Here is a 144,179-nt window from a genome sequence, read left to right as displayed (position 1 = left end):
GAGGCCGTAGTTCATTTAACCAAACTTACGGCTAAGAACTCAGGATTCGCCATACAGGCACGTAGGGCACTGTGGCTAAAATCCTGGTCAGCTGATGTTACTTCTAAGTCCAAATTACTTAATATACCTTTCAAGGGGCAGTCTTTATTTGGGCCCGGTTTGAAAGAAATTATCGCTGACATTACAGGAGGTAAGGGCCACGCCCTACCTCAAGACAAAGCCAAAGCTAAGGCTAGACAGTCTAATTTTCGTCCCTTTCGGAATTTCAAAACAGGAGCAGCATCAACCTCCACTGCACCAAAACAGGAAGGAGCTGTTGCTCGTTACAGGCAAGGCTGGAAGCCTAACCAGTCCTGGAACAAGGGCAAACAGGCCAGGAAACCTGCTGCTGCCCCAAAGACAGCATGAACCGAGAGCCCCCGATCCGGGACCGGATCTAGTGGGGGGCAGACTTTCTCTCTTCGCCCAGGCCTGGGCAAGAGATGTTCAGGATCCCTGGGCGCTAGAGATCATATCTCAGGGATACCTTCTAGACTTCAAATTATCTCCCCCAAGAGGGAGATTTCATCTGTCAAGGTTGTCAACAAACCAGATAAAGAAAGAAGCGTTTCTACGCTGTATACAAGATCTGTTATTAATGGGAGTGATCCGTCCGGTTCCGCGGTCGGAACAAGGACAAGGGTTCTACTCAAACCTGTTTGTGGTTCCCAAAAAAGAGGGAACTTTCAGACCAATCTTAGATTTAAAGATTCTAAACAAATTCCTAAGAGTTCCATCGTTCAAAATGGAAACTATTCGGACAATCTTGCCCATGATCCAAAAGGGTCAGTACATGACCACAGTGGATTTAAAAGATGCTTACCTTCACATACCGATCCACAAAGATCATCACCGGTATCTACGGTTTGCCTTCCTAGACAGGCACTACCAGTTTGTAGCTCTTCCATTCGGATTGGCTACGGCCCCAAGAATCTTCACAAAGATTCTAGGTGCCCTTCTGGCGGTACTAAGACCGCGAGGGATTTCGGTAGCTCCGTACCTAGACGACATTCTAATACAAGCTTCAAGCTTTCAAACTGCCAAGTCCCATACAGAGTTAGTTCTGGCATTTCTAAGGTCGCATGGATGGAAAGTGAACGAAAAGAAGAGTTCTCTTTTTCCTCTCACAAGAGTTCCATTCTTGGGGACTCTTATAGATTCTGTAGAAATGAAGATTTACCTGACAGAAGACAGGTTAACAAAGCTTCAAGATGCATGCCGTGTCCTTCATTCCATTCAACACCCGTCAGTAGCTCAATGCATGGAGGTGATCGGCTTAATGGTAGCGGCAATGGACATAGTACCTTTTGCACGCCTACACCTCAGACCGCTGCAATTATGCATGCTAAGTCAGTGGAATGGGGATTACTCAGATTTGTCCCCTACTTTGAATCTGAATCAAGAGACCAGAAATTCTCTTCTATGGTGGCTTCATCGGCCACACCTGTCCAGGGGGATGCCATTCAGCAGGCCAGACTGGACAATTGTAACAACAGACGCCAGCCTACTAGGTTGGGGCGCTGTCTGGAATTCTCTGAAGGCTCAGGGATTATGGAATCAGGAGGAGAGTCTCCTTCCAATAAACATTCTGGAATTGAGAGCAGTTCTCAATGCCCTTCTGGCTTGGCCCCAATTAACAACTCGGGGGTTCATCAGGTTTCAGTCGGACAATATCACGACTGTAGCTTACATCAACCATCAGGGAGGGACAAGAAGCTCCCTAGCAATGATGGAAGTATCAAAGATAATTCGCTGGGCAGAGTCTCACTCTTGCCACCTGTCAGCAATCCACATCCCGGGAGTGGAGAACTGGGAGGCGGATTTCTTGAGTCGCCAGACTTTTCATCCGGGGGAGTGGGAACTTCATCCGGAGGTCTTTGCCCAAATACTTCGACGTTGGGGCAAACCACAGATAGATCTCATGGCGTCTCGCCAGAACGCCAAACTTCCTCACTACGGGTCCAGATCCAGGGATCCGGGAGCGGTTCTGATAGATGCTTTGACAGCACCTTGGAACTTCGGGATGGCTTATGTGTTTCCACCCTTCCCGCTGCTTCCTCGATTGATTGCCAAAATCAAACAGGAGAGAGCATCAGTGATTCTAATAGCACCTGCATGGCCACGCAGGACTTGGTATGCAGATCTAGTGGACATGTCATCCTGTCCGCCTTGGTCTCTACCTCTAAGACAGGACCTTCTGATACAGGGTCCGTTCAAACATCAAAATCTAACTTCTCTGAAGCTGACTGCTTGGAAATTGAACGCTTGATTTTATCAAAGCATGGTTTTTCTGAGTCGGTTATTGATACCCTGATACAGGCTAGGAAGCCTGTTACCAGAAAGATTTACCATAAAATATGGCGTAAATACCTATACTGGTGCGAATCCAAACGTTACTCCTGGAGTAAGGTTAGGATCCCTAGGATATTGTCCTTTCTACAAGAAGGCTTAGAAAAGGGTTTATCGGCTAGTTCATTAAAGGGACAGATTTCAGCTCTGTCCATCTTGTTACACAGGCGTCTGTCAGAAAATCCAGACGTCCAGGCCTTTTGTCAGGCTTTAGCTAGGATCAAGCCTGTGTTTAAAGCTGTTGCTCCACCATGGAGTTTAAACTTAGTTCTTAACGTTTTACAGGGTGTTCCGTTTGAACCCCTTCATTCCATTGATATAAAATTGTTATCTTGGAAAGTTCTGTTTTTAATGGCTATTTCCTCGGCTCGAAGAGTCTCTGAGTTATCAGCATTACATTGTGATTCTCCTTATCTGATTTTTCACTCAGACAAGGTAGTTCTGCGTACTAAACCTGGGTTCTTACCTAAGGTAGTCACTAACAGGAATATCAATCAAGAGATTGTTGTTCCATCCTTGTGTCCAAATCCTTCTTCAAAGAAGGAACGTCTTCTACACAATCTGGATGTAGTTCGTGCCCTCAAGTTCTACTTGCAGGCAACTAAAGATTTTCGTCAAACTTCTTCCCTGTTTGTCGTTTATTCTGGACAGAGGAGAGGTCAAAAAGCTTCTGCTACCTCTCTCTCTTTTTGGCTTCGTAGCATAATACGTTTAGCCTATGAGACTGCTGGACAGCAGCCTCCTGAAAGAATTACAGCTCACTCCACTAGAGCTGTGGCTTCCACTTGGGCCTTTAAGAATGAGGCCTCTGTTGAGCAGATTTGCAAGGCTGCAACTTGGTCTTCGCTTCATACTTTTTCCAAATTTTACAAATTTGACACTTTTGCTTCTTCGGAGGCTATTTTTGGGAGAAAGGTTCTTCAGGCAGTGGTTCCTTCTGTATAATGAGCCTGCCTATCCCTCCCGTCATCCGTGTACTTTTGCTTTGGTATTGGTATCCCAGAAGTAATGATGACCCGTGGACTGATCACACATAACAGAAGAAAACATAATTTATGCTTACCTGATAAATTCCTTTCTTCTGTTGTGTGATCAGTCCACGGCCCGCCCTGTTTTTAAGGCAGGTAAATATTTCTTAAATTATACTCCAGTCACCACTTCACCCTTGGTTACTCCTTTCTCGTTGATTCTTGGTCGAATGACTGGGACTGACGTAGAGGGGAGGAGCTATATGCAGCTCTGCTGGGTGAATCCTCTTGCATTTCCTGTTGGGGAGGAGTTATATCCCAGAAGTAATGATGACCCGTGGACTGATCACACAACAGAAGAAAGGAATTTATCAGGTAAGCATAAATTATGTTTTTATGGACTATAATTATGCTATTCCCTACATAAATATTTCTCTGTATAATATAAACTTCTAGCTGAGACGTGTCCTCCTTATGTTCATATAGGGTGAAGGGTCTAAAATATTATGATATATTGCAGCATTTTCCTTAAACATATTTTTATACTCAGTGGGCCATTCAATAGGGTACAATACTGCGAAGTTCACAGTTACATTTAGCTAAAGGGTTACTTTGTTAAGCACATAAACTACAATGTGCACTAATACCAATAAAGCATATGACCTCTTATAACTAATATGTTCAATAAAAATAAAACAAATACAAGAGAATACAAAACACGCAATATAAGTAATCGAGTTAAAACAATACTCCCCTAATTTAATTGGTTGACCCTGTAACAGCATAACAGGTCCTCCATATCGAGCGGCAAGGCACAGTCCAGAGAAGGATAGTCTTTATGTCCTGAAGACACACATCAGAGGAAACAGCAATGGATTACCCAGAGTCCAGTTCTGGGGCTGGTACCAGCATGCAAAGCAAAGAATGGATCCAAAGATAGTTCAGCAACTTTTACTGCAGTATGGTGGTTAAAACAAGCTTGACAAAAGGTCTTTTATCTTCATCTTTTCTTTCTTTAAAGGTTTACTTGCATTCAATCTTTAATCTTTTGAAGAGTGCACTTATGGAATTTTGTCGTCTGTACAGATTTTACCTAAATATGGAAACTCAAAAATAATTCAGTTAGTGTCTTTAATTTCTGGATACAGCTGCATACTCTCATCCTGCAAATACAAATATAGTGTTAAGAACCAAATAGAAAAATAAAACATTTTAGACATCTGAAATATGAGAGCAAAATAAAACACAGAAAGACAATGAAGAGATAGAATCCACCAGGGAGGGAAAAAGGAGTGGGGTCTGGGTATACAGGCTACGACCGGGGTGGCCATCAAGGTAGATGATGTCCGTGGCCAGATTCCCAATGAAGGAAAGTTCTAGACAATCCTAGGGACGTAGTGCATCCTGCATAGGGATAAGACAGGGAAATTTAGGGCACAGCTGGTCGTTTAGGCAATAACATTGTAAGAGGAGATTCAAAAAGTTTTAAGTTCACCTCCTAAAAACAATCACCCCCATTACATAAAGATACTCATCAATACTCATCAATACTTCCCCCTTGTTTGCGTGAAACATCCCATGTGACACGCAAACACAACATAACAAGAAACAAAATGACAAATCATGCACTCCACTCATGCAGAGACAATTCTCAATAGCAAGCAAAATCAAATACACTTCACAATTCAATATGCTGTCCATACAGCACGCTTCCACACGCAGTCATAATAGAGAAAAACATAAAAAACAAACAGTGAAAACCAATAGTTCTTTTCTTTCACAAAACAAAAACATAATTTATGCTTACCTGATAAATTCCTTTCTCCTGTAGTGTAGTCAGTCCACGGGTCATCCATTACTTATGGAATATTTCTCTTCCTAACAGGAAACTGCAAGAGAATTACCCAGAAGAGCTTGCTATATAGCTCCTCCCCTCACCTGTCATACTCAGTCATTCGACCAAGCATACGAGAAAGGAGGAACCATAGGGTACAGTGGTGACTGGAGTTTAATTAAAATTTAGACCTGCCGTAAAAACAGGGCGGGCCGTGGACTGACTACACTACAGGAGAAAGGAATTTATCAGGTAAGCATAAATTATGTTTTCTCCTGTTAAGTGTAGTCAGTCCACGGGTCATCCATTACTTATGGAATACCAATACCAAAGCTAAAGTACACGGATGAAGGGAGGGACAAGGCAGGAACATTAAACAGAAGGAACCACTGCCTGAAGTACCTTTCTCCCAAACACAGCCTCCGAGGAAGCAAAAGTGTCAAATTTGTAAAATTTTGAAAAAGTGTGAAGCGAAGACCAAGTCGCAGCCTTGCAAATCTGTTCAACAGAGGCCTCATTTTTAAAGGCCCAGGTGGAAGCCACAGCTCTAGTAGAATGAGCTGTAATCCTTTCAGGGGGCTGCTGTCCAGCAGTCTCATAGGTTAATCGTATTATGCTACGAAGCCAAAAAGACAGAGAGGTAGCCGAAGCCTTTTGACCTCTCCTCTGTCCAGAGTAAACGACAAACAGGGAAGAAGTTTGACGAAAATCCTTAGTTGCCTGCAAATAGAATTTCAGGGCACGGACTACGTCCAGATTATGCAAAAGTCGTTCCTTCTTTGAAGAAGGGTTAGGACACAGAGATGGAACAACAATCTCTTGATTGATATTCTTGTTAGTAACTACCTTAGGTAAGAACCCAGGTTTAGTACGCAGAACTACCTTGTCTGAATGGAAAATCAGATAAGGAGAATCACAATGTAAGGCAGATAACTCAGAGACTCTCCGAGCCGAGGAAATAGCCATCAAAAACAGAACTTTCCAAGATAACAACTTGATATCAATGGAATGAAGGGGTTCAAATGGAACGCCTTGAAGAACATTAAGAACTAAGTTTAAGCTCCACAGCGGAGCAACAGACTTAAACACAGGCTTAATCCTAGTTAAAGCCTGACAGAAAGCCTGAACGTCTGGAACTTCAGCCAGACGTTTGTGTAGAAGAATAGACAGAGCAGAAATCTGTCCCTTTAACGAACTAGTAGATAAGCCCTTTTCTAAACCCTCTTGTAGAAAGGACAATATCCTAGGAATCCTAACCTTACTCCATGAGTAACACTTGGATTCGCACCAATGTAAATATTTACGCCATATTTTATGGTAAATTTTTCTGGTAACAGGCTTCCTAGCCTGTATTAAGGTATCAATAACCGACTCCGAGAAACCACGCTTTGATAGAATCAAGCGTTCAATCTCCATGCAGTCAGCCTCAGAGAAATTAGATTTGGATGTTTGAAAGGACCCTGAATTAGAAGGTCCTGTCTCAGAGGCAGAGACCACGGTGGACAGGACGACATGTCCACTAGATCTGCATACCAGGTCCTGCGTGGCCACGCAGGCGCTATCAGAATCACCGAAGCTCTCTCCTGTTTGATCTTGGCAATCAAACGAGGAAGCATTGGGAATGGTGGAAACACATAAGCCATGTTGAAGACCCAAGGGGCTGTCAGAGCATCTATCAGCACCGCTCCCGGGTCCCTGGACCTGGATCCGTAACAAGGAAGCTTGGCGTTCTGACGAGACGCCATGAGATCCAGATCTGGTTTGCCCCAACGACGAACCAGTTGAGCAAAGACCTCCGGATGAAGTTCCCACTCTCCCGGATGAAAAGTCTGGTGACTTAGAAAATCCGCCTCCCAGTTCTCCACACCTGGGATGTAGATCGCTGACAGGTGGCAAGAGTGAGACTCTGCCCAGCGAATTATCTTTGAGACTTCCAACATCGCTAGGGAACTTCTGGTTCCCCCTTGATGGTTGATATAAGCCACAGTCGTGATGTTGTCCGACTGAAATCTGATGAACCTCAGAGTTGCTAACTGAGGCCAAGCTAGGAGAGCATTGAATATTGCTCTTAACTCCAGAATATTTATTGGGAGGAGTTTCTCCTCCTGAGTCCATAATCCCTGAGCTTTCAGGGAATTCCAGACTGCTCCCCAGCCTAGAAGGCTGGCGTCTGTTGTTACAATCGTCCAATCTGGCCTGCGAAAGGTCATCCCCTTGGACAGATGTGGCCGAGAAAGCCACCATAGAAGAGAATCTCTGGTCTCTTGATCCAGATTTAGTAGGGGGGACAAATCTGAGTAATCCCCGTTCCACTGACTTAGCATGCACAATTGCAGCGGTTTGAGAAGCAGGCGCGCAAATGGTACTATGTCCATTGCCGCTACCATTAAGCCGATTACTTCCATGCACTGAGCTACTGACGGGTGTGGAATGGAGTGAAGGACACGGCAAGCATTTAGAAGTTTTAATAACCTGGCCTCTGTCAGGTAAATTTTCATCTCTACAGAATCTATAAAAAAGGGAACTAGAAAGAATCTAGAAAGGGAACTCTTGTAAGTGGTAATAGAGAACTCTTTTCCACGTTCACCTTCCACCCATGCGACCTCAGAAATGCCAGAACTATCTCTGTATGAGACTTGGCAGTTTGAAAACTTGATGCTTGTATCAGAATGTCGTCTAGGTACGGAGTCACCGCTATGCCTCGCGGTCTTAGTACCGCCAGAAGTGATCCTAGAATTTTTGTAAAGATTCTTGGAGCCGTAGCTAATCCGAAGGGAAGAGCTACAAACTGGTAATGCCTGTCTAGGAAGGCAAATCTCAAATACCGGTAATGGTCCTTGTGAATCGGTATGTGAAGGTAGGCATCCTTTAAGTCCACCGTGGTCATGTACTGACCCTCTTGGATCATGGGAAGGATGGTTCGAATAGTCTCCATTTTGAATGATGGAACTCTTAGAAATTTGTTTAGGATTTTTAAGTCCAAGATTGGTCTGAAGGTTCCCTCTTTTTTGGGAACCACAAATAGATTTGAATAGAATCCCTGCCCGTGTTCCGTCCGCGGAACTGGGTGGATTACCCCCATTAGTAAGAGGTCTTGTACACAGCGTAGAAACGCCTCTTTCTTTGTTTGGTTTGCTGATAACCTTGAAAGATGAAATCTCCCCCGTGGAGGAGAAGTCTTGAAGTCCAGGAGGTATCCCTGGGATATGATCTCCAACGCCCAGGGATCCTGGACATCTCTTGCCCAAGCCTGGGCGAAGAGAGAAAGTCTGCCCCCCACTAGATCCGTTTCCGGATAGGGGGCCCTCTCTTCATGCTGTCTTGGGGGCAGCAGCAGGTTTCTTGGCCTGCTTGCCCCTGTTCCAGGACTGGTTAACTTTCCAGCCCTGCCTGTAACGAGCCACAGCTCCTTCCTGTTTTGGAGCGGAGGAAGTTGATGCTGCTCCTGCCTTGAAGTTACGAAAGGCACGAAAATTAGACTGTTTGGCCTTTGATTTGGCCCTGTCCTGAGGTAGAGCATGGCCCTTACCTCCCGTAATGTCAGCAATAATTTCTTTCAAGCCGGGCCCGAATAAGGTCTGCCCTTTGAAAGGAATATTAAGCAATTTAGATTTAGAAGTCACGTCAGCTGACCAGGATTTAAGCCATAGCGCTCTGCGCGCTTGGATGGCGAATCCGGAGTTCTTAGCCTTAAGTTTGGTCAAATGCTCAACGGCATCAGAAACAAATGCGTTAGCTAGCTTAAGTGTTTTAAGCTTGTTCATTATTTCATCCAATGGAGCTGAGCGAATGGCCTCTTCCAGAGACTCAAACCAGAATGCTGCCGCAGCAGTGACAGGCGCAATGCATGCAAGGGGCTGTAAAATAAAACCTTGTTGAACAAACATTTTCTTAAGGTAACCCTCTAATTTTTTATCCATTGGATCTGAAAAGGCACAACTATCCTCCACCGGGATAGTGGTACGCTTAGCTAAAGTAGAAACTGCTCCCTCCACCTTAGGGACCGTCTGCCATAAGTCTCGTGTGGTGGCGTCAATAGGAAACATTTTCCTAAATATGGGAGGAGGGGTAAAAGGCACACCCGGTCTATCCCACTCCTTGCTAATAATCTCTGTAAGCCTTTTTGGTATAGGAAATACGTCAGTATACACCGGTACCGCATAGTATTTATCCAACCTACATAATTTCTCTGGAATTGCAACCGTGTTACAATCATTCAGAGCCGCTAATACCTCCCCTAGCAATGTGCAGAGGTTCTCTAGCTTAAATTTAAAATTGGAAATCTCTGAATCCAGTCTCCCTGGATCAGATCCGTCACCCACAGAATGAAGCTCTCCGTCCTCACGTTCTGCAAACTGTGACGCAGTATCTGACATGGCTCTCATCTCATCCGCGCGCTCTATCCTTAACCCAGAGCTATCGCGCTTGCCTCTTAAATCTGGCAACTTAGATAATACTTCTGTCATAACAGTAGCCATGTCTTGCAAAGTGATTTGTAAGGGCCTCCCTGATGTACTTGGCGCCACAAAATCACGCACCTCCTGAGTGGGAGGCGCAGGTACTGACACGTGAGGAGAGTTAGTCGGCATAACTTCCCCCTCGTCGTCTGGTGATAATTTCTTTACATGTAAAGATTGACTTTTATTTAAAGTAGCATCAATGCAATTAGTACATAAATTTCTATTGGGCTCCACATTGGCCTTTAAACATAGTGAACAAAGAGATTCATCTGAGTCAGACATGTTTAAACAAACTAGCAATGAGACTAGCAAACTTGGAAATACTTTTCAAAATTAATTTACAAGCAATATAAAAAACGTTACTGTGCCTTTAAGAAGCACAGAAAAACTGACACAGTTGAAATAACAATGAACAAAAATAGTTATAGCAACCAAATTTTCACAGTAAATGTATTAAGTTAGCAAAGGATTGCACCCACCAGCAAATGGATGATTAACCCCTTAGTACCCAAAAACGGATAACAATTATATAATTAACGTTTTTCTCACAGTCAAATACACTGTCACAGGACTACTGTGACTGATTACCTCCCTCAAAATGGATTTTGAAGACCCCTGAGCTCTCTAGAGACGATCTGGATCATGGAGGATGAAGTAGACAGATTGTGACTGAATTTTTACTGCGCAAAAAAGCGCTAAAATAGGCCCCTCCCACTCATATTACAACAGTGGGGAAGCTCAGAAACTGTTTCTATGCAGAAAACAAAAATGGCCATGTGGTAAAAATCAAGCCCCAATAAGTTTTATCACCAAGTACCTCACAAAAAACGATTAGCAAGCCAGTAAACGTTTTAAACATACATTTAAAAGTTATGTATTATTATTTACAAGCCTGCTACCAGTGGCTTTTACTGCAGTTAAGGCTCATACATTATTTCAGTATTTACAGTATTTTCAGAGTCAATTCCATTCCTTAGAAAATACATTCAGTGCACACACACACACACACACATCAGCCTGATACCAGTCGCTATCGCTGCATTTAAGGCTGAACTTACTTTACAATGGTATCAGCAGTATTTTCTCAGTCAATTCCATTCCTCAGAAAATAATTTACTGCACATACCTCATTTGTTGCAGGGGAGCCCTGCATGCTATTCCCCTTCTCTGAAGTTACCTCACTTTTCCTCAGATGAGAACAGCCAGTGGGTCTTAGTTACGTCTGCTAAGACCATAGAAAAAAACCCAGGCAGATTCTTCTTCTAAAGCTGCCTGAGAATAAACAGCACACTCCGGTGCCATTTAAAAATAACAAACTTTTGATTGTAGAAATAAACTAAGTTAAAAAAAACACCACAGATCTCTCACAGCTTCCTATCTAGTTAGGCTGCAAGAGAATGACTGAGTATGACAGGTGAGGGGAGGAGCTATATAGCAAGCTCTGCTGGGTAATTCTCTTGCAGTTTCCTGTTAGGAAGAGAAATATTCCATAAGTAATGGATGACCCGTGGACTGACTACACTTAACAGGAGAAACATTAGCTGCAGACACAAACTGCAAACAACCACAATTTGACATTCCCTGAAACGCAAAACACCATGCAAATCCACAGTTAAAGGGACATACTAGTATAAATGAAACTTTCATTATTCAGATAGGACTTTTAATTGTAACCAACTTTCCAATGTACTTTGATCATCGTTTTTTCCTCCTGGTATTGTTAGTGTAAACAAAACATAGGTAGGCTCAAATACGAGGGCCGCCTTCTATCACAGGCTGTTTAAATCTCTTTGCAACACCAAGAGACAAAATATACTTCAGCCATATAAATAAAACTGTGTGCTGGAAGAAGGCCCCTAGACACAAGGCATGTCAAAACTATAATCAGATAAATTAGCAAGTTATGTAAATGCAGTAGAATCAGATAAATTGTGCATCATTTGTTTGCCGTCCCCTATTGCCTTAATATAGGGGTGTTTATTGTAGACACTTATTATAGACCACGGCTTAGCTGTTAAAGGGCCACTGTAAGTAAATATTTTCTATGCCTGTTATTAACTAACTACCCCAAATACGCTTTTTATCAATAGCATTTCATTAACATATCTCTACCGTATATCAGAAATCTTGTCTGCAAATTTAATTGTTTTCCAAACCCACTCCGTGGGTATCCTTTGCTCTGTACCAATCCGTTTACAGTACCTAGGTTTCAAAATGGCGCTTTAAACACAAAGTTATTGGTTTAAGCATTTTGAACATGCAGTGCTGAAAATAGTGGGCAGGATAACGTGACATCATCGGCGAATAAAATATATAACTTTTAGAACGTTATGAAACTTTGTTTTGGAGAAAATATAGGTCAGTAGGTTTTAATTAATGTTTATTAACTTTAATATGTTAGTTGTTTAGCTTAAAAATTATAACAGAAAGTAATCCTTTAAGCAGCAATAAAACTTATTGCAGTTATAGCTGTAGACTGGGTAGTAACCATATAGCTATATATTTGTTAAAGTGTCACTTAAATTAATTCGTTAAATAATATCCCATTTATTTATTGAACGCAGTGGGGGTTATTTTAATAACAAAGAGTTCTGTAATATCTGTGAGATACAGTTTGACAGCAGACGGCCACAGAAATAAAATGATCAGTTTTAAGTTAGATACTGCCGCTTTAAATGTAAAGTACAAATGTTTCTCTCTGTGACAAAGCCAAACACAAGAGAGATCTTTTTTTATTTTTTATTTAAAGAAAACCAAAACATGCACAGTGTTATCATTCTTCTCAAGGATAGTAAAGGCAAGCTCAAAGTTTCATTTTTACTTAAAGGAGAAACACTGTTTACTGCTTAAAAATATAAAATTTACACTAAAACTTGATAAATGCTACTTATTTCAACAACAACAAAATTATTGGATTTAACATTGTGTATAATTTGATATTCACCATTCTGCAGCTCTCCAGCCAAATATAACAACCGCATATAACACGAAAATAAGCTTTCTACTCAAGAATAACAATAAAATGTCCCCTTTAAATTATTCCCAATGATCAATTGGCCTTACTTATAATAAAAAATGTATACTGATGTTCATTAAATAGCCTAAGCAAGCATAAGCAGCATAAAAACGCACTCACAGTGGGATGCAGGCTAGTTAAAGAGACATTTTACCCAATCTAAAAAATAAACTTTAATTGAATCTGCTAACACAGTTAAATATACTAGTGTTAGGCTTACAGTAAAACTCATTGTCTTTTCTGTAAATATTCCAGATGTTATATCAGTTTGCCTGTATCCCTTTAAATATTTTAACTCCTCTGTTTTTCTTATTTTTTTTTGTTTTGTTTTTTTCCGCGAGTCTCACAGTTCGCTACACTAAAATAGTAGGCAACTTATCAATTCAGTTTGCATTACAGAGAGAATTAAGTTATACTGCAAAAAGAAATAACTGCTATCTAAACGGCAGATTTAAAAAGAATAATACAAAGAAATGTAGCAAAAAAATATATATTTTGCAAACTACTAATACAGTGTTATTGCTGCTCCTGAACTCCTTTCACATTAGTGAACTGGTCCTTTAAATAATAAAAACAGAATTTATGCTTACCTGATAAATTACTTTCTCCAACGGTGTGTCCGGTCCACGGCGTCATCCTTACTTGTGGGATATTCTCTTCCCCAACAGGAAATGGCAAAGAGCCCAGCAAAGCTGGTCACATGATCCCTCCTAGGCTCCGCCTACCCCAGTCATTCGACCGACGTACAGGAGGAAATATGCATAGGAGAAACCATATGATACCGTGGTGACTGTAGTTAGAGAAAATAATTCATCAGACCTGATTAAAAAAACCAGGGCGGGCCGTGGACCGGACACACCGTTGGAGAAAGTAATTTATCAGGTAAGCATAAATTCTGTTTTCTCCAACATAGGTGTGTCCGGTCCACGGCGTCATCCTTACTTGTGGGAACCAATACCAAAGCTTTAGGACACGGATGAAGGGAGGGAGCAAATCAGGTCACCTAAATGGAAGGCACCACGGCTTGCAAAACCTTTCTCCCAAAAATAGCCTCTGAAGAAGCAAAAGTATCAAATTTGTAAAATTTGGCAAAAGTGTGCAGTGAAGACCAAGTCGCTGCCTTACATATCTGGTCAACAGAAGCCTCGTTCTTGAAGGCCCATGTGGAAGCCACAGCCCTAGTGGAATGAGCTGTGATTCTTTCAGGAGGCTGCCGTCCGGCAGTCTCATAAGCCAATCGGATAATGCTTTTAAGCCAAAAAGAAAGAGAGGTAGAAGTTGCTTTTTGACCTCTCCTTTTACCAGAATAAACAACAAACAAAGACGATGTTTGTCTGAAATCTTTAGTGGCCTCTAAATAGAATTTTAGAGCACGGACTACGTCCAAATTGTGTAACAAACGTTCCTTCTTTGAAACTGGATTCGGACACAAAGAAGGTACAACTATCTCCTGGTTAATATTCTTGTTGGAAACAACTTTCGGAAGAAAACCAGGCTTAGTACGCAAAACCACCTTATCTGCATGGAACACCAGATAGGGCGGAGAACACTGCAGAGCAGATAACTCAGAAACTCTTCTAGCAGAAGAAATTGCAACCAAAAACAAAACTTTCCAAGATAATAACTTAATATCTACGGAATGTAAGGGTTCAAACGGAACCCCTTGAAGAACTGAAAGAACTAGATTAAGACTCCAGGGAGGAGTCAAAGGTCTGTAAACAGGCTTGATTCTAACCAGAGCCTGAACAAACGCTTGAACGTCTGGCACAGCTGCCAGCCTTTTGTGAAGTAAAACAGATAACGCAGAGATCTGTCCCTTCAGAGAACTTGCAGATAATCCTTTCTCCAAACCTTCTTGTAGAAAGGATAGAATCTTAGGAATTTTTATCTTGTTCCATGGGAATCCTTTAGATTCACACCAACAGATATATTTTTTCCCTATCTTATGGTAAATTTTTCTAGTTACAGGCTTTCTAGCCTGAATCAGAGTATCTATTACAGAATCTGAAAACCCACGCTTTGATAAAATCAAGCGTTCAATCTCCAAGCTGTCAGTTGGAGGGAGACCAGATTCGGATGTTCGAATGGACCTTGAACAAGAAGGTCCTGTCTCAAAGGTAGCTTCCATGGTGGAGCCGATGACATATTCACCAGGTCTGCATACCAAGTCCTGCGTGGCCACGCAGGAGCTATCAAGATCACCGAAGCCCTCTCCTGATTGATCCTGGCTACCAGCCTGGGAATGAGAGGAAACGGTGGGAATACATAAGCTAGGTTGAAGGTCCAAGGTGCTACTAGTGCATCTACTAGAGTCGCCTTGGGATCCCTGGATCTGGACCCGTAACAAGGAACCTTGAAGTTCTGACGAGAGGCCATCAGATCCATGTCTGGAATGCCCCATAATTGAGTTATTTGGGCAAAGATATCCGGGTGGAGTTCCCACTCCCCCGGAAGGAATGTCTGACGACTCAGAAAATCCGCTTCCCAATTTTCCACTCCTGGGATGTGGATTGCAGACAAGTGGCAGGAGTGATCCTCCGCCCATTGAATTATCTTGGTCACTTCCTCCATCGCCAGGGAACTCCTTGTTCCCCCCCTGATGGTTGATATATGCAACTGTCGTCATGTTGTCTGATTGAAACCTTATGAATTTGGCCTTTGCTAGATGAGGCCAAGCTTTGAGAGCATTGAATATCGCTCTCAGTTCCAGAATGTTTATCGGGAGAAGAGATTCTTCCAGAGACCATAGACCCTGAGCTTTCAGGGGTTCCCAGACCGCGCCACAGCCCACCAGACTGGCGTCGGTCGTGACAATGACCCACTCTGGTCTGCAGAAGCTCATTCCCTGTGACAGGTTGTCCAGGATCAGCCACCAACGGAGTGAATCTCTGGTCCTTTGATCTACTTGAATCGTCGGAGACAAGTCTGTATAATCCCCATTCCACTGTCTGAGCATGCACAGTTGTAATGGTCTTAGATGAATTCGTGCAAAAGGAACTATGTCCATTGCTGCAACCATCAATCCTATTACTTCCATGCACTGCGCTATGGAAGGACGAAGAACAAAATGAAGTACTTGACAAGAGCTTAGAAGTTTTGATTTTCTGACCTCTGTCAGAAAAATCCTCATTTCTAAGGAGTCTATTATTGTTCCCAAGAAGGGAACTCTTGTTGACGGGGAAAGAGAACTTTTTTCTATGTTCACTTTCCATCCGTGAGATCTGAGAAAGGCTAGGACGATGTCCGTATGAGCCTTTGCTTTTGACAGAGACGACGCTTGAATCAGGATGTCGTCCAAGTACGGTACTACTGCAATGCCCCTTGGTCTTAGAACCGCTAGAAGGGACCCTAGTACCTTTGTGAAAATTCTCGGAGCAGTGGCTAATCCGAATGGAAGTGCCACAAACTGGTAATGCTTGTCCAGAAAAGCGAACCTTAGGAACTGATGATGTTCCTTGTGGATAGGAATATGTAGGTACGCATCCTTTAAATCCACCGTGGTCATAAATTGACCTTCCTGGATGGTAGGAAGGATCGTTCGAATGGTTTCCATTTTGAACGATGGAACCCTGAGAAATTTGTTTAGGATCTTGAGATCTAAAATTGGTCTGAATGTTCCCTCTTTTTTGGGAACTATGAACAGGTTGGAGTAAAACCCCATCCCTTGTTCTCCTATTGGAACTGGATGAATTACTCCCATCTTTAACAGGTCTTCTACACAATGTAAGAATGCCTGTCTTTTTATTTGGTTTGAAGATAATTGAGACCTGTGGAACCTTCCCCTTGGGGGTAGTTCCTTGAATTCCAGGAGATAACCTTGAGAAACTATTTCTAGTGCCCAAGGATCCTTTACATCTCTTGCCCAGGCCTGAGCAAAGAGAGAAAGTCTGCCCCCCACCAGATCCGGTCCCGGATCGGGGGCCATCCCTTCATGCTGTTTTGGTAGCAGTGGCAGGCTTCTTGGCCTGCTTACCCTTGTTCCAGCCTTGCATCGGTCTCCAGGCTGGTTTGGGTTGAGAAGTATTACCCTCTTGCTTAGAGGATGTAGAAGTAGAGGCTGGTCCATTTCTGCGAAAGGGACGAAAATTAGGCTTATTTCTAGCCTTAAAAGACCTATCCTGAGGAAGGGCGTGGCCCTTTCCCCCGGTGATGTCTGAAATAATCTCTTTCAAATCAGGACCAAACAGTGTTTTGCCCTTGAAAGGGATGTTAAGCAATTTTGTCTTGGAAGACACATCCGCTGACCAAGACTTTAGCCAAAGCGCTCTGCGCGCCACGATAGCAAACCCTGAATTTTTCGCCGCTAATCTAGCTAATTGCAAAGCGGCATCTAGAATAAAAGAGTTAGCCAATTTAAGTGCTTGAACTCTGTCCATAACCTCCTCATACGAAGATTCTTTATTGAGCGACTTTTCTAGTTCTTCGAACCAGAAACACGCTGCCGTAGTGACAGGAACAATGCATGAAATTGGTTGTAGAAGGTAACCTTGCTGAACAAACATCTTTTTAAGCAAACCCTCTAATTTTTTATCCATAGGATCTTTGAAAGCACAACTATCTTCTATGGGAATAGTAGTGCGTTTGTTTAGAGTAGAGACCGCCCCCTCGACCTTAGGGACTGTCTGCCATAAGTCCTTTCTGGGGTCGACTATAGGAAATAATTTCTTAAACACCAAAAAACTCTTAGCCATCTCCGTGGAGATGTTGCCTGTGCAACGGCAAAGAGAATGACTGGGGTAGGCGGAGCCTAGGAGGGATCATGTGACCAGCTTTGCTGGGCTCTTTGCCATTTCCTGTTGGGGAAGAGAATATCCCACAAGTAAGGATGACGCCGTGGACCGGACACACCTATGTTGGAGAAATGACAACTTTCTATTGCTCCGTCTACGCACTGAGCTCTGATTTTACAGACAAATATAAGATAAGGATTATCCGAGATTCAACCCATTACAATTTACATCAGCTATACACAGACTTACAAATGCAACTTCTCCTACATTTTATACTATGCAGCTTGTATAACACGTCATGGACAATACATTAATATCAACACTATGTTACAGTGGACTGTCCCTTTAAGGACTAACCATATATCACGTAAATTACATATGTATATCCCAACCATAATTTAGGCTGCTTGTATGATTTACCACACAAATTCCACCTCTGTACTGTAGCATGACCTGCAGATTAATTTACTTGCAACAAAAACGGACGCAAATACTTTTAGATAAAATTTCAATTACAGCCTATAACTATATTTCATTTTTTTTTGCACTAACTCCGTGCACAGACCTTACAAATACAACATACTTAACCCATTAATCATAGAACTTCATATTTACTAGAGCGTGACCAAAATCACACACACCATCGTACTTTCAAAGCCACTTTCAAAGCCGTTACTTCACTTGCAAAAACAATATCATATATTTATATGCCGAAAAACAATTATCACTTAAAACTAAAACTGCTTATTAATACCACATACTTAAAACATGCTGTTGACTTTAAAATACAGGTATAAAAAAATAACACTACAAAATACCTCCTTACAATGTCTGATTTCCCAGCAGAGAAACAGAAAGAAACATTTTTACAGCGATACAGACACACAAACCCAATCCATCTCGCATACCAGAGATTCACTCCCTTTTTTCCTTTCTCAGAAAAACATCTATTTCATAGCGTACCAAAGACATATAAAAATACCACAAGATTAACTTTTCCCCAAGTTCAAAATGTATTGAAGTCAGAAGAATCCACGCAGAATGGCCATTTTCTGCATAGATTGGGACCAACATTTTCAAATAATACATTCTGTTTTTGGTTTAGAGTAAATCTGTTACACGCATACCACAGTGAGAACCGACAGACCATCACACATTATGCATCTCAATATACAAAATTTCCTTTTCATTACTGCAAGCATACAAAAAGTTTTACACATGGAGCTGCTGTAACAGTTTTTTTTATCTTTTTTTTTTCTCTGATCTGTGTGCACGCTCAGTGGTGGCCCCCCTTCTTTGCCTGCTACATTTTTTAACACAGAGATTTCTCTATTTACCACACAGCAGTGCTCCACTGACAGTGTTTTGAAATGTTTCTGTCTTTAGCAGAAACTATTAACCCTTTTGTAGACCTTATACATGTAATTTCCTCTGTGCATTATTATCTATAAGTAGATCCCATTCCTCCACACAATAATAGCAACAATAATAACATGCATAGCCACTTAATATTTTCTAAGCACAGCATCATTTTATAGCAGCAAAACACAAATAAACAAAGCAAGCATCAGATATCAACATGAGTTTCAGGTGGGTAACAAAACTCCATTATGGGAATGAATATGGGAAACTTTAACACACGTGAGGCTTACTCACTGCCAACTTGCACGGGGAAGCTTAACTAAAAAATCTCTGTCAAATGGCATTTATTTCTTGCGCGCTTATCACAGATAGGACTACAATACCTGTCGTAAACCAGCCCAGAACTATCAACCTGGCTGGAGGGGTTATCACAACTGCCGGCAGGACTTTAACCTCCGCAAACCTGCGCCTCAACCGCAGGAACCCCTTAACCCTTTATCATATATTATCAACACCTATTACCAGACTAAATTTAGGTTCAGATTCACAGAAGGAAAGCATGGTAAAAGCACTCATACTTACTCACTGCGAATCCCACATAACTGACACCAAAATTGTTAGGTGTTATGCCCGGGGGGGGAGTGTCAGGTCAGGCCGAAGCCGCGCCTAGATAGAGCCCAGCAGCACAAGAGGCAAAGACACAAGCCACAAAAGAAGCACATAGGTTAAACAATAACATTAGCATATGAGCCTTCTGACAAATTTAATCCCTCAAAATGGAGCAATAAACAGAATTTGTGCCTTAGATATTTTTAACACCCACGTGGCAGCTACCCAGATAAAACACTAGCAAGGGATTAAAATCCTTAAAAGCAAATGAGCAGCACAAGGCACGCTTGTTTGTTCTGCATGAAGAGGGGAATCAATTCTCACTAAAAAGAGTTCACAGTAATATCAGGCTGGAAGATAAGAAGAAATAGCACGTATATCTATTAGTAAGGAACATCTCCCACATAAAGAGTAGCAAACTTAAGTTGGCAAACACTTGCATAGCATAAACTTGGCTGCATTTGGCATACATAGCGGCTCCAGAAATTTTAACTTTATTGGTGATTAGGAAACACGCTGACTGGAGTAGAACAGACTGCATTCATGTGTATACATCACATCCCCACAAAAAGAAATAAAAGAGGCTACCATACTTAAAGAGATAAACCAACTAGCTTCTTATTATTACTCGCTGAACCATACCCAGGGAAATGACTTCCAAGAAAGGAAACAAGACAGAGAATCAAAATAGACCCCTGCCCTGACTCCCTCGGTCTCTGCCTTTTTCCACACACAAGAAGGCAACATGACAGAAATAATACAGACCCAAGAGGTTAATTCAGTGGACACAGCTACAGATTGCGCAGTCATCCAGAGAGACTCTTTGCGCTCTATACAGTCCCAGATAGCGAGTTTGCCCTGCAAAACGGACATTGAGTCACTTAAGACCTTTATCAAAGGGGAAATAAGAGATCTCAAAAAAGATAGGAATGAAATGGGCGCTAGAATTGACTATCTGGAAGACGGCCAAGACAATCTAAATAATCTCGTCAGCTCTAACATCCAACAACTAACAATACAAGATTCCATCATTCAAACTTTACAAGATAAATTAGAAGACTTGGACAACAGAGGAAGAATGAATAAGTTAAGAATAAGAGGCATACCAGAAGAAGTCCCCCAAGAGAATCTAAAATCATATGTCAAAGAATTGTTCCAGTTTTTATTACCCAGATCCAACCCGCTGGCCTCAGAAGAAATTGAAAGAATACACAGGGCCCTAAGACCCCCCCAAAAACCTCCAGCATCGCCCAGGGATGTTATTCTGCGCCTGCTGAAGTTCACTTTAAGAGAAGAAATATGGCAAGCAGCCAGAAATAGGCAATCTATTTCCTTCCATGGTCACTCTATTCAGATTTTCCAGGACTTATGCCCTCAAACCATTCAAAAACGGAGAGAAGTACGATTTATCACCACAAAACTCCAGGAGAACAATATTAGATACAAGTGGGGTTATCCATTTAGCCTCATTATCCATCACAACGGGTCTCAAATAATGTACAAAAATTACAATGACCTAGAAACACTGTCCAAGAAACTTAACATAGCATTTGAATTGCCCTCAGAAAAAGTATTGGATATTCCGGTATCAAAAGAGGATTGACGTGGAGAAAGGCCCAAAGAACAGCGTCCCAACTGGTCTAAAGTGCCAGCAAAAAGATTTAAAGCCGTTTCAGCTTCCCCTACAGAAGCCATGTGAACCACAAAAATGAAGAGACTTTTATGGACTGTATCATACCCACAGAATGTGGAGTGAACACTCTTAACCACCTCAGTTAAAGCTGTCTAATTTTCTATTTAATATCCTTTGAGGCACCCCAATGGGGTTCAACACGCTAACATTGCTCCATAGGAGCACACATAGCGAGGAATGGGTTAATGCGGTAACCAACAATAAAAATGTTTGTCACTCCAGGTAGATCATTACTCTCAGGTATTACAGTGCTTATAGTTCACTGTCACATTTCACCTTCATTTTGTTTTAGATATTTATACATATGTTCTGTTGTATAACTCCCCAATTGAGCCTAAAAAATAGAAACTAAAGTAGCCTGGCTCTGATGATTAACTGACACCTTTCGTCCCCCTATTAAATGGTGTATCAGATGTTACACAAATTTAAGTTACGAGTTTGTTATTTTCCAGTTAGGAAAGTACGTGTTTACAAAGTTATAGTTACAAATATTTTAGGATTGGTTAAAGGTAACTCACAAGGTTTGTTTGTGTTTGCAGAATATTGTTGTTATCTCTCTACTGGCATTGAAACTCTAAGGTATGGAATACTCTTCTCCCAGATTATCTGGCTAAAACCAATGGTGACTAACATGGAAATGTGGACACAAGGTATGTCACGCTCTGGGCCCTACATAATCTCATCTATACACAGCCCGCTTACATACACGCACAATGACAGATGACTCACTACAGATCAAAATAGTTTCTCATAATGTAAAGGGTTTGAATTCCCCTCAAAAATGCTCCATGGCAATACGGGAATACAGGCGACTCCATTGCGACGTAGTCCTGATGCAGGAGACGCATTTTAAAAGGGGAAGAGAACCCATAGTTTCTCTCAGTAAATTCGGGCAGGTATTCCTAGCTTCGAATTCCACTAAACACAATGGGGTAGGCATCATTATTAAAGAAGGTATTCCTTTTCATCCCATACAAATACATAAAGACAAAAGTGGGAGGTTCATCATACTAACAGGTAGGCTCTTTAACAAGATGATAACGTTGGCTAACATATATGCCCCTAATAGCACAACACCGCAATTTTTTCACAGTATCAAAAACGCCATATTAGACCACGTCAAGGGAAGTTTGGTTCTGGGAGGGGATTTCAACTTAGCAATGGAACCTGACATAGATTGTTCCAGAGGGGTATCTTCGATACCACAGAAAACACTACGGTCAATAAGGGCTAACTTAAATGATTTGGCAGTACACGACACATGGAGACTATTCCACCCATACACAAAAGACTACACATTTTACTCCCATCCGCACAGAGCCTATTCAAGAATTGATTACATTTTTATAGACATGACCAGCCTAGAGTTAGTGAGGCACAATGACATCTCACCGATAACATGGTCATATCACGCAATGGTCAGCTGCTCTCTTAGATGGCCTACCTCACAGAGACATGATAAGACTTGGAAACTGAATGAAACCCTTTTGAAAGACCCAATCATATATACACAGATTTACAACTCCCTAGAAATATATTTCAATACAAACTGCACTCCAGATGTAGACATACAATATATATGGGAGGCACATAAGTGCGTAATTAGAGGGGAGATTATAGCATTGAAAGCCGCAAGAAATAAACAGAGATCCCAATTTTTGCATTCACTGTTAGAAGAGCTGGGAAAACTACAAGAAATACATAAAAAAAATCCGGGTAACTTGTCCCTCCTTGCTAGCATACAACACAAAAGAGAACAGCTCAACTTGCTCCTTGGGCAAGAAACCAAACGAGCAGCTCTATTCCTAAAAAAAACATTTTATGAGGGTTATAATAAACAAGGCAAGCTGCTAGCCAGAATGCTACGACAATGCACTAACAAACGTCACATACTGACAATAAAAGATCATACAGGAAAGACTTGGTCAACATCAAGAGACATTGCGGACCAATTTATAAATTATTACGAGGGTTTATACAACCTAGAGGGTGACCGACCAATCGCTACGGAACAGGAAATTTCAACCTACCTGTCCAGATTACACCTCCCTACCCTCACTATAGAACAACAGACAGAACTAGACTTGCCAATCACCCTTAAAGAGGTCAAAGATGCCATATCATCCTTCCGGATAGTTAAGACCCCAGGCCCGGATGGCTTTGGAAACGCGTACTATACTAAATTCAAAAACATACTAGCCCCCCATCTCTTAACGTATTTTCAGGATATAGATGGCAATAAGCCTTTTCCCCCCATTAGCTTTACAAGCCCATATTATGGTCCTCCCGAAACCGAGTAAGTCAACAGACTTAATACCAAACTACCGGCCAATATCGCTATTAAACTGTGATATTAAAATATACGCGAAAATTTTGGCAACCAGGCTTAATCAGATCCTCCCCTCTATAATTCACCAGGACCAAGTTGGTTTCATACCTAGCAGAGAGGCCAAGGACAACACAGTCCGCAACATGCACCTAATGTGGCATGCAAAGGTTGAGGGCATTCCCGCGGTGTGGTTATCCACAGATGCGGAGAAGGCCTTCGACCGAGTGAGTTGGCTATTCCTTAAGACAACATTAAGGTAATTTGGGCTGGGAGATATTGTTACAGAGAATCTTCGCTTTGTACTCGTGTCCGAGCGCGATAATAACCTTAAATGGTATCCTTTCGCAACCCCTCCAGATATCTAACGGCACACGCCAGGGGTGTCCCCTTTCCCCCCCTACTGTTTGTCTGTCTTCTGGAAGCTCTAGCCACTAGCATTAGACTTAATAAAGATATCTCAGGCTTGGATGTTGGGGGAGGGAGTACAAACTCTCTTTATTTGCTGACGATATCCTATTCTCCCTCACCAACCCCGATCGGTCCATGTCTCCTTTGATGGAGGAACTGAAGGTATTCAATAAATTAACAAACTTCTTAATCAATTATAACAAGTCTGAGATTCTGGGAGTCTCCCTCACAAAACAGATGGAAGACAAAATCGCACAAACTTGCCCGTTTAGATGGTGTGTGAGCTTCATAAAGTACCTAGGTATCCAGTTGGCGGAAGACATGGACAAGATCTATAAATTAAATTATACCCCGATCCGTATAGCTTTGACTAGAGATCTATCATCTTGGAATTCTAAGAGACTGACTTGGCTAGGGAGGATTAATATTATTAAAATTAATGCTTTCCCAAGACTACTATATTTCATGCAGACCCTCCCTATACCACTTCCATCCAAATACATCTCCCAGATACAACAATTATTCCATTCCTTTATTTGGAAGGGTAGACAACCCAGAATCAATAAAAAAAAACAATGATGCGATCTAGGGAGAGGGGGGGGGGTTGGGGGTCCCGAACATAGAACTTTATAGAAGTGCTGTCTTCCTACAACGAATACTAGATTGGAGGATTCATAAAACCCAGAAAAGATGGATAGAGATAGAGCAAAGCCTAAATCCAGGTATAACACTGTCAGCTGTCTGTTGGCAGCCTAATTTCCACTCCACTGTCAAGGGTATCACCAATCCTATAATCAGAGAAACTGTAGAGCAGTGGTCTATAGCAACTGAATTAAACCCATATCTCTCATCCAATCCCTCCCCTCTGACGTCACTAACACATAACAATGAATTCTCAGTCATTGACTTAATGGGGAGACATGAACCAGACAAAGACGATATAGAACTACACCAGGTGACTAATCAGGACCAACTACTGTCTCAATCGCAGCTACAGCTAACTGATGAAGTTTTCATATAGTTTGTTTATATTTAGATCAATGTTCTGCACTGGTTTAGATTAAGAAGCAACCCCCGAAGGGGCGTGAAGACATGACTTAATTTTGTTTTAATAAATATAAGACACAGGAATAACCAGTGACTTTGATAAACTACTAGTTTATGTTGAATTGGAACATGTAAATTTTCCTTTTCTTTTGTGTTTTGTTCACCTGTATCAATTTATTGTGATTTGTAACCTATTTGACTTATCCTCAATAAAAAAAGAACTTGGATTAAAAAAAAACAAAGTCTAAAAAAGATAAGGTAATTTTTTTTTTTTTAGCCTGTTAAATCAAAATTTCTAAACTGTTCTACAAAACCGATATAAATTATATAAAATTAAGCAGAAATATAAATATAACATATATATATATATATATATATATATATATATATATATATATATATATATATATCATACAGTAGAGATTATATAAGCAATTTAAAAAAGTAACTTTGCCTTGAAAATACCAAATTTAAAGGTACAAAGGATACTAAATGAAAGGACCTCATATCTTAAGGGTAAATTCAGCCTCAAGTTGAGTTTATTGTAGCCTTTTAGAACTAAGTGGTTGTTAGCCTCCAGTTTGGTACACTCCAGCCTACTAAGTAGTGAGATGCATGAATTCTGTGAAGAGCGTGGCAAAAAGGGAACTTCCTTTACTCAAGATGGTCACCAGAAAAGAAGACTCGCACTGCACATGAATGCTTCTAGATGGCAGTCGAGCAGGAGTTTTTATCGTGAGATCTCCTTGAGAAACAAAAAGGCCAGAAGTAAAGCTCTATTTAAGGTAAAGTGTGGCCGTAGGCTGATATCAAGAAGAGATTGTAAAAGAAAACTGAAATAAAAAAGCAAACAAATAAGAAACAGTAATAAAATATAGAAGTTAGAGGTTTATTGAGAAATAAGATGAAGGAAATAAAATAAGATGAACACTCTCAGTAAGTGAGTGTCATCCAAAATGAAATATGTAAGAAATGACAGGCATTTGAGAAAAGTGTTTGTATATCACCTGCATTGCCTTAGAGGAGTAAAGAACGAGGAAGTGGATTAAGTAATGGTATTTACATATTCTGCTGGATGTTTATTTTATTCCTGTTGATATTTACTGCTAGAGAAATTTTCTAGTAAAAAAAGTTATGTAAAACAGGAGACCTGTCTTGTGATCAAATCCATTGCTAACAATAAGGTTAGGTTCTGCTCTAAACATACATTCATTTCATTTGTAGTTCCAGTTTTACTAATACAGACAACAAAGATGTACAAAATACTACAGAATAGTAATAGTAAAATGTTACTCTCCTATAGAGACACTGCAGCCAACCTCAGGTTCTCCATTTCAGCTAGCATTTAAAGGGACAAAATATTTAAACGCTAAATCACTTGAAAGTGATGCAGCATCATCTGGAAAAAACAGGCAGGAAACTCTCCCATGAATATCTCTATATAAAAAAAAATGATATTTTTTATCTTTACCGCTCACAATAGTAAATGCTCTGTGAAAAGTTACCTTTCAACTACTGTCCAGCTGCAGATTAAAAAAAACAAAAGAAACAATAGTCAATCAGCATCAGCAGCGCTGAGATCATACTTTGCTATACTGTGATCTCAGATTTCACTGAAATCTCACAATAATTCCTTAAACTGAGTAGGGAAATAGGACTGTGCCTGCACATGCAGATACACAATCCCTATCAAATCCTGGGACTAGCATCCTGATTGGCTGTTTATAGTCCCTTTACAAATTGGATGTGGATACTGAAGAAATTTGGAGGTAAAATATCTCTCTTATTTACATAGAGATGTTCAGGTGATATGTTTTAGCAATTTTTTTTTCCATTTATGTTGCATCACCTTTAAGTACTTCAAAATTTGGGTATCATGTCGCTTTAATCCAAATAGGGATTAATTAATTTTAGACAGAACTTCTTTGAGAACATAAGGAAAGGCACCAGTCTAGCAGTTACAAGAAAATATACCAATTCTACTTTTCTATAACCATTATTGCTGTAACTAAAATAATACAAATCACAACGACCAAAAAGTTTAACACTTTATTAACATTTTAACATAACATTATATATATATATATATATATATATATATATATATATATATTTATATTATTTATGCAGGATAAATCTTGTCCTGATGCTATTAAGATGCATTCAATGTTTTGTAGGGGTGTAGACAAGTCGTATTGCATTTCTCTGATGGTAGCTCTGTGTTAATATTCTTTTTTGCCAGAAGGGTCTCCTGCAGTGAACTGGTTAAGCTGCTGGATGAAAGCCTCTACTGAATATTGACACAAATAACTAAATATAAATCAACCATATACAAAATTCAGATCCTTATAATCTGTCAATGTGCATCAGAAGAAAATGTCAGACATATTCCTGGTGAAAAAAAAAATAAAAAAAATCTTGTTGGATTGCAAACTTGTTTTTCAAATCCATGACTACTTAATAATACATGTATTGTGGCAGCAGCAAAGTTCATCTTTGTGACTTACTGTGTTTTTAATATTAAATAATATTAAAAACACAGTAAGTAAATAGTTAATAAATAGTTTCCTTGGAGTCTGTAAAAAGTTCTTCTGTTCCTACCAAACAATTTTCAAGTATTTCTGAATGTGGGTATCATACAGTGGTCTCATCTGCAGCCTTCTTCAAAAGTTTGGAGGAAAGCAGGGAATGCTGGGTAGCAGAACCCATTTTGGAATCCGCAGAGAGCAGCAGGACTTTCTGGTTGGTCCTTCTCCACTCTGAGTACAGCTGGCAGTGGTAGCGGAATGACACCTATTAAAGATACACACTATGAGACAGATAGTAATGCCAATCAAGCATTTACAGGCAAAATAGCTGACATTTTCAATTATTACAGCTCACTTTAACTACAATCAAGTTGCCACAAAATGAGATACCAGAGCACTAAAACAATTTTAAAAACACTCTTAAAGTGATATAATGATAAAAAAATACATCATTTTGCCCCTCCCTGGTAATACCAGTGTGAGCCCCTCTCCCAAGGAATGTGGACAGAGCTGCTCACTCCCCTAGTTACCTGTATATAGTTAACTCTGAAGTACCACCCCCTCCAAGTTCTGTCCAGCCAAGAGGTGGACAGGATTAGGGATTCCTCTCCGTGCGCCATATGCCTTTGGAAGATTTTTGTGTGCAGATTTCCCCCCCCCCCCATGTGCTGGTAGCTCTGGCTTACCTTTTCACCAGGCTCATATTATGAGTCTTGGAAAAAGTGAGCGGTACAGCCTCTCCTGTCAAGACTACTACCGCATTTAAAAGTCAGTAGTTAAGAGTTTTATGGGCTAACGCAGTAACATAAAACTCTTAACTTTGTGATAAAAAGTACACTAACACCCATAAACTACCTATTAACCTCTAAACCGAGGCCCCCCCCGCACATCGCAAACACTTAAATAATTTTTTTAACCCCTAATCTGTCGACCGGACATCGCCGCCACTGTAATAAATATATTAACTCCTAAACCGCCGCACTCCCGCATAGCAAACACTAGTTAAATTTTATTAACCCCTAATCTGCCGTCCCTAACATCGCCGACACCTACCTACATTTATTAACCCCTAATCTGCCGCCCCCAACGTCGCCGCCACTATATTAAATGTATTAACCCCTAAACCTAAGACTAACCCTAACCCCCCCCAAATTAAATATAATTTAAAATAATCGGAAAAAAAATACTACAATTAAATAAAACATAATTTATGTAAGAACTTACCTGATAAATTCATTTCTTTCATGTTGGCAAGAGTCCATGAGCTAGTGACATATGGGATATACAATCCTACCAGGAGGGGCAAAGTTTCCCAAACCTCAAAATGCCTATAAATACACCCCTCACCACACCCACAATTCAGTTTAACGAATAGCCAAGCAGTGGGACGATAAAGAAAGGAGTAGAAAGCATCAACAAAGGAAATTTGGAAATAATTGTGCTTTATACAAAAAATCATAACCACCATAAAAAGGGTGGGCCTCATGGACTCTTGCCAATATGAAAGAAATTAATTTATCAGGTAAGTTCTTACATAAATTATGTTTTCTTTCATGTAATTGGCAAGAGTCCATGAGCTAGTGACATATGGGATATCAATACCCAAGATGTGGAGTCTTCCACTCAAGAGTCACTAGAGAGGGAGGGAATAAAAATAAAAACAGCCATATTTCGCTGAAAAAATTAATCCACAACCCAAATAAGTTTATTTTCATTTTTGAAAGAAAAAAACTTAAATCAAAAAGCAGAAGAATCAAACTGAAACAGCTGCCTGAAGAACTTTTCTACCAAAAACTGCTTCCGAAGAAGCAAATACATCAAAATGGTAGAATTTAGTAAATGTATGCAAAGAGGACCAAGCCGCCGCTTGCAAATCTGATCAACTGAAGCTTCATTCTTAAAAGCCCACAAAGTGGAGACTGATCTAGTAGAATGAGCTGTAATTCTCTGAGGCGGGGCCTGACCCGACTCCAAATAAGCTTGATGAATCAAAAGTTTCAACCAAGAAGCCAAGGAAATAGCAGAAGCCTTCTGACCTTTCCTAGGACCAGAAAATAAAACAAATAGACTGGAAGTCTTCCTGAAATCTTTAGTAGCTTACACATAATATTTCAAAGCTCTTACCACATCCAAAGAATGTAAAGGATCTCTCCAAAGAAGTCTTAGGACACAAGGAAGGGACAACAATTTCTCTACTAATGTTGTTAGAATTCACAACCTTAGGTAAAAATTGAAAAGAAGTCCGCAAAACTGCCTTATCCTGATGAAAAATCAGAAAAGGAGACTCACAAGAAAGAGCAGATAGCTCAGAAACTCTTCTAGCAGAAGAGATAGCCAAAAGGAACAACACTTTCCAAGAAAGTAGTTTAATGTCCAAAGAATGCATAGGCTCAAATGGAGGAGCCTGTAAAGCCTTCAGAACCAAATTAAGACTCCAAGGAGGAGAGATTGATTTAATGACAGGCTTGAGACGAACCAAAGCCTGCACAAAACAATGAATATCAGGAAGTTTAGCAAACTTTCTGTGAAATAAAACAGAAAGAGAGGAGATTTGTCCTTTCAACTTACAGACAAACCCTTATCCAAACCATCCTGAAGGAACTGTAAAATTCTAGGAATTCTAAAAGAATGCCAGAAGAATTTATGAGAAGAACACCATGAAATGTAAGTCTTCCAACTCTATAATAAATCTTCCTAGAGACAGATTTACGAGCTTGTAACATAGTATTAATCACTGAGTCAGAGAAACCTCTTTGACTTAGAACTAAGCGTTCAATTTCCATACCTTAAAATTTAATGATTTGAGATCCCGATGGAAAAACGGACCATGAGATAGTAGGTCTGGCCGTAACGGAAGTGGCCAAGGCGGGCAACTGGACATCCGAACCAGATCCGCATACCAAAACCTGTGTGGCCATGCTTGAGCCACCAGCAACACAAAAGACTGTTGCATGATGATTTTGGAGATCACTCTTGGAAGGAGAACTAGAGGAAGGAAGATGTAAGCAGGTTGATAACACCAAGCAAGTGTCAGCGCATCCACCTGAACATCCCTGGACATGGACAGGTATCTGGGAAGTTTCTTGTTTAAATGAGAGGCCATAAGATCTATCTCTGGAAGCCCCCACATCTGAACAATCTGAGAAAACACATCTGGATGGAGAGACCACTCCACTGGATGTAAAGTCTGGTGGCTGAGATAATCCGCCTCCCAATTGTCTACGCCTGGGATATGCACCGCAGAGATTAGACAGGAGCTGGATTCCGCCCAGGCAAGTATCCAAGATACTTCTTTCATAGCTTGGGAACTGTGAGTCCCACCCTCATGATTGACATAAGCCACAGTTGTGATATTGTCTGTCTGACAACAAATGAACGGTTCTCTCTTTAGCAGAGGCCAGAACTGAAGAGCCCTGAGAATTGCACGGAGTTCTAAAATATTTATTGGTAATCTCGCCTCTTGAGATTTCCAAATCCCTTGTGCTGTCAGAGATCCCCAAACAGCTCCCCAACCTGAAAGACTCGCATCTGTTGTGATCACAGTCCACGTTGGGCAAAAAGAAGCCCCTTGAACCAAACGATGGTGATCTATCCACCATGTCAGAGAGTGTCGTACATTGGGATTCAAGGATATTAATTGCGATATCTTTGTATAATCCCTGCACCATTGATTCAGCATACAAAGCTGTAGAGGTCTCATGTGAAAACGAGCAAAGGGGATCGCGTCCGATGCTGCAGTAATGAGACCTAAAACTTCCATGCACATAGCCACTGAAGGGAATGACAGACTGAAGGAGCCGGCATGCTGCGACCAATTTTAAACGTCTCTTGTCTGCTATAGACAGAGTCATGGACACTGAATCTATCTGGAAGCCTAAAAAGGTGACCCTTCCTCTGAGGAATCAAGAAACTTTTTGGTAAATTGATCCTCCAACCATGTTTCCAAAGAAACAGTACCAAGATATCGTCCAAATAAGGAAACACTGCAATACCCTGTTCTCTGATTACAGATAGTAGGGCACCCAGAACCTTTGAAAAGATTCTTGGAGCTGTTGCTAGGCCAAATGGAAGAGCAACAAATTGGTAATGCTTGTCTAGAAAAGAGAATCTCAGAAACTGAAAGTGTTCTGGATGAATCGGAATATGAAGGTACGCATCCTGCAAGTCTATTGTGGACATACAATGTCCTCGCTGAACAAAAGGCAGAATAGTCCTTATAGTCACCATCTTGAAAGTTGTTACTCTTACATAACTATTCAAAATTTTTAGATCCAGAACTGGTCTGAATAAATTTTCTTTCTTTGGTACAATGAATAGGTTTGAATAAAACCTCAAACCTTATTCCTGAGGAGGAACTGGCATGATTACAACTGAAGACTCCAGATCTGAAACACACTTCAGAAAAGCCTGAGCTTTTACTGGATTTACAGGGATGCGTGAGAGAAAAAATCTTCTCACAGGAGGTCTTACTTTGAATCCTTTTCGATACCCTTGAGAGACAATGCTCTGAATCCAATGATTTTGGACAGATTTTATCCAAAAATCCTTGAAAAACCTTAATCTGCCCCCTACCAGCTGAGCTGGCATGAGGGCCACACCTTCATGCGGATTTAGGGGCTGACTTTGGTTTCCTAAATGGCTTGGATTTATTCCAATTTGAGGAAGGCTTCCAATTGGAAGCAGATTCATTGGGGGAAGGATTGAGTTTTTGTTCTTTATTCTGACGAAAGGAACGAAAACGGTTAGAAGCCTTAGATTTACCCTTAAGTTTTTTATCCTGAGGCAAAAAAACTCCTTTTCCCCTAGTGATAGTTGAAATAATAGAATCCAACTGAGAACCAAATAAATTATTACCTTGGAAAGAAAGAGATAGTAATCTAGATTTAGATGTCATATCAGCATTCCAAGATTTAAGCCACAAAGCTCTTCTAGCTAAAACAGCTAAAGACATGTATCTAACATCAATTTTGATAATATCAAAAATGGCATCACAAAAAAAATGATTAGCATGTTGCAGTAAGCGAACAACGCTAGATATGTCAGAATCCAATTTGTGTTGCGCTAAATTTTCCAACCAGAAAGTTGATGCAGCCGCAACATCAGCCAAAGAAATAGCAGGTCTGAGAAGATGACCTAAATATAAATAGGCCTTCCTTAGATAAGATTCAAGCTTCCTATCTAAAGGATCCTTAAAGGAAGTGCTATCTTCCATAGGAATAGTGGTACGTTTAGCAAGAGTAGAAATAGCCCCATCAACTTTGGGGATTTTTTTCCCAAAACTCTATAGATTTTGCTGGTAAAGTATACAATTTTTTAAACCTTGAAGAAGAAATAAAAGAAGTACCTGGCTTATTACATTCCCTAGAAATCATATCAGAAATAGCCTCAGGAATGGGAAGAACCCCTGGGGAAACCACAGGAGGTTTAAAAACAGCATTTAAACGTTTATTAGACTGAACGTCAATAGGACTGGTTACCTCAATATCCAAAGTAATTGACACTTCTTTTAATAAAGAATGCATATACGCTATTTTAAATAAATAAGTAGATTTGTCAGTGTCAATGTCTGAGGAAGGATCTTCTGTATCAGATAGATCCTCATCAGAAGAGGATGAATGTTGTTGGTCATTTGAAATTTCATCAGCTAAATAAGAAGTTTTAAAAGACCTTTTAAGTTTATTAGAAGGTGGAAATGCAGACAAAGCCTTCATAATAGAATCAGAAACAAATTCTTTAAAATTTACAGGTATATCATGCACATTAGAAGTTGAAGGAACTGCAACTGGCAATGTACTATTACCGATGGAAACGCTATCTGCATGTAAAAGTTTATCATGACAACTATTACAAATGACATTCGGTGGAATAATTTCTACAACTTTACAACTAATGCACTTAGCTTTGGTAGAACCGATGTCAGGCAGCAATGTTCCAGCAGAAACTTCTGAGGCAGGATCAGATTGGGACATCTTGCACAATGTAAGAGAAAAAACAACATATAAAGCAAAATTATCTATTTCCTTATATGACAGTTTCAGGAATGGGAAAAACAAAATTTATGCTTACCTGATAAATTCATTTCTCCTGTAGTGTGGTCAGTCCACGGGTCATCATTACTTCTGGGATATTATCTCCTCCCCTACAGGAAGTGCAAGAGGATTCACCCAGCAGAGCTGCTATATAGCTCCTCCCCTCTACGTCACCTCCAGTCATTCGACCAAAGGACCAACGAGAAAGGAGAAGCCCAAGGGTGTAGTGGTGACTGGAGTATAATCCAAAAAATTTTTTAGCCTGCCATAAAAAACAGGGCGGGCCGTGGACTGACCACACTACAGGAGAAATGAATTTATCAGGTAAGCATAAATTTTGTTTTCTCCTGTTAAGTGTGGTCAGTCCACGGGTCATCATTACTTCTGGGATACCAATACCAAAGCAAAAGTACACGGATGACGGGAGGGACAGGCAGGCTCTTTATACGGAGGGAACCACTGCCTGAAGAACCTTTCTCCCAAAAACAGCCTCCGAAGAAGCAAAAGTGTCAAATTTGTAAAATTTGGAAAAAGTATGAAGAGAAGACCAAGTTGCAGCCTTGCAAATCTGTTCAACAGAAGCCTCATTCTTAAAGGCCCAAGTGGAAGCCACAGCTCTAGTAGAATGAGCTGTAATTCTTTCAGGAGGCTGCTGTCCAGCAGTCTCATAGGCTAATCGTATTATGCTACGAAGCCAAAAAGAGAGAGAGGTAGCCGAAGCTTTTTGACCTCTCCTCTGACCAGAATAAACGACAAACAGGGAAGACGTTTGACGAAAATCCTTAGTTGCCTGTAGATAAAATTTCAGGGCACGAACTACATCTAGATTGTGTAGCAGACGTTCCTTCTTCGAGGAAGGATTAGGACACAAAGATGGAACAACAATCTCTTGATTGATATTCCTGTTAGTGACCACCTTAGGTAGGAACCCAGGTTTAGTACGCAGAACTACCTTGTCTGAATGAAAAATCAGATAAGGAGAATCACAATGTAAGGCAGATAACTCAGAAACTCTTCGAGCCGAGGAAATAGCCATTAAAAACAGAACTTTCCAAGATAACAACTTGATATCAATGGAATGAAGGGGTTCAAACGGAACCCCCTGTAAAACATTAAGAACTAAGTTCAAACTCCATGGCGGAGCAACAGTTTTAAACACAGGCTTGATCCTAGCTAAAGCCTGACAAAAAGCTTGAACGTCCGGAACTTCTGACAGACGTTTGTGTAAAAGAATGGACAGAGCTGAAATCTGTCCCTTTAAAGAACTAGCGGATAACCCCTTTTCTAAACCTTCTTGTAGAAAAGACAATATCCTTGGAATCCTAACCTTACTCCATGAGTAACTCTTGGATTCGCACCAATATAAGTATTTACGCCATATTTTATGGTAAATCCTTCTGGTAACAGGCTTCCTAGCCTGTATTAAGGTATCAATAACTGGCTCAGAAAAACCACGTTTTGATAAAATCAAGCGTTCAATTTCCAAGCAGTCAGCTTCAGAGAAGTTAGATTTTGATGTTTGAATGGACCCTGGATCAGAAGGTCCTGTTTCAGAGGTAGAGACCAAGGCCGGACAGGATGACATGTCCATTAGATCTGCATACCAAGTCCTGCGTGGCCATGCAGGTGCTATTAGAATCACTGATATGCTCTCCTGTTTGATTCTGGCAATCAATCGAGGAAGCATCAGGAAGGGTGGAAACACATAAGCCATCCCGAAGGTCCAAGGTGCTGTCAAAGCATCTATCAGAACCGCTCCCGGATCCCTGGATCTGGACCCGTAGCGAGGAAGCTTGGCGTTCTGACGAGACGCCATGAGATCTATCTCTGGTTTGCCCCAACGTCGAAGTATCTGGGCAAAGACCTCCGGATGAAGTTCCCACTCCCCCGGATGAAAAGTCTGACTACTTAAGAAATCCGCCTCCCAGTTCTCCACTCCCGGGATGTGGATTGCAGACAGGTGGCAAGAGTGAGACTTTGCCCAGCGAATTATCTTTGATACTTCCATCATTGCTAGGGAGCTTCTTGTCCCTCCCTGATGGTTGATGTAAGCTACAGTCGTGATGTTGTCCGACTGAAACCTGATGAACCCCCGAGTTGTTAACTGGGGCCAAGCCAGAAGGGCATTGAGAACTGCTCTCAATTCCAGAATGTTTATTGGAAGGAGACTCTCCTCCTGATTCCATAGTCCCTGAGCCTTCAGAGAATTCCAGACAGCGCCCCAACCTAGTAGGCTGGCGTCTGTTACAATTGTCCAGTCTGGCCTGCTGAATGGCATCCCCCTGGACAGGTGTGGCCGATAAAGCCACCATAGAAGAGAATTTCTGGTCTCTTGATTCAGATTCAGAGTGGGGGACAAATCTGAGTAATCCCCATCCCACTGACTTAGCATGCACAATTGCAGCCGTCTGAGATGTAGGCGTGCAAAAGGTACTATGTCCATTGCCGCTACCATTAAGCCGATCACCTCCATGCATTGAGCTACTGACGGGTGTTGAATGGAATGAAGGACACGGCATGCATTTTGAAGCTTTGTTAACCTGTCTTCTGTCAGGTAAATCTTCATTTCTACAGAATCTATCAGAGTCCCCAAGAAGGGAACTCTTGTGAGTGGAAAGAGAGAACTCTTCTTTTCGTTCAACTTCCATCCATGCGACCTTAGAAATGCCAGTACTAACTCTGTATGAGACTTGGCAGTTTGAAAGCTTGAAGCTTGTATCAGAATGTCGTCTAGGTACGGAGCTACCGAAATTCCTCGCGGTCTTAGTACCGCCAGAAGAGTACCCAGAACCTTTGTGAAGATTCTTGGAGCCGTAGCCAATCCGAATGGAAGAGCTACAAACTGGTAATGCCTGTCTAGAAAGGCAAACCTTAGATACCGGTAATGATTTCTGTGAATCGGTATGTGAAGGTAAGCATCCTTTAAATCCACTGTGGTCATGTACTGACCCTCTTGGATCATGGGCAAAATTGTTCGAATAGTTTCCATCTTGAACGATGGAACTCTTAGGAATTTGTTTAGGATCTTTAAATCCAAGATTGGCCTGAAAGTTCCCTCTTTTTTGGGAACTACAAACAGATTTGAGTAAAACCCTTGTCCTTGTTCCGACCGCGGAACTGGATGGATCACTCCCATTAATAAAAGATCTTGTACGCAGCGTAGGAACGCTTCTTTCTTTATTTGGTTTAACACACTAGCAATAAACTAGCAACTTGGAAATGCTTTTCAAGTAATTTACAATAATATGAAAACGAACTGTGCCTATAAGAAGCACAGAAAAAATTATGACAGTTGAAAATAAATAAGTTATAGCATCAAATCTTTGTAAGAAATATACAATTTTAGCAAAGGATTGTTCCCATTAGCAAAGGATAACTAACCCTGGCAGCAGAAAAAATACACAAATAAACGTTTTTTATCACAGTCAACTACAATCTTCACAGCTCTGCTGTGAATGATTACCTCCCTCAAAAAAAGCTTTGGAGATCCCTGAGTTCTGTAGAGATGAACCGGATCATGCAGGAAGAAAATGAACCTCTGACTGAGTTTTTTGATGCGTAGTAAAAGCGCCAAAAATGGCCCCTCCCCCTCACACATAACAGTGAGAGAGATCAGTAAACTGCTTTAATTTAAACAAAACTATTGCCAAGTGGAAAAAATAGTGCCCAAAACATTTTTTCACCCAGTACCTCAGAGAAATAAACGATTTTACATGCCAGCAAAAAAACGTTTAACCTCAATAAATTAATTGTTATTTAAAACCTATTGCAAGTCCCTGCAAATTAGGTTAAGTCTATGCATACAGTATAAATCCAGTGAAGTACCATTCCCCAGAATACTGAAGTGTAAAATATACATACATGACAGCCTGATACCAGCTACATCTACTGCATTTAAGGCTGAGTTTACATTATAACGGTATGGCAGGATTTTCTCATCAATTCCATGTCAGAAAATAATAAACTGCTACATACCTCTTTGCAGATTAATCTGCCCGCTGTCCCCTGATCTGAAGTTTACCTCTCCTCAGATGGCCGAGAAACAGCAATATGATCTTAACTACTCCGGCTAAAATCATAGAAAAAACTCAGGTAGATTCTTCTTCAAATTCTACCAGAGAATGAATAACACACTCCGGTGCTATTATAAAATAACAAACTTTTGATTGAAGGTAATAAACTAATTAAAATCACCACAGTCCTCTCACACATCCTATCTATTCGTTGGGTGCAAGAGAATGACTGGAGGTGACGTAGAGGGGAGGAGCTATATAGCAGCTCTGCTGGGTGAATCCTCTTGCACTTCCTGTAGGGGAGGAGATAATATCCCAGAAGTAATGATGACCCGTGGACTGACCACACTTAACAGGAGAAAAATGCAATAGCATAGGCCTCTGAAAGCAAAAAGCAAGAGGCAAACAAACAAGGGGTATTGAAATAATGAAAAAAATTTGGCGCCAAGTATGAAGCACAACGTAACGTAAAGTCTTTTGACTGGAAATGACACACTTGCGTCACTAATGATGCCACCGCGTGAAAGGTCTCGTCGTCACGTATGACGCCGGAAAAGACGAAGTTGCGTCATAAACTTACTTTTTCGTGCCAAAAAAATTTTCGCGACAAGAATGACGCAATAAAGTTTAGCATTTGACGCACCCGTGGGCCTAATACCCGCAATTACAAGAAGTAGTCAATTGAAAAAAGACTAAACCCCAGGTAAGAAATACATTTCTTAAAAATGTTTACATTCCCAAATATGAAACTGACAGTCTGCAGAAGGAAATACATGAACCTGACTCATGGCAAATATAAGTACAATACATATATTTAGAACTTTATATAAATGCATAAAGTGCCAAACCATAGCCGAGTGTCTTAAGCAATGAAAACATACTTACCAAAAGACACCCATCCACATATAGCAGATAGCCAAACCAGTACTAAGACAGTTATTAGTAGAGGTAATGGTAAATTGAGAGTATATCGTCGATCTGAAAAGGGAGGTAGGAGATGAATCTCTACGACCGATAACAGAGAACCTATGAAATAGACCCCCGTTAGGGAAATCATCGTATTCAAATAAGTGATACTCCCTTCACGTCCCTCTGACATTCACTGTACTCTGAGAGGAATCGGGCTTCAACAATGCTGAGAAGCGCATATCAACATAGAAATCTTAGCACAAAATTACTTCACCACCTCCATAGGAGGCAAAGTTTGTAAAACTGAATTGTGGGTGTGGTGAGTGGTGTTATTTATAGGCATTTTGAAGTTTGGGAAACTTTGCCCCTCCTGGTAGGATTGTATATCCCATATGTCACTAGCTCATGGACTCTTGCCAATTACATGAAATAAATGATTCCTATTTAAAACTAAATACTTACCTATAAAATAAACCCTAAGCTAGCTTCAATATAATTAATAATTATATTGTAGCTATCTCAGGGTTTATTTTTATTTTACAGGCAACTTTGTATTTATTTTAACTAGGTACAATAGTTATTAAATAGTTATTAACTATTTAATAACTTCCTAGTTAAAATAAGTACAAATTTACCTGTAAAATAAACCCTAACCTAAGTTACAATTACACCTAACACTATAATTAAATTACCTAAATTAACTACAATTAAATAAACTAAAGTACAAAACCCCCCCACTAAATTACAGAAAATAATAAAATAATTAGAAGAATTTTAAACTAATTACACCTAATCTAATCCCCCCTAATAAAATAAAAAAGTCCCCCAAAATAATAAAAAGCCCTACCCTATACTAAATTACAAATAGCCCTTAAAAGGGCCTTTTGCGGGGCATTGGCCCAAAGTAATCAGCTCTTTTACCTGTAAAAAAAATTTCAATACCCCCCCAACATTAAAACCCACCACCCACCCAATCCCCCCCTTAATAAAACCTAACACTAACCCCATGAAGATCACACTACCTTGAGACGTCTTCACCCAACCGGCAGAAGTGGTCCTCCAGACGGCCAGAAGTCTTCATCCGATTCGGGCAGAAGAGGACCTCCAGATGGGTATCCAGGCGGCATCTTCTATCTTCATCCATCCGGAGCGGAGCGGGTCCATCTTCAAGCCATCCGACGCGGAGCATCCTCTTCCATCCGACGACTAACACTAAATGACGGTACCTTTAAGTGACGTCATCCAAGATGGCGTCCCTTCAATTCTGATTGCCTGATAGAATTCTATCAGCCAATCGGAATTAAGGTAGAAAAAATCCTATTGGCTGATGGAATCAGCCAATAGGATTGAAGTTCAATCCTACTGGCTGATCCAATCAGCCAATAGAATTGAGTTCACATTCTATTGGCTGATTGGAACAGCCAATAGAATGCGAGCTCAATCCTATTGGCTGATTGGATCAGCTAATAGGATTTTTTCTACCTTAATTCCGATTGGCTGATAGAATTCTATCAGCCAATCGGAATTGAAGGGACGCCATCTTGGATGACTGTCAGGGTGCCAGGAATCAGACTGAGGTGAGAAGTGCAAAAATAATCACACCTTTAATAATAGCAAAAAATAATAAAAAGTCCACAAGTCAAATAACAAGCCAGGAGTCAAAACCAGAGCTGGTAGTCAGACGAGCTGAGTCAGGAGCCAAAGCGAATAGTCAGACGAGCCGGAATCAGGAACAAGGAAAACAGCAGAGTCAGGAACAAGCCAGGAATCAGGAACCAGGAAGGACATCAGGCAGCCAGCACAAAAGGAACTCACAAACAGGTCTGAGAAAACGCAAAGGCAAAGCATACTGAACAGAGGCCCTTTAAATAATAAGTGATGACATCACAATTCTGAGACTGCATCCTGTCTCACAAGGATGATGCACACCAGTCTGGCCATAAAAGTAAGTGCAGGAAATGAGCAGCATCCCCCACAATGCACCATAGTCAGGAAGAGAGGTGAGTAAAATGGCTGCCAGCAGCACATGGCAAACAAAACAAGGAAAAAACCCTGACAGTACCCTCCCCTCAACGACCCCTCCCCCGCGGGAGGACAAAAGGCTTATTGGGGAAACGGGCATGGAAGGCACGGAGGAGAGCGGGAGCATGAACATCAGAGGAGGGAACACAAGAACGCTCCTCCGGACAGTAGCCCCCTCCAGTGAACCAAATACTGTACACGGCCCCTGGACATACGAGAGTCAATAATGCTGCTGACCTCATACTCCTCATGGTTGTCAACAAAGATAGGACGATGACAAGGCAACACAGTGGTTAACCGATTACAAACCAATGGTTTCAAGAGGGAGACATGAAAAACATTGGAGATGCGCATAGCAGGAGGAAGGTCAAGAGCGTAGGCCACAGGATTAACCCGTCAGAGTATTCAAAAAGGACCAACATAACGGGGGGCCAATTTATTGGAAGGCACACGAAGGTTCAAGTTGTGGGAGGACAGCCAAACTCTCTCACCAACCTGGTAGGAAGGTGCGGGCAGACGCTTACGATCAGCCTGGAACTTTTGGCGCTGCATAGAACGGTGAAGGCAATCTTGAATCTGCACCCATGTGGAATGGAGTTGCCGGAGATGCTCCTCCAAAGCCGGAATACCCTGAGACATGAATGAATCGGGCAACAAGGATGGCTGAAACCCATAATTCGCCATGAACGGGGATAACTTGGAGGAAGCATTAATAGCACTATTACGAGCAAACTCTGCCCAAGGTAACAGTTCAGACCAATTATTGTGGTGATCTGAGACATAGCAAAGGAGGAACTGTTCCAGAGCTTGATCAGACCGTTCCGCAGCCCCATTGGATTGAGGGTGATATGCCGAGGAGAAGGAAAGCTGGATCCCCATTTGAGCCCAAAAGGAACACCAAAATCTGGAGACAAACTGGCTACCCCGGTCCGACACTATCTCCTTGGGTAACCCATGTAAATGGAAGACCTCCCGTGCAAAAATTGAAGCAAGCTCCCGAGCGGTAGGCAGCTTCATCAAGGGAATGCAATGTGACATTTTAGAAAAACGGTCAACCACCATAAGGATAACAGTATTGCCATTGGAAACAGGGGCTCGATAATGAAGTCCATGGAAAGATGTGTCCAAGGATGCTCACCATTAGCAATAGGTTGAAGAAGACCCACAGGAAGACGTCGAGGAGTCTTATTCTGTGCACAAACTGAGCAGGAGGCAACATATGCAGCAACATCAGAATGAAGACCTGGCCACCAGAATTGACGAGTGACAGACCAAATCATTTGGTTCTTGCCTGGGTGACCTGCGGCTTAAGGATAGTGGTAAGTGTGCAAAAGTTTAGTTTGAAGATTCTCAGGAACAAAACACTTACCACTAGGTTTCTCAGAAGGTGCATTGGTTTGTCAAATTAGTACGTATGGTAGCCAAAATATGGTCAGGAGGTATACCAGGAGTAGGTACAGACTCCTCCTTGGACAGAGGCAAAAATTGTCAAGAGAGGGCATCAGCCCTAACATTCTTACTACCAGGCAGGTAGGAGACTACATATTTAAACCGAGACAAAAATAGCGCCCATCTGGCCTGTCGGGGCGACAAACATTTTGCTTCAGATAGGTAAGTTAAATTCTTGTGGTCAGTAAGAATGAGCACTGGCACGCTAGTACCCTCGAGAAGATGCCTCCATTCCTTGAGTGCCAAAATTATGGCCAGTAATTCCCTGTCGCCAATTTCATAATTGCACTCCGCTGGAGACAATTTCTTAGAGAAGAAACCACATGGATGCAAGGAACCGTCAGGGGTAGGACGTTGAGACAAGAGGGCACCTACTCCAGTCTCAGACGCATCGACCTCGAGAACGAAAGGCAGGACAGGGTTAGGATGAGCCAGAACTGGAGTGGCAGCAAAGTCAGTCTTAAGACTATCAAAGGCCTAAATGGCAGTAGGTGACCAATGGAGTGGATCATTCTCTTTACGGGTCATGTCTGTGATAGGTTTGACCAAGGAAGAAAAGTTTTTAATAAACTTTCTACAGTAATTGGCGAACCCCAAAAAACGTTGAATAGACCGAAGACCAACTGGGCGAGGCCACTGCAGAACTGCAGATAACTTGTCAGGATCCATGGAGAACCCTGCAACGGAGATAACATAACCTAGGAAGGTTACTTGAGTCTGATGGAACTGACATTTCTCGAGTTTACAAAACAAGCCGTTCTCACGTAGTCTCAGAAGAACCCGTGTAACATCAGAACGATGAGCCTTAAGTGTGGATGAGTGTATGAGGATGTCGTCTAAGTACACCACAACACACTGTTGTAACATATCTCGTAGGACATCATTAATATATTCCTGAAAAACAGCAGGAGCATTAAATAGGCAAAAAGGGCGTTACAAGATACTCATAATGCCTGCTCCTGGTGTTAAATGCTGTTTTAAATTCGTGGCCCTCCTTAATCCTAACGAGATTGTACGCTCCTCTCAAATCAAGTTTAGTAAAGACCGTAACTCAGAAAGAGAGAGAACAGCACTCCTTGCGATAGAACAGAAGCTGGAATAACTTCCATGCATGTTCATTTTTATTGAATTCCTCAGGGTGCCAGTTCTTTTTGCACACTATGCCCCTTCACAGAGAAAAAAATATCCTGAAGCATATCACACTGACCCTGCCCAATGACAGTCCAGCGCCGAAATACCAGGCAATTCTTCTCTGAATAAGGGAAGCAACAACTCCAGACGATCGTTTCGGCCTCCTATGGGCCTTGTCAGTGAGGTGCAGTTGTATCTCTCTAAGGGCAAGTGTGCGTGGAGTCCACGTCTGGTTTCCCCATTACTCTTAGGGTGACCCAAGAGTAATTCGCATAAAAATCAAAAGAGAGAGAGAACAGCACTCCTTGAGATAGAACAGAAGCTGGAATAACTTCCATGCATGTTAATTTTTATTGAATTCCTAAGAGTGCCAGTTCTTTTTGCACACTATGCCCATTCACAGAGAAAAAATATCCTGAAGCATATCAGTCTGACCCTGCCCAATGACAGTCCAGCGCCGAAATACCAGGCAATTCTTCTCTGAACAAGGGAAACAACAACCCCAGACGATAGAATGAAGAACGTGCACCCTGAGGAGTTACAATAAAAATGAACATTCATGGAAGTTATTCCAGTTTCTGTTCTCTCTCATGGAGTGCTGTTCTTTTTCTTTCGAAAGACCGTAGCTCCCTTGAGGCGGTCAAAGAGGTCCATAATAAGCGGAATAGGGTAAGCATTTTTAATGGTAAGATGATTAAGACCCCTATAATCGATACATGGTCTTAACTCGCCAGCCTTTTTCTTAACAAAGAAGAAGCCAGCCCCTGCAGGAGAGCAGGATTTGCGGATGATCCCCCACGACAGAGCATCGGCAACATACTCCTCCATAGCACAATTCTCTGCAACAGACAGAGGGTACCCCCGGCCCCGAGGAGGAATGGCTCCGGGTTGCAGATCTATGGCACAATTGTAAGACCGGTGAGGAGGCAACGAACTGGCACGCACCTTGTCAAACACGTCTAGGTACTCTCGGTACTCCTCTGGCAATTGAGATACACAAGTGCACAAGACTTTAACTTGTTTCCGAAGACAAGTGGAAATACATTGCGGGGGCCACGACAACATTTCGGACCTCCGCCAGTCGAGACTGGGATTGTGCTTTTGGAGCCAGGGATAACCCAGAAAAAACGGAAAATTCGGAGAGTTTATCACCTGGAACTGGAGGGTTTCAAAATGGAGAGCCCCAACAGCCATGGACAACAGATCAGTTTCGTGAGTAACGAGTGCTGGCTGAAGGGGCCTGCCATCAATAGCAAGCGGAACGGACCGAGGCAAAACAGGAATGGAGTGCTTTGATACAAAAGCACTGTCAATGAAACAGCCCGCAGCACCGGAGTCGCCTGAGTGACTATGGAGGAGTCCACCCAGGAAAGGACAACCGTGAAAAAAGGTTTCTCCTTAAGCGGTTCCGGGGACGAGGATAAACCACCCAAGGTCTGCCCCCAACAGGACCTTAGGTGTGAGCATTTCCCGGCCGTGTAGGACAAGACTTCAAAAGGTGACCCGGTAACCCACAATAGAGGCAGAGCCCCTCCCTCCTCCTAAAGGCCCTCTCTGCCGTGGAGAGACACGTGAATCCTAGCTGCATCGGCTCAGAAGTACCTGGTGACTCGGGACCAGGAGGCATGGGAGGAGAGGGAGGCATGGGTGGGAACGAACTTCCTCAAGAGGTAGTAGCAACAAACACTGTGGGGGACTTTAAAAATGCATGGGACAAGCATAGGGCTATCCTACGAACTAGATAAGTTTATACTGTTAGGTAAGGTGGGGCAGACTTGCTGGGCCTATGGCTCTTATCTGCCGTCAATATCTATGTTTCTATGTTTCTATGTTTGAGACAACGGAAAAGGAGGCTTCCGCAAGCGCTCCTTGAAAGAGGGCCTCTCTCTGAGTCTGATGTCAATTAGGATCAAAAAAGACACCAATGCCTCGAGATCCTCTGGTAAATCTCTGGCAGCACCTTCGTCTTTAATCGCATCAGCGTCAAGCGTACGGAACTCAATAGCATACTGAGCAACAGATCTTGTACCTTGCTGAATGGACATGAGTCGTTTAGCAGCAAGGAGTGAGCCGGAACATCAAATACCCTTCGAAAGGAGGCCACAAATTCAGGGTAATTTGAAATCATAGGTTTATTAGTCTCCCACAAGGGATTAGCCCAGGCAAGAGCTGTGTCAGAGTGTAACAAGATGAGAAATCCCACCTTAGCTCTATCAGAGGGAAACGTCTGAGGTAACATCCCAAAGTAAATGCCCACCTGGTTCAAAATCCCTCTGCACTGAATAGGATCGCCTCCATATCGCTGAGGTAGAGGTGCAGAACCAGACATGCTCCTGGTAGGCATAGGTGCAGCATAACTTGCGGGACACTTTGGTCCAAATGTGCAGTGCGAGTCAGCAGGGTTTGCAGGGCTAATGCAAATTGATCCAAGCGGTGATCCTGTTCATCCATCCTGGAAATGATGGCAGGTAAAGGCGGATTATTAGCACCATCAGGATTCATGGCCTTTGCATAATGTCAAGGGTGCCAGGAATCAGACTGAGACAAGAAGTGCAAAAATAATAACACCCTTTTTAATAGCAAAAAAATATTAAAAAGTCCACGAGCCAAATAAGCCAGAAGTCAAAACCAGAGCTGGTAGTCAGACGAGCCAGAATCAGGAACAAGTTAAACAGCAGAGTCAGGAACAAACCAGGGATCAGGAACCAGGAAGGACGTCAGTAGGTAATACACAGGAACTCTCACAAACAGGTCTGAGACAACGCAAAGGCAAAGCATACTGAACAGAGGCCCTTTAAATAATAAGTGATGACATCACAATTCTGAGACTGCATCCTGTCTCACATGGATGATTCACACCAGTCTGGCCATAAAAGGAAGTGCAGGAAATGGGCAGCATCCCCTACAATGCACCATAGTCCGGAAGAGAGGTGAGTAAAATGGCTGCCAGCAGCACATGGCAAACACAACAGGGAAAAAACCCTGACAATGACGTCACTTAAAGGTACCGTCATTTAGTGTTAGTCGTCGGATGGAAGAGGATGCTTTGCGTCAGATGGCTTGAAGATGGACCCGCTCCACTCCGGATGGATGAAAAAAGAAGATGCCGCCTGGATGAAGACTTCTGCCCGTCTGGAGGTCCTCTTCTGCCCAGATCGGATGAAGACTTCTGGCCGCCTGGAGGACCACTTCTGCCCGGTTGGGTGAAGACGTCTCAAAGTTGGGTGATCTTCATGGGGTTAGTGTTAGGTTTTATTAAGGGGGATTGGGTGGGTGGTAGGTTTTAATGTGGGGGGGGGTATTGTAATTTTTTTTTTACAGGTAAAAGAGCTGATTACTTTGGCCCTTTTAAGGGCTATTTGTAATTTAGTATAGGGTAGGGCTTTTTATTATTTTGGGGGGGCTGTTTTATTTTATTAGGGGGGATTAGATTAGGTGTAATTAGTTTAAAATTCTTGTAATTAATTTTATTATTTTCTGTAATTTAGTGGGGTTTTTTCGTACTTTAGTTTATTTAATTTAATTGTAATTAATTGTAGTTAGTTTAGGTAATTTATTTAATTATAGTGTTAGGTGTAATTGTAACTTAGGTTAGGGTTTATTTTACAGGCAAATTTGTACTTATTAACTATTTAATAACTACCTAGTTAAAATAACTATTTAATAACTACCTAGTTAAAATAACTATTTAATAACTATTCTACCTAGTTAAAATAAATACAAAGTTGCCTGTAAAATAAAAATAAATCCTAAAATGGCTACAATGTAACTATTAGTTATATTGTAGCTATCTTAGGGTTTATTTTGTAGGTAAGTATTTAGTTTTAAATAGGAATAATTTAGGTAATAATAGTAATTTTATTTAGATGTATTTAAATTATATTTAAGTTAGGGGGTGTTAGGGTTAGACTTAGATTTAGGGGTTAATAACTTTATTATAGTGGCGGCGACGTTGGCGGCGGAAGATTAGGGGTTAATAAGTGTAGTTAGGTGGCGGCGACATTGGGGGTGGCTGAGTAGGGGTTAATAAATAAAAAGTAGGTGTCGGCGATGTTGGAGGCAGCAGATTAGGGGTTCATAGGGATAATGTAGGTGGCGGCAGTGTCCGGAGCGGCAGATTAGGGGTTAAAAATAAAATGCAGGTGGCGGCGATGTCGGGGGCGGCAAATTAGGGGTTCATGTTAGGGTGTTAGGTGTAGACATAAAAAGTATTTTCCTATAGGAATCAATGGGGCTGCGTTAGGAGCTGAACGCTACTTTTTTGCAGGTGTTAGGCTTTTTTTCAGCCGAATCAGCCCCATTGATTCCTATGGGGAAATCGTGCATGAGCACATTTTGCCAGCTCACCGCTACCGTAAGCAGCGCTGGTATTACAGTGAGATGTGGAGCTAAATTTTGCTCTCCGCTCACTTTTTTGCGGCTAACACTGGGTTTAAAAAAACCTGTAATACCAGCGTTGTTTGTAGGTGAGCATAAACTGCTAGTTAGCACCGCAAGCCTTACCGACAAAAACTTGTAATCTAGCCGTATGTTATTTGATTTTGTTTATCTGCTGCTCTTGAGATGTTGGAGCTTAATGCAAAATCCATGACCACTGCTAACTTACAAGAGCTTTGTGGCTTCATCATTGGGAAGCTGATCTGGGTTACCAAGTTAACCTCCTGGGATTACCTTTTGAAAGAAACATGCTGTTCGGTAAACATTCATTATAATTTCTAAGCATTTAGGAGGTAAGAGCCCATTTTTTCCACAGGCTTCACAGAAACCCAACTTTTCACATAGGTTCACAGTACCTAAATTACAAGTATTTCTATAAGAAGAATTTATTCTGTGCGCAAGATTGGAGATCTCACCCAGACCAGAAGGTAGGGGACGTGGCAAGTCTTTTCCAGTCCAACATGCTAAAAAAGATGGTTTGCCAGCCCAAATTTCCTTGCTTGAAGGTATGGGCCTTCAGCATTTCAGACAAATTGGTTCTCAGTCTTCTACAAAGGGGATATTTTTTCTGGTTCAAATGAAAACCTTGTGTCCCTCACTTATCTGTAAAAGTTAGAGGCTTTTCACAAATTTGTCAGCAAGCTTTCGAGCAAACACGTAATTCAGGATATTCCTGTCTATCAAAAAATCAGGGACTTTACTCTCCTTTTTTCCTGGTAAAAAACATAATTTATGTAAGAACTTACCTGATAAATTCATTTCTTTCATATTAACAAGAGTCCATGAGCTAGTGACGTATGGGATATACATTCCTACCAGGAGGGGCAAAGTTTCCCAAACCTTAAAATGCCTATAAATACACCCCTCACCACACCCACAAATCAGTTTAACGAATAGCCAAGAAGTGGGGTGATAAGAAAAAAAGTGCGAAGCATATAAAATAAGGAATTGGAATAATTGTGCTTTATACAAAAAAATCATAACCACCACAAAAAAGGGTGGGCCTCATGGACTCTTGTTAATATGAAAGAAATGAATTTATCAGGTAAGTTCTTACATAAATTATGTTTTCTTTCATGTAATTAACAAGAGTCCATGAGCTAGTGACGTATGGGATAATGACTACCCAAGATGTGGATCTTTCCACACAAGAGTCACTAGAGAGGGAGGGATAAAATAAAGACAGCCAATTCCTGCTGAAAATAATCCACACCCAAAATAAAGTTTAACAAAAACATAAGCAGAAGATTCAAACTGAAACCGCTGCCTGAAGAACTTTTCTACCAAAAACTGCTTCAGAAGAAGAAAATACATCAAAATGGTAGAATTTAGTAAAAGTATGCAAAGAGGACCAAGTTGCTGCTTTGCAGATCTGGTCAACCGAAGCTTCATTCCTAAACGCCCAGGAAGTAGATACTGACCTAGTAGAATGAGCTGTAATTCTCTGAGGCGGAATTTTACCCGACTCAACATAGGCAAGATGAATTAAAGATTTCAACCAAGATGCCAAAGAAATGGCAGAAGCTTTCTGGCCTTTCCTAGAACCGGAAAAGATAACAAATAGACTAGAAGTCTTACGGAAAGATTTCGTAGCTTCAACATAATATTTCAAAGCTCTAACAACATCCAAAGAATGCAACGATTTCTCCTTAGAATTCTTAGGATTAGGACATAATGAAGGAACCACAATTTCTCTACTAATGTTGTTGGAATTCACAACTTTAGGTAAAAATTCAAAAGAAGTTCGCAACACCGCCTTATCCTGATGAAAAATCAGAAAAGGAGACTCACAAGAAAGAGCAGATAATTCAGAAACTCTTCTAGCAGAAGAGATGGCCAAAAGGAACAAAACTTTCCAAGAAAGTAATTTAATGTCCAATGAATGCATAGGTTCAAACGGAGGAGCTTGAAGAGCTCCCAGAACCAAATTCAAACTCCAAGGAGGAGAAATTGACTTAATGACAGGTTTTATACGAACCAAAGCTTGTACAAAACAATGAATATCAGGAAGAATAGCAATCTTTCTGTGAAAAAGAACAGAAAGAGCAGAGATTTGTCCTTTCAAAGAACTTGCGGACAAACCCTTATCTAAACCATCCTGAAGAAACTGTAAAATTCTCGGTATTCTAAAAGAATGCCAAGAAAAATGATGAGAAAGACACCAAGAAATATAAGTCTTCCAGACTCTATAATATATCTCTCGAGATACAGATTTACGAGCCTGTAACATAGTATTAATCACGGAGTCAGAGAAACCTCTTTGACCAAGAATCAAGCGTTCAATCTCCATACCTTTAAATTTAAGGATTTCAGATCCGGATGGAAAAAAGGACCTTGTGACAGAAGGTCTGGTCTTAACGGAAGAGTCCATGGTTGGCAAGATGCCATCCGGACAAGATCCGCATACCAAAACCTGTGAGGCCATGCCGGAGCTATTAGCAGAACAAACGAGCATTCCCTCAGAATCTTGGAGATTACTCTTGGAAGAAGAACTAGAGGCGGAAAGATATAGGCAGGATGATACTTCCAAGGAAGTGATAATGCATCCACTGCCTCCGCCTGAGGATCCCGGGATCTGGACAGATACCTGGGAAGTTTCTTGTTTAGATGAGAGGCCATCAGATCTATCTCTGGGAGCCCCCACATTTGAACAATCTGAAGAAATACCTCTGGGTGAAGAGACCATTCGCCCGGATGCAACGTTTGGCGACTGAGATAATCCGCTTCCCAATTGTCTACACCTGGGATATGAACCGCAGAGATTAGACAGGAGCTGGATTCCGCCCAAACCAAAATTCGAGATACTTCTTTCATAGCCAGAGGACTGTGAGTCCCTCCTTGATGATTGATGTATGCCACAGTTGTGACATTGTCTGTCTGAAAACAAATGAACGATTCTCTCTTCAGAAGAGGCCAAAACTGAAGAGCTCTGAAAACTGCACGGAGTTCCAAGATATTGATCGGTAATCTCACCTCCTGAGATTCCCAAACTCCTTGTGCCGTCAGAGATCCCCACACAGCTCCCCAACCTGTGAGACTTGCATCTGTTGAAATTACAGTCCAGGTCGGAAGAACAAAAGAAGCCCCCTGAATTAAACGAAGGTGATCTGTCCACCACGTTAGAGAGTGTCGAACAATCGGTTTTAAAGATATTAATTGATATATCTTCGTGTAATCCCTGCACCATTGGTTCAGCATACAGAGCTGAAGAGGTCGCATGTGAAAACGAGCAAAGGGGATCGCGTCCGATGCAGCAGTCATAAGACCTAGAATTTCCATGCATAAGGCTACCGAAGGGAATGATTGAGACTGAAGGTTTCGACAAGCTGTAATCAATTTTAGACGTCTCTTGTCTGTTAAAGACAGAGTCATGGACACTGAATCTATCTGGAAACCCAGAAAGGTTACCCTTGTTTGAGGAATCAAAGAACTTTTTGGTAAATTGATCCTCCAACCATGATCTTGAAGAAACAACACAAGTCGATTCGTATGAGACTCTGCTAAATGTAAAGACTGAGCAAGTACCAAGATATCGTCCAAATAAGGAAATACCACAATACCCTGTTCTCTGATTACAGACAGAAGGGCACCGAGAATCTTTGTGAAAATTCTTGGAGCTGTAGCAAGGCCAAACGGTAGAGCCACAAATTGGTAATGCTTGTCTAGAAAAGAGAATCTCAGGAACTGATAATGATCTGGATGAATCGGAATATGCAGATATGCATCCTGTAAATCTATTGTGGACATATAATTCCCTTGCTGAACAAAAGGCAATATAGTCCTTACAGTTACCATCTTGAACGTTGGTATCCTTACATAACGATTCAATAATTTTAGATCCAGAACTGGTCTGAAGGAATTCTCCTTCTTTGGTACAATGAAGAGATTTGAATAAAACCCCATCCCCTGTTCCGGAACTGGAACTGGCATAATTACTCCAGCCAACTCTAGATCTGAAACACAATTCAGAAATGCTTGAGCTTTCACTGGATTTACTGGGACATGGGAAAGAAAGAATCTCCTTGCAGGAGGTCTCATCTTGAAACCAATTCTGTACCCTTCTGAAACAATGTTCTGAATCCAAAGATTGTGAACAGAATTGATCCAAATTTCTTTGAAAAAACGTAACCTGCCCCCTACCAGCTGAACTGGAATGAGGGCCGTACCTTCATGTGAACTTAGAAGCAGGCTTTGCCTTTCTAGCAGGCTTGGATTTATTCCAGACTGGAGATGGTTTCCAAACTGAAACTGCTCCTGAGGACGAAGGATCAGGCTTTTGTTCTTTGTTGAAACGAAAGGAACGAAAACGATTGTTAGCCCTGTTTTTACCTTTAGACTTTTTATCCTGTGGTAAAAAAGTTCCTTTCCCACCAGTAACAGTTGAAATAATAGAATCCAACTGAGAACCAAATAATTTGTTTCCCTGGAAAGAAATGGAAAGTAGAGTTGATTTAGAAGCCATATCAGCATTCCAGGTCTTAAGCCATAAAGCTCTTCTGGCTAAGATAGCCAGAGACATAAACCTAACATCAACTCTAATAATATCAAAAATGGCATCACAGATGAAATTATTAGCATGCTGGAGAAGAATAATAATATCATGAGAATCACGATTTGTTACTTGTTGCGCTAGAGTTTCCAACCAAAAAGTTGAAGCTGCAGCAACATCAGCCAATGATATAGCAGGTCTAAGAAGATTACCTGAACATAGATAAGCTTTTCTTAGAAAAGATTCAATTTTTCTATCTAAAGGATCCTTAAACGAGGTACCATCTGACGTAGGAATGGTAGTACGTTTAGCAAGGGTAGAAATAGCCCCATCAACTTTAGGGATTTTGTCCCAAAATTCTAACCTGTCAGGCGGAACAGGATATAATTGCTTAAAACGTTTAGAAGGAGTAAATGAATTACCCAATTTATCCCATTCCTTGGAAATTACTGCAGAAATAGCATTAGGAACAGGAAAGACTTCTGGAATAACCGCAGGAGCTTTAAAAACCTTATCCAAACGTATAGAATTAGTATCAAGAGGACTAGAATCCTCTATTTCTAAAGCAATTAGTACTTCTTTAAGTAAAGAGCGAATAAATTCCATCTTAAATAAATATGAAGATTTATCAGCATCAATCTCTGAGATAGAATCCTCTGAACCAGAAGAGTCCAAAGAATCAGAATGATGGTGTTCATTTAAAAATTCATCTGTAGAGAGAGAAGATTTAAAAGACTTTTTACGTTTACTAGAAGGAGAAATAACAGACAAAGCCTTCTTTATGGATTCAGAAACAAAATCTCTTATGTTATCAGGAACATTCTGCACCTTAGATGTTGAGGGAACTGCAACAGGCAATGGTACATCACTAAAGGAAATATTATCTGCTTTAACAAGTTTGTCATGACAATTATTACAAACAGCTGGAGGAATAGCTACCAAAAGTTTACAGCAGATACACTTAGCTTTGGTAGATCCAGCAGGCAGTGGTTTTCCTGTAGTATCTTCTGGCTCAGATGCAACGTGAGACATCTTGCAATATGTAAGAGAAAAAACAACATATAAAGCAAAATAGATCAAATTCCTTATAAGACAGTTTCAGGAATGGGAAAAAATGCCAAACATCAAGCTTCTAGCAACCAGAAGCAAATGAAAAATAAGACTGAAATAATGTGGAGACAAAAGCGACGCCCATATTTTTTAGCGCCAAATAAGACGCCCACATTATTTGGCGCCTAAATGCTTTTGGCGCCAAAAATGACGCCACATCCGAACGCCGACATTTTTGGCGCAAAATAACGTCAAAAAATGACGCAACTTCCGGCGACACGTATGACGCCGGAAACGGAAAAGAATTTTTGCGCCAAAAAAGTCCGCGCCAAGAATGACGCAATAAAATGAAGCATTTTCAGCCCCCGCGAGCCTAACAGCCCACAGGGAAAAAAGTCAAATTTTTGAGGTAAGAAAAAATATGATAATTCAATGCATAATCCCAAATATGAAACTGACTGTCTGAAAATAAGGAAAGTTGAACATTCTGAGTCAAGGCAAATAAATGTTTGAATACATATATTTAGAACTTTATAAATAAAGTGCCCAACCATAGCTTAGAGTGTCACAGAAAATAAGACTTACTTACCCCAGGACACTCATCTACATGTTTGTAGAAAGCCAAACCAGTACTGAAACGAGAATCAGTAGAGGAAATGGTAAATATAAGAGTATATCGTCGATCTGAAAAGGGAGGTAAGAGATGAATCTCTACGACCGATAACAGAGAACCTTATGAAATAGACCCCGTAGAAGGAGATCACTGCATTCAATAGGCAATACTCTCTTCACATCCCTCTGACATTCACTGCACGCTGAGAGGAAAACCGGGCTCCAACTTGCTGCGGAGCGCATATCAACGTAGAATCTAGCACAAACTTACTTCACCACCTCCCTTGGAGGCAAAGTTTGTAAAAACTGATTTGTGGGTGTGGTGAGGGGTGTATTTATAGGCATTTTAAGGTTTGGGAAACTTTGCCCCTCCTGGTAGGAATGTATATCCCATACGTCACTAGCTCATGGACTCTTGTTAATTACATGAAAGAAAAGGACAGTTCTTGGAGGCCTATGCTGAATCTGCAAACATTAAATTCATTTCTAGAAGTTTAAAAAGTTTCAAGATGGAATCTGTACTTTCAGTCATCAATTTGATACCTGCTAAGGTTTTTCTCCTCTCAGTCGATCTCAAAGATGCATATTTTCATATTCCAATGGAAGAATCCTACAGAAAATATTTAAGATTCACAGTTGAAGACCGTCTCTTCCTATTTGGTTACTTTGGTGGCAGAATGTCATCCCAGGAGACTATTATTCATTACTTAGATGATATTCTTCTACTAGCAAGTTCTCTAGAGCAGGCATATCACCATAGACAAACTCTGCTGCAATTTCATCAGGGTCACAGTTGGCTTATAAATTTCCAAAAAAAAGCCATCTTATTTCTTCACAAAAGCTGGAATTTTTATGTGCCCAATTCAACACATTAAAAAGGGATAGTGTCTCTCCCATAAATATTTTTAGAACTTTAAGCAGCTTATGAGGCGTTATTAGATTAAACTGTTAGGACACGTGGCTTCAGTAATTCATGTGGTGAAATGGGCGAGGTGGAGAATGTGCCCTTTCCAAATGGCATTTCCTAAGACGTTTCAAGAAAAAACACAATTTATGCTTACCTGATAAATTTATTTCTCTTGTGGTGTATCCAGTCCCCGGATCATCCATTACTTGTGGGATATTCTCATTCCCAACAGGAAGTTGCAAGAGGACACCCACAGCAGAGCTGTTATATAGCTCCTCCCCTAACTGCCATATCCAGTCATTCGACCGAAAACAAGCCGAGAAAGGAGAAACCATAGGGTGCAGTGGTGACTAGTTTAAATGTAAAAATTACCTGCCTTAAAATGACAGGGCGGGCCGTGGACTGGATACACCACAAGATAAATAAATTTATCAGGTAAGCATAAATTGTGTTTTCTCTTGTAAGGTGTATCCAGTCCACGGATCATCCATTACTTGTGGGATACCAATACCAAAGCTAAAGTACACGGATGAAGGGAGGGACAAGGCAGGTACTTAAACGGAAGGTACCACTGCCTGTAAAACCTTTCTCCCAAAAATAGCCTCAGAAGAAGTAAAAGTATCATATTTGTAGAATTTTGAAAAAGTATGAAGCGAAGACCAAGTCGCCGCCTTGCAAATCTGTTCAACAGAAGCCTCATTTTTATAGGCACAAGTGGAAGCCACATCTCTAGTAGAATGAGCTGTAATCCTTTCAGGAGGCTGCTGTCCAGCAGTCTCATAGGCTAAGCGGATTATGCTTCTTAGCCAAAAAGAAAGAGGTTGCCGAAGCCTTTTGACCTCTCCTCTGTCCAGAGTAGACAACAAACAAAGCAGATGTTTGACGAAAATCTTTAGTAGCTTGTAAATAAAATTTTAAAGCACGAACCACGTCAAGATTGTGTAATAGACGTTCCTTCTTGAAGAAGGATTAGGACACAAGGATGGAACAACAATCTCTTGATTGATATTCTTGTTAGATACCACCTTAGGTAAAAACCCAGGTTTGGTACGCAGGACTACCTTATCCGTATGGAAAATCAGATAAGGAGAATCACATTGTAAGGCAGATAACTCGGAGACTCTACGAGCCGAGGAAATAGCTACCAAAAAAAGAACTTTCCAAGATAAAAGTTTGATATCTATGGAATGAAGAGGTTCAAACGGAACTCCTTGAAGAACCTTAAGAACCAAATTTAAGCTCCATGGCGGAGCAACAGGTTTAAACACAGGCTTGATTCTAACTAAAGCCTGACAAAATGCCTGAACGTCTGGAACATCTGCCAGACGCTTGTGCAAAAGAATAGACAGAGCAGATATCTGTCCCTTTAAGGAACTAGCTGACAATCCTTTTTCCAAACCTTCTTGGAGAAAGGATAATATCCTGGGAATCCTGACCTTACTCCATGAGTAACCCTTGGATTCACACCAATAAAGATATTTACGCCATATCTTATGATAAATTTTCCTGGTGACAGGCTTTCGTGCCTGAATTAAGGTATCAATGACTGACTCGGAGAAGCCACGCTTTGGTAAAATCAAGCGTTCAATCTCCAGGCAGTCAGTCTCAGAGAAATTAGATTTGGATGGTTGAAAGGACCCTGAAGTAGAAGGTCCTGTCTCAGAGGCAGAGTCCATGGTGGAAAGGATGACATGTCCACTAGATCTGCATACCAGTTCCTGCGTGGCCACGCAGGCGCTATCAAAATCACCGATTCTCTCTCCTGCTTGATCTTGGCAATCAGTCGAGGGAGCAGAGGAAACGGTGGAAACACATAGCTAGGTTGAAAGACCAGGGCGCTGCTAGAGCATCTATCAGCGTCGTCTTGGGATCCCTGGACCTGGATCCGTAACAAGGAAGCTTGGCGTTCTGGCGAGACGCCATGAGATCCAGTTCTGGTTTGCCCCAACGATGAATCAATTGTGCAAACACCTCCGGATGGAGTTCCCACTCCCCCGGATGAAAAGTCTGACGACTTAGAAAATCCGACTTAGTGAATCTCTGCCCAGCGAATTATTTTTGAAACTTCTAACATCGCTAGGGAACTTCTTGTTCCCCCTTGATGGTTGATGTAAGCCACAGTCGTGATGTTGTCCGACTGAAATCTGATGTACCTCAGAGTTGCTAACTGAGGCCAAGCCTGAAGAGCATTGAATATCGCTCTTAGTTCCAGAATATTTATTGGGAGGAGTGTCTCCTCTTGAGTCCATGATCCATGAGCCTTCAGGGAGTTCCAGACTGCACCCCAACCTAGAAGGCTGGCATCTGTTGTTACAACTGTCCAATCTGGCCTGCGAAAGGTCATACCTTTGGACAGATGGACCCGAGATAGCCACCAGAGAAGAGAATCCCTGGTCTCTTAATCCAGATTTAGTAGAGGGGACAAATCTGTGTAATCCCCGTTCCACTGACTGAGCATGCATAGTTGCAGCGGTCTGAGATGTAAGTGTGCAAACGGCACTATGTCCATTGCTGCTACCATTAAGCCAATTACTTCCATACACTGAGCCACCAAAGGGCGCGGAATGGAATGAAGAACATGGCAGGAATTTAGAAGCTTTGATAACCTGGACTCTGTCAGGTAAATTTTCATTTCTACAGAATCTATCAGAGTCCCTAGGAAGGAAACTCTTGTGAGTGGGGATAGAGAACTCTTTTCCTCGTTCACTTTCCACCCATGTGACCTCAGAAATGCCAGTACTACGTCCGTGTGAGACTTGGCAATTTGGAAGTTTGACGCCTGTATCAGGATGTCGTCTAAATAAGGGGCCACTGCTATGCCCCGCGGCCTTAGGACCGCCAGAATCGACCCTAGAACCTTCGTAAAGATTCTTGGGGCTGTAGCTAAGGGAAGAGCTACAAACTGGTAATGCCTGTCTAGAAAGGCAAACCTGAGAAACCGATGATCTTTGTGTATCGGAATGTGAAGATAAGCATCCTTTAAATCCACTGTAGTCATATATTGACCCTCCTGGATCATAGGTAGGATGGTACGAATAGTTTCCATCTTGAATGATGGAACTCTGAGGATTTTGTTTAAGATCTTTAGATCCAAAATTGGTCTGAAGGTTCCCTCTTTTTTGGCAACCACAAACAGATTTGAGTAAAAACCCTGTCCCTGTTCCTCCTTTGGAACTGGATGGATCACTCCCATAACTAGGAGGTCTTGTACACAGTGTAAGAATGCCTCTCTCTTTATCTGGTTTGCAGATAATTGTGAAAGGTGAAATCTCCCTTTTGGGGGGGAAGCTTTGAAGTCCAGAAGATATCCCTGGGATATAATTTCCAACGCCCAGGGATCCTGGACATCTCTTGCCCACGCCTGAGCGAAGAGTGAAAGTCTGCCCCCTACTAGATCCGTTACCAGATAGGGGGCCGTTCCTTCATGCTGTCTTAGAGGCAGCAGCAGGCTTTTTGGTCTGCTTACCTTTGTTCCAGGTCTGGTTTGGTCTCCAGACCGTCTTGGACTGAGCAAAAGTTCCCTCTTGTTTTGCATTAGAGGAAGTTGATGCCGCACCTGCCTTGAAGTTTCGAAAGGCACAAAAATTAGACTGTTTGGCCCTTGATTTGGACCTGTCCTGAGGAAGGGCATGACCTTTTCCTCCATTGATATCAGCAATAATCTCTTTCAAACCAGGCCCGAATAGGGTCTGCCCCTTGAAGGGAATGTTAAGCAGCTTAGATTTTGAAGTCACGTCAGCTGACCATGATTTAAGCCATAGCGCCCTGCGCGCCTGTATAGCAAAACCAGAATTCTTAGCCGTTAGTTTAGTCAAATGAACAATGGCATCAGAAACAAAAGAATTGGCTAGCTTAAGTGCTCTAAGCTTGCCAAGTATGTCATCCAATGGAGTCGCTACCTGTAAAGCCTCTTCCAGAGACTCAAACCAGAACGCCGCAGCAGCAGTGACAGGAGCAATGCATGCAAGGGGCTGTAGGATAAAACCTTATTGAATAAACATTTTCTTAAGGTAACCTTCTAATTTTTTATCCATTGGATCTAAAAAAGCACAACTGTCCTCGACAGGGATAGTAGTACGCTTTGATAGAGTAGAAACTGCTCCCTCCACCTTAGGGACTGTCTGCCATAAGTCCCGTGTGGTGGCGTCTATTGGAAACATTTTTCTAAAAATAGGAGGGGGAGAGAACGGCACACCTGGTCTATCCCATTCCTTATTAATAATTTCTGTAAACCTTTTAGGTATTGAAAAAACATCAGTACACACCGGCACTGCATAGTATTTATCCAGTCTACACAATTTCTCTGGCACTGCAATTGTATCACAGTCATTCAGAGCAGCTAAAACCTCCCTGAGCAACAAGCGGAGGTGTTCAAGCTTAAATTTAAAGGATTACTTTCTGTTATAATTTTTAAGCTAAACAACTAACATATTAAAGTTAATAAACATTAATTAAAACCTACTGACCTATATTTTCTCCAAAACAAAGTTTCATAACGTTCTAAAAGTAATATCTTTCATTCGCCGATGATGTCACGTTATCCTGCCCACTATTTTCAGCACTGCATGTTCAAAATACTTAAACCAATAACTTTGTGTTTAAAGTGCCATTTTGAAACCTAGGTATTGTAAACGGATTGGTACAGAGCAAAGGATACCCACGGAGTGGGTTTGGAAAACAATTAAATTTGCAGACAAGATTTCTGATATACGGTAGAGATATGTTAATGAAATGCTATTGATAAAAAGTGTATTTGGGGTAGTTAGTAACAGGCATAGAAAATATATACTTACAGTGGCCCTTTAAATGTAGAAATATCAGAGTCAGGTATCTTTCCTGAGTCAGAAACATCACCCACAGACTGAAGCTCTCCTTCCTCAGCTTCTGCATATTGTGAGGCAGTATCAGACATGGTTCTTAAAGCGTCAGTATGCTCTGCATTTCGTCTAACCCCAGAGCTATCTCGCTTACCTCTAAATTCAGGTAGTCTGGCTAATACCGCTGACAGTGTATTATCCATGACTGCCGCCATGTCTTGTAAATTAATCGCTATGGGCGCCCTAGATGTACTTGGCGCCATTTGAGCGTGAGTCCCTTGAGCGGAAGTCAAAGGATCTGACACGTGGGGAGAGTTAGTCGGCATAACTTCCCCCTCGTCAGATTCCTCTGGTGATAAATTTTTTTAAAGACAGAATATGATCTTTATTGCTTAAAGTGAAATCAGTACATTTGGTACACATTCTAAGAGGGGGTTCCACCATGGCTTTTAAACATAATGAACAAGGAGTTTCCTCTATGTCAGACATGTTTGTACAGACTAGCAATGAGACTAGCAAGCTTGGAAAACACTTTAAATCAAGTTAACAAGCAAATATAAAAAAACGGTACTGTGCCTTTAAGAGAAACTAATTTTGTCAAAATTTGAAAAACAGTGAAAAAAGGCAGTAAATCAAACGAAATTTTTACAGTGTATGTAATAAGCTAACAGAGCATTGTACCCACTTGCAAATGAATGATTAACCCTTTAGTTCAAAAAACGGATCAAAAAAACGACAGACGTTTTTTAACAGTCACAACAAACTGCCACAGCTCTGCTGTGGCCCTACCTTCCCCAATAAACGACTTTGGAAAGCCTTTGATCCCTTTAGAGATGTCCTATAGCATTCAGGGGACTTCTGAGGGAAGCTGGATGTCTCAGTCTGTAATTTTAACTGCGCAAAAAAGCGCTAAAATAGGCCCCTCCCACTCATACTACAACAGTGGAAAGCCTCAGTAAACTGTTTCTAGGCAAAATTTAAGCCAGCCATGTGGAAAAAAAAACTAGGCCCCAATAAAGTTTTATCACCAAAGCATATATAAAAATGATTAAACATGCCAGCAAACGTTTTATATTGCAATTTTATAAGGGTATTACACCTGAGAGTAAGCATGATACCAGTCGCTATTAAATCACTGTATTCAGGCTTAACTTACATTAATCTGGAATCACAATTTTTTCTAGAAATGGAAATGCTAGAAAATGCTGCTAACTGCACATACCTCATAGCAGAGTAACCTGCACGCCATTCTCCCGCTGAAGTTACCTCTCTCCTCAGACATATGTGAGAACAGCAATGGATCTTAGTTACAACCTGCTAAGATCATAGAAGATATAAGAGAACAAATGGAGTCTCTATGGAAGTGCGCAAATGATCACAAACAGGTGTAAGGTGGCGGATTCAGCAACGGCAATCCAGGCAGCTCTCTTGGAAAGTTGTAGATGAAAGTCGGGAACCTGTGGAACACAGATAGAAGAGGCGCCTCATGGGACAAGTATCGTCTTAGACAACATAGGAGAGCAGTAGCAGCGGACCCCCCCCCACAGAGTGTTACTCACAAGAGCGGCGGTACAACCGTGTACCCAGACAAGCGGGACGGAACCAAAAGTCGCCCGTCAGACAAGCGCAAGCTCGATACGCTACAGCAGACGTCACTCGGCAGACAGCGTCAGAGTCGACCTAATTTTCCCATTAGGCAGCGTCTCATGAAGTAAACAGAACAGCACATAAGTCAGATCCCAATCAGTAATCTTGATGCTTTCAGCAAACAAACATAAAGTGTCTTTAAATCCAAAATAATAGCCCCAGCTTGCAAATCAGATCACAAACAGCAGACGTTATGCTTTAAGTAAAAGTAAAGTGTATTTAAATCCCTATGGTCGACTCTGACGCTGTCTGCCGAGTGACGTTTGCTGTAGCGTATCGAGCTTGCGCTTGTCTGACGGGCGACTTTTGGTTCCGTCCCGCTTGTCTGGGTACACGGTTGTACCGCCGCTCTTGTGAGTAACACTCTGTGGGGGGGGTCCGCTGCTACTGCTCTCCTATGTTGTCTAAGACGATACTTGTCCCATGAGGCGCCTCTTCTATCTGTCTTCCACAGGTTCCCGACTAAGATCATAGAAAACTCAGGCAGATTCTTCTTCTATTTACTGCCTGGGATCAAATAGTACAACTCCGGTACCATTTAAAAATAACAAACTTTTGATTGAAGAAAAAAAACTAACTATTTTTCACCACTCTCTCTTACTACCTCCATGCTTGTTGAGAGTTGCAAGAGAATGACTGGATATGGCAGTTAGGGGAGGAGCTATATAACAGCTCTGCTGTGGGTGTCCTCTTGCAACTTCCTGTTGGGAATGAGAATATCCCACAAGTAATGGATGATCCGTGGACTGGATACACCTTACAAGAGAAAAAGTAACTGTCTCACCGGATATCCTTTCCAGTGGAGCTAAGGGAGATTCTTCATTATAATAGACAGAGTCAGTGATAACTGGCTCAGAATAGGGGGCGCTATGTTAATCTAAAGCAATAATATATTCAAATACGCATGTGCAAATATATCTATGTATATATATATCTTGTAAAGTGGAAGAAAAAGCCGGCACTTCTCTCAGGATACAATAAAAGCAATCTTTATTTCGGTCAGTTTAAAACCAGTAGGAGTGCAAAGCTAGGATGTATGCTTAATATATATATATCCCAAGTGGATTCCGCACTCACTATTACAAAACAGCATCCGGGGTGCACTTAAATATTAGCATAAACGATTAGGAAGAAAGGCACTCTCCATATAATGGTAAGTAAAAAACGTTTACTAATGTGAACGTTTTCGGGGGTTGCCCCCGTCCTCAGACTTCCATACATGTGAAACAAAACAGACAATTTATATGTGTTACCTGACCCCTGGTGCTTCTCAGTGCGTGTAGCTAGCTTATACACTGTTATACCACACACTGAAGGAATAACAGCCATTAGGGATAGCTTGCTTAGGTATCAGTAAATTGGTCCACCAATTGATGCTGTATTGCAACTACTTGAATATTGTCTAAAGTGTAACTATTTCAAATTTGAAAATCACTTTTACCTACAGGTATCTGGCACAGCGATGGGGTCCAATATGGCCCCATCCTATTCTAACCTATTCATGGCACAATTTAAAACATGTGGCACTACCCTCTTTTCTGAGGAAAGAATATGGATGTTTCGTAGGTACATAGATGACCTGTTCCTGCTCTGGGATGGTAATTAGGAAGAACTTGATCTGTGGTTTAGTGAATTGAACATGGCAAATAATAACCTAAAATTTAAGATAACCTCTGACCAACAAGTGATAGATTTTCTGGATTTAAGAGTCTATAAATCTTGAGTCAGACTGAAAACCACATTATTCCAAAAACCTACGGACAGGAATTCTATCCTACAGTGCATGAGCTGCCATCCTCCCTGTTGATGCATATTGTGAAGCAGTTAACATGTCACAGACTGATGCCCTAAAGAAGAAGGAAATGGTGATCCCTGAGAAAGAGAGATTGATCTTGACAACAACTTTCACCCCAGAGAATATGGACCTCCCAAAGGTCCTACGGGAACATCGGAATATTGAAAATATGGACTTGCCAATTGTTGGATTTAGGAGGGCGGCCTCCTTACATGACCATTTGATGCACCCAGATAACAGATTGCGCTACATGCCTAAAACATGGTTAAGTACCACTAAAAATGGGTGCTTCCGGTGCAGTGGATGCACCACATGTAGTGGGAAGACCCAGAGCAAATTTTTTACACATCCGTGGACGAATAGAAAAATTTGAGATAAAGCATAGGGTCACCTACACAACTAAATATGTCATTTACATGCTCCACTGCCCCTGTAGGAAATTTTATGTGGGTAAAACCCAGAATAATGCCCATACCAGAATGGCTAACCACAGGTCTTTTATCAGACGGCCATTCTCAGTGGCAAATCCGACCAACCTGTGGCTAGACATTTTGTCCATGGAAAACATAGTGTAACTCATCTAAGATTTATCATTATTGTTGCTGCAGAGGGAGAGCCGTTGGATTTACACACTTGACACCTTGGCCTAAATGTCCATCGGGACATGCAGTGTTTCCTGTGATCCTTTATGTTTTGGCTATGTATGGATTCTCAAAGGATTGGAATGGTCTTGACACCCTGATTTACATAGGAGTATTGATTTGTGTACCGTCTATGGTGACTAGTTGAGATTTATTTATCTATTTGCTCCGCCAGTATTGGGATTGGAGATATGCTGGTACAGTTTATAAGCCATATATTTAATTTACCATAGTTAGGTTATAATGTGTCATTAATTCATTTAGTTGCTTTTTGGTTTGAATTATATTGATTTTGCACTACAGCGATAATATTTTTACATATAATTTTACATATATATTTTTTACATATAGTTCTTTCTGTCAGGGTGCCAGGAATCAGACAGATGAGAAATGCAAAAATAATCACACCTTTATTAATAGCAAAAAAAAAATAATAAGTCCACAAGTCAAATAACAAGCCAGGAGTCAAAACCAGAGCTGGTAGTCAGACGAGCCGAGTCAGGAGCGAAAGCGAATAGTCAGACGAGCCAGAATCAGGAACAAGGAAAACAGAAGAGTCAGGAACAAGCCAGGGATCAGGAACCAGGAAGGACGTAAGGCAGCCAGGTAATACACAGGAACTCTCACAAACAGGTCTGAGACAACGCAACGGCAAAGCATATTGAACAGAGGCCCTTTAAATAATAAGTGATGACATCACAATTCTGAGACTGCATCCTGTCTCACACGGATGATGCACACTAGTCTGGCCATAAAAGGAAGTGCAGGAATTGAGCAGCATCCCCCACAATGCACCATAGTCAGGAAGAGAGGTGAGTAAAATGGCTGCCAGCAGCACATGGCAAACAAAACAGGGAGAAAACCTTGACAGTACCCTCCCCTCAACGACCTCTCCCCCGCGGGAGGACAAAAGGCTTATTGGTGAAACGGGCATGGAAGGCACGAAAAAGGGCGGGAGCATGAACATCAGAGGAGGGAACCCAAGAACGCTCCTCCGGACCATAGCCCCTCCAGTGAACAAAATACTGTACACGGCCCCTGGACATACGAGAGTCAATAATGCAGCTGACCTCATACTCCTCATGGTTGTCAACAAAGATAGGACGGGGACGAGGCAATATAGTGGTAAACCGATTACAAACCAATGGTTTCAAGAGGAAGACATGAAAAATATTGGAGATGCGCATAGCAGGAGGAAGGTCAAGAGCGTAGGCCACAGGATTAACCAGTCGGAGTATTCGAAAAGGACCAACATAATGGGGAGCCAATTTATTGGAAGGCACACGAAGGTTCAAGTTGCGGGAGGACAGCCAAACTCTTTCACCAACCTGGTAGGAAGGTGCGGGCAGACACCTAACGATCAGACTGGAACTTTTGGCGCTGCATAGAACGATGAAGGCAATCCTGAATCTGCACCCACGTGGAAAGGAGTTGCCGGAGATGCTCCTCCAAAGCCGGAATACCCTGAGACATGAATGAATTGGGCAAAAAGGATGGTTGAAACCCATAATTCACCATGAACGGGGATAACTTGGAGGAAGCATTAATAGCACTATTACGAGCAAACTCTGCCCAAGGTAACAGTTCAGACCAATTATTGTGGTGATCTGAGACATAGCAACGGAGGAACTGTTCCAGAGCTTGATTAGACCGTTCTGCAGCCCCATTGGATTGAGGGTGATATGCTGAGAAGGAAAGCTGGATGCCCATTTGAGCACAAAAGGAATGCCAAAATCTGGAGACAAACTGGCTACCCCGGTCCGACACTATCTCCTTGGGTAACCCATGTAAACGGAAGACCTCCCGGGCAAAAATTGAAGCAAGCTCCTGAGCGGTAGGCAGCTTCATTAAGGGAATGCAATGTGTCATTTTAGAAAAACGGTCAACCACCATAAGGGTAACAGTATTGCCACTGGAAACAGGGAGCTCGACAATGAAGTCCATGGAAAGATGTGACCAAGGACGCTCACCATTAGCAATAGGTTGAAGAAAACCCACAGGGAGACGTCAAGGAGTCCTATTCTGTGCACAAACTGAGCAGGAGGCAACACACGCAGCAACATCAGAACGAAGACCTGGCCACCAGAATTGTCGAGTGACAGACCACATCATTTGGTTCTTGCCTGGGTGACCTGCGGCTTTAGGATAGTGGTAAGTGTGCAAAAGTTTAGTTTTGAAGACTCTCAGGAACAAAAGACTTACCACTAGGTTTCTCAGGAGGTGCATTGGTTTGTGCAGCCAGGATCTCCCCCCCCAAGGGAGAAGTCACATTAGTACGTATAGTAGCCAAAATATGGTCAGGAGGAATGACAGGAGTAGGTACAGACTCCTCCTTGGACAGAGGCGAAAATTTTCAAGAGAGAGGGCATTAGCCCTAACATTCTTACTACCAGGCAGGTAGGAGACTACATAATTAAACCGAGACAAAAATAGCGCCCATCTGGCCTGTCGGGTTGACAAATGTTTTGCTTCAGATAGATAAGTTAAATTCTTGTGGTCAGTAAGAATGAGCACTGACATGCTACTACCTTCGAGAAGATGCCTCCATTCCTTGAGTGCCAAAATTATGGCCAGTAATTCCCTGTCGCCAATTTCATAATTGCACTCCGCTGGAGACAATATCTTATAGAAGAAACCACTCGGATGCAAGGAACCGTCAGGCGTAGGACATTGAGACAAGAGGGCACCTACTCCAGTCTCAGACGCATCAACCTTTAAGAATGAAAGGCAGGACAGGGTTAGGATGAGCCAAAACTGGAGCGGCAGCAAAGGCAGTCTTAAGACTATCAAAGGCCTTAATGGCAGTAGGTGACCAATGGAGTGGATCATTCTCTTTACGGGTCATGTCTGATAGGTTTGACCAAGGAAGAAAAGTTTTTAATAAACTTTCTATAGTAATTGGTGAACCCCAAAAAACGTTGAATAGACCGAAGACCAACTGGGCGAAGCCACTGCAGAACTGCAGATAACTTGTCAGGATCCATGGAGAACCCTGCAACGGAGATAACATAACCTAGGAAGGTTACTTGAGTCTGATGGAACTGACATTTCTCGAGTTTACAAAACAGGCCGTTCTCACGTAGTCTCAGAAGAACCCATGTAACATCAGAACGATAAGCCTCAAGTGTGGGCGAGTGTATGAGGATGTCGTCTAAGTACACCACAACACACTGTTGCAACATATCTCGCAGGACATCATTAATAAATTCTTGAAAAACAGCAGGAGCATTACATAGGCCAAAGGGCATTACAAGATACTCATAATGCCCGCTCCTGGTGTTAAATGCTGTTTTCCATTCATGGCCCTCCTTGATCCGAATGAGATTGTACGCTCCTCACAAATCAAGTTTAGTAAAGACCATAGCTCCCTTGAGGCGCTCAAAGAGTTCCGTAATGAGCGGAATAGGGTAAGCATTCTTAATGGTAAGACGATTAAGACCCCTACAATCGATGCATGGTCTTAACTCGCCACCCTTTTTCTTCACAAAGAAGAAGCCAGCCCCTGCAGGAGAGCAGGATTTGCGGATGATCCCCCACAACAGAGCATCGGCAACGTACTCCTTCATAGCACAATTCTCTGCAACAGAGGGTACACCCGGCCCCGAGGAGGAATGGCTCCGGTTTGCAGGTCTATGGCACAATCGTGAGAAGGCAACGTACCGGCACGCACCTTGTCAAAAAAGTCTAGAAACTCTCGGTACTCCTCTGACGATTGATATACCGAAGAAGTACACAAGACTTTAACTGGTTTCCGAAGACAAGTGGAAATACATTGCGGGGACCACGACAAAATTTCGGACCTGCACCAGTCGAGACTGGGATTGTGCTTTTGGAGCCAGGGATAACCCAGAACAACCGGAAAATTCAGAGAGTTTATCACCTGGAACTGGAGGGTTTCAAAATGGAGAGCCCCAGCAGCCATGGACAACGGAGCAGTTTCGCGAGTAACGAGTGCGGGCTAAAGGGGCCTGCCATCAATGGCCTCCATAGCAAGCGGAACGGACCGAGGCAAAACAGGAATGGAGTGCTTTGATACAAAAGCACTGTCAATGAAACAGCCCGCAGCACCGGAGTCAACAAGAGCCTGAGTGACTATGGAGGAGTCCACCCAGGAAAGGACAACCGTGACCAAAGGTTTCTCCTTAAGCGGTTCCGGGGACGAGGATAAACCACCCAAGGTCTGCCCCCGACAGGACATTAGGTGTGAGCATTTTTCCGGCTGTGTAGGACAAGACTTCAAAAGGTGGCCCTGTAGCCCACAATAGAGGCAGAGTCACTCCCTCCTCCTAAAGGCCCTCTCTGCCGCGGAGAGAAGCGTGAATCCCAACTGCATCGGCTCAGCAGTACCTGGTGACTCGGGACCAGGAGGCATGGGAGGAGAGGGAGGCATGGGTGGGAACGAACACGTAGGAGACAACGGTACAGGAGGCTTCCGCAAGCGCTCCTTGAAAGAGGGCCTCTCTCTGAGTCTGATGTAAATTAGGATCAAAAAAGACACCAATGCCTCGAGATCCTCTGGTAAATCTCTGGCAGCACCTTCGTCTTTAATCGCATCAGAGAGCCCATGAAAGAAGGCGGCAACAAGGGCTTCATTGTTCCAACCTACCTCTGCGGCAAGAGTACAGAATGCAATAGCATACTAAGCAACAGATCTTGTACCTTGCTGAATGGACATGAGTCGTTTAGCAGCAGAGGAGGAGCGAGCCGGAACATCAAATACCCTTCGAAAGGAGGCCACAAATTCAGGGTAATTTGAAATCACAGGTTTGTCTCCCACAAGGGATTAGCCCAGGCAAGAGCTGTGTCAGAGAGTAACGAGATGAGAAATCCCACCTTAGCTCTGTCAGAGGGAAACGCCTGAGGTAACATCTCAAAGTAAATGCCCACATGGTTCAAAAATCCTCTGCACTGATTAGGATCGCCTCCATATCGCTGAGATAGAGGTGCAGAACCGGACATGCTCCTGGTAGGCATAGGTGCAGCAGCGGAAAGAGGAGCAGCCATAACTTGCGGGACACTTTGGTCCAAATGTGCAGTGCGAGTCAGCAGGGTTTGCAGGGCTAGTGCAAATTGATCCAAGCGGTGATCCTGTACATCCATCCTGGAAATGGCAGGTAAAGGTGGATAATTAGCACCATCAGGATTCATGGCCTTTGCGTAATGTCAGGGTGCCAGGAATCAAACTGAGACGAGAAGTGCAAAAATAATCACACCTTTATTAATAGCAAAAAATAAGTCCACAAGTCAAATAACAAACCAGGAGTCCAAACCAGAGCTGGTAGTCAGACGAGCCGATTCAGGAGCCAAAGCGAATAGTCAGACGAGCCGGAATCAGGAACAAGGAAAACAGAAGAGTCAGGAACTAGCCAGGGATCAGGAACCAGGAAGGACGTCAGGCAACCAGGTAATACACAGGAATTCTCACAAACACGTCAGAGACAATGCAAAGGCAAAGCATACTGAACAGAGGCCCTTTAAATAATAAGTGATGACATCACAATTCTGAGACTGCATCCTGTCTCACACGGATGATGCACACCAGTCTGGCCATAAAAGGAAGTGCAGGAAATGAGCAGCATCCCCCACAATGCACCATAGTCAGGAAGAGAGGTGAGTAAAATGGCTGCCAGCAGCACATGGCAAACAAAACAGGGAGAAAACCCTGACACTTTCCTTTTGAGTACATGCCCAGTAACAGTACCAAAACAGTACCAACAGCTACATATGATTTGTACTATTACTTATATGACAGTCTGTGCATTTGGGACACAATAATTATAACAGTTTTTGCATTTAGGACATAACTATTCTTTTCAGATACATCAGGTGGTGTCATATTACAGTCGTTTTTAAACTTGTGCTTAACTTCTTTCACCTAGTTGTGTTGCTATAGTGAATGAATTGAGGTTTATGTAGCCACTCTGATTGGTGATATGTATAGCTTGTGATGATTCAGTTTAATTGATTCTCTATTGTGTATGATTAACAATTTTGTTTATTATGTGCTCGCTATAGTGTAAAAATATCCAGATACATTTCTAAGATAGCGCCACACACTGGGCCCAGGTGATATATTTATCTTGTGTTTTCTGGTTTAAACTCTGCAGCAACTGACAGCTAACACAGCACTATGATATAATACAATGCATTTTTTGATACAGATCCTCCCTTCATGTATTTAAACTAACACGTTTATGAGTATGACTATGACAATGATTGACAAATGCTATAGGAGTGAAACAATTTCTACAGCAAAGGGCTCCCTGTGGGAGCCCTCAAATGGACTCTAGCAAAGGAAATTATGTCCATGGAACCATCAGACCAATTCCCTCCATAAATTGATTCACTGAAAAGTGAAGGGAAAAATCAGCTGCAGCTGGATTCAAACTCCCAACCCTCTGGTTGCAAGATGGTTTAGCTATCTACCGGACCACTAGATCTTGCTGTCGACCGAACAGTAGACTGCAGAGAGAGGTAAGAGGGAGAAATCTCATTATCTGACCTCTGCTAGAAATATTCTTAAATATAAGAATCTAATAAGGTTCCTGTAGCTGGAACAAGGGAACCATGAAGATGAGACAAGATCCTCTTGAAAGAGAGCTTGTTCGAAGAAAGGATGGCACCTGGACCAAATATAGTCTAGGAAAACATCCCTGCAACACCCTGAGACCTGAAAGTCTTTCTAGGATGTCAAATCTCAGAACGTGAGACGATCCCATAGAATGGGACATAGATACACATCCTTTAGGTCTATGTTCGTCATGAACAAACCCTCTAGATAATGTAATTCTATTTGTAGGGAGGTATTCTGAGAAAATTGAAAATACCTTGATCCCGTTCCCTTACCGGAACCGGAACCAACACTCCCAGAGAGGAAGGTCCTGAACCAAGTTCAAGAATGCCTCATCATTCCTGGACTGCAGATGCTCCAGAAAGGAGAACCAGCCCCTGAGAAGAAAGCTAGATTGCTTTCCCCTGGACCAAGACTGATTGGGTATCCATGCAGAGTGGACTGACCCAGCAGTAAAAAGAAAAGGAAGACTTTCCTTTAGTCTATTCCTCTTGATGGATGATAGAAAAGTCCCTTTTCCACCCGTAAGACAGAAGTTAAATCTGCCAGACCAAGTCCAAACAAGGTCTCACCCTTGTAAGGAAGCACCAGAAGCTTGGACTTGGAGGTAATATGGCCCCAGTTGACAAGTCTTGGACAAAGAAAATTGAACCTGCATCTGCAGAGCCTAGGCTGTATCACTAAGCCACAGGTAGGCTTCTCAGCTAACCAAGAATTCAGCCACAACACCCCGCGGGCTAGGCAGCAAGTGAAATTAGATAAGGCATCACACTAAAAAGATGCTCTTGACACGGTGGCAAAACAAACTGTTTCCATTAAACCCTAGACAATCAAACCAACCTCCAGCATCTGATTCATGGATCCGTAAAGGAGCAACTATCCTCTATAGGGATCAAAATTCTTTGAGCCATAATAGAAAAGCTCCCTTCTACTTGAGGCACTGTGCATTTAAATGAAGTCAGCGACAGGAAAATCCTTCAAGGATGGGAGACAGGGACAAGGGATTCCTCTCCTATTCCTGTGAAAATATCCATAGCACATCTAGAAACACTTCCTCACAGGAAGGTTAAAAAACTTCCAAGGTTGACAATGACTGGAGTATCTGTCGTTCAAGTAGCCAAAACCTCCTTTAAAAATACACGAGGTGTTCAAGCATACATCTGAAGGCGACCCCTTCAGCATCAGATGAAGGAATTATTGTCCAAATCTGAGATTTCCCCCTCAGAAACAACCAGCAAATTCTCCTTACCAGGCTTAAAGAGCGCTTCCTGTGTAGCAAAATGTGGAGCAGAAACCTTACTATCTGAATATTGAAATGTCCTCTTGCATTATCCCAATAGGATAGGAAAAAACAGATAAAGCTACACAGATACCGCAGAGAATATCTGAGCTGAAAATCTGCAGGCAGATACACTCCTCAAGGAGATTGAGAGGAACCGCAGATCACTGCATGTGACGCCATTGAGGCTTGGGACGCTTGAGAAATCTGTGGCAATGCCTGAAAAGCATCATCCTTGGAAAGACTCAGAGCAACAAACTAGGTGTAAATTGCATAGCTTTGTCTAATATATGCAGCACCGAATTACATAGACAAAAGAAACTGTCTAGAAATCTGTCCTGAGGGACAAGAGGCTGAAGAAAAAAAATATATATATCTATTATAAAAGTATTTATATAAATAAAAGGGACATAAATGTTTGCCACAACAATTTGTCCTCAAGAGCCATAATCATATCCCTGTTCCAAGACCAATTGAATGTCTATCACTAAACTAAAGTGATATATAGCCCCATTAAATATGAAATATTAAATATTAAACTGTATGGCATATACATAAAAGCTTATAGAAAAACGAGTGAAAACGCTGTACTAAACTTAAAGCAATGGCCTCTTAACGGAGAGAGAACATAGCTGCTTGATTAGATAAAAATATAATTAGAACTAAAACGCCGCTCCATTCTCATGCGGGAGAACGAGGCGGGATACATTCTAGCCTAAGCGAACACCCCAAATGGCGCCGTTCCGCTTTGAGGAAGAAAGGAGACGGGAACATAAACGCAGCAAAGAAATAAAGCGTGTATACCAAGCTTCATTCCGCCACCAGTATCGGCTTTTCCCTTTAGACATTGTCACAGCCGCCTCCAAGCATTCCCGTCAGAGCTAAGAAATTAAATTACTAAAAATCGCTCCGCCTAACAAGTGGAAGATAATTGAACACCTGAAAACAGCGCCATAGGAAAATCAAAAAGAGAGCCTTCCTAACAGACTCCGTGTAGGACCTAGAGTAGCTGCCAACAGATAGACAAGGCAAATAAATGACTTAGGGTATAATTAACCCCTGATGCCCACAAACAGTGTTCTAGATTTAAAGCAAATAAAATTTAGACTAGAGTCCCCATAAAAGGTTAACCCCCTCCGTGCTGTGAAGGAGGTTAAACCTCAAGTCTCCATGTAACACACTTGTTTTGCCTGCCCACTGACATAAAACATTCTTCTAAGGATTTAGTGTCCCACACTAAATACAGGGAGTCCTTAACCCCTTCAGTGTCAGCCTCCTAGCCCCAGAAGACAAAAAAGGCACTTACCTGCACCTCTAGCTGTCCAGCAGAAGGACAACTCATACGGTATGAAAGGATGCCACCCCTCACAGAGACCTGTGGAAGAAAGAAAGAAAGAACAGAGTAAACCTACTCTGCCTTTCTAAAATATATAAAATCTTTCTTGTAGCGAAACAAATCCATTTTTCTTCAGACACCAAAACTTCACCTCCTCCATGCACCAAGGCAAAGAGATTGACTGGGGATTGTGGGAAGGGGAGTGATACTTAACAGATTTGCTGTGGTTCGCTTTGCCTTCTCCTGCTGGCCAGCAGTGATATTCCCACTAGTAATTGATGACGTCGTGGACTCACCATATCTTAGGAAAGAAATACTGTCAGGCAACCGTTTCAGGGAGGAAAAATGTCTGTCTGCTCTAAAGGAGGTTACGCCAATTTTCAGCTGGGCTCAGCATCAAGTTTAAATTCTGGCTGCAGTTCATGTTCTAGGAACAGAATCTCACTGCAGACACCAGATTTCTTCAATGGAATGGCAGCTCAACAAGAGATTGTTCCACATAATTCTGAATAGGTGGAAAATTCTGGAGATCGATCTGAAGGATGCCTGTGTAAATTGCCACATTTCAAGATTCTTCAGTCGCTTTCCAACACAACATACTCTGGGAGTGGTTGCTATACTTCAGGAATAGCCATTCGGGCTCAGTTATGTCTTCCCTCCAATTCCTTTAACCTATTATGTCCTGAAAAGGATTCTGAAAGACAGCAACTTTCATAGTGATTCTTCCCTTCTGGCGTTGCAGTTTCCACTGGTTCAAAGAATGGTGGTTCTTCCTCTCTGGCTTCCTCCAGTCTGTTTAGACATGCTATGTCAAAGTCCAGTGGTTCATCTGAAATCCACAACAGTTCGAGTTAACCTTATTGCAGGTTAGCAAGGGGTCTATGTCCAGAACCTATTATACAATATGTAATGTTTTCTCTTCTTGGATGATACAGCAGTGCTAGAACCATAAAGAATCAAGTATCTGCAATTTCTGGAGTTAAAAGGGGTAAAGAAATCTTTGATTATTCAAATTTGTCAAGCATTGGCCTAGATCTGTCCTTCAAAATAGACCTTCCGTACCATCATGGGATCTAACTGATTTGGGATCAGGGTGGATTAGACTTAAATCACTAGCAGTAAGAATCAATTTAAATAAATGGTTTTCTACATAAAAGGTTTAATTTTTTGAATAATAACTTTTCAGATTATTTTTCCAGTTATATCAGAAAATTACAGATTTAGTTACCATATATACCATTAGAAATACATAGATAAATCATTGAAATTAATTAAATTGGGTTAACTATCTCCAGTTTAATTAGTTCATATTTTATCAACTTTTCAGCTGAACTATATTGGAGGGAGAAAAATAATGATTACTTTAAAAGGGACAGTCTAGTCAAAATTAGTTTCATGATTCAGATAGGGCATGTAATTTTAAACAACTTTCTAATTCTCTTTTATAATCACATTTGCTTTGTTCTCTTGATATTCTTGGTTGAAAGCTAAACCTAGGTAGGCCCCTTATCTGAATGCATTTGACAGTTTTTCACAGACAGAGGGCATTAGTTCATGTGTGCCATATAGATAACATTGTGCTCACGCTCGTGGAGTTACTTGTGTGAGGGCGTTGATTGCCTAAAAATGTAAGTCTGTCAAATTAACTGAAATAAGGGGGCAGTTTCCAGATGCTTAAATACAAGGTAATCACAGAGGTAAAAAGTATATTAAATATAACAATTTTGGTTATGCAAAATTGGGGAATGGGTAATAAAGGGATTATCTATCTTTTTAAACAAAAATTCTGTTGAGTAGATTGTCCTTTTAATAATAATTTAATTAGCTTTATTTAACTTAAAAAAAATTTAAAAAAAATCTGCAGACACAAATTCACAGTTCTGAGAACTACAAAACCCAAGATTATTTTAGAATATCTTCTAGACAAACAAAATGCCCAAAATAATCTTACAGAAAACCTATGGGAAAGCATGACATAAGAATCTGATTTTAATCCACCCCGTTTTGGATGCTTTACTGGAGTCACCATTTGAACCTTTACGTGAGGTTTCCTGCTGTTCCTTACTGATGGCGATCACGTCCGTTAGTCTGAATTACAAGCCCTTTATGTTAAGGATTTTTTTTATTGTTTTCCATAGGGATAAGGTTATTTATGGACTGCATTTCTGCCCAAGGTTGTCTCTGACTTCCATAAGGATTGGGATATTGTGCCTCCTACCTTTTGTCCAGAAATGTAAAGGATCACAGGGAAAACAGTTTGAGCCTCTGGATGTGATACACTGTTTGCACATTTATGTTAAAATAACACAAGATATTTGCAAGACAGATTGGCTGTTCATAGTTCCTAAAGGTTTTCGACAGGGTCAAGCTTCTACAATATCTACCACCATTTCTAGTTGCATTGTCCAGGCCATCACAACCAAAAAGGGCGATAAGCTACAGGATGGCCCTTTCTAATAGGGCAGTTGCAACTTCCTGAGCTCTTGAAGCAAATGCTACACCTGAAGAAATGTGTCAGGCTGCAGTTTGGAATTTTTATCATACCTTTGTAGTACACTATTAGCTTGATGTGTGCCAGTCTGCTTCTGCTAAATGTATTCACACATTTAGCACCCAACCCATGCTTGTTTGGGTTATTGCTATTTACTCTTTTCACTGGTAAGCATAACCAGGAAGGGCCAAGATAAGTAGAAATTATCACAAAAATATAATAAATATTATTTTTTTTTATTATTATTATTAATAATAATAATAATAATAATAATAATATCTGGGCCCATAACCTTGGGTAACACTTACAAGGCTTCCTCCAATCTGTCTGGCAATCACTAGGAGGAGGAGTGATACTTCAGAGTTCTCTTTATACAAGTAACTAGGAAAGTGAGCGGTTCTGTCCACACCCCATAGGTGAGGGGTTCTCACTGGTAGCTATTACCCTGGGATATGGGCCAAGATATAGAAATTGCTTATATTTTGGTGATAGTGTCTACTTTTTGAAGAGATGAATGTCAAAACTAAACTTTCATAGAGCACATAGTGGGGCCAATAGAAATTCTTTATAAAAACATCTCTGCACAAATTCCCAAATATTTTAACAGTTGTTTTCTGCAGAAAATAATTAGTTTTTCTGAAGGATTGTGATCAACCCCACAATTATGAAACATTTCAATTTACTTTAATTTCCAAATTTGCTTTGCAGAGGGTTAGAAACAACTATTTACAATATATATATATATCAATGTAGCAGTATAGGGATCACATTTAAAGTTTTAGAACACATAAATAATGGTAATGACAACAGTAATCGTCTGCTAGTTTGAATCCCAAAGGCTTAAATATAGATCTCCAAGCATTAATGGTTTAATAAGAGAGAATACATATATATTATCAAAATATGTATTTTCTGTTCCAGTATAAATTGCCCCACAGTTAGTGTGATCACTGTTTAATTTTTCAACATATTCCCTGTAGTGTAGTGTAATGTATTTTGGAACTAATTTAAATAAATATTATCTTTTATATACCTATATAAAAAAAAAATCTTTTAAAAATATAATATAGTATGAATTTTAGAAGGAACAACAACATGAATTTTAATATGAATTATAGGATGTATTTTATAATGATTTCACTGACAACAATTTTAGATAAGAATGGTTTAAATTTTAATTTCAATACATACAGTTCTCTATGAATATGGTTGTTTTAGTAGTAAATGTAGTAACGTATTGGGTAGTATGACGTATTCTTTTTTGTTTCTAACTTTGTAACATAATATATTATACATGTATAAGTTTTCATCTAGTGTAGCGAATAGTATTTTTTACTATGTATCTAATGCTTTCAATTGTATAATCTCTCGCTACTTTTATATATAGTATGTATGTCTTGTTTTTTAGTTTTATTATATCGGCATAAGGCTCCTAATTGGCTTTTAAGTGGATAGTATGAGTAATTTGACACTGACCAATAAGAAGGGAGCCCGGTAAATTTTAATTTAATTTAAAATGCCGAGCAAACAGTCAAGTATACAAACTCTGTTGATAAAGTTCACCCTGGTGTGAACGAAACGCGTTCAGAAGGAAGCCACATTTGGAACTAATTTCCACTTTCTGTGAAAGCTTTTCACCTTTGTCGGACAGCCGGAATTACTAGGTCTATGTGAGAAAGTTTTGGCAAATAGGAATCCAGTGCCACAACTCTTATCTGACATCCACAGTGGGAGCCCAAGTGAGATGGCGTTGTAAAGACTTACTACGTGCATGTTTGATGCACATATCTTGTAAGTGTGCATTTTTAAGGTTTTACATGTGACCTAATAAAAGATAAATACAGTGAATCGTATATATATATATATATATATATATATATATATATATATATATATATATATATATATATATATTATACACACACACACACACACATATACATACAGTTGTATGCAAATGTTTAGGCACCCCTGACAATTAACATGATTTTCATTTATAAATAATTGGGTGTTTGGATCAGCAATTTCATTTTGATCTATCAAATAACTGAAGGACACAGTAATATTTCAGTAGTGAAATGCGGATTATTGGATTAACAGAAAATGAAATGTGCAAAATGCATCAAAACAAAATTAGACAGGTGCATAAATTTGGGCACCCTTGTCATTTTGTTGATTTGAATACCTGTAACTACCTAGCACTGAATAATTGGAAGACACAATTGGTTTGGTGAGCCCATTAAGCCTTGAGCTTCATAGACAGGTGCATCCAATCATGAGAAAAGGTATTTAATGTGGCCAATTGCAAGTTGTTCTCTTTGACTCTGCTGAAGAGTGGCAACATGGGGGCCTCCAAACAATTCTCAAATGACCTGAAAACAAAGATTGTTCAACATTATGGTTTAGGGGAAGGCTACAATAAGCTATCGTAGAGATTTAAGCTGTCAGTGTCTACTGTGAGGAAATGGATGACCACATGCACAGTTCTTGTTAAGGCCAGAAATAAAATATTGGAGAGGCAAAGGATGGTGAGAACGGTCAAAAACAGCCCACCTACAAAGACCCACAATATCATCTTGCTGCAGATGGTGTCACTGTGCATTGTTCAACAATTCAGCTTATGAGAGAGTGATGCGGAAGAAGTCTTTTCTGCACACATGCCACAAAGTCGGTTGAGGCATGCAAATGCACATTTGGACAAGCCAGCTTCATTTTGGAAGAAGGTGCTGTGGACTGATGAAACAAAGATTGAGTAATTTGGTCATAACAAGGGGCGTTATAATGGCAGCAGAAGAACACAGCATTCCAAGACAAACACTTGCTAGCCACAGTAACATTTGGTGGATGTTCCATCATGCTGTGGGGCTGTGTGGCCAGTGCCGGTACTGGGAATCTTGTTAAAGTTAAGGGTTGCATGGATTCCACTCAATATCAGCAAATACTTGAGAATAATGTTGAGGAATCAGTCACAAAGTTGAAGTTACGCCGGAGCTGAATATTTCAACAAGACAAATACCCAAAACACTGCTCAAAATCTACTCTGTACTGGTTCTTCTGCATAAATGTCAATGTTCTGGAATGGCCATCCCAGTCCCCAGACCTGAATAGCATTGAAAATCTGTGGGGTGATTTGAAGCGGGCTGTTTATGCTCGGCAACCATCAAACCTAACTGAACTGGAGAGGTTTTGCAAGGAGGAACGATCCAAAATACCTTCATCCAGAATCCAGACACTCATTACAGGCTATAGGAAGCGTCTAGAGGCTGTTATTTCTGCTAAAGGAGGCTCTACTAAATATTGATGCAATATTTCTGTTGTGGTGCCCAAATTTATGCACCTGTCTAATTTCGTTTTGATGCATATTGCACATTTTCTGTTAATCCAATAAACCTCTTTTCACTACTGAAATATTACTGTGTCCTTCGGTTATTTGATAGAACAAAATAAAATTGCTGATCCAAACACCCAATTATTTAAAAATTAAAACATGGAAATTGTCAGTGGTGCCTATATATATATATATATACACACAGGGAGTGCAGAATTATTAGGCAAATGAGTATTTTGACCACATCATCCTCTTTATGCATGTTGTCTTACTCCAAGCTGTATAGGCTCGAAAGCCTACTACCAATTAAGCATATTAGGTGATGTGCATCTCTGTAATGAGAAGGGGTGTGGTCTAATGACATCAACACCCTATATCAGGTGTGCATAATTAGGCAACTTCCTTTCCTTTGGCAAAATGGGTCAAAAGAAGGACTTGACAGGCTCAGAAAAGTAAAAAATAGTGAGATATCTTGCAGAGGGATGCAGCACTCTTAAAATTGCAAAGCTTCTGAAGCGTGATCATCGAACAATTAAGCGTTTCATTCAAAATAGTCAACAGGGTCGCAAGAAGCGTGTGGAAAAACCAAGGCGCAAAATAACTGCCCATGAACTGAGAAAAGTCAAGCGTGCAGCTGCCAAGATGCCACCAGTTTGGCCATATTTCAGAGCTGCAGCATCACTGGAGTGCCCAAAAGCACAAGGTGTGCAATACTCAGAGACATGGCCAAGGTAAGAAAGGCTGAAAGACGACCACCACTGAACAAGACACACAAGCTGAAACGTCAAGACTGGGCCAAGAAATATCTCAAGACTGATTTTTCCTAAGGTTTTATGGACTGATGAAATGAGAGTGAGTCTTGATGGGCCAGATGGATGGGCCCGTGGCTGGATTGGTAAAGGGCAGAGAGCTCCAGTCCGACTCAGACGCCAGCAAGGTGGAGGTGGAGTACTGGTTTGGGCTGGTATCATCAAAGATGAGCTTGTGGGGCCTTTTCGGGTTGAGGATGGAGTCAAGCTCAACTCCCAGTCCTACTGCCAGTTTCTGGAAGACACCTTCTTCAAGCAGTGGTACAGGAAGAAGTCTGCATCCTTCAAGAAAAACATGATTTTCATGCAGGACAATGCTCCATCACACGCGTCCAAGTACTCCACAGCGTGGCTGGCAAGAAAGGGTATAAAAGAAGAAAAATCTAATGACATGGCCTCCTTGTTCACCTGATATGAACCCCATTGAGAACCTGTGGTCCATCATCAAATGTGAGATTTACAAGGAGGGAAAACAGTACACCTCTCTGAACAGTGTCTGGGAGGCTGTGGTTGCTGCTGCACGCAATGTTGATGGTGAACAGATCAAAACACTGACAGAATCCATGGATGGCAGGCTTTTGAGTGTCCTTGCAAAGAAAGGTGGCTATATTGGTCACTGATTTGTTTTTGTTTTGTTTTTGAATGTCAGAAATGTATATTTTTGAATGTTGAGATGTTATATTGGTTTCACTGGTAAAAATAAATAATTGAAATGGGTATATATTTGTTTTTTGTTAAATTGCCTAATAATTATGCACAGTAATAGTCCCCTGCACACACAGATATCCCTCTAAAATAGCTATAACTAAAAACAAACTAAAAACTACTTCCAAAACTATTCAGCTTTGATATTAATGAGTTTTTTGGGTTCATTGAGAACATGGTTGTTGTTCAATAATAAAATTAATCCTCAAAAATACAACTTGCCTAATAATTCTGCACTCCCTGTATATGCATCACTGGACACACCAGATTTAGAAACTTGAACTCATCTGGGGAAATGAGACCTTCCATTTTAGCTCCCTGTAAAATATTATACAGCTTTAATTTCATATTTGACAAAGGATTTTTTGGAAGTTTTTCATACTGGGTTCTGTCCAACAGTTGTCTTTTTGATTCATTTAGGTAAAAAGATTCATCAAGCAAGACGAAGAAAATAAGAAAGACGAAGAGGCAATACTTGCCTTAAAATCCCTTTTGGATGACAATGAGTCCACAATGGTTTCTGAGAATACAGGAATATTTAGATCAAATTTAAAGACAAAATCCACCTATATGCCTTCTATAGCACAGGTACCTGCTGTCTCTATGTTTGTAAAGGCTGTGGAAAAGGAGATTGAGCAGCTACCTGAAGAGTGGATTTTGTCTGATAATTTAACATCTGGTCAAAGAATGGCGTTGAAAGAATTAACCCAAGCGAAAGGGATAGTGTTCAAGCCAGCGGACAAGGGCGGTAACCTAGTCTTGCTTGATGAATCTTTTTACCTAAATGAATCAAAAAGACAACTGTTGGACAGAACCCAGTATGAAAAACTTCCAAAAAATCCTTTGTCAAATATGAAATTAAAGCTGTATCATATTTTACAGGGAGCTAAAATGGAAGGTCTCATTTCCCCAGATGAGTTCAAGTTTCTAAATCCGGTGTGTCCAGTGATGCCTACCTTCTATACTATCCCGAAAATTCATAAAAACAAGTCTCACCCACCAGGGAGACCAATAGTATCGGGGATAGGGGGCATCAGTGAACACATCGGACAATACGTAGATTTTTTCTTAAGACCGTTCCTACTCTCTCTGCCCTCATATGTCAAGGACACCCCAGATCTCCTTCGAAAAATAGATGACATAACTGTCTCTACCCATACTATCCTTGTATCACTTGACGTTGAAAGTCTCTATTCCTCTATACCTCATGAGGTTGGGATTGGTGCAAGTGAACACTTTTTGAGATCTAGAGGCTCAGAAAGCAATAATCATACTGATTTTGTCATTAAGATTTTAAGGTTTATCCTTGAGAACAATGTGTTTGAATTTGATGGCTCAATTTACAGACAGGTCAGGGGGACGGCGATGGGAGCCGTATGTGCACCCACATATGCTTGTCTACACTTGGGGGCATGGGAGCTGGACATCTTTGAAAAGTTTGGTGAGGTGTTCAGTTCCCATGTGTCCCTTTGGCTTAGATATGTGGACGACATCCTTATGCTTTGGGATGGCCGCCTGTCTGTTTGAATTTATTGACTCATTAAATAAGAATGATCGGAACATTCTGCTGACACATGTATTCAGTGAGAAAGAATTACCTTTCCTGGATATTTGTATTAAAAAAGAAGGGAATAAGATAACTACTGAAAACCATCAAAAGAATACAGCAACAAACAGTCTATTAGAAGCTTCTAGTAGCCACTCTGAATCACTCAAGAGGCATTCCCTTTGGACAATTGCTCAGATTGAAGAGAAATTGTTCTTCAAAAACAAAATTGGAGCATCATGCTCAAATTATGTGCGCAAAAATTCATTGAAAGAGGATATTCAAATAAACTAATTAAATTCACCCTTAACAAAGTTCGGAAATTGAATAGAAATGATCTTTATTCAAATAAAGTCAGAGCTACAGCAGATAGCAACATAAGATTCATCACTACATTTAATTGCCAATGGCAGACTTTGAGAGACATTTTGTCTCGACACTGGCACTTGCTGTCATTTGATGAAAAAATTGCTGGAAAAGTGGGTCAAAGACCCCTTCTGACCGCAAAGAAATCTCCTAACTTAAAAGAGAAGTTGGTTAAAAGTAGATTCGTGAGGTCAGAACCCACAACTAACTGGTTGAATAAATATCAACAAGTTAAAGGCAGTTTCCCATGTGGACACTGTGTGTACTGCCCGTATATGCTGAAGTGTAAAACATTTTCGGCAAATACGAGCAAAAACTTTGAAATAAGATGTTTTTCTAATTGCAACACAGTAGGAGTAGTGTATCTCTTACAATGCTCCTGTCCCCTGTTCTATGTTGGAAAAACAAAACGTATGTTCAAGGACAGGGTACAGGAGCATAGAGATGATATACTATATGAAAGAGATACGAGTGTCGCTAGACATTTTAAAGATGCACACAATAGCAGTACTGTATCTTTGAAATTTGTTGGTATTGATCAAGGACTGACAAGTGGCAGAGGAGGGGACAATAATAAATGTCTTCTAAAAAAAGAAGCTAGATGGACCTATGCGTTAAAAACTGTGTCCCCATTTGGCTTAAATGAAAGAATTGAATTTAGGTCTTTCCTGGGTTAAAGAAATGAACAACGTGACTAATCAACCTAGGTAGTCCTAAACAGCACTAAGTACTTTTTGAAAGATGATTCCTTTCAAAGTTATTCCTCTCATTCCTTAAAAGGTCAAAACACATGTATGAAGATAAAAATGTTCATCCAAATTTTAATAAAACAATTTTTTGAATACCTTAAAACTAGTTATGTAAAGTTATCTAACTAGAGGTGATTAAAATAAATCTAACGCAGGCTCAGCACCAGTTGGTCCCTTTGATACTGTTTAACCTCATTTGTTATATCTATTCTTTTTAGTCTGTTAACTTTGCTTAAACATGGTAAATAGCAATGTTTTGTTTTGTTTATACATGTATGGGAATCTGAATGGTGGCGATGTTCTATGATCTATCCCATTGGCTGGTGTGTATACGCCTTAACCACTCCTGCAACATTGGCAACAGATTTAAATGAATGGAGATATCACCTGTGACTGACAGTCCTGACGAGGCCCTGACGCAAAGCATTGTGGGGCGAAACGCGCGTCGACACAGTCATTTGAAAATTAAGCGGCAGTAAGCAAGTACCTGGATTGGTGTTGATTGATAACACTAAGTTTCTGGAAGAAAGTTTGGCAGAGGCGAATGAAAGTGGATCTACCCAGTAAAAAAATCTCAAAGTTCAGATTGCACAAGTGAAGGTGTTAAGGAACCGGACAAGAAATCTGGGTGAGACAGAAGCCGGATGCCAAGTCCTGGCTCACTTCATATGGATGCTTCAAGTTTGTGCCTAAAGAAACCGAAACCCGGTCTTTGCTGCCTGGAACCTATCCTTACCTGGAAGAGGTTGTATACGTTTTCCTTTATCCTTTTTTGCCGTCTCTTGGAAATAGCCTGTTGTTACCATCAAGCACTCATGGTTTACATGTGCTGACTTAGGAGGACGCTTTTACCTCGAATCTGTCAGCTGTTTCTTTTATAACGGTACCGTTTGTGGATGAGCTCATATGTTGCTATTTGCCAATAAGATATCTACATTATAACCAACATAATATTTGTGGAACTTTTTGCTACTTTGGGACATTTTTGTTTCAGCTTCAATTAGATTCCTTATGTTATGTTTTGTTTTATTTATTCATTTTGTGCAACATTGAGAATGTCATTATTTTGTACCTAGCACTCATGAGTATAGGTATTTATTCAGGTTTTCCACTGCAGTGGCATATTTAGGATAAACTTGTATTAATAAATGCGTTACACGTTAATTGGACTACCTGTGTGTGAGCCTCTGTTTTGATACTATGTTTCAGCTTTTTTCTACATATTAGATTTTGAGAAGTTATTTCTGAGTGCTGCAATCCCCTACTTTAAACATAGCATCTCGTATAGCTCTGCTGTGTGTAACATATATTTACTTATATAAATATATTTGAACTATTATAAAATTTTGGGGTCTGCACCAGGACCTGGCCTAGCTAGCGCTATCCAGGTTCATACTATAGTTTCAGGCAATTTACCTAAAAGTGGAAACATAGGTGCCTGATTATTACATTTCTCTCCCTAACCCTTGATCAATTTATCTATCTATCTATCTATATATATATATATATATATATACACACACACACACACACACACTAATTATGATTATGACAGGGTGAAACGCGCGTAGCTGAAACGCTGAACTCTAATTCTTACCGAGGGCAACAGCTGAGCCCTTTAGAACCAAGCCGGTCAAACGACAACAAGAAATAATAGTGCACAAGATTGATACACTCGTTGCGGGTATGTAATGTGATACGATGAGGAAAGTGCATGTGAGTATCCATTTGAGCCAGACACAGCGGAGACTACAATCAAGGTAAACTGTTTCTTTGATGGTTACAAATGTTGCCGTAATCTGCCTAGCAAGGTGTGTGGAAGTTCGACTATCCAAAGCCCTAATTCCTTGAGGCACAATATAGGGAACAAAACAGCTATTCAACAGATATACTCTGCTCATAAACTTGCATGTACGAACAATATCAACAAACACCAAACAACCCCTAGAGTGTTCAGTCTTTTTTATTTTTGCACTTATATTTTTGACGAACATTTTAAGCCCTTTTCTAAACCTCAAATACCAGCATGATGGACTTATGATTTAACACATACATTGGAGATAAATAATTCTTGGGACATAACCATGGTCTTTAACAGCTGAACTTTTAGCTATGAGGAAATAGCGGTTTTTGCACTATCAAGTGGGCCCACGTTCGTCAATGTGTATATATTTAATTGTCTAGAACCAGCTAAATAAATCATATGATTATGTAATGACAAATTTTCTTTGTATAATTCTCTTCATCATTATGATGTATGATACGACACATATTTTATTGTATTTATCATCTGCTTAGTGATTAAGGAAAGTAAGCTCTCATAATAGACCACTAGTATTGGGATACTATTACTATACTCTGGTGCCGGACAAAGGGAACTGTGTAGTGTGGGATAGCTCCTCACTATTTTCTTATACATATATATATATATATATATATATATATATATATACATACATACATACATACATACATACATACATACATACATACATACATACATACATACATACATACATACATACATACATACATACATACATACATACATACATACATACATACATACATACATACATACATAAAATGAATTGCCGTTAAGGCAGGAAACGCGTCAGCTGTATCAACTCTCTGCTGTGCCTTTTTCGTTTTTAAGCTGTATACATTAAATTGAACTTTTTAACCTATAAGGAATCTCTCCTTGCTTATTTCCGCTGAAACCGCAACTTTGTTGCTATTTGATTCTTTCTAATCATTCCGGGGGCGTGGAGGGTCCCAGCGGTCTCATTGGAGGAGCCATTGCTGGTTTGACGTTGCCGGCATCAGAACGAGGCTTTTTGCATTGCAAGTAAGTTTGGTGATACACGCTGTATTACAGGAACAAGCGGTCACCGTATGTGTATGGAGGATTCTACCAGGAAGAGGATTTAACCCGTCATACTCCGAGACTGCTACAAGTGTGGTAAGACTCAAATTTCTTACTATTATATTTCTTGGGAGAACTGTTATGAACTTTTCATTAACCCTGTGATAACCGCACTAGTGGGGCTCTGAGTGGAGCAGTATCCACAGGGTCAGCTATATAAAAGACAGTTGCACACGCACAATTAATACTGTTGGACTGTATACACACATATATTCATGTGTTTATATAGGTCTGTAAATAAATATATACACATATAAATACATATGTACACACATATTTAGGCATGTATGTATCTATGTTAAAGCCCTTTACAATCCTTTTTTCTCCTAACAGCTGAGACCTCATATTTGACCCCTTATAACTTTTGTTATGCAATATTTATTTATATAATTATTAGTGTTATTTTTTAAAGGGACACTGATCCCAAATTTTTTCTTTCATGATTCAGATAGAGCATGCAATTTTAAGCAACTTTATAATTTACTCCTATTACCAATTTGTCTTCATTCTCTTGATATCTTTATTTGAAAAGCAAGAATGTAAGTTTAGAAGCTGGCCCATTTTTGGTTCACAACCTGGGTTGTGCTGTGATTGGTGACTAAATCAACCCACCATTTAACAAGTGCTGTCCAGAATACTGAACCAAAAATTGCCTGTCTCCTTAGCTTTGATGCCTTCTTTTTCAAATAAAAATAGCAAGAGAATGAAGAAAAATTGATAATAGGAGTAAATTAGAAAGTTGCTTAAAATTGGAGTGGTCTATCTGAACCATGAAAGAAAAAAAAAAAATTGTGTTTAGTATCCCTTTAGTGACCAGACCATTTTTCAATTTTCGTACCGTTTGGGACCAGGGCTATTTCTACATTTCCGCTGTGTTTGTGTTTAGCTGTAACTTTCCTCTTACTCATTTACTGTACCCACACATTATATACCGTTTTTCTCGCCATTAAATGGACTTTCTAAAGATACCATTATTTTCATCATATCTTAAAATTTACTTAAAATTTTTTTTTATGTAAGAACTTACCTGATAAATTCATTTCTTTCATATTGGCAAGAGTCCATGAACTAGTGACATATGGGATATACAATCCTACCAGGAGGGGCAAAGTTTCTCAAACCTCAAAATGCCTATAAATACACCCCTCACCACACCCACAATTTAGTTTAACGAATAGCCAAGCAGTGGGGTGATAAAGAAAGGAGTAAAAAGCATCAACAAAGGAAATTTGGAAATAATTGTGCTTTATACAAAAAATCATAACCACCATAAAAAGGGTGGGCCTCATGGACTCTTGCCAATATGAAAGAAATTAATTTATCAGGTAAGTTCTTACATAAATTATGTTTTCTTTCATGTAATTGGCAAGAGTCCATGAGCTAGTGACATATGGGATATCAATACCCAAGATGTGGATCTCCACTCAAGAGTCACTAGAGAGGGAGGGAATAAAAATAAAAACAGCCATATTCCGCTGAAAAAATTAATCCACAACCCAAAGAAATAAGTTTTTCATTTTTGAAAGAAAAAAACTTAAATCAAAAGCAGAAGAATCAAACTGAAACAGCTGCCTGAAGAACTTTTCTACCAAAAACTGCTTCTGAAGAAGCAAATACATCAAAACGGTAGAATTTAGTAAATGTATGAAAAGAGGACCAAGTTGCCGCTTTGCAAATCTGATCAACTGAAGCTTTATTCTTAAAAGCCCACAAAGTGGAGACTGATCTAGTAGAATGAGCTGTAATTCTCCGAGGCGGGCCTGACCCGACTCCAAATAAGCTTGATGAATCAAAAGTTTCAACCAAGAAGCCAAGGAAATAGCAGAAGCCTTCTGACCTTTCCTAGGACCAGAAAATAAAACAAATAGACTGGAAGTCTTCCTGAAATCTTTAGTAGCTTCCACATAATATTTCAAAGCTCTTACCACATGCAAAGAATGTAAGGATCTTTCCAAAGAATTCTTAGGATTAGGACACAAGGAAAGGACAACAATTTCTGTACAAATGCTGTTAGAATTCACAACCTTAGGTAAAAATTGAAAAGAAGTCCGCAAAACTGCCTTATCCTGTTGAAAAATCAGAAAAGGAGACTCACAAGAAAGAGCAGATAACTCAGAAACTCTTCTAGCAGAAGAGATGGCCAAAAGGAACAACACTTTCCAAGAAAGTAGTTTAATGTCCAAAGAATGCATAGGTCCAAATGGAGGAGCCTGTAAAGCCTTCAGAACCAAATTAAGACTCCAAGGAGGAGAAATTGATTTTATAACAGGCTTAATACGAACTAAAGCCTGTACAAAACAGTGTATATCAGGAAGTAAAGCAATCTTTCTGTGAAATAAAACAGAAAGAGCAGAGATTTGTCCTTTCAAGGAACTTGCAGACAAACCCTTATCCAAACCATCCTGAAGAAACTGTAAAATTCTAGGAATTCTAAAAGAATGCCAGGAAAATTTATGAGAAGAACACCATGAAATGTAAGTCTCCCAAACTCTATAATAAATCTTTCTAGAGACAGATTTACGAGCTTGTAACATAGTATTAATCACTGAGTCAGAGAAACCACTATGACTTCGTACTAAGCGTTCAATTTCCATACCTTCAAATTTAATGATTTGAGATCCTGATGGAAAAACGGACCTTGAGATAGTAGGTCTGGCCGTAACTGAAGTGGCCAAGGCGGGCAACTGGACATCCGAACCAGAGCCGCATACCAAAACCTGTGTGGCCATGCTGGAGCCACCAGCAACACAAATGACTGTTCCATGATGATTTTGGAGATCACTCTTGGAAGGAGAACTAGAGGCGGGAAAATAAGCAGGATGATAACACCAAGGAAGTGTCAGCGCATCCACTGCTTACGCATGAACATCCCTGGACCTGGACAGGTATCTGGGAAATTTCTTGTTTAGATGAGAGGCCTTGAGATCTATCTCTGGAAGACCCCACATCTGAACAATCTGAGAAAACACATCTGGATGGAGAGACCACTCCCCTGGATGTAAAGTCTGGCGGCTGAGATAATCCGCCTCCCAATTGTCTACACCTGGGATATGCACAGCAGAGATTAGACAGGAGCTGGAATCCGCCCAAACAAGTATCCAAGATACTTCTTTCATAGCTTGGGGACTGTGAGTCCCACCCTGATGATTGACATAAGCCACTGTAGTGATATTGTCTGTCTGAAAACAAATGAACGGTTCTCTCTTTAGCAGAGGCCAAAACTGAAGAGCTCTGAGAATTGCACGGAGTTCTAAAATATTTATTGGTAATCTCGCCTCTTGAGATTTCCAAACCCCTTGTGCTGTCAGAGATCCCCAAACAGCTCCCCAATCTGAAAGATTCGCATCTGTTGTGATTACAGTCCAGGTTGGCCGAACAAAAGAAGTCCCTTGAATTAAACGATGGTGATCTATCCACCATGTCAGAGTGTCGCACATTGGGATTCAAGGATATTAATTGTGATATCTTTGTATAATCCCTGCACCATTGATTAAGCATACAAAGCTGTAGAGGTCTCATGTGAAAACGAGAAAAGGGGATCGCGTCCGATGCTGCAGTCATGAGACCTAAAACTTCCATGCACATAGCCACTGAAGGGAATAACTGAGACTAAAGGTGCCGGCAGGCTACAACCAATTTTAAACGTCTCTTGTCTGTTAGAGACAGAGTCATCGACACTGAATCTATCTGGAAGCCTAAAAAGGTGACCCTTGTCTGAGGAATCAAGAAACTTTTTGGTAAATTGATCCTCCAACCATGTTTCCGAAGAAACAACACTAGTTGATTTGTGTGAGATTCTGCAGTACGTAAAGACTGAGCTAGTACCAATATATCGTCCAAATAAGGAAACACCGCAATACCCTGTTCTCTGATTACAGATAGTAGGGCACCCAGAACCTTTGAAAAGATTCTTGGAGCTGTTGCTTGGCCAAATGGAAGAGCAACAAATTGGTAATGCTTGTTTAGAAAAGAGAATCTCAGAAACTGATAGTGTTCTGGATGAATCGGAATATGAAGGTATGCATCCTGCAAGTCTATTGTGGACATACAATGTCCTCGCTGAACAAAAGGCAGAATAGTCCTTATAGTCACCATCTTGAAAGTTGGTACTCTTACATAACGATTCAAAATTTTCAGATCCAGAACTGGTCTGAATAAATTTTCATTCTTTGGTACAATGAATAGGTTTGAATAAAACCCCAAACCTTGTTCTTGAGGAGGAACTGGCATGATTTCCCCTGAAGACTCTAGGTCTGAAATACACTTCAGGAAAGCCTGAGCTTTTACTGTATTTACTGGGATACGTGAGAGAAAAAATCTTCTCACAGGAGGTCTTACTCTGAATCCTAGTTGATACCCTTGAGAGACAATTCTCTGAATCCAATGATTTTGGACAGATTTTATCCAAATATCCTTGAAAACCCTTAATCTGCCCCTTACCAGCTGAGCTGGAATGAGGGCCGCACCTTCATGCGGACTTAGGGGCTGACTTTGGTTTCCTAAATGGCTTGGATTTATTCCAATTTGAGGAAGGCTTCCTTCCAATTGGAAGCAGATTCCTTGGGGGGAGGATTGAGTTTTTGTTCCTTATTCTGACGAAAGGAACGAAAATGGTTAGAAGCCTTAGATTTACCGTTAGGTCTTATCCTGAGGCAGAAAAACTCCCTTTCCCCCAGTGATAGTTGAAATAATAGAATCCAACTGAGAACCAAATAAATTATTACCTTGGAAAGAAAGATAGTAATCTAGATTTAGATGTCATATCAGCATTCCAAGATTTAAGCCACAAAGCTCTTCTAGCTAATATAGCTAAAGACATGGATCTAACATCAATTATGATAATATCAAAAATGGCATCACAAATAAAATGATTAGCATGTTGCAGTAAGCGAAAAATGCTAGATATGTCAGAATCCAATTCTTGTTGCGCTAAATTCTCCAACCAGAAAGTTGATGCAGCTGTAACATCAGCCAAAGAAATTGCAGGTCTGAGAAGATGACCTGAATATAAATAGGCCTTCCTTAGATAAGATTCAAGCTTCCTATCTAAAGGATCCTTAAAGGAAGTACTATCTTCCATAGGAATAGTGGTACGTTTAGCAAGAGTAGAAATAGCCCCATCAACTTTGGGGATTTTTTCCCAAAACTCTATAGATTTTGCTGGTAAAGGATACAATTTTTTAAACCTTGAAGAAGGAATAAAAAGAAGTACCTGCTTACTCCATTCCCTAGAAATCATATCAGAAATAGCCTCAGGAATAGGAAAAACCCCTGGAGAAACCACAGGAGGTTTAAAAACAGCATTTAAACGTTTATTAGACTGAACGTCAAGAGGACTGGTTACCTCAATATCCAAAGTAATTAACACTTCTTTTAATAAAGAACGCATATACGCTATTTTAAATAAGTAGATTTGTCAGTGTCAATGTCTGAGGAAGGATCTTCTGTATCAGATAGATCCTCATCAGAAGAGGATAAATTATTATGTTGTTGGTCATTTGAAATTTCATCAACTAAATGAGAAGTTTTAAAAGACCTTTTACGTTTATTAGAAGGTGGAAATGCAGACAAAGCCTTCAACATAGAATCAGAAACAAATTCTTTAAAATTTACAGGTATATCATGCACATTAGAAGTTGAAGGAACTGCAACTGGCAATGTACTATTAGTGATGGATACACTATCTGCATGTAAAAGTTTATCATGACAACTATTACAAATGACATTCGGCGAAATAATTTCAACAATTTTACAACAAATGCACTTAGCTTTGGTAGAACCGATGTCAGGCAGCAATGTTCCAGCAGAAACTTCTGAGGCAGGATCAGATTGAGACATCTTGCAAAATGTAAGAGAAAAAAACAACATATAAAGCAAAATTATCTAGCATTAGACGCACCCGCGGGCCTAATGCTGCCCGCAATTTGCAAGAAGTAGTCAACTGAAAAAAGACTAAACCCCAGGAAAGAAAAAAAAAAAAACATTTCTTTAAAAGATGTTAATATTTCCCAAATATGAAACTGACAGTCTGCAGAAGGAAATACATGAACCTGACTCGAGACAAATTTAACTACAATACATATATTTAGAACTTTATATAAATGCATAAAGTGCCCAACCATAGCTGAGGTGTCTTAAGTAATAAAAAAACTTACTTACCAAAAGACACCCATCCACATATAGCAGATAGCCAAACCAGTACTAAAACAGTTATTAGTAGAGGTAATGGTAATTTGAGAGTATATCGTCGATCTGAAAAGGGAGGTAGGAGATGAATCTCTACGATCGATAACAGAGAACCTATGAAATAGACCCCCGTTAGGGAAATCATCGTATTCAATAAGCGATACTCCCTTCACGTCCCTCTGACATTCGCTGTACTCTGAGAGGAATCGGGCTTCAACAATGCTGAGAAACGCATATCAACGTAGAAATCTTAGCACAAACTTACTTCACCACCTCCATAGGAGGCAAAGTTTGTAAAAACTGAATTGTGGGTGTGGTGAGGGGTGTATTTATAGGCATTTTGAGGTTTGGGAAACTTTGCCCCTCCTGGTAGGATTGTATATCCCATATGTCACTAGCTCATGGACTCTTGCTAATTACATGAAAGAAAACAACATACCTTTAATAACTTTGACCCCCAAAATCTGTTACACATCCACAACCACCAAAAAACACCTAGCGCTGCGGAAGCTGCTCTACAAATACCTAATAATAATAATAAAATAGTTTCTAAATTTGGTCCTGAGTTTAGAAATACCCAATGTTTACATGTTCTTTGCAAGTTGTAGGGCAACAAGTATAAGTAGCACTTTGCTATTTCCAAACCATTTTTTTTTTTTTCAAAATTAGCGATAGTTACATTGTAAAACTGTCAGGAATCCCTGAATAACCCTTAACATGTATATATTTCTTAAAAGAAAACAACCTAAGGTATTAAACTTGGGGTATTTTGACTCTTTTCATGCAACCATTTTACCACCAATCAGGGATTCATCCACGCATATATTCCTTCCAGGTGTATAAGCCTCTTCAAACCTGGCAGCAAAGTGGGTAATCAGGGGGCAGATTTTTTACAGCCTGTCAAATTGGGGATGCTACCTAGGAGGACACAGGCTGTTGTCGCTGAAGTGCATGAAATGTAGAATCATTTTATACCTCTTTCTCGACATACATTGGGAGAAAATGGGGGTAGAGCAGATGGGGCTACTGCTCCAGTAGGAGCGAATGGTTTCTTTTATGATGCCCATCAGCATAGTCAATGCCCAGAATTTTTTAAATTCTTGCACATTGATGGGGGCCCATTGCTGCTTTGCAGCACGGAACTGATGGGCATATAAATTAGTTTGGGCGACAATGTTTCCCAATACATAATCACCCAGAAACACCTCCATAAACTGTTGGGGGCTGAATCCTGCAACATCCATATTGATGCCAGGATTTTTAGTGAAGGGTGGGATTTCTGGCCTGGGGTGATGAGGCACTAACCCACTCTTCAGCAGCAATGCCAGCTGGAGCAAAACGTCTCCTTCTAGCAGGGGGGCTAGCAGCCACAGATACTGTACATCACTATCAGTTGAGACTGTATCTAATGATGTATCTGAGCATATGGCAGGGTCAAAATTGGGGTCTGAGTCAGACAGAGGCATCTGTGACATTTATTTTTATCGGTTACAGAAAGAAAAAAAAAAAAAATATTCAACATAAAAAATAACCCCTAAAAAATGCAGACAGCAAAAAAGTGCAGCTGTGCTACTGCCAGTGATTTATAGTGATCACTGGCAAGCTGGGGGTTAATGGCTCTGAAAAGAACAGTTAGGTCTCACAATTTGTAACAAATATATTAGATAAATCTCTCTTCCCTAAACACAGATCTCTCCCTCTCTCCGACAAAAACGCAAGTGAGGAGAGGGAGAGAGATCCACACTGATCAGAGTCAATATTCACAAATATTGACATGATCAGAAAAATGGGATATTTTATTAAAAATTAAATTATAGAGCAAGGTCAGATTGGATGACCCTAGCCTGCCCCTATGATGGTAGAGTAGAAGGTATAATCATCCTGTTCTTATTGAAACTCGTTTTTTATTTAAAATTGACCATTGCTGAAGAAGTATAAAATTACTATGCATTGATAGTTGGATAACAGACTGACCGATCCCTTTTCAGATTGAGTGTTTAAGAAAAATGTCTGAGCACACTTCTACTACTACAGACTAGGGGGCCCAATTCTCAGAAACTCGCTGGCAGGGAGAGAAAATATCAGCTAAATGTTACTGAGCAGTATATTTAATAGTGAATTCCCTTTAACAAGATACACAGTTCCCAAGAAACAAAATAGCTTTACAACAATCCCTGAGGGACCTCCTTACACAGTTGAGGCATCTTATAGAGTCTCACTAGTCCGGAGAGCTTTAGAGAATCGGCCGAACCACCAAAAATTTAATTTCAGCAGTTCAAACAAGGTCTTTTTTTCTGGAAGGTTTATTATACAAATCACCTATCTTGAATGCTACAATTTGAAGATGCCAGTGAGCATACAATTTTTTTTTTTTTTTTTAAATCTTTGTGTAAAGTGACCAAACCGAAGGAAATTTATATATTTCTATCTAAAAAACCATCAGTCACCACTACTTTGATAATTCCAAATTCAAATTTCTACTATTTACTTTATGTGAAAGGGCACCATTTACACGTGTCAAATATATCTATCTTTGTGTATGAAAACTATTAAATTGAAGCTGTTTTTTCTTTTGAAACAGCAAGTGCACATCTGTACACAGCTGGTAAAAAAAGGGAATATCAAAGTTCTAATGGTAGACATAAGCATCAGAAACAGATATGTTTAGTTTTCAACACAGAACTCGATTAACAAATAAGTGGGGGGAAAAAAATATATACCCCCACCTCTGCCAACTCATAAGAGGTAATATTTGTAATCATAATGTAAACAGCCTAGTTTTCACAAGAGGGGGCTGTAAAACACATCAAGCATTGTAAATAATCTTGTCCCTTATTAGGTCAATTTGCCAGGGTGCATGCAGGAATTTAAATATCAATGAACATATGGCAGCACTCACTGGTCCTTTTAAATGTGTATTTTTATTTGTGACGTTTCGGGGACCGTATCCCCTTCCTCAGACAGAGAATACAGGTGAAATGCATTCTTTTATACAAACCAACAACCAATAAAACACAAATCCCACCCCCAGAGTGAAAAAAAAACGCCAAAAGGTTGTCATAGCAACCTCTCCAAACAATATACACCCACACCGCTCACCCAATAGACAGGCAAGACAACTCATGACATAAGAACAATAACAGTTCTCATATAATCACATATAAACAAACCGTACTAATAACAGTGCAAAACACAGAGTGTGACAGAGCAAAGAAATATTAGAGCAGGAAAAACCTTAGTCTGTTATAAAAGTGTCTGCACAGAGAGATAATGGTATTAGCATAATGGATACTGACTCACTGTACATAGTAAAAACGGCACGCCCCACATCGTTCCTATACAAATAGGCAGACACCGTAGTGTCACAATTACGATCCATGCATTTACTTTCAAAGGGGGGGCCAATTTAGTGGTCACCTTCAGAATATGCACACAATCATATACATTGTATATACTATACAAAGCGTGTAATGAGTACCTACAAACAGGGCAGCTGCATTCATGACGAGGACCACAATAACAACGTGTATCACGGAGGGCGGCGCCTATTGCGTCATCGCGCTGACCAGCTGTAAACAAAACAACAGCTGTCAGTCGGGAAAGCACACTGTTATTGTCATACAGGCAGGATGCAGGAGTTAGTCATATCGCCAAAGTATGAGAAGATAGGGGCATACATGTACATTAGATGCACAGACAGCAAAATATTCAGTGCCAAAAACAATACTATTACTTGATTGCACGCACTGGCTACACTTCTGCACTATACAGCATTCAATGAGACACTACATAATGCATAAATTGTTAACAACAATAAAAAATATGTGATAAAAATTGATTAAACAATGTAACCAAAATGTGCAAATGTAAAGATTACTATAAAAAATAAATAAACAAACAAGTATGCTGGGTAGAAAAAGAACAACAAGTGGTGCATGTAGCACCCACAGAAGGGGACCCAGTATATAATGGCATAAAAGGCAAACATAGCGTAAAGGGCAAAGATAAATAAATACATAAGTAAAGTGTCCAGTAATCCTAGGAGATGTACACTGCCAGCTGGATGACAATTTACTGTACACCATAGTTCACAATAGTGGGAAATATCATTCATATACACTATCTATGTATTAAAATATAGACACACCGGGCTAGAATAGCTCATGGACTCTCAAGAAAATAGGATCACTGGACCACTCATTAAAGAGAATTGACTCGCTGGACAAACTCATAAAAGAAAACAGTGCCAATCGAGCATTGAATTTAGTCCATGTTTTTGTATGGTGTTTAACCGGTATGTCCATTTTGCTTAAATTTGAAGGAGAATTCTATTCCTATCACCACCCCTTTTCAGAGGTGGGACATGGTCAATGAGGACAAAGCGAAGATCCGTGGAATTATGTCCAGCCTCTAGAAAATGTCTTGCGACCAGTTGGTTGCTCTTTTGGTCCTTGTTTGCCGCTCTAATAGCCGAACGATGGTTCGCCATCCTTGTACGGGCGTCATCTGATGTTTTGCCCCCATAGAACTTGGCACAGCTGCAACTAAATAGGTAATTGACAAACGTTGTTCATGTTAATCGATGTCTTATCGTAAACTTTTTCTTCTTATGGGGGTGACTGAATGTTGCTCCTGGAAGCATAGAATTGCATGTAGTGCATCCTATGCACCGATAGCCTCCCAATGGCTCGGGTCTGTCTTCATGAGAAGATTCCTCAAACTGGTGTTCCTTTTATAGCCAACCCTTGGTGGTGCCCAATTCGAGAGTGGTAAGTTAGGGTCACCTTGCACAATGTGCCAATGTTGTCGAAGACTCTTCCCAGTCGATCTTAGGTCAGGCGTGTATTTGGTGACAAAAGTCATCCGTGGGTCAGTATCCTCATCTTTCTTTGGATGTGCCAGGCTGGCCGCTATACATTTTTCTTTTACTTGTTTAATGCATCTCGAATTTTAACCCCTATCAAGGAATTACTCATTGCCTCCAGTTGTAGAGATTAGTTGGAATCATCGCTATTGTTCCTAATAACCCTTTTCATTTGGGCTTGCGGTATAGCTTGTAGTAGTGCCGTGGGATGACAGCTGGTGGCACGGTGCAGTGCATTTCTGTCAGTCGATTTCTGGTATAGCATGTTGCCAAGTTTGTTACCCACTTTGTAGATCCGTAGAGCCAAGAAATCTACTGATATGGTGCTATACGTGATCTTCAGCTTCACTGGGATGTCCAATTGGTTCAAAGTTGTAAACCATTCATTGAGGTCCTGTTCCGACCCTGTCCAAATGATGAACAGGTCGTCTATGTACCTTTTGTAGAATGCTACCTCCGTCTTATGTTGTACCTTCATTATTGTGCGTTCAAAATGCTCCATGTACAGGTTTGCCAGGGACGGGGCCACATTAGAGCCCATGGCCGTGCCGGTGATCTGTTGATAGAAGGATTTCTCAAAGCGAAAGTAGTTTAGGGTGAGGCTCAGATCTAGTAGCTCCATTAGATAGTCAACTGGTGGACCAACATACGGGTATTGCAATAGAGTGTCACGGACACATTTCTTGCCATCCTCATGCGGAATTATCGTATAAAGGCTTGTGACATCTGCCAGGAGCAACATTCAGTCACCCCCATAAGAAGAAAAAGTTTACGATAAGACATCGATTAACATGCACAACGTTTGTCAATTACCTATTGAGTTGCAGCTGTGCCAAGTTCTATGTGGGCAAAACATCAGATGACGCCCGTACAAGGATGGTGAACCATCGTTCGGCCATTAGAGCGGCAATCAAGGACCAGAAGAGCGACCAACTGGTCGCAAGACATTTTCTAGAGGCTGGGACATAATTCCACGGATCTTCGCTTTGTCCTCATTGACCATGTCCCACCTCTGAAAAGGGGTGGTGATAGGAATAGAATTATCCTTCAAATTGAAGCAAAATGGACATACCGGTTAAACACCATACAACCACATGGACTAAATTCAATGCTCGATTGGCACTGTTTTCTTTAATGAGTTTGTCCAGCGAGTCCATTCTCTTTAATGAGTGGTCCAGTGATCCTATTTTTTGAGTCCATGAGCTATTCTAGCCCGGTGTGTCTATATTTTAATACATAGATAGTGTATATCAATGATATTTCCCACTATTGTGAAATATGGTGTACAGTAAATTGTCATCCAGCTGGCAGTGTACATCTCCTAGGATTACTGGGCACTTTACTTATGTATTTATTTATCTTTGCCCTTTAAGCTATGTTTGCCTTTTACACCATATATACTGGGTCCCCTTCTGTGGGTGTTACATGCACCACTTGTTCTTTTTCTACCCAGCATACTTGTTTATTTTATTTTTTTATAGTAATCTTTACATTTGCACATTTTGGTTACATTGTTTAATCAATTTTTATCACATATTTTTTTTTTTTTTATTGTTAACAATTTGTGCATTATGTAGTGTCTCATTGAATGCTGTATAGTGCAGAGGTGTAGCCAGTGCATGCAATCAAGTAATAGTATTGTTTTTGGCACTGTATGTGTTGCTGTCTGTGCATCTAATGTACATGTATGCCCCTATCTTCTCATACTTTGGCGATATGACTAACTCCTGCATCCTGCCTGTATGACAATAACAGCGTGCTTTCCCGACTGACAGCTGTTTTGTTTACAGCTGGTCAGCGAGATGACGCAATAGGCGCCGCCCTCCGTGATACACGTTGGTATTGTGGTCCTCGTCATGAATGCAGCTGCCCTGTTTGTAGGTACTCATTACACGCTTTGTATAGTATATACAATGTATATGATTGTGTGCATATTCTGAAGGTGACCACTACATTGGCCCCCCCTTTGAAAGTAAATGCGTGGATCGTAATTGTGACACTACGGTGTCTGCCTATTTGTATAGGAACGATGTGGGACGTGCCGTTTTTACTATGTACAGTGAGTCAGTATCCATTATGCTAATACCATTATCTCTCTGTGCAGACACTTTTATAACAGACTAAGGTTTTTCCTGCTCTAATATTTCTTTGCTCTGTCACACTCTGTGTTTTGCACTGTTATTAGTACGGTTTGTTTATATGTGATTATATGAGAACTGTTATTGTTCTTATGTCATGAGTTGTCTTGCCTGTCTATTGGGTGAGCGGTGTGGGTGTGTATATTGTTTGGAGAGTTTGCTATGACAACCTTTTGGCGTTTTTTTTCACTCTGGGGGTGGGATTTGTGTTTTATTGGTTGTTGGTTTGTATAAAAATGCATTTCACCTGTACTCTCTGTCTGAGTAAGGGGATACGGTCCCCGAAACGTCACAAATAAAAATAGACATTTAAAAGGACCAGCGAGTGCTGCCATATGTTCATGATATATATATATATATATATATATATATATATATATATATATATATATATATATATATATATATATATATATGTCCTCTTTTAGACTAAACAAAAAAACCAAAAAACATAATTTATGCTTACCTGATAAATTCCTTTCTTCTGTAGTGTGATCAGTCCACGGGTCATCATTACTTCTGGGATATTACTCCTCCCCAACAGGAAGTGCAAGAGGATTCACCCAGCAGAGCTGCATATAGCTCCTCCCCTCTACGTCACTCCCAGTCATTCGACCAAGGACCAACGAGAAAGGAGAAGCCAAGGGTGTAGTGGTGACTGGAGTATAAATTAAAAAATATTTACCTGCCTTAAAAACAGGGCGGGCCGTGGACTGATCACACTACAGAAGAAAGGAATTTATCAGGTAAGCATAAATTATGTTTTCTTCTGTTAAGTGTGATCAGTCCACGGGTCATCATTACTTCTGGGATACCAATACCAAAGCAAAAGTACACGGATGACGGGAGGGATAGGCAGGCTCTTTATACAGAAGGAACCACTGCCTGAAGAACCTTTCTCCCAAAAATAGCCTCCGAGGAAGCAAAAGTGTCAAATTTGTAAAATTTGGAAAAAGTATGAAGCGAAGACCAAGTTGCAGCCTTGCAAATCTGCTCAACAGAGGCCTCATTCTTGAAGGCCCAAGTGGAAGCCACAGCTCTAGTAGAATGAGCTGTAATTCTTTCAGGAGGCTGCTGTCCAGCAGTCTCATAAGCTAAACGAATTATGCTACAAAGCCAAAAAGAAAGAGAGGTAGCAGAAGCCTTTTGACCTCTCCTCTGACCAGAGTAAACGACAAACAGGGAAGACGTTTGTCGAAATTCCTTAGTTGCCTGTAAGTAAAATTTTAGAGCACGGACTACATCCAGGTTGTGCAGTAGACGTTCCTTCTTCGAAGAAGGATTTGGGCACAAAGAAGGAACAACAATCTCTTGATTGATATTCCTGTTAGTGACTACCTTAGGTAAGAACCCAGGTTTAGTACGCAGAACTACCTTATCCGAATGAAAAATCAAATAAGGAGGATCACAATGTAAGGCTGATAATTCAGAGACTCTTCGAGCCGAGGAAATAGCCATTAAAAATAGAACTTTCCAAGATAACAACTTTATATCAATGGAATGAAGGGGTTCAAACGGAACGCCCTGTAAAACATTAAGAACAAGGTTTAAACTCCATGGTGGAGCAACAGTTTTAAACACAGGCTTAATCCTGGCCAAAGCCTGACAAAAAGCCTGGACGTCAGGAACTTCTGACAGACGTTTGTGTAACAGAATGGACAGAGCTGAGATCTGTCCCTTTAATGAACTAGCAGATAAACCCTTTTCTAAACCTTCTTGTAGAAAAGACAATATCCTAGGAATCCTAACCTTACTCCAAGAGTAACCTTTGGATTCACACCAATATAGGTATTTACGCCATATCTTATGGTAAATCCTTCTGGTAACAGGCTTCCTAGCCTGTATTAAGGTATCAATAACTGACTCAGAAAACCCACGTCTTGATAAAATCAAGCATTCAATTTCCGAGAAGTTAGATTTTGATGTTTGAAAGGACCCTGCATCAGAAGGTCCTGTTTCAGAGGTAGAGACCAAGGTGGACAGGATGACATGTCCACCAGGTCTGCATACCAAGTCCTGCGTGGCCATGCAGGTGCTATTAGAATCACTGATGCTCTCTCCTGTTTGATTCTGGCAATCAATCGAGGAAGCATCGGGAAGGGTGGAAACACGTAAGCCATCCTGAAGTCCCAAGGTGCTGTCAGGGCATCTATCAGGACTGCTCCTGGATCCCTGGACCCGTAACGAGGAAGCTTGGCGTTCTGTCGAGACGCCATGAGATCTATTTCTGGTTTGCCCCAACGTCGAAGTATTTGGGCAAAGACCTCCGGATGAAGTTCCCACTCCCCCGGATGAAAAGTCTGACGACTTAAGAAATCCGCCTCCCAGTTCTCCACTCCCGGGATGTGGATTGCTGACAGGTGGCAAGAGTGAGACTCTGCCCAGCGAATTATCTTTGATACTTCCATCATAGCTAGGGAGCTTCTTGTCCCTCCCTGATGGTTGATGTAAGCTACGGTCGTGATGTTGTCCGACTGAAACCTGATGAACCCCCGAGTTGTCAACTGGGGCCAAGCCAGGAGTGCATTGAGAACTGCTCTCAATTCCAGAATGTTTATTGGCAGGAGACTCTCCTCCTGACTCCATTGTCCCTGAGCCTTCAGAGAATTCCAGACGGCACCCCAACCTAGAAGGCTGGCGTCTGTTGTTACAATTGTCCAGTCTGGTCTGCTGAATGGCATCCCCCTGGACAGATGTGGCCGAGAAAGCCACCATAGAAGAGAATTTCTGGTCTCTTGATCCAGATTCAGAGAAGGGGACAAGTCTGAGTAATCCCCATTCCACTGACTTAGCATGCACAGTTGCAGTGGTCTGAGGTGTAAGCGTGCAAAGGGTACTATGTCCATTGCCGCTACCATTAAGCCGATTACCTCCATGCATTGAGCCACTGACGGGTGTTGAATGGAATGAAGGGTGCGGCAAGCACTTTGAAGTCTTGTTAGCCTGTCCTCTGTCAGGTAAATCTTCATTTCTACAGAGTCCCCAGGAAGGGAACTCGTGAGTGGAACGAGTGAACTTTTCTTTTCGTTCACCTTCCATCCATGTGACCTTAGAAATGCCAGTACCAACTCTGTATGAAACTTGGCAGTTTGAAAGCTTGAAGCTTGTATCAGAATGTCGTCTAGGTATGGAGCTACCGAGATTCCCCGCGGTCTTAGAACCGCCAGAAGAGCACCCAGAACCTTTGTGAAGATTCTTGGAGCTGTAGCCAATCCGAATGGAAGAGCCACAAACTGGTAATGCCTGTCTAGGAAGGCAAACCTTAGGTACCGGTAATGATCTTTGTGAATCGGTATGTGAAGGTAAGCATCTTTTAAATCTACAGTGGTCATGTACTGACCCTCTTGGATCATAGGTAAAATTGTCCGAATAGTCTCCATCTTGAACGATGGAACTCTTAGGAATTTGTTTAGTATCTTTAAGTCCAGGATTGGTCTGAAAGTTCCCTCTTTTTTGGGAACCACAAACAGATTTGAGTAAAACCCTTGTCCCTGTTCCGACCGTGGAACTGGATGGATTACTCCCATTAACAAGGGCTCTTGTACGCAGCGTAGAAACGCCTCTTTCTTTGTCTGGATTGTTGACAACCTTGACAGATGAAATCTCTCTCTTGGAGGAGAGTATTTGAAGTCCAGAAGGTATCCCTGAGATATTATCTCTAGCGCCCAGGGATCCTGGACATCTCTTGCCCAAGCCTGGGCGAAGAGAGAAAGTCTGCCCCCCACTAGATCCGATCCCGGATCGGGGGCCCTCAATTCATGCTGTTTTAGGGGCAGCAGCAGGTTTCCTGGCCTGCTTGCCCTTGTTCCAGGACTGGTTAGGTTTCCAGCCTTGTCTGTAGCGAGCAACAGCTCCTTCCTGTTTTGGTGCAGAGGAAGTTGATGCTGCTCCTGCTTTGAAATTACGAAAGGAACAAAAATTAGACTGTCTAGCCTTAACTTTGGCTTTGTCCTGAGGCAGGGCATGGCCTTTACCTCCTGTAATGTCAGCGATAATCTCTTTCAACCCGGGCCCGAATAAGGTCTGCCCTTTGAAAGGTATATTAAGCAATTTAGACTTAGAAGTAACATCAGCTGACCAGGATTTTAGCCACAGAGCCCTGCGTGCCTGAATGGCGAATCCTGAATTCTTCGCCGTAAGTTTAGTTAGATGTACTACGGCCTCCGAAATGAATGAATTAGCTAGTTTAAGGACTCTAAGCCTGTCCGTAATGTCGTCCAGAGTAGCTGAACTAATGTTCTCTTCCAAAGACTCAATCCAGAATGCCGCTGCAGCCGTGACCGGCGCAATGCATGCAAGGGGTTGCAATATAAAACCTTGTTGAACAAACATTTTCTTAAGGTAACCCTCTAATTTTTTATCCATTGGATCTGAAAAAGCACAGCTATCCTCCACCGGGATAGTGGTACGCTTAGCTAAAGTAGAAACTGCTCCCTCCACCTTAGGGACCGTTTGCCATAAGTCCCGTGTGGTGGCGTCTATTGGAAACATTTTTCTAAATATCGGAGGGGGTGAGAACGGCACACCAGGTCTATCCCACTCCTTAGTAACAATTTCAGTAAGTCTCTTAGGTATAGGAAAAACATCAGTACTCGCCGGTACCGCAAAATATTTATCCAACCTACACATTTTCTCTGGTATTGCAACTGTGTTACAATCATTCAGAGCCGCTAACACCTCCCCTAGTAATACACGGAGGTTTTCCAGCTTAAATTTAAAATTTGAAATATCTGAATCCAGTCTGTTTGGATCAGAACCGTCACCCACAGAATGAAGTTCTCCGTCCTCATGTTCTGCCACCTGTGACGCAGTGTCTGACATGGCCCTAATATTATCAGCGCACTCTGTTCTCACCCCAGAGTGATCACGCTTACCTCTTAGTTCTGGTAATTTAGCCAAAACTTCAGTCATAACAGTAGCCATATCCTGTAATGTGATTTGTAATGGCCGCCCAGATGTACTCGGCGCTACAATCTCACGCACCTCCCGAGCGGGAGATGCAGGTACTGACACGTGAGGCGAGTTAGTCGGCATAACTCTCCCCTCGTTGTTTGGTGAAATTTGTTCAATTTGTACAGATTGACTTTTATTTAAAGTAGCATCAATACAGTTAGTACATAAATTTCTATTGGGCTCCACTTTGGCATTGCAACAAATGACACAGGTATCTTCCTCTGAATCAGACATGTTTAACACACTAGCAAATAAACTTGCAACTTGGAATACAATTCTATTAGAATATTATTAAAAACGTACTGTGCCTTTAAGAAGCACAGAAGATCTATGACAGTTGAAAATTAATAAATTGAAACAGTTATAGCCTCAATCCTTGTAAATAACACAACTTTAGCAAAGGTTTAATCCCATTAGCAAAAGACAACTAATTCTGAAAGCAGGAAAAAATTACAGAATAAACGTTTTTTATCTCAGTCAACTATAATCTCACAGCTCTGCTGAGAGAAATTACCTCCCTCAAAATAAGTTTTGAAGACCCCTGAGTTCTGTAGAGATGAACCGGATCATGCAGGAAATACAATGAGCTGCTGACTGAAATTTCTGATGCGTAGCAAAAGCGCAAAAAAACCGCCCCTCCCGCTCACACACAGCAGTGAGAGAGAACAGAAACTGTCAGAAAAAAGATTAAGCAACTGCCAAGTGGAAAAATAGTGCCCAAACATTTATTCACTCAGTACCTCAGCAAATGAAAACGATTTTACATTCCAGCAAAAACGTTAAACATAATTTCTTATTTATTAAAAAGCTTTATGTACTTCTTACAGTGTAATTCTAGTGAAGTACCATTCCCCAGAATACTGAAGTGTAAAGTATACATACATGACATTATATCGGTATGGCAGGATTTTCTCATCAATTCCATTGTCAGAAAATAAAAGCTGCTACATACCTCTATGCAGATTCATCTGCCCGCTGTCCCCTGATCTGAAGTTTACCTCTCCTCAGATGGCCGAGAAACAGCAATATGATCTTAACTACTCCGGCTAAAATCATAGTAAAACTCTGGTAGATTCTTCTTCAAACTCTGCCAGAGAGGTAATAACACACTCCGGTGCTATTTTAAAATAACAAACTTTTGATTGAAGATATAAAACTAAGTATAATCACCATAGTCCTCTCACACATCCTATCTAGTCGTTGGGTGCAAGAGAATGACTGGGAGTGACGTAGAGGGGAGGAGCTATATGCAGCTCTGCTGGGTGAATCCTCTTGCACTTCCTGTTGGGGAGGAGTAATATCCCAGAAGTAATGATGACCCGTGGACTGATCACACTTAACAGAAGAAAAGTATAAAATGACTTATGTCCCGTTGCATTTAATAAAGATTTCCAGAATTGCTCTACCAAGGAGATATTCTACATTTTTAGTGAGAGGCTCACAAGATTTTTATTTTTTTAAAATTAGCAACAAAAATATAGATTTCTATATAAACAAACACCAAAAAGTAGTTATATAATGAAAAAAATGCCACCCACCTATTAGAGCAAAATTGCTATTTAAAGGGATAGAAAGGTCAAAGGTCAGTGTACCATATTTAAACACCACACCTTCTCAGAGAGTCAGCAGTGGCTTATAGGATTTAAACTGACCTCTTAAGGACATGTCACTCTATGCTTCCCCTTTCCTATGTGGCGGAAGATAATGTGTTGTCCTTGTTTGCTTACTCAGTTTTCTTTATTCTCAGGTAGTAAAATGAAAACTGATTGAAGAACCATCTTCAATCTTACCTGTAATTAGTAAGCTCTTTGGAGCAGGGCATTTCCTCTATTTGTGTTGTGCCGTTTTGTGTAATCTGTTTTATGTGCCTGTATTTCTTTTTTTTTTACCATGAATTAGAGTTAAGTGTACCCTGTAGAGTTTGGTAGCACTTCACAAAGACATGATAATAATAGTAATACATTCTTGTATCCAGGATGGCGATGTAACATGTTAATTACATCACACGGTATATGCTTATGTCTTTTACAATGAGGCGGTTAAAGGCAAATTTACTTCCTTATTGCTCATGGTGCAGGAGAGCCAAGATATGTTTCACACAGAATGCGTGACTCCTCATTAGTCTGCCCTATGAAATTAGATATTACATGTCCCTCTAAGATGCAAGTAATTACTGTAAAAATGTAACTCCCCTATAGCTACAAGTGACAACTTATTGAAAGGGGAAAATGCCCTTTTGAAAAAAAGAGTTAATCTGTCAACTAGAATGCATGTGATCCCTTTGATAAACACAAAAATGACCTGCCTCATTGGATACCATGGAGCTTATGGAAAGGTGAAGCATCTGCCTTGGTTTTACTTAGAGGGGATGAAACCAGTAACTTGAGATATTGGGGCCGATTTATCAAGCTGCGATGAGCAGCTGACATGATCAGCTACATCCTATCATGTCCTCTCGCACTATGATAAATATACCCCCTTATCTATTTTGAATTAGGGGGATATGTACTAATTTGCAGCTGGCATTCAGTAGAAACTGGGATTTCATAAATAAATGCATATACAATTTCTATTTTCTCAACATCTTTATTTTGGTGTTTAACAGAACATGAATAGATAGCAAACAAATCCAAAACTTACATAATAGCATTGGTTTTAGTAAATTAAATAATGTATCAGAACTACTCAAAACATGGGAAGAAATGAAAACGAACATTTACTCACCAATGTCCAAAGGACGTAGATTGTAAAAAGTGCAATGGTTAGAGCAATAAGCCCCACAGCCTCTAGTCGGCTGTTAAACTGCAAGTGATCTTGTGCTCCACGTAGACACAACCAGCCAGAGATTGCTGCCAGAGGAGTAATGAATAGGAAACACAACATGTCACAGAATAGTGTCCTCTTTTCATTCCGTGGACCGGGGTCCTTCAGCCACTAATAAAACAAACAACAAAAGTTCAAAGTACTGGGCCAAAATACATTTGAATTCACACACAACACATTGTATAGTAGCTGTGGAATTTCCCCCCCCCCCCCCCCCCCCCAAAACAATTCTAATCAATTACAAGGGCTGCAGTTTGAGTGAGAAAAAAAGCTTCTGAAACAAGGGTATAGTAGCAGGGTTTTCAAGAGGGTTCTTGTGAGGATTTTCAGAGGCCTTCATAGACATTAAAGCTTTAATAATGCCACATTGTTTTAAGTCATTGTAAAATGAATATGCTTAAAGGGACATGAAACCCAAATTGTTTTAATTTCATGATTTAGAAAAAGCATGCAATTTTAAATAACTTTCTAATTTACTTCTATTATCTAATGTGCTTCATTCTCTTGATATCCTTTGCTGAAAAGCATATCTAGATAGTCTCAGTAGCTGCTGATTGGTCGCTACACAGATGCCTTGTGTGATTGGCTCACTCATGTGCATTGCTATTTCTTCAACAAATTATATCTTAAGAATGAAGCAAATTAAATAATAGCAGTAAATTGAAATGTTAAATTGTATTCTCTACCTGAATCATGAAAAACATTTTGGGTTTAGTATCCCTTTAAATTGCAAAATACCTTATTGCAATCATAGCATTTAGATAATCATATTTATTGTAAAAATGTTGTAGTTTAAAAGGTGTGCTTTCAACTATATTTTCAACATTTTAATTAAAACACATTGTTCAATGAACATGTGAACTGAGCATTAACAAGATTATTTAAAAAAAAAATACAAAGAAATGCCACTTAAAAAGATATGGGTGTTCAGTGAGTCCAAGTTGCTCCATTTGAAAAAGTTAGAACATAAATTCCCTTTTTGTTAGGCCTGTCTGCGCAAGGGATGGCTGAAATAAGTTATATGAAAGCTAGACTGCTATCGTTTCAGGGGTTTGCAAACTAAGCAAGAAACTGACATGTTAATGTTTTATATATCTCTCTCTTAAAGAAAAAAACAAACAAAATAGTTTTAAAAACCAAAGTAATCCATTAATTGAAATGGATTTGAAAGACATGAGACCACCACCCCCCTTTTTTTTTAAGTGAGTTGTCTCAAGCATTAATTCGTTTTGGTGTTAAAACAAAAAGGTATTGCTGACGCCTAACTTTCTTCCCCAAACACATTATCTCTCATCAGAAGAGCACATGACCTCTCTATGTTACAAGCCAGAATTTGTTTTAGAGTTTAGCAAACATTTAGCTTCAAATTTTGAACCTCCTGTAATGTCCCAATAAAAGGGTGACCATGACTTTAGCTGTAAATGATCTGCATACGGAGAAACCTACATTTGACCTCTTAACCACAAAAGGGAGTTGCAGGGGACTCCCAAAATATCAGCAGAATGTTGAGGATGGCAAGTAGTATCTGATCACATCGGCTGTCGTGGTTGCTGTATAATCAGCCCAGGCATTGTATTCTTTTTTACATAGACTTTGTGTAAGATAAGCACTGCTGCCGTTGGTACAAAATAAATCTACATAATAAACCCAGTGAAAAATACTGTATATATATATATATATATATATATATATATATATATATATATATATATATATATATATATATATATATATATATATATATATATATATATATATATATTACATACATACATACATACATACACATACATACTATATATATATGTAGCTATACAGAACCAATAAGCAAAAGCAAATAACTAAATCATTTAGGATGAACCCAGTGATTTTATAATGCAAATGTGACATCATTAAATATGCACATACTAGTAAAGCAAAAGACCACATGGTAAGATCTAGGATGATAAATAGTAGATTATAACTTTATGAAGCTGTCAACCAGGTGACTTCCCTGGGATAGCAACAGATCCACCATAGCTTGCAACTGCTGACTAACCCATCAACACCCAAAGTTACCAAAAAAATAGGGACATATATTCCTTTCATGAGCCAGATTCTACTATAAAATTTGTGTCGCTCACGTGTTATTCTTTGTTGTAGAGACACCTAGAGTGCACGTTTGAAGCACTACATGACAGTTAATAGTGCTGCCATCTAATGTTCTTGCCAACGTATAACATTATTGCAAAACTGCTGCCATATAGTGCTGCAGACACGTGCACGAACTTACCTTCCTGCTTTTCAACAAAGGATAACAAGAAAACAAAGACAATTTGATAATAGAAGTAAACTGGAAAGTTATTTAAGATTGTATGTTCTATCTGAATCACACACAAAAATTGGGGTTTAAGCCCATTTAAGAGTAAATAGTTGGTTTATTGTAAAACCATATAGAGGCTTAGCCATAATCAATAATCAACAATGCTTAACCCCCCCTCTGTCCCCTGTTTTGACAAACTATTTTACTTCATTCTCTTTTTTGTAAATGTATAAAGTACTTAAAGGGACAGTCTACACCAGAATTTTTAATGTTTTAAAAGATAGATAATCCCTTTATTACCCATTCCCTAGTTTTCCATAACCAACACAGTTATATTAATATACTTTTTACCTCTGATTATCTTGTATCTAAGCTACTGCAAACTGCCCTCTTTTTTCAGTTCTTTTGACAGACTTGCATCTTAGCCAATCAGTGCTGACTCCTATGTAACTCCACGTGCCTGAGCAGTGTTATCTATATGACACACATGAACCAACACCCTCTAGTGGTGAAAAACTGTCAAAATGCATTCAGATAAGAGGTGGCCTTCAAGGTCTAAGAAATTAGCATATGAACCTCCTAGGTTTAGCTTTCAACTAAGAATACCAAGAGAATAAAGCAAAATTGGTGCTAAAAGTAAATTGGAAAGTTGCTTAAAATTACATGCCGTATCTGAATCATGAAAGTTTTGAACTAGACTGTCCCTTTAAGAGAAGAAGATGCTGTCCACTTGAATCAAGAAACAAAATATGAAAAATGTATCATACAAAATGTTTTCTTTTTTTAAGTTTGTTGAAATTTACTTGATGCACTTATGTTTAGTAGTGAATGTTTTGGAATATGAAAGTAGCCTTTAGCATTTGTTCATTAATATAGTTTTTAAAGATGGTCTGATTACAAAAAAGTATAGGTATGTGTATATTATTCCCTCATTCACTTCCAATTACTATTATGAAGTTGTTTTTAGTAGTAAAAAATGTGACTTTAGGGTTGTTAGCAAAATACCTCAATATAGAGAGAGTGATGTCAATGATGAGATCATATGCATTTTTCCAAAACCATCTTCTTTAAGGTGTTTTTGAAAGCGACTTGTGTTGCTATAGCAACACTTTGTATACAGGTGGATTAGCAGCTTTTTGAAATTGTCACTTAAAGGCGTGAATACAGAAGTGTGCAGAAGTGAGAAAAATAGTTTCTAAAATGAGGCATAGAATCTGCAGTACACACATTTTAGTGACAGACAAAAATAAATAAATAAAAGTCCAAAAATATTTCACAACTCTGTAATCATTGTTAAAGTGAATGTAAAGTTTCATCAAGTAGTGCCCGGTTTTTAAAAATACTATTAAAAACAGGGGCACTTTCATTGATGAATCTTTACATTGCACCATATTTGTAGAAATACTTACCTCTTCGTCTTGAAAGCCACTCCAGCACTTCGTCAGCCCGTCGCAAGTCTCTTCCTACGTCAGCAATGACGATTCCGGCATCCTCCAATCACGCCTTTTCCCCCGGGGGAAGCATTGCCTAAAGCAACGCCGTGACTGGAGGAAGGCCGGCATCGTCATTTCTAACGTAGGAAGAGGCTTGCGGTGGGCGGGGTAAGTAACATCATTAGCGATCCGGCTTTCAAGACGAAGAGGTAAGTATTTCTACAAATATGATGCAATGTAAAGTTTCATCAATAAAAGTGCCCCTGTTTTTAATAGTATTTTTAAAAAAACATAATTTATGCTTACCTGATAAATTCCTTTCTTCTGTAGTGTGATCAGTCCACGGGTCATCATTACTTGTGGGATATTAACTGCTCCCCTACAGGAAGTGCAAGAGGATTCACCCAGCAGAGTTGCTATATAGCTCCTCCCCTCTACGTCACCTCCAGTCATTCGACCAAGGACCAACGAGAAAGGAGAAGCCAAGGGTGTAGTGGTGACTGGAGTATAATTTAAAAAATATTTACCTGCCTTAAAAAACAGGGCGGGCCGTGGACTGATCACACTACAGAAGAAAGGAATTTATCAGGTAAGCATAAATTATGTTTTCTTCTGTTAAGTGTGATCGGTCCACGGGTCATCATTACTTGTGGGATACCAATACCAAAGCAAAAGTACACGGATGACGGGAGGGATAGGCAGGCTCTTTATACAGAAGGAACCACTGCCTGAAGAACCTTTCTCCCAAAAATAGCCTCCGAGGAAGCAAAAGTGTCAAATTTGTAAAATTTGGAAAAAGTATGAAGCGAAGACCAAGTTGCAGCCTTGCAAATCTGTTCAACAGAGGCCTCATTCTTAAAGGCCCAAGTGGAAGCCACAGCTCTAGTGGAATGAGCTGTAATTCTTTCAGGAGGCTGCTGTCCAGCAGTCTCATAAGCTAAACGAATTATGCTACGAAGCCAAAAAGAGAGAGAGGTAGCAGAAGCTTTTTGACCTCTCCTCTGACCAGAGTAAACGACAAACAGGGAAGACGTTTGTCGAAAATCTTTAGTTGCCTGTAAATAAAATTTAAGGGCACGAACTACATCCAGATTGTGCAAAAGACGTTCCTTCCTCGAAGAAGGATTTGGGCACAAGGATGGAACAACAATCTCCTGATTGATATTCCTGTTAGTGACTACCTTAGGTAAGAACCCAGGCTTAGTACGCAGAACTACCTTATCCGAGTGAAAAATCAAATAAGGAGAATCACAATGTAAGGCTGATAACTCAGAGACTCTTCAAGCCGAGGAAATAGCCATTAAAAATAGAACTTTCCAAGATAACAACTTTATATCAATGGAATGAAGGGGTTCAAACGGAACACCCTGTAAAACGTTAAGAACAAGGTTTAAACTCCATGGTGGAGCCACAGCTTTAAACACAGGTTTAATCCTGGCCAAAGCCTGACAAAAAGCCTGAACGTCTGGAACTTCTGACAGACGCTTGTGTAACAGAATGGACAGAGCTGAGATCTGTCCCTTTAAGGAACTAGCGGATAACCCCTTTTCTAAACCTTCTTGTAGAAAAGACAATATCCTAGGAATCCTAACCTTACTCCAAGAGTAACCTTTGGATTCGCACCAATATAGGTATTTACTCCATATTTTATGGTAAATCTTTCTGGTGACAGGCTTCCTAGCCTGTATTAAGGTATCAATAACTGACTCAGAAAAACCACGCTTTGATAAGATCAAGCGTTCAATTTCCAAGCAGTCAGCTTCAGAGAAGTTAGATTTTGATGTTTGAAAGGACCCTGAATCAGAAGGTCCTGTTTCAGAGGTAACGACCAAGGTGGACAGAATGACATGTCCACCAGATCTGTATACCAAGTCCTGCGTGGCCATGCAGGCGCTATTAGAATCACTGATGCTTTCTCCTGCTTGATTCTGGCAATCAATCGAGGAAGCATCGGGAAAGGTGGAAACACATAAGCCATCCTGAAGGTCCATGGTGCTGTCAAGGCATCTATCAGGACCGCTCCCGGATCCCTGGATCTGGACCCGTAGCGCGGAAGCTTGGCGTTCTGTCGAGACGCCATGAGATCTATCTCTGGTTTGCCCCAACGTGGAAGTATTTGGGCAAAGACCTCTGGATGAAGTTCCCACTCCCCCGGATGAAAAGTCTGACGACTTAAGAAATCCGCCTCCCAGTTCTCCACTCCCGGGATGTGGATTGCAGACAGGTGGCAAGAGTGAGACTCTGCCCAGCGAATTATCTTCGATACTTCCATCATTGCTAGGGAGCTTCTTGTCCCTCCCTGATGGTTGATATAAGCTACAGTCGTGATGTTGTCCGACTGGAACCTGATGAACCCCCGAGTTGCTAACTGGGGCCAAGCCAGAAGAGCATTGAGGACTGCTCTCAATTCCAGAATGTTTATTGGAAGAAGACTCTCCTCCTGATTCCATAGTCCCTGAGCCTTCAGAGAATTCCAGACAGCGCCCCAACCTAGTAGGCTGGCGTCTGTTGTTACAATTGACCAGTCTGGCCTGCTGAATGGCATTCCCCTGGACAGATGTGGCCGATAAAGCCACCATAGAAGAGAATTTCTGGTCTCTTGAATGGAATGAAGGACACAGCATGCATTTTGAAGTTTTGTTAACCTGTCCTCTGTCAGGTAAATCTTCATTTCTACAGAATCTATCAGAGTCCCCAGGAAGGGAACTCTTGTGAGTGGAAAGAGAGAACTTTTCTCTTCGTTCACTTTCCATCCATGCGACCTTAGAAATGCCAGTACTATCTCTGTATGAGATTTGGCAGTTTGAAAGCTTGAAGCTTGTATCAGTATGTCGTCTAAGTACGGAGCTACTGAAATTCCTCGCGGTCTTAGTACCGCCAGAAGAGTGCCCAGAACCTTTGTGAAGATTCTTGGAGCCGTAGCCAGTCCGAATGGAAGAGCTACAAACTGGTAATGCCTGTCTAAAAAGGCAAACCTTAGATACCGGTAATGACTTCTGTGAATCGGTATGTGAAGGTAAGCATCCTTTAAATCCACTGTGGTCAAGTACTGACCCTCTTGGATCATGGGCAAAATTGTTCGAATAGTTTCCATCTTGAACGATGGAACTCTTAGGAATTTGTTTAGGATCTTTAAATCCAAGATTGGCCTGAAGGTTCCCTCTTTTTGGGAACTACAAACAGATTTGAGTAAAACCCTTGTCCTTGTTCCAACCGCGGAACTGGATGGATCACTCCCATTAATAAAAGATCTTGTACGCAGCGTAAAAACGCTTCCTTCTTTGTTAGGTTTGTTGACAACCTTGACAGATGAAATCTCCCTCTTGGGGGAGAGGATTTGAAGTCCAGAAGGTATCCCTGAGATATGATCTCTAACACCCAGGGATCCTGAACATCTCTTGCCCAAGCCTGGGCGAAGAGGGAAAGTCTGCCCCCCACTAGATCCGGTCCCGGATCGGGGGCCCTCAATTCATGCTGTCTTAGGGGCAGCAGCAGGTTTTCTGGCCTGTTTGCCCCTGTTCCAGGACTGGTTAGGTTTCCAGCCTTGTCTGTAGCGAGCAACAGCTCCTTCCTGTTTTGGTGCAGAGGAAGTTGATGCTGCTCCTGCTTTGAAATTACGAAAGGAACGAAAATTGGACTGTCTAGCCTTGGCTTTGGCCTTGTCCTGAGGCAGGGCATGACCTTTACCTCCTGTAATGTCATCAATAATCTCTTTCAAGCCGGGCCCGAATAAGGTCTGCCCTTTGAAAGGAATATTAAGCAATTTAGATTTAGACGTAACATCAGCTGACCAGGATTTTAGCCACAGAGCTCTGCGTGCCTGAATGGCGAATCCTGAATTTTTAGCCACAAGTTTAGTTAAATGTACTACGGCATCTGAAATAAATGAATTAGCTAACTTAAGGAATTTAAGTTTGTGTGTGATGTCATCTAGTGTGGATGATTGAAGTGTCTCTTCCAGAGACTCAAACCAAAATGCTGCTGCAGCCGTGACAGGCGCAATACATGCAAGAGGTTGCAATATAAACCCTTGTTGAACAAACATTTTCTTAAGGTAACCCTCTAATTTTTTATCCATTGGATCTGAAAAAGCACAGCTATCCTCCACTGGGATAGTGGTACGCTTAGCTAAAGTAGAAACTGCTCCCTCCACCTTAGGGACCATTTGCCATAAGTCGTGTGGCGGCGTCTATTGGAAACATTTTTCTGAATATAGGAGGGGGTGAGAAAGGCACACCGGGTCTATCCCACTCCTTAGTAACAATGTCAGTAAGTCTCTTAGGTATAGGAAAAACGTCAGTACTCGTCGGTACCGCAAAATATTTATCCAACCTACACATTTTTTCTGGGATTGCAACTGTGTTACAATCATTCAGAGCCGCTAATACCTCCCCTAGTAACACACGGAGGTTCTCAAGCTTAAATTTAAAATTTTAAATGTCTGAGTCCAGTTTATTTGGATCAGAACCATCACCCACAGAATGAAGCTCTCCGTCTTCACGTTCTGCAAACTGTGACGCAGTATCAGACATGGCCCTTGCATTATCAGCGCACTCTGTTCTCATCCCAGAGTGATCACGTTTACCTCTTAGTTCTGGTAGTTTAGCCAAAACTTCAGTCATAACAGTAGCCATATCTTGTAATGTGATTTGTAATGGCCGCCCAGATGCACTCGGCGCTACAATATCACGCACCTCCTGAGCGGGAGATGCAGGTACTGACACGTGAGGCGAGTTAGTCGGCATAACTCTCCCCTCGTTGTTTGGTGAAATTTGTTCAATTTGTACAGATTGACTATTTTTTAAAGTAGCATCAATACATTTAGTACATAAATTTCTATTGGGCTCCACTTTGGCATTAACACATATAGCACAGAGATATTCCTCTGAATCAGACATGTTTAACACACTAGCAAATAAACAGCAACTTGGAAATACTTTTCAAAGTAATTTACAAATAATATGAAAACGAACTGTGCCTTTAAGAAGCACAGAAAATATTATAACAGATAAAATAATTAAGTTATAGCATCAATCTTTGTCAGAATATACAGTTTTAGCAAAGGATTGTTCCCCTCAGCAAATGATAACTAACCCAGGCAGCAGAAAAAAATACACAAATAAACGTTTTTTATATCACAGTCAATACCCTCAGCACAGCTCTGCTGTGAATGATTACTTCCCTCAAAAAAGACTCTTGAGATCCCTGAACTCTGTAGAGATGAACCGGATCATGCAGGAAGAAAATGAACCTCTGACTGAGTTTTTCTGATGCATAGTGAAAGCACCAAAATGGCCCCTCCCCCACACACATAACAGTGAGAGGGATCAGTGAACTGCTCTAATTTAAATCAAAACTATTGCCAAGTGGAAAAAAAGTGCCCAAAACATTTTTTCACCCAGTACCTCAGAGAAAAAAACGTTTTTACATGCCAGCAAAAAAACGTTTTACCTCAATAATTAATTGTCATTTAAAACCTATTGCAAGTCCCTGCAAAATAGGTTAAGTCTATGTATACAGTTTAAAAGCCAGAGAAGTACCATTTCCCAGAAAACTGAAGTGTAAAATATACATACATGACAGCCTGATATCAGCTACATCTACTGCATTCAAGGCTGAGTTTACATTATAAGGGTATGGCAGGATTTTCTCATCAATTCCATGTCAGAAAATAATAAACTGCTACATACCTCTTTGCAGATTAATCTGCCTGCTGTCCCCTGATCTGAAGTTTACCTCTCCTCAGATGGCCGAGAAACAGCAATATGATCTTAACTACTCCGGCTAAAATCATAGAAAAACTCAGGTAGATTCTTCTTCAAATTCTACCAGAGAAGGAATAACACACTCCGGTGCTATTATAAAATAACAAACTTTTGATTGAAGATATAAAAACTAAATATATCACCATAGTCCTCTCACACATCCTATCTAGTCGTTGGGTGCAAGAGAATGACTGGGGGTGACGTAGAGGGGAGGAGCTATATAGCAACTCTGCTGGGTGAATCCTCTTGCACTTCCTGTAGGGGAGCAGTTAATATCCCACAAGTAATGATGACCCGTGGACTGATCACACTTAACAGAAGAAACGGGCACTACTTGATGAAACTTTACATTCACTTTAAGCTTTAAATAAAACTGACATCATTTAAAAAAAAACAAAAAACATTTTTTGCAAGTCTATTGGGGAGGAATGGAAGGAAATCCTAGCAAGATACCTGTATTTAGATTTGCCTCAATTTTTCTCAATATAATTCTTATTTTCAAATTTTATTGTGACAGCAGATAGGATTTTTTTTTTTTTTTACTAAAGGCAAATCCTTACGCTTGTTCCACAAGCAGTCAGCAAGAGAGGGTTCAGTGAACATATTAAAAAAACATGAAACCCAAATTTCTTTCATAATTCAGATAGAGCATGCAATTGTAAAAGACTTTCCAATTTATTTCCATTATCAAATTTACTCTCTTCTCTTGCTATCCTTCGTTGCAAAGAATAGCCAGGTAGGCTCAGGGGTTTCTAAGTCCTACTACTGGGAGCTAGTTGCTTATGGGTGGCTGCACATACATGCCACTTGTCATTGGTTTACCTGATGTGCTCAGCTAGCTCCCAGTAGTGCATTTCTGCTCCTTCAACAAAGGACACCAATGTCCCTTTAAAACTACTTAAACAACAATTTAAAAAAAAAAAAAAGTGAGAGTCATATTTGTGAGGTTGCAAAAGGAATTGTGGTGACATTTTACCACAGGAATAATGACACACACATTGTTTTACCTCTGTGACAGGCCGTGGTCGTCTTTCAACTGCAAACTCTGTGTGACACAATTCACAGTAATTTGTGTTCGAAGAGGAAAGCCATTTTTCCAGACAACTCTTATGCACAGTTCCCAGGGTGCCTGTACAGTCGCAAGGAGACAATAATCTCTCCCCATTGCCGCCCTCATGGCATATTCGACAGATTGGACCATCACTAAAAGAATAAATAAAATAAATAAATCACAGCCAATTTTAAATGAAATTATGCAAAATGACAAAAACAAGCAAGTGTTCTGTTAATATATTGCAGTAAGCATGGGAAAAAGACAACACAGCTTTTATTTACTGAGTCAAACTCCCCAAGGGTATTTCATGGAAGAGTATAGCGCAAACTCACTGACCCCCTATTCCAAAAAACTTGACTTGAAAACATATTCAACTTTATTTTTTTTTTTATTGCAAGCCAAATAAAACTACAGGTAAAATATATATATATATATATATATATATATATATATATATATATATATATATATATATATATATATATATACACAAAAATGTAATTGGCTACCAGCATACCAGCAGTAGATATTCTCACCACAGCTTCCTAAGAGCAGATATAAAATTTACTTTTATTTCCTTACAACATATTTACTAAAATGTAAGTATGCAGTCTAAAAAAAACACAGTACAGTATATCATACCAATCTGTTTACACTCTAAGATTATCCCAAGTGCAACATACATACATTCAAAACTAACATCATCTATTGTGCAGGGTGAATTCAAGATAGTGTTGCCTTCTTAATTTGAAAGTTCAGCTTTTATTTTCACATTTACAAATTGACAAGCAAAATACTGTGACTTCAGTTCCCACATTTCTCCTGCAGTAATCAATTAACAGTTCTATCTAAACTGGAGATCTTCCTAACATAATCACTGTAGTTGTCTCAACTCCAGTAACGAGTCTGGATTGGCTCTTTTAAAACAATGCTAGTATTGGATGGAGTTTGAATATTGAAAAACAACTGCAGCAAACAAGGTGTTAATAAAGCCAAAAAAAACACATCACACTCACATAATGTTACTTTATTGCAAGACTGCAGAAAAAAGTTGTAAAAAAGTTGTTTGTTTTTTTAAAAAGGATGTCCTAAGCTAATCAGTATTTAAAGGGACAGTAAACTTAGGCATTAATGCTACATACATCTGAAAATGAAATATTTAAACCCCATAGCTTTACTTACCGTATATTCATGTCATGAGTTCATTGTCCACTCACACCATTGAACAAAATGTAGCGCACTCCTGCGCTGGATAAATAGCAAATAGTTTTACAGGTAATTGCCATTTCTATAATAAACACTTGCGGGGCGGGAGACCACTTATTTGAAAGAAGTAAATCCCCTTTCTTCAGAAGTCTTGTAGCCGTCACCCTCCAAACACATTAGGGAGTGATTTTCCTTTTAAGATGGGGTAGGAGACACTTCACTGGAAAGAGTCCCCCTTCTCATTTTTTTTTTTTTTTTTTTTTTTTTTACACGTGATCACACTTACCATGATGAAGGGCATTAAATCAGAGGGGGACAGTAGCTCTGTAAAAGCTCCGTCACCTAAAATGCTATTCTTTGGTTCTGGTTCAGCAAATTATGTGCTGCTGAGCTCTGCACTCCAGTCCCACAGCTGCTGGCTGTGGTTTTTTCGCGTCTTACCCCAATTTCTGCGGCTGCTATCTGGATAGCTTGAGTCATCGCTTCTGGAACCTATACAGCGTCACTTCATCCCGCTGTTATGACAAACAAGTCAGTTAGAAGGACCTATGATCCGGCTTAGTTGTTACAATAGTCGACCTAATTGCTACAAAACCCAGCTTAACTCTCTAAACAGCTTTCTACTATCGGCCATCCCTCATCTCCAGCAGAGCTTGCGGGAGACGAGGCAAGAGCAGTGCAAAGTCCGCTGTACAACTGAAAGATACTCTGTCTCTCCCTGCGCCCCAGTGGGGATATATTTAATTCTTGCTCCCGGCTTTCCTACCTGCCTCTACTGCTGCCGCGCCTGTTGAAACCTAGTCCTGGGTGGACACTGCATCCTACCTGAAGTAGTCATCTGCGGTCTCTCCGGGATTTCCTGGGATCCTACTCACTCTTTGGCGGCTGCCTTCCCTCCTCTCCCACCAGTGCTGCGTGAGAGGAGATGAACACTGGGCTGGCCCTGGCAGAAGATCGGAGGGACACGTTTTGGGTCACGTCTTGTTTCTTGGGGATTTTCGTTTAAGCCCTTCTCCCTCCCCTCCCACCGCTGCTGCGTGAGAGGAGGTGAGACCGACTTTGGCTACGCTCAGAGCTTTGGAGCACGGGATTGTGCAGCAGGGAGTCCTCCGTGTCCCTCTTTGGATCAGTGTGTCCCCCCGCAGGAAGTCTCAGCAAGTGTTCATCTACGGCAGGCGGGCGGCATGGGAGGAGGCGAGTCTTACAGACTTTGACTTGTTTTTTTTTTTTTTGGAAGGAAAGGTCTGTCATTGTAAAATCGCTCAGGGTGCGCAGAAGGTAGTAGTTGGAGTAAACTGCTTGACAAGTGGGGAACCAAGCATAGGAGTACACTATACTTGCATCACAAATAAGGCCTAAAACATACAGGGGCTATTCTGAGGAATTGTGTGCTGGGCTATATGGTGTTAAAATTTCTCTTACAACCGCATAAGTAAAGGGAAGCGCAGAAGAAAGCAAAGAAGAAAATAAAAGAAACATTGTAGCATAAGCATCATTGCTAGCGGGCTGAGAGCTATTTTTCTAACAATGTGTGGCCTCTGTACATAAAGAATGTAGCTCAGCACCCTCAAAAACGTTAGAGTGCACAAATAAGATCTTTGCACTTATTGAGAAAATACTGCCAATTAGATGGACCAATCTGAGCAAAGCTCTACATGATATATACAGGCAAAGAAGAGTTTCTCATTTTAATAGTCCAAACATCTCTAAAATCTAAGAACAGAAAATTGTATCAATTAAAACTCCATTTATTTGGTCTGGGACATTTATTAGGCCGCTAAGTATATCTGCTTGATAGTGTGGAAAATGTTTTCTTTTCTTTTTTCTGGTTTTTGTTTCTTTTAAAGAGGAGTAAGAGAGGGGGGAAAAAAGGAAGAGAAAAAAAAAAATTTGTTTAGAATAAACTTTGGCTTATACTTGGTTCTCAAAATTTGGGATGTAGCACTATTAAAATATATATAATTTAGGAAAAGAAGTATTAGGAAAGAGAAGTTACTCAATGTAGAAACAGCGTTCACTCACGGTCAAACAACAACTGCATTTAATTGATAACTTTATAGCCTTTTATCTAGGTTCTGCAAATAATATTTTGTAAAGGACCTAATTCTAAAGGCCCAGTAAATGCAATAAGGAAATTGTGTTCTTATTGGCAACTCCTGTTTTTGTATGGGAAGCAGTAGGATTTTCATATATGTAGCTGCTTTATCCTTCTATTATACAAATGTACAATCCCTAGGGGCTCACACCGGGGAGTCTAGATATCTAGAGATACAATTTTTATAGAATCTGATAATGTACCCAGGGGATCACTGTCACTAGCTGCAAGCAGTCCAGCATAATTATTACTGGTTCCTAAAGAATCGCATAACTCAACATATTTTCTCTAGAGAGTGCTTGTTTTGTACTCCCTTAAAGATAACTTATTTAAATTGTAGCATGTTAAGCAAACCCACATTGGTTGTTAGAGGAGTTGCAGTAAATTCTTTAAAAACTTCGTAGAACTACTAGAGTCATACACAAAGGAATTAGTCTTTAGCAATTCCATAAGATACGGATGAGTTAACATCATTTTTTTTTTTTTCATAGATATTGTGAAGTATTATATTCCATTAGAAATCCCCTCTTCTTATTAAAAATAGGAGAGGGATAGGGCCGATTTAGTGGTAAACATAATTTCTGCAGCCTGATTCTGCTTTCTACTCTTTTTAAGATAATAATCTTATAGAAGGATATGCTTATAAGATAGCACTTGCAGACATAAGACTCGCAGTAAACACCATAGCTTAAAGCACAACAATTGAGAGTAATTTATAAAGGATTTAGTCTTCATTGCGATTAATAGACTTGAAGGAGAAAATTATTGCAACCTTAGCATCTTGGGCAATATACGCTTACTCGTCGTCTCCCCCATAACTGAAAAAGAGAATTTTCTTATATCTCACTCTTATTTTTTCTTCCCTTTTTTTTTTTTTGTTTGTTCCCCCTTCTACACTGAATTGATTCTCCACAATTTTGGCACAATTTACACTCCACAAAGGGGGTTATTACCCCCTTCTCTCCAGTCACGATTTTGCTAAGTGGGTATACATTACCCATTCTATTCTCACGCCCTCTGGGCTTTCCTCTTTTACCATTCAATAGATTATTCTACTTTTTTCACAATTCTCATCGTTATCCTTTGAATTATCCATTTATATATGGACAAATACCTTCACAGTCACCCCAAAACTTCTCCTTCAGCTATGGCAGGGAGACAAAGAGATAAAAAGAACAAAGCTGCTCTTGAAACTTCGACAGATGCACAATTACTTACTCTTAATCCCTCAGTTCTGACTGAGCCACTAGATACTAAATCACTAGTTGTAAGCATTTCTGAAGCCCTAGCTCCTAAACTTGATATCCTAAAACATGAGATTAAACAAGATATTGCAGCTTTATCTAATGAAGTAAAACAATTTGCTCATAGACACTCTGAGGCTGAGCAAAGAATTTCAGATCTTGAGGATCTCACTATGACCCATAAAACTATTCTTGAATCTACAAACATCACACTCCTGAAGATGCAGAGTAAAATAGAAGATTTAGAGGATATATCAAGAAGAAAAAAACCTAAAAGTCATAGGGGTCCCAGAGGAAAAACAATTTGAAGATCTAGATAGGCTGCTTACAATTACATTACCCCGGTTACTTCAGATCCCAGAACCTCATCCCCAGATAGTCATTGAAAGGGCTCATAGGATAGGCTCATCTACCTCAAATAAAACGAACACAAGACCAAGGCCAATCATTGCAAAGGTCCTAAACTTTCAACACAAAGTCACAATGCTTCAAGCTTTTCGTAAACACCAACCTAGGCAATGCAAAAATTCTCATGTTTCAGGATTACTCGGTAGAAACAGCCACAAAAAGGTGGGAGCTTGCTCCATTCTGTACAAAATGTATAAAACAAGCTGCACGGGCAACCTTACTCTACCCAGCAAGGCTGAAACTGTCGATAGATGGCCGCACACATCTTATCGAATCAGCGAAAGATGCAGGAATATTTTATGCTGAGACTTATCCCTCAGGATAAAATTTAAAAGTGTGATAAAACAATGTAGATAAATAAACCCTGATTGCTATAAATGACTAGATCTTCTGAACATAAGGGTTGGGAGGGAAGTAGGGGTAAACTTCCTCTGATTGTTCTATATTGGGGTACTGTTTTAGGCTCAATGTTTCTCTCTTTTCTTTCCTTTTTTTTCTGCTTTGTTTTGACTTATATTATTAGAAGATGGCTACGGAGAGTAATTTTAAATTGACCTCTTGGAATATAGGAGGCCTCACATCTCCTATTAAATGAAAACTAATACTGTCCCATTTAAGGAAAAGTAATACTGATATTGCATTCCTGCAAGAAACCCACTTAAAACCTGAGGAAGTTCTTAAGCTTAAAATCTCCAGTGTCAAGGAAGCGCTATTCTCTTCCACCTCAAAGAGAAAAAGCGGAGTAGAATCCTTTTGGGGAAAAATATCTCATATGAAGTTATACACGTAGCTACAGACCACGAGGGGAGGTATCTAATGGCAAAAATTAAGATATCCAAAATATTGTATACATTTTGTAATGTTTATGCTCCCGATGTCTTTAGTCTTCCCTTCTGGGAAACTTTACAAAATAAGCTTATGTCATATGCAGAAGGCTATTTGATACTCGGAGGCGACTTTAATATGGCTTCGCAATACCCCCTAGACAGATTAAGACAGAACCCTGTTCCTCTTAAAACTAAGAGATAACCTGGAGTCAAAACTATTCATTAAATTGATTCGTAACTTGAAGCTATGTGACATTTGGAGATCACAAAACCCTGATTCCAGAGATTACACATGTCACTCTAAGGCACATAAATCACTTTCAAGAATAGACCTATTTCTGCTGGATGAGAGACTGTGTAAATCAAAGGTACTAGCTGAGATTTCATCAATTACTACATCTGATCATGCCCCGATTTCTCTCGATTTTCAGTCAGGCTACTTGGTGCGCAGGAACACCGGTTTCCTGTTCCCATGTTACTTAGCTTCTGATCTCAAATTTAAAAACTGGCTTGTTTCCAGATTTCGTGAATATGCCCTTTTTAACCGAGAATACATCCCTCGACCTGCATTGTTCTGGGAAACTGCTAAAGCATACAGTGTGTCCAGGTCAAAGAGACTTAAAGGGAAAAGGAATTACTGTGTGTCCAGGTCTAAGAGACTTAAAGAAAGGGAAAAGGAATTACTGAGTGCAGTTACGAATGCATATAATCGATATATTTATCAGAGAACCTGAGAAAATTGGTCTAGATACACTTCTGCGTTAGCAGAAAGAGATTCTTTCTTCTTGTACAAAGCATATCAGAGAGACCTCAGATTACAGGCTAAGCTATATCATTATGGAAACAAAACAGGGAGACTCCTGGCAAATCTGGTTAAACGTGACAAAGCCTCCCCATAATAAATTCCATATATTCTGAAGGTAAGTACTTTAAATCACCAGAACTACTCAGGGTATTCGCGGATTACTACAAGGTTTTATATTCTTCCAAGACTTCAAATATAGAACGTGAAGATTTTTGGAAAAAATATCCTTTCCGTCACTAACCCATGACTTACTCGAAACCTTATATTCTCCTATTACTGAGTTAGAAACTTCTACAACAATTCAAAACCTTGCCCTCAACAAAGCTCCGGGATCTGATGCTCTCCCGAATGAGTTCTATAAAATACTATCACCAGAAATAACAACACATTTAACTTTACTTTTTAATGACTTATTTATTAAAGGCAATGAGCCAACATCTGAGTTTGTTGCTTCATACACTGCTCTTATAGTCAAGCAAGGGAAAGATGCGATTAAAAAAAAAAAAAAAAAAAAAAGAGTCTTACAGACCCATTGCGCTCCTAAACACGGACTACAAACTTCTTACGGCTATTTTGGCACAAAGGCTCCAATCTCTCCTTCCCACCATTATCCACAAAGACCAAGCCGGGTTCCTGCTGAACCATAATTCCTTGGCTAAAATAAGGGAAGTATTCCTCAAAATAGATTACTTTAAAACATTGGAGGGGTTGCAGATCGCGGGGGTAGAGGACACCCCTGACATGGCGATCATCTCAATAGACACTGAAAAAGCGTTCAATTCAGTACATTACGATCATTTATCATTCACTCTGCAGCAGTTTGGTCTAGGTGGTAACTTTCTCTGTTTTTTTAATAACTTATATAAAAACGCCTCCACGAAAATTTTGGTAAATGGCAATCTGTCTCTGGACATATTGCTGAAGAGAGGAACCAGACAGGGGTGTCCTCTCTCTCCACTCCTCTTTGACCTGGCCATCGAACCCCTTGCTATCCAAATTCGGCAACATCTCGAAGGAATTAAACTCAAGAATAAGGAAATACGAAATGCACTTTATGCCGATGATGTATTAATATATATATTGAATACTTCTAAAAATATCCCAAAGCTGCTATCAATAATAGAACAGTTTGGATCCTTTTCCGGTTATAAGGTTAATACTACAAAAAAGGAGTTACTCTGGATCAAACAGACTAAAGATTCACCTATAGATATCCCTTTTAGTATAGTGCAAGATTCATTTAAATACCTAGGTATTTGGATATCTTCTAATCCTGATTATTGGTATACTCTGAACATACTCCCAGTGCTCAATAAAATAAAAGAAACCTTTAAAAACTGGCAGAAGCTCCCTCTCTCCTTATCGGGGCGTATAGCTCTCTATATGATGACCTTCTCCCCAAAATCCTTTACATCCTCCAGAATACTCCGCTGATTCTTAAAACAAAGGATATCCTACTATTTAACGTGGCCTTACGATCCTTCATCTGGCAGAACAAAAAATCTAGAATCTCTTTATCTAAATTAGCTTTACCCACGAAGTACGAAGGACTCTCTTCCTGATCTCCGCCTATATAATCAAGTGTTTTTGGCACGAATTGTAGTAGATTGGATGACTAACAGCAACTATGTAACAAATAATGAACTTGAAGGAAGTTTAACATACCCGTTCTCTCTCATAGCCTTAATACACTGTAATAATAGTATGATCCCTTGTGAAATAAAAAAAGATAAGATCCATTTATAATCCAATTCAGATGTGGAAAAGGATTTGTAACTCCTTGCATATTGACTCTAGGGTATCAAGACATATCCCACTCCTGAACAACCCCTAGTTTCAAGCAGGGCTGCAGTCAGCTCTTTTTTCTAAATGGGAGACCTTAAGTCTTATTAAAACTTATTGTAACGGTACCAACCGGATACCAAGGGTTAACACCAGGGAACAATGTCCTGCATAGGGAATCAGCAATTCACAACCCAGCCAGTTTTCAGGTTTTTAAACAGAATGACTTTTATTAAGGCTCATATGCCCAGTATTTATGCAGGTCTGACCCCCCCCAGAAGGGGGGTTGAAAGACTGTTGTACATTGAATGGAGGGAACACGCCCTTTTACATGATACAATAGAATACCTTGCTCAAGCTGATAACAATTTAAACACAGACACACACTTGGCTTTCCTTATCATCTAGGGTCTGCTCTCTGAGGTTGATTAAACAATGGACTGTGTATCAATAACATTAATGACAGTGCACAATAGCTGAGGCTAAAGCTGAACACAGTTAACTCTTTCAGTGCTGACAGAAGGGTCTGTCACATCTACATAGCACAATATACAGCTTATAGACAACCTTTCTTATGTTATAGTCCAGAAGTGGCTAGGTTTGCCACAATGCTCCCCCAGAACCAAGCCGGCATACACAGTCTGATCCCAACGGATCGGCTTGGGGATGTCCGGGGCAACAACTTTCGGCTCAAGTAAGCTACGGGGTGTTCTCCGCCATCTGCTCCAACTTGGCTCAGTACTGCCCCCACCCCAAACATGGAAGCGTCTCTTCCCGGAGGGACTGGGCTTGGGTAGTCACAGGGTTAACATCAGCGGGATCCATGGGAGCATAGGCAGAAACAAGGGGGGCCAAGTCATTTCCAAGGAGAACATCAGCAGGTAAGTCCTTCTTGACCCCCACATTCACAAGTCTAGCGCCCACTCCCCAATCCAAATGTACCCTGGCAACAGGTAGGCGGAACACAGTGCCCCCTGCTACCCTCACAGCCACAGTGTCTCCAGTGTGCTGTTTCTCAGGCACCAAGTTCTCTTGAAGCAAGGTCATGGTAGCACCAGTATCCCGTAGACAACTGACCTCCTTCCCATTCACTTTAACCCGTTGCCGGTTATTCCGGTGGGCAGCTTGCACGGGGTCTGCTTCATGTAGGCTGCCCCAGCATTCTGGCGCCTCTACGTAGCGGGCCACAGGCTGAGGATTATGTGGGATTCCGCCAGCGGGTCTTCTCCAGGACTGTGCTTGATTCGCTGCGTTTAGGGGACACTCTGGTCTTTTGTGCCCTAGTTGCTTACATCCAAAGCACCGAATAGGTTGTGAGTAGCCCCGCGAATTGAACCGGGCTCTCTGAGGGTAGTTCGTGGCCGGAGGCCGTGTGGTATAGCGGTGCGCCGGGGGTTGGTAACTGGCAGCTGCTGGGGTGACTGGGGGTCTGTACTCCACTCTAGCAGTGGGCAATCGGTATACTGCTCCCCCTGCCCCTCGTACTGCCACGGATCCGCCAGTGGGTGCTGTATCCGGCACCAAATGGGGAGCTATCAGGGTTAAAGTAGCTCCCGAATCCCGAAGTCCCTGGACCGACATCACCTCATGCAGAATTCCCAGGGGTTCCTCGGCTTGGGTGCTCAACACCTCATGAGCGGCTGGCTCCGTTTGGTAATGGTGAGCAGCCGCCCTTGGGGCCAGGTTCTGTCTGACCTGGTTCCAAGCTTGTCTGCTCCGATTTTGGGTGCACTCACGTGCCATATGTCCCCACTGCTTGCAGGTGTGGCATTGTATATTAGCCCGTCCGTTGTTAGGCTGTAGTCCATGGTGCCTCCTGGCATCAAAATGCTGGTCTGCTAATCTGGCTGCTTCGGTTAAGGTGAGGGGTTTTCGATCTCTCACCCATTCTTGGGCTTCTGGGGACAAGCCGTTAAAGAATTGCTCCAACAGCATCAGTTGTCGCAATTCTTCCATGGTGGTAGCTTGGCTGGCCTGTATCCACCCCTGAGATGCTTGATCCAGCTTGTGGGCCCACTCTGCATGGGAATCTCTTTCTGGCTTGCGCAGGCCTCTAAACTTGCGCCGGTATGCCTCTGAGGTAATGGCATATCTTTCCAAGATCGCTCTCTTCACTTTAGCGTAATCCTTGCTGTCCTCCCTGGGTACAGCGCGATACGCTTCCGCTGCCCTACCGGCTAGCTTGCCTGCTAGCACCGGCACCCATACGGACTGCTCCAAATCATGTAACTCGCACAGTCTCTCAAAATCCTGTAAATACCCATCAATCTCATCCTTCTCCTCACAAAACATTTTAAATGCATGGTATGGGATTTTGGGTCTTACTGGGTTGCTGAGTGCGTCCAAAATGGATTCTGCTCGGGAGGATGCATTCCGCGGACTGTGTGCCATCACGTACTCCTGCACATCTGCCATTACCACGGATAGCATATCCCGTGGTACAGGTTGGGGTAAAAATTCCAGCCTGGTCCTCATTTCCCTCTGGTATAGGGTCTCCTCCATGGCTGCTGGAGGCGTAGCGCTGCGAGCTCTGTCTCCCTCCATCAGCTCAGCAATTAATATAGCCTTGGGTTTGCTGCTGCCTATCTTTCCCCTGGCTTCTAGCAGTTCCTTTTACGTTTGTCTCTTTAGCTTAGAATAATCCATCTCCATTCACTTCGGTCCCTGGTACTCCTTCCATCTTAGTCAGTATTGTAGTAATCCCCCTCTTCCTGAGGTTACTGGCTTGTGTAGTTGCTCTTCTGGGCGATAAGGTTCATTCCGTCGCTTGCCACCAATTGTAACGGTACCAACCGGATACCAAGGGTTAACACCAGGGAACAATGTCCTGCATAGGGAATCAGCAATTCACAACCCAGCCAGTTTTCAGGTTTTTAAACAGAATGACTTTTATTAAGGCTCATATGCCCAGTATTTATGCAGGTCTGACCCCCCCCCAGAAGGGGGGTTGAAAGACTGTTGTACATTGAATGGAGGGAACACGCCCTTTTACATGATACAATAGAATACCTTGCTCAAGCTGATAACAATTTAAACACAGACACACACTTGGCTTTCCTTATCATCTAGGGTCTGCTCTCTGAGGTTGATTAAACAATGGACTGTGTATCAATAACATTAATGACAGTGCACAATAGCTGAGGCTAAAGCTGAACACAGTTAACTCTTTCAGTGCTGACAGAAGGGTCTGTCACATCTACATAGCACAATATACAGCCTATAGACAACCTTTCTTATGTTATAGTCCAGAAGTGGCTAGGTTTGCCACACTTATCAATTATTGGATTTTGAGAGAAGATGTTTCAAGACTTTTAATTCTCTTAAAGAGGAATTTCATCTCTCTAATTAAAACTTTTTCGCTTATCTCCAAGCGAGACACTATGCTCTTAAACTGGTTACTGATTACGGCTAGGAATGGTCTCTAGGAACTGTTGAGAATTGGCTTCTCAGTTAAAAATTGGTTCATGTCATTCCTAGCGCACACCTCCTTTTCTATATCAATTTCATTTATTTATCAAACCTTGATCTCAATCAATGGCCCAGATACATTGGTAAAAGTTCAATCCAAATGGTCTGCAATGCTAGCGCAAAACTCTTTGGATCTTACTCTACTTACCTCCTCGATTCAAGTAGTCTCCCGTGTTACCCTCTCTGCCTCCTGGAGGGAGTCACATGTTAAAATATTACATTATGTCTTATTTTACTCCAGAGAAAGGGTCTAAATGTCGGAACACTAGCTTTAACAGATGCCCAAAATGTTCTTATCCATCAGTTAACCTCCTGCATATGTTATGGGACTGCCCAAAAATCAGAAATTTTTGGTTGAAGTTACAATACTGGCTTATTAATACGGTGGGTGTCCCTTCTTTGATACTATCACCATCAAATGCTGTTTTTCTTCTTGCTTACACAGGGTTGTCTCATGATAAAAACTTAAAACTGTAAACCTGGTGATTCTTGCTGTTAGATACCTGATCCTAAAGAAGTGGAGAACAAGAGCAACTCCTAGTATTTTAGAAGTACAAAACTGCTTGAAGAAACAATGTATTATTGAACAAGTTGATACTAATTTACATAACGACCAAGATGTAAAGAGTTTTTTCTCTAAATGGTCTCAGTTTATTAAAGTCCTCTCTCATAGTGAGGTTGAATATCTAATATACTCTTTTAGAAACACCAAATTGATTCTTCTAGGCTTATGGTAGCCGTCCGTATCCTAATCCTTGTTCTCTTATTTTTTTTTTAATTTATATTATGTTTATTTGTCTAGCTCACATCTGGAATGCAGATGTTCAAATGCAGTTGCCATGTTATTGTAAATAGACCCAGAACCAGAGAAAGGGGGGAATACTTTATAATATAAAGGCACTGCAGGATCTATTTGATACTCAAATTATTCAAAGTTTTTGTTTAAATTTGGACCGTATCTCTCCCTAACTCATGATGTGGGGGGGATGGATCAATAAGTAAGCCTCTCAGTCACAGGGCACTTCCTTATTATACTACTGTATACAAGAAGGCACAGGGAAAAGACACAGTGTCACTTGAATGAGGGTTGCTTTAAAAAGGGGTCTCATGAACCTCTTTAATTTAGCCAGATATACATAATGCAGTTTCCACATTTATAGATCCCATGTTTGGTAACAACATACATTTCTGATATATATGCGCACCCATCTTTCAGAATCCATAGCCACTAACTGAGTGCAGCATGTGAGCGCTCTGGTGAAAGTCTATAGGGCAGGTGGTATAACGTCTTATCGATGAATCGCCTGCATTGACCGACTTGGAAAAAAAAAATCCTCTTGGAGACCAAAACCAAAGCTTGTGGTGAAAGGTAAATTACACCAGTGTTCCTCATCCTTTATGTAGCAAGTACCCCTGAAGACATTCATTTGTCTCCTATGTACCCAACTCAAATACATAAACATATATGATCTCAAACTCTCATATGATAAAAATAGAAATCAGGTGTATCACATGATTTCACAACTTGTTTTCTGACCTATTAACTAGAGAAAATATACAGACATCTTTTTTTTCAGGAATGTACTTTAAAATCCAATTTTATTGAATCTGGGTACAGCAAATCTTTGGAAACATCAGAGCAGCAAATAAATATGAATAAACACAGACACAACACAGATATGTAGTCAGTTATTAGTGTCTCTTCACTGTGGCACATTTTCTGGCTCATTTCCCTGAGACACTTCATATGAGTGAAGCTCAGCTCCAGTACTCAAATGACTGACTGATTAGTAGGCCAACCTAGGCCATGAAATACTCACCTTATTAGGAGTGCTTGAGGGTGGAAATGAGTCACCACTTTCAGTGATATGTTATGTTTACCACAACTACATAAAAAAAATAAAAATGAAGGGCAATCCCTGGAATACCCTTTGACAATGCCCCCCCCAGGGATACACATATCACAAGTTGAGAAAATAGGAGTTACAAAACATTATGGGGGGGGGGACTGCTAAAATGTCCTATTTAGAAATTGTTATTTAAAGGCCAAGGTGTTTTCCCACTTTGTTTAATAGATCGGTCTCTCTCTCTCTATATATATGTGTATATATATATATATATATATATATATATATATATATATATATATATATATATATATATATATATAATTTTTTATTTTTTTTCCTTTTACAATATAACCATGACTTCCAATTGTGATGTAGACACTCTGGAACGCAAAACATATTTATTATGCATTAATTACTTATTGTTTACACACTCTGTTGCTTATTGTATAAGATTTGTGTGTCATAGAAATGCATAACAGGGTAACCGCAATAAAAAGTGACAACTCACATACCTCTGTGTGCCCAGTGCCTTGATAACCGTAGAAAGCAGCTGGCCATCCTTTGCAGTCACTTGAGTGACATATTGTGGCCTGCCAAGGTCAGAGTCCTCTACGGACTTCAGGAAGGTTGAACTCCCTGTACAGTCACATAGGGAACCTGGAAGGTGACAACAGTCGCCAGTCGTCATGGCAAAACACACAGCCTTCTATTTTAAGGCCCGAGTGCGACACTCATGGTCAGTCTGTAATGAAAAGAAATATATGGCTTAAACAGTCTGCAGAACCTTATAATGAATTACAGTCAAATAATAAGGATGAAAAAAGTAACATATATTGGAGTATAAGAGGGGAAAAGGGATAATGTAAAACAGAAGTGTAGCAGTATATTTAAATATGAGGCTACTTTTGTGGGGGACACACACACAAAAACTTAAAATTAGGTGAACAAGCATGAATAAGGGCTTAAACAAGACATAACTGGAGCATTGATGTCCTGGACCAGGACAGATCATTAAATGGGCATAAAATTGCAAACAAAAGAAAAAGAACGGATGCGTTAGAGCATTTTATTACTGTAATAATGCTTGCATATAACTATGGGGTGGATCACAAGCTTTCAAAAAAACTTTAAAGGGACAGTATACACCAATTTTCATTCAACTGCATGTAATAGACACTAATATAAAGAATAAGATGCCCAGATACAGATATAAAAATCCAGTATAAAACTGTTTAAAAACTTAGAAGCTCTCAGTTTAGCTCTTTTGAAAAGGTAGCTGGAAAGCCCACTGCAAGTGGAAAATAAGACACCCCCCTCTCCCCCTTCTTTTGCATATGAAAAGACCCTTTACACAAACGGGAGCAAGCTGGAGTAGGTATCTGACAGTATTCTCCTAAAACTTTGGGGCTTGGTTAGGAGACTCAAAATCAGAGCAATGTTATTTAAAAATAAGCAAAAAACTATACATTTTAAAAAAACAATAAAAAAAAAACTTTATGGGCTATATAAATAGATAATCTACAAAACATTTATGCAAAGAGAAAATGAGTGCATAATGTCCCTTTAAGTGACACTAAACCCAAACATTTTCTTCCATGATTCAGGTAGAGCAGTGTTTTTCAACCAGTGTGCCGTGAGAGATCCTCAGGTGTGCCTCGGCAGACTGACAACAGTGCGGGGGTGTTTGTGAATGAATGTCAATATGTCATGTATAGTTTGTAGGAGGCATGGCATGACAGCACAGTACAGTGTGTGTGTGTATATATATATATATATATATATATATATATATATCCTGTATTAGGCTACAATGTGTGATTTTGTAAAATTTTGGGATGGTGGTGTGCCACAGGATTTTTTTAATGTAAAAAAGTGTGCAAATCACTGAGGTAGAGAATACAATTTTAAACAGCATTCCAATTTACTTCTATTATCTAATTTTCTGCATTCTTTAGATATCCTTTGTTGAAGAAATTGCAATGCACATGGATGAGCCAATTACACGAGGCATCTATGTGCAGCAACCAATCAGCAGCTACTGAGCCTATCTAGATATGCTTTCCAGCAAAGTATATCAAGAGAATGAAGCAAATCAGATAATAGAAGTAAATTAGAAAGTTATTTAAAATTTCACACTCTTTCTAAATTCCTGAAAGAAAAAAATGTGGGTTTCATGTTCCTTTAAATGATTTATACACAACAATCTCCTTAATCCATTCACATATATAATAACACCAGTAAAGATTAATGGAATACATTTACCAAAATTAAACATTACAGAGATTAATATACAGCCTCATGCTACTTTAATTAAAAAAACAAATGCTTATGTCAGGATTAATGTATATACAAAATGTCTCACATAGGCCTAGATTACGAGTGGAGCGTAAATTGCCATTTCGCAAGCAAGATATTTGCACACCACTCAGAAATACCAGCGCACGTAAATGTGCACTTGTATTACAAGTTAAGCGCAATGCTAATACGTCCTCATGTTCGCATTGCCTGGAAGCCTTGCGCTCACGAGAGCATGCTTACATAGGCTCCAAGTCGCGCAGCAAATTAAAAATATATATGATTATATACATGGCTATGATTACGGCAATCTGCCGAAACGCGTAAGCCCGTGTGCTGCGCTCTCTCTCCATACAGGTGGCAGGCTGTCACTATTCTTTGTAACATGGAAATTTTAAACAAGTTTTGAATAAAGAGGTATATTTTACTACACGGCGCGTGGTACTGCATTTTCTTCTTGAATTTTTATATATGTATATACACATATTAACACAAATATATATGTATATAAGCTTATAGATATGTTTATAGTTAAAACACAGTCTCCATAGACCGCAACGTAAAGGCATTTTTCAGTACAGTACCTTTTTTTCTAAACCCTCACATCCCCTAACTTCAACCCCTTATAACTGCCTTGTGCATTTAAAAAAATAAAGATGAGAATATTTTTTATTTAACCCCTTAGTGACCAGAGCACTTTTCAATTTTCTGACCGTTTTGGACCAGGGCTATTTTTACATTTCTGCGGTGTTTGTGTTTAGCTGTAATTTTCCTCTTACTCATTTACTGTACCCACATGTATTATATACCTTTTTTCCATTAAATGGACTTTCTAAAGATACCATTATTTTAATCATATCTTATAATTTACTATAAAAAAAATGATAAAATATGAGGAAAAAATGGAAAACACACTTTTTCTAACTTAGACACCCAAAAACTGTTACACATCTACAACCACCAAAAACACCCAATAATATAATAATTTCTAAATTTTGTCCTGAGTTTAGAAATACCCAATGTTTACATGTTTTTTGCTTTTCTTTTTTTTTTTAACGTTATAGGTCAATAAATACAAGTAGCACTTTGCTACTTCCAAACTATTTTTGTTTTTCAAAATTAGCGATAGTTACATTGGAACACTGATATCTGTCAGGAATCCCTGAATAACCCTTTACATGTATATATGCTGTATATTTTTTTAGTAGACAACCCAAAGTAGTGATCTAGGCCTATTTTGGTATATTTTATGCCACCATTTCATCGCCAAATGCAATCAAGTAAAAAAAATAGTTTACTTTTTCACAAACTTTAGGTTTCTCTCTGAAATTATTTACAAACAGCTTGTGTAATTATGGCACAAATGGTTGTAAATGCTTCTCTGGGGTCCCCTTTGTTCAGAAATAGCAGACATATAGTTTTGGAATTGCTTTTTGGTCATTAGAAGGCCGCTACACGTGCATTATGCCCAGCAGGGAAGGGGTTAATTATGTAGCTGTAAGGTTAAATTTAGCTTTAGTGTAGAGATCAGCCTCCCACCTGACACATCCCACCCCTGATCCCTCCCTGACCCCCCTCAAACAGCTCTCTTCCCTCCCCCACCTCACAATTGTCACCGCCATCTTAAAGGACCATGATACCCAAATGTTGAAACACTTGAAAGTGATGCAGCATAGCTGTAAAAAGTGGACTAGAAAATATCACCTGAACATCTCTATGTAAAAATGATATACTGTACAATATAAGAACTTTAAAATTATTATTTTTTTCCCCCTCTATGCATTTCCCTTGCTGAGTGTAGACGGTATTAGAGGTAACCCCTAGGTAATATTATGCCTAGGGATAAAAGATCTATATACTAGGAACGCGTATGATAGTAAATTTTTTATGTAAATTTTGTATGTTGCTACGAAAATTAGAACTTTTTGGAATTTTGTATATTGTCAAAAAACAAAGAATTTAAAAAAATTAAAATAAATAAATAAATAGTCTGACATAGTTTATGCTGAAAGCTAACCAATAATTAAAGGGACACTAAACCCAATTTTTGTTTCCTTTCATGATTCAGATAGAGCATGCAATTTTTCGTCATTCTCTTGCTGTTTTTATTTGAAAAAGAAGGCATCTAAGCTAAGGAGCCAGCAATTTTTTTGGTTCAGATCAATGGACAGCACTTGTTTATTGGTGCTGTCCAATCAGCAAGGACAACCCTGGTTGTTCACCAAAAATGGGCTGGCACCTAAACTTACATTATTGCTTTTCAAATAAACATACCAAGAAAATGAAGAAAATTTGATAATAGAAGTAAATTAGAAAGTTGCTTAAAATTGCACGCTCTATCTAAATCACAAAAGAAAAAAATTTGGGTTCAGTGTCCCTTTAACCCCTTAATGACCAAGGACGTACGCCACACGTCCTCAAAAAAAAGACAGTTAATGACCGAGGACGTGTGGCGTACGTCCTTGGTCTGGAAAGCAGCTGGAAGCGATCCTGCTCGCTTCCAGCTGCTTTCCGGTTATTGCAGTGATGCCTCGATATGGAGGCATCCTGCAATAACCCCCCTTGGCCATCCGATGCAGAGAGAGCCACTCTGTGGCCCTCTCTGCACCGAACATCGGTGGCCGGTATCGTTGGTGGGTGGGAGCAAGTCTGGGAGGCGGGTGGGCGGCCATCGATGTACCGACTGGAGGGAAGGGGGGCGAGATCGGGGGCGGAACCGTCGGGAGCGCGCACGGGAGCGCGCGCGTGCACGGGGGGCGGCGGGCGGGCGTGTGCACGGGGCGGGAGCGGGAGGGAACCGCTACACTACAGAAAAATGAAGCTGCTAAAAGTTAAAATAAAATGTTTGTTAAAAGTTAAAAATGAACAGCTAAGGGATCTGGAAGGGGTGGGGGGATGGTCTTGGGGGGGGGGGGAAGCTACACTACAGAAAAGGGCATTTTTAAAAAAAAAAAAGGCACATTTGTTACTAAACTGGGTACTGGCAGACAGCTGCCAGTACCCAAGATGGCGCCCATTAAGGCAGAGGGGGAGGGTTAGAGAGCTGTGGGGGGATCAGTGAGGTTGGGGACTAAGGGGGAATCCTACACAGCAGCATATGTAAATATGCCAAAACAAAAAACAAAAAAGCCCAAGTATAGCTTTTATTTTAGTACTGGCAGAGTTTCTGCCAGTACTTAAGATGGCGGGGACAATTGTGGGGTGGGGGAGGGAAGAGAGCTGTTTGGGAGGGATCAGGGGGTCTCATGTTTCAGGTGGGAGGCTGAGCTCTACACTAAAGCTAAAATTAACCCTGCAAGCTACATAATTAACCCATTCACTGCTAGCCATAATACACGTGTGAAATGCAGCGGCATTTGGCGGCCTTCTAATTACCAAAAAGCAACGCCAAAGCCATATATGTCTGCTATTTCTGAACAAAGGGGATCCCAGAGAAGCATTTACAACCATTTGTGCCATAATTGCACAAGCTGTTTGTAAATGATTTCAGTGAGAAACCTAAAATTGTGAAAAATTTAACGTTTTTTTTTAATTTGATCGCATTTGGCGGTGAAATGGTGGCATGAAATATACCAAAATTGGCTTAGATCAATACTTGGGGTTGTCTACTACACTACACTAAAGCTAAAAGTATCCCTAAAAGCTCCCTACATGCTCCATAATTAACCCCTCCACTGCTGGGTATAATACACGTGTAGTGCGCAGTGGCATTTAGCAGCCTTCTAATTACTAAAAAGCAACGCCAAAGCCATATATGTCTGCTATTTCTGAACAAAGGGGATCCCAGAGAAGCATTTACAACCATTTAAGCCATAATTGCACAAGCTGTTTGTAAATAATTTCAGTGAGAAACCAAAAGTTTGTGAAAAAATTAGTAAAAAAAAGTGAACGATTTTTTATATTTAATCGCATTTGGCGGTGAAATGGTGGCATGAAATATACCAAAATGGGCCTAGATGAATACTTTGGGATGTCTACTAAAAAAAAATATATACATGTCAATGGATATTCAGAGATTCCTGAAAGATATTAGTGTTCTAATGTAACTAGCGCTAATTTTGAAAAATAATGGTTTGGAAATAGCAAAGTGCTACTTGTATTTATGACCCTATAACTTACAAAAAAAGCAAAGAACATGTAAACATTGGGTATTTCTAAACTCAGGACAAAATTTAGAAACTATTTAGCATGGGTGTTTTTTGGTGGTTGTAGATGTGTAACAGATTTTGGGGGTCAAAGTTAGAAAAAGTGTGTTTTTTTTCAATTTTTTCCTCATATTTTATAATTTTTTTTATAGTAAATTATAAGATATGATGAAAATAATGGTATCTTTAGAAAGTCCATTTAATGGCGAGAAAAACGGTATATAATATGTGTGGGTACAGTAAATGAGTAAGAGGAAAATTACAGCTAAACACAAACACAGCAGAAATGTAAAAATAGCCTTGGTCCCAAACGGACAGAAAATGGAAAAGTGCTGTGGTCATTAAGGGGTTAAACAAATATCAGATAATGTCTTGTTAATTTACAAGAAGACAATGTAGCACAAATACATTTTGCAGCAAACATACTATGAACCACCAAATTATTTTTAGTAACATTTAAAGTGATGCTAAACCTTCCAGTTCTTATAATTAGATCCTGAATGTTAGTGATATTTTAGAGACTTTAATTGATCACTTCTAAAAAAAATGTGCTTAAAAAAGTAATATATTTTTGTGAGCTGAAAGTTCAAACTGTTCTTCAATCAGCGCTCTAGCTACAATAAAAGTGCCATATGGCTAGAGCGCTGATTGGAGAACAGTTCAAACTGTTAGATTCACAATAAATATTACTTTTAGAATGCACGCCTTGATTAAAATGTAATTTGCAGCGCATCTTCATTAGAAGTGATCAATTAAAATCCATCTAAAATATCACTAACATTCAGGATCTGATTATAAAAAGTGAACTTTACCATCACTTAAACATGAAAGAAAGATGATTAGTTATGCATGTATGGATTATATCCTAATATATGTGCTTTATTAAGTAACGTTTAAAACAATATATCTTTGTTAGAAGAAAATACCTTTCCAAACACATTCTCTTGCTATTGTCACAGATACAAAAAGAAATAACAATATAAGCTATGACGAAGGTTAATAAAATACATACACATACACGTATAGACACACACATATATATATAATATATATCATATAGAGTGCAGTACATGAACAGAAGGGGAAGTGTGTGGATTTTGGTTATTTGGTTTGCCATTTTGATAAAAGAATCATACTCCCCCTATAAAGTAGGCAGATTGTGGAAATTATATAAATATATATATATATGTATATATATATATATATTTATATACAGTACACACAATTCTCACAAATGCATGCATGGATATTGGCTCTGCATATATGAGCTTTTTGCACTGGACTATGAAGTTTAAGCTCTCTCAATTGGCTCTCTGATGATAAATATAACATTTTTTCACATCTGGTTTGTGTGTAGAACTACAACCTCGGAATGTTGTATAGCACAAAATATTAGTAGTAAAAGAATAGGAAATAGAAAAAAATTACAAACATAAAGGTAAACACACATTGTGAGCTGTGCGTATCAATGTGATAGACAAATATACACAGTTGACACACCTCTATTAGCTACCGTGGATCATTGTCGCCTCTATACAATAGACATGAAGGGATCATTGGGCTTTGAGTTTAGCAGACGATACACCTATCGGGCCTTGTGCAGAAAAGCACTAAGCTCATTGGCTCGGCCTGTTAATGCTGCACAATAATGCCAGCAAACCGTTACGTATAATTACTATAATAATCTTCTCTCCCTGCCATGTATCTCTCCCGTTACCTTCCTCCCCACCAACAGCCTCCGTTCTGGCCCATCCGCTTCACACTGGAGCTGCCATGTCCAGCTCCTCCTGTCAGCTGCGCCACAAGCGTATCTATGCGACAACGTAACCTTACGCTGTTTGTGCAGAGACCAGCATAAGCAATTGCCCCAGACAGCTGTGTGTAACCTCCGCTATATACCGCCGACTGAAGAAACAAGCAGCAAAGCGACCGACACAGATGTTACGCAAGTAGCGTATATGAAAGTCTCAGGCTTATCCACACAGCTGGGAGGGTGGAGTCAACAGGAGTAATAGGTCCTATTGCTTCGCAGATTGCCAACACAGTCACGCCCCTTCTACTTGCTTCACCAGCAGCTGTTGAACAGCTGATTGCTGTTTGATTGTCAGTGAACATATGCGGCATGAAACCCACAGTGTATAAATATAAGCTGCAAATCATATTTAAGGACAAGTCTCTGTTTAGGTGTCATCTATCTAACTAGCTGAGACTCTGCATGTGTGGGGATGTCATAAAAGTGCCCAATATATGGCCGCTATAGCCGATATAGCGCATACTTTGTAGTTTTAGAAATGCTGAAAATCAACCACTAACTAAACAAAATCATATAGTAAAGTGGTTGAGTACTTGGAAACTATTAACCCATGCTAACCCATTTTTGCACACTCCTGTGCTAAAAAACTGGTTCTCATTTAATTAAACATACATGTCACACCTTTTGTGGGGTACCCCCACAAATTATGCCTTCTATTTTTCAGCAGACCAACCATTTTTAGAAAATAGCTTTAATTTGCAATAATAATAATAATAATAATAATAATAATATGGGGAGGGGAGACATGTGTGTCATTTTCTATGGTGTACTTAGTAAAAAAAAAAAAAAAAAAAAAAAAAAGCACAGAAGTAATTATTTCCTAAATATTTCAAACCTCCATTTTAAAATCAGTTCATCTTCCCCAGACACCTAGTTATCTATATTGTTCAAATAAAATTAAGAATAAAATATTAGACATTTTATTATTTTATTTTCAAAATAGAGACTGTTTTATTTATTTACTAGTCGATAAGCCTGCTCAGAGGGCAGTCTAATTATATATACTTTATATATACTGTATATATATATATTTATATATATATATATATATATATATTATTCTAAAATATTGTATACTACTGAGGTACTTACGTAGCAACAAACTTTTTTTTTTAAATACTTCAGCTTTTAAAAAAAGCAATACAATTACATTTATAATTATTTTATTAAGCTGTCTATGAAGCTTATGAGGTAAAATATTTCCAATCGTTTTTCTTTTTTTTTTAAAATGTATCAATAATGTAGACACTGACAAAAAAAAAATAAGCATTAATAAAAAATGTCAGTGTTTACATCATTTATACAGTCACTATGCATTGTGACTGTATAAATAATGTTTAGACTGAGCCGCCTCCCAATAATAAACCTAACAGTTCTTTCTTTACCTATATTTCCGCCTTCCCCAAAAAAGTGCAAGTACAATTAAAATTAATAACCCCTTAACCGTCACCTAATTACCCTATTAACCCCTAAACCGCAAAACCCCCACATCACAATAAACCTAATTACTCTATTAACCCCTAAACCGCTAAGCACCCACATCGCAATACACCTAATTACCCTATTAACCCCTAAACCGCAAAACCCCCACATCACAATAAACCTAATTACCCTATTAAACCCTAAACCGCAAAACCCCCACATCGCAATACACCTAATTACACTTTTAACCCCTAAACCGCAAACCCCCCACATCGCAATACACCTAATTACCCTATTAACCCCTAAAAAGCGAAACCCCCACATCGCTATATACCAGGTCCGGACTAACCATAGGGCATACTGGGCATTTGCCCAGTGGGCCGCCGGTCTTCTTAGCCCTGCCCACATACCGAGTGCCCACTTTTTTTATTATAATGTTTTGTGTTCTTGTACTGTTAGTAAGATGGCCGGTAGAACAGAGCATGGCCGTGAGTGAGCAGGCAGGGACCAACACAGACTTGCATATACAGCAGTGGTGAGACTGAGCATCTACTTACTTGCAAGCAAGTTTGTCACATTCTAACAGTCGCTGTATGCACTTGCAAGAGACATGCTGCTGGCTGCTACTGTCTGATGTGGCAGAGGGTGGGAGGAGCAGCTGGGGGCCTGGGCCTCCGAGATCTGTACTTGGTGGGCTGGCCTGGCTGGGAGGAACCTTAAAAGGGAGAACATGTGACTTCCCGGCTCCCGCTCCCCTATCACTTCCTCCCAGTGTAGCAGCGCGCAGGAGGTAAGAGAGAGGGCGAGGGAGGCAGCCTGCAGCCAGTGACTAGCAGTATCAGGGGCGTAGCTACCAGCTGCTGAAGGGGCAACAAACTTCTGACAGACTGTGTACAGTTTTGATTTTATTTTATTCTGGGGGGGCACCCACGGGGGGGGGGGGCAGATGTGGCAGCGGCTCTGGCTGGAGTGGAGAGATGCTCACTGCTCAGCTAAATGCACATGCTGTGAGTGTGATCCCTAGCTCTAGCTGGAATCCATTAGTATATAAAATCCTAAAAATGAGGGTCTAGTGGGGGCATCAATCATTAATTGCAGGGGGACTGGGGTGTCATTTTATTGCAGGGGGGCTTCATATTTTTGTTGGGGGGCATCATTTATTGCATGAAGGCTGGAGGCATACTTTTATTGCTGGGGGCATCATTTTATTGCTGGGGTCATCATTTATTGCAGGGGGCTGGGAGGCATCATTTTATTGCAGGGTGCTGGGGGTATCATTTTATTGCAGTGGGGCAGGGGACTTTATTTTATTTCTGGGGGCATCATTTATTGCAGTGGGGCTGGGAACATCATTTATTGCAGAGGGGCTCAGGGCACCATTTTATTGCAAGGGGGCTCAGGACTTCATTTTATTGTTGGGAGCATCATTTTATTGCAGGAGTGCTGGGGGCATCATTTTATTGCAGGGGGGCTGGGGCATCATTTATGGCTGGGGGCATCTTTTGATTGCAGGGGGGCTGGAGAAATCATTTATTGCTGGGGACATCATTTATTGCACAGGGGAATCATTTATGGCTGGGGGCATCATTTATGGCTAGGGGCATCATTTTATTGCAGGGGGGCTGAGGGCATCATTTATGGCTAGGGGCATCTTTTTATTTCAGGGTGTCTGGGGGAATCATTTATTGCTGGGGGCATCATTTATGGCTGGGGCATCATTTTATTGCAGGGGAGGCTGAGGGAATCATTTATGGCTGGGGGCATAATTTATTACAGGTGGGCTGGGGGCATCATTTATGGAAGGGGGCGTCATTTTATTGCAGGGGGCTGGGAGCATAATTTTATTGCTGGGGGCATCATTTTTTTGCAGGGGAGCTGGGGGCATCATTTTATTGCAGGGGGTTGTGGGCATCATTTTATTGCAGGGGGCTGTGGGTGTCATTTTATTGCAGGGGGCATCATTTATTGCAGGGGGCTGAGGGCATAATTTATTGCAGGGGACTGGGGGCTTCATTATATTGCTGGGGGCATAAGTTATTGCAGGGGGCTGGGGCATAATTTATTGTAGGGGGCTCAGGGCATTATTTTATTGCAGGGGACTGGGGCATCATTTTATTGCAGGGGAGCTGGAGCATCATTTATGGCTGGGGGCATCATTTTGTTGTAGGGGGCTGGAGGAATCATTTATTGCTGGGGGGCTGGGGCATGATTTATTACAGGGAGGCTGGGGGCATCATTTATTGCAGGGGGGCTGGGGACATATACTTTGCATATATAAACATGTATTGTGTGTTCAGACCTTATGTAATGAGGTGCTTACGTGGCGTGCTGATATATACTGTGCATATATAAACATGTATTGCTTGTGCCCTTCTTAAATTCTCTCACCCGGGCCCTGTGGTTTCTAGTTACGCCTCTGGTTACTAGTCTTTCATATAGTGGCAGGTGAGCCTGGTGAAGTCAGAGTGGAGGGCTTTTCTGGTAACACTGCAGGCCGGACCAATGTTACTCCTCTCTATGGGGATAACACGTTGCACAATCTCTTGGTGGGGTGGGGAGTGGCGGGAAAACTAAGTTGGGTCAGGTAGGCCGGTCGGTAAAACTCACTGGATCATGAGGCTGCAGCATCAGCAGAGAAAGGGAGTTAGACGTCAGGGAGATGATGGTAAAACTGAAATTGGTGACACAGTGATCGTGAAGTGAATCAAGTCTACACTACAGAACAGCAGCCAGCAGGTGAAGTTGTGCACTGTTACTGTTTGTGGTTCAAAAATTATTGCAATGCAGGCTCAGTACTCCATAATCAGATTATCAGAAATGTATAATTTGAGTAAATCGGACTCACATATTATATATATTCTGAATCATTCATGTGAGTGACTCAAGTCATACATTTCTGATACTCTTATTAGGGATTACTGAGCGAGCATTGCAATATTTTTTAACCAAACAGTAACAGTGCACAACCTCACTATAAGTCACTCACGTGATTCAGAATATATCACATATCAGTGTATGTGAGTGATTTATAGTGAGGTTGTGCACTGTTATTGTTTGGTTAAAATATTATTGCAAAGTTGCTGGGTCAGTAATACCTAATCAAATTATCAGAAATGTATGACTTGAGTTACTCACATGATTCAGAATATATCAGTGTATGTGAGTGACTTATGGTGAGGGGGGTTAGGCCTCTTTGCCATAAAATGCCCGGGCCTCTTTTTGGTCCCAGTCTGGCCCTGCTATATACCTAATTACCCCATTAACCCCTAAACCGCAAAACACCTACATCGCAATAAACCTATTTTCCCTATTAACCGCTAAACCGCAAAACCCCTACATCGCAATAAACCTATTTACCCTATTAACCCCTAAACTGCAAAACTCCCACATCGCAATAAACCAAATTAACTTATTAACCCTTTAAACCTCCAAAACCCACAACATGAATAACTATTTCAATAACTAACAGCTAGATTACGTTTTGCGGTATGAGTGAAAAAGCATTGTTATGGCTCTTTTTCACTACCGCTGGTATTAAGAGTCTTGCAGATATATCTGTTGCGCAAACTTTTTTGACCGGAATGCAACGTAACTACCGCAGCTTTTAAAAAGTCTTTTTTTCAATGGTTTCAGCGCCGGTCTTACGAGTTTGCCTGTCCGGCCAAAAAGTGAGCGGTACAGCCTATACCGTCAAGATTCATACCGTAAACTGAAATTCAGTAGTTATGGGTTTTATGCTACAACGCCGTAACATAAAAATCATAACTAAAGTGCTAAAAAGTACTTTAACAACCATAAACTACCTATTAACCCCTAAACTGAGGCCCTCCCGCATCGCAAACACTAAAATAAAATTATTAACTTAATCTGCCGCT

General features: G+C 40.6%; 1 protein-coding gene across 2 annotated transcripts; it reads right to left on the bottom strand.

The window, feature by feature from the left end:
- Positions 1-26,879: 26,879 nt before the first annotated feature.
- On the bottom strand, positions 26,880-139,033 carry MARCHF2 (membrane associated ring-CH-type finger 2). Of its 2 annotated transcripts, none has more exons than XM_053703011.1 (5): positions 138,570-139,033; positions 131,142-131,371; positions 116,898-117,093; positions 106,292-106,501; positions 26,880-27,637 (listed from the first exon to the last, which is right to left on the bottom strand). In XM_053703011.1, exons 2-5 carry the CDS (start codon positions 131,315-131,317, stop codon positions 27,479-27,481), a joined length of 741 nt encoding a protein of 246 aa, XP_053558986.1. In that variant the 5' UTR covers positions 131,318-131,371; positions 138,570-139,033; the 3' UTR covers positions 26,880-27,478. The 2 variants fall into 2 exon arrangements, with proteins under 2 accessions (XP_053558986.1, XP_053558987.1); XM_053703012.1 differs by having other exon boundaries at positions 138,787-139,033.
- Positions 139,034-144,179: the final 5,146 nt, after the last annotated feature.

Source organism: Bombina bombina, chromosome 2 (genome assembly GCF_027579735.1).
Source record: "Bombina bombina isolate aBomBom1 chromosome 2, aBomBom1.pri, whole genome shotgun sequence".
NCBI classification, from domain to species: Eukaryota; Metazoa; Chordata; class Amphibia; order Anura; family Bombinatoridae; genus Bombina; species Bombina bombina.
Note: the sequence above shows the minus strand (reverse complement) of the source record. Positions and strands in the feature narration are given on the sequence as shown.

Bases quoted from the DNA above. Each gene is read 5' to 3' on its own strand.
- MARCHF2 (XM_053703011.1), bottom strand. From the start codon at position 131,317: ATGACGACTGGCGACTGTTGTCACCTTCCAGGTTCCCTATGTGACTGT. The intron at 117,094-131,141 runs GTATGTGAGTTG...TTATTCTTTTAG, and splicing joins AAGGCACTGGGCACACAGAG to TGATGGTCCAATCTGTCGAA. The intron at 106,502-116,897 runs GTAAAACAATGT...TTGTTTTATTAG, and splicing joins GACCACGGCCTGTCACAGAG to TGGCTGAAGGACCCCGGTCC.